This window comes from Periplaneta americana, chromosome 17 (assembly GCF_040183065.1).
Source record: "Periplaneta americana isolate PAMFEO1 chromosome 17, P.americana_PAMFEO1_priV1, whole genome shotgun sequence".
In the NCBI taxonomy this organism is placed as follows: Eukaryota; Metazoa; Arthropoda; class Insecta; order Blattodea; family Blattidae; genus Periplaneta; species Periplaneta americana.
In genome coordinates, this window is record NC_091133.1 from 15,581,111 (window position 1) to 15,725,289 (window position 144,179).

General features: G+C 35.5%; 1 long non-coding RNA gene and 1 other non-coding gene across 3 annotated transcripts; one reads left to right on the plus strand and one right to left on the minus strand.

Moving 5' to 3' along the window:
* Nucleotides 1-845: 845 nt before the first annotated feature.
* Nucleotides 846-100,888, plus strand: LOC138693325 (uncharacterized). 2 transcript variants are annotated; one of them, XR_011330287.1, is made up of 4 exons: nucleotides 846-1,106; nucleotides 41,140-41,313; nucleotides 92,491-92,815; nucleotides 100,563-100,888. It is a non-coding gene; the product is annotated as an uncharacterized lncRNA (long non-coding RNA). The 2 variants fall into 2 exon arrangements; XR_011330286.1 differs by lacking the exon at nucleotides 846-1,106 and having other exon boundaries at nucleotides 40,947-41,313; nucleotides 100,563-100,885.
* TRNAN-GUU (transfer RNA asparagine (anticodon GUU)) lies at nucleotides 60,060-60,131 on the minus strand. The gene has a single exon. It is a non-coding gene; the product is annotated as a tRNA-Asn (tRNA).
* Nucleotides 100,889-144,179: the final 43,291 nt, after the last annotated feature.

Sequence of the window (144,179 nt, forward strand, 5' to 3'; positions counted from 1 at the left end):
AAGTGTAGACAAAGTCTAAGAAATTATTTAAAGTAGTTTTATCGGTACCTATATAAACAAGCTCCAATTCCCCCCCCCCCCCACGATATTGAAAGGCTAGATCCACCTATGAAATTAGTAGGCCCCTAATGCGACAAATCATGCAATAATAGTTTATTTTAAGTATTTGAAAACTTTATATTATTACGAAGGACATCAATAGCTTATGATATATAACAAACTAAATTGATTTATTCATCATGACTAACTTTTGTGATGGTTTAGCTTGCATATACACATTCCACTTCTGGTGGAAATATTTTATTAAGAGAATAGCCCTTTTTAATACATTTTCTTACAGATTTAATAACAGTAACATTGTGAAATATCTGATCAAAACCGTGCTCTGAGTGCTGTGCTTTAGGGAACGGACTTAGTTGATATTTTTGCAACCAGATGGTGAAACACATTAGTAATGCCGCGCTATCTCGTGGACCGGTTGAATACTACGTAATGACGTTATTTTAACTAGTTTCTTTTGCAGAACATAAATCCAGACGAAAGTAACAGTGTAACAGCGAGTAACTAGTTATTTCGTGTCCAAGTTATTTTTGTAACCGTTACAGTTAAGTAACTGTTACAAAGTAACTGCTACGTTATTTTTCGCCCATCCCTAGCGTCCTTTGCTTTGTTTCGTAGCAACGGTTTGTTTACAATGGTTGTGACGTTATACACATGCTGTACGATACAGTTGAGTTGGATTATAGATGTGCATTTTGTGATATTTTCTTACAATATGGGTTATAGAAGTAGTTTGAAAGTATTTAAATTAATTGTGGAGCTTGGGCACGCCATTTCGTATTTAAGAAGAGAAGAAATGTTGGTAAACGTAAGAACGCTGTTAGTAATGTGAATTCTAACGTACAACCCTCTAGCATGTGGTCATAGTGAATCTGTAAAAGTGGCTGTGCATTAGAAAAGAAACGTGAAGATTCTAAAATGAAACTCTGAAACAAGAACACAGTGTTAGTGATACCAATGAGGTTATAGATGTTCGCATATTATCTAGTGTACTGCAAAATAATGTACTCTATAAAGGCTGTGGCAAAGGTGGGATATCTCTTAAGGTAAAAAAGCACATTTTATTTTGAAATAATTACTCTAACAGCTAGTAAAATAGTTGCAAAAAAATTTGGCTTGTTATGAGATTTAGCCGGACAGTTCAGGAGATTCAGAGTGCATTTAGATTCTTAGTGCAAGCCCTATTACTCGGGTTACTTAAGATGTTATTGTCACGTGTGGGACACTTGAAGTCCACCATCATATTGCTTTTGTAAGACTACTATCAAAATTCAGTTAAACTATCAATGTTAAAAATTTGACAAATTGTGTACCTTTCTATTGTGAAGTTTGCTTATCGACTAGACCATTCAGATTAACTTCTTGCTCTTCAACAGAGTAGAATTTACCTTTAACTATGTTGTCATGTATGGGACTTGTGCACTGAACTATGAAAGATGAAATGGTTTCTTGGCATTCTCAAAGCATTTAGTTAGACAGCAACAAATTTAACATAGGCTATAACAAACAACAGTACGACAACATTAGCATGAAATATTACAGATTCTCAAATTTGAAACTTCCTTCTTGTTCACCTGTTTGGGTCATCATTTTTTCATTGTCCCCCAGATCATAGATGATGCAGTCTGGATCCTTTGGACATTTGTACTCCCAATGCAAAACTCGTGCATAACTGACATTACCTGAATTATTCTTTTTGACCTGGTCTGGGTATACTTGCTCTTCATATGTAACAGTTACCCATTCTACTTCTTGCTCGAGTTTCTTCTGACAGGGCGTGTACTTTGCAACTTACATTTATGTCATGACATGAAAAGTAGAAATGCCTGGAACCATGACCACTGTGTTATATGGATTGCCTTTTCTATTTCAGTTCTGATATCGTCTTCATTAATGTGGAAAATACAAGTTTACGGTATAGCTGTGTTGCCAAATCAGGAAAATATTTTGAACACTGCACAAAGTTGGAATTTCTTTTATTTATAATTTTTTGCCTCACTAAGCGTTTCACATTACTGCCCACATCATCTATCACATCTTTCCTGTGAGACGTAACGAAGTATTTTCAACTGAATTGTTTCTTGTGTTATCAGAGAGGAACTGCGTCAACCTAACAATGTACTTATTCTTAAATTCAGAAGCTGGTTCATCACTCCAAATTGCTTCTTCATCAGGCTGTTGTGAATCCCTTTCCAACATAAATATTCTGTTACAAAGTTGATCATGACAAATATAATATCTTTATCCTTGTGTGCAGTATTAGAACAGATTTGAAACATCTTGCATTCATCCATGAAAAATGTAGCAGCTGTAAACAAAAGGATTCTTCTCCTAGACCATAAAGCCATAGGCGGAGAGAGAACCGTTTCCTTGGCTGGGACAAAGCAAAACCACAGAATTCCCATATAATGGGGTTATGGGGGACACCATTTACTTCCTCCCCCTGTTACAGCTTGACTGTGGTACAGTATCGGAATACATATATAAGTGTTCTGCTGATGGTCAGGTCTTTCACTGCAAACCCAGCATTCTCCAATCTTTCCTGTTTCCTGCCTTCCTCTTAACTTCCGCCTATGATCCACATATCTTAATATCGTCTATCATCTCATATCTTCTTCTGTCCCTAACTCTTCTCCCGTTCACCATTCCTTCCAGTGCATTCTTCAGTAGGCAATGGTTATTAATGGATATTATTGGTTATTAATGGTTATTCTGTAGGACAAAAAAAATCTTTACGTAGCTTCAGTAGGCAGTTTCTTCTCAACCAGTGACCCAACCAATTCCTTTTTCTCTTTCTGATCAGATATCGGTATATGATAAAATTTAATAAAAGTATTTTTGGGAGGACATGTTTCTTACAGTGTTACATCCATATCTGCAATAGTTCGGACCGAGTTGTATAGAGCTTGAACTGTAGGTCTACTACATATTATAGGTCTAACAGGGCATAACCTAAAACAATCTCCATCTTTTTCTCTATCATACAGAAACACAAGCATGTATCAATAAAACTACGTAACAGTGCTAACAGAAACTTCCTTATATGAAGCTTACCTTCCTGAAGATATCATATGAAATGTAAACTCTAATTATTTTGTTTAATCTCGTATTTAAGTTTAAACATTATACTGGGATCACTTTTCTTTTTTCTGCATTGTTGTGCAGTATGTTATTCATCATCTCCAAGTAGCGGTCTGAACACCTGCAGACTTCTAACACAGGCTGTTACAAAAGAAACATTCCTCAAATGAGGTAGGCCTATAGAAATTCTTATACATTCAGAAATTTAAAATAAAATTATAGTGCAGACACACGATCTGAAGACATTAATTCGTCAATTCAAGCACAGAAACTTAATCATAAACAAAAGCAAATAAAATCTAAATTTAGATATTTTGAATTCAATACTTTCTAACGTAAACCAGAAAAAAATGAGTTCAGACAAGTTTGGGGGGGGCAGTGCCCCGCCCCCCGTTTCCCCCTCTCCCATAACTCCGCCTATGCATAAAGCATTTTGTATTTCATCCTGGTATTCACAACTGAATGACACTGAGAAGTCCACGTGTAATATACAAATATTATAATCCAATTTGTCATTTTCAAATACCATGGTTTGAATTCTCTTCAGATTGACATGTCACATCATTTCTGGAAAATAGTTAATTGCAATATCTCGAAGTTCATCAACAAAGTCAGTCTGCCTCTGAATCTTTTTCCAGACCTTCCAGCAAGAGTTCTACCAACATGCAGAATTTAATGAAACATTACTTAGCGTAAATTTCCAGAATTCTTCAGAATAAATTATTTTTAGTGCTTTCATTTAAAAATGAAGTGTTCATGTAAATGACATGTGCATTGATCACATGGTATATCCTTCAATAAGAGGACATTTTTGAGTTTCAAACTGCAAAACTTTGAAAAGCCTGAACTGTTCCTCTCGAAAGATAACATAAGCCTCTTTCAAAAACATTGTAATGTACGGTAATGTTTTTGTAGTGTTACCTTTTTGGCATTTTCCCATGTAACAGTTGAATCTTTCCTGGGCATGTGTATACAATGTCAGGATGAGGTAGGCGAGACCTCATATATGAGTAGTTTAATATCAAAGACGGACATCTGTCGTCTCCATAGTTTTGATCTAGAGGCAATTTTTAAATTCACAGTGTTCTTTGTAATATTTAACACAACTTATTTTATAAATGTAGTGTTAGAGTTTCCATATGGCTTCACTATAACTGGAAAGAGCATGAAAAATTGTATAAGAAACCACAGCTATCTAAATTTCGATTGAGGTCAGATGTCCGTCTTTGATATTAAGCTACTCATATAATGAATATGTGATGTATTAACTGTTAGCAGTTTTCACAAACTGATGTTGAATATGGCCATAAAGTCATTTAAATATGCGCTCCTGCATGTATGACTTACATTGTCTAAAGTGCAGGTAGTAAGGCCGTAAAACATTACGAGAGGAGTTCGGCCGGCACTGTGGATCGTGTCCCGGCATAGCTCAGTTGGAAAGAGCACTCAGTGCGTAGAGCTGAGAGGTCCCGGGTTCGATTCCTGGTGCTGGAACAAATTTTTCTCAAATTAAATGGTGATAACACACATTGGCTACTTCATAGTAGTCGTGTAATTTTTATTTAGTAATTTAAGCTAGTCTTCAATGACGAAGTAAAATTTCCCAATATAGGAAAACTCGCAAAATTAGTACTGACACTACCTCATTCAAATGCAGAACTTGGAAGGATTTTTTCGATAGTCATGTCGAAAGGAAGAAGAGAATAGAATAGCACATGAAGATCTCAGCTAAGTTGCACGCTTTGCTTCCAAATAAAAGAATTGAACTAGAGCACCTTTGAAGTCACCAGCATCCATTTTAGTTTCTGCTATTGGGATACACTGTGCTAGATGTGGAGGAGATTTGGTGGTTGGTACATCCACCCTTCTCTTTTATTGTAGCTGAACGTTTAATTATGACCTAATTAATTATTTTATTGTAGCTCACACAGATAATGGAGAAAAAATGGGAGTATAAGGGTACAGTACATCAGTTATTCATAGATTTCAAAAAGGCATATGACTCGGTTAAGAGGGAAGTATTATATGATATTCTTATTGAATTTGGTATTCCCAAGAAACTAGTTCGATTAATTAAAATGTGTCTCAGTGAAACATACAGCAGAGTCCGTATAGGTCAGTTTCTATCTGATGCTTTTCCAATTCACTGCGGGCTAAAGCAGGGAGATGCACTATCACCTTTACTTTTTAACTTCACTTTAGAATATGCCATTAGGAAAGTTCAGGATAACAGGCAGGGTTTGGAATTGAACGGGTTACATCAGCTTCTTGTCTATGCAGACGACGTGAATATGTTAGGAGAAAATCCACAAACGATTAGGGAAAACACGGAAATTTTACTTGAAGCAAGTAAAGCGATCAGTTTGGAAGTAAATCCCGAAAAGACAAAGTATATGATCATGTCAAGTGACCAGAATATTGTACGAAATGGAAATATAAAAATTGGAGATTTATCCTTCGAAGGGGTGGAAAAATTCAAATATCTTGGAGCAACAGTAACAAATATAAATGACACTCGGGAGGAAATTAAACGCAGAATAAATATGGGAAATGCGTATTATTATTCGGTTGAGAAGCTTTTATCATCTAGTCTACTGTCAAAAAATCTGAAAGTTAGAATTTATAAAACAGTTATATTACCGGTTGTTCTGTATGGTTGTGAAACTTGGACTGTCACTCTGAGAGAGGAACATAGGTTAAGGGTGTTTGAGAATAAGGTTCTTAGGAAAATATTTGGGGCTAAGAGGGATGAAGTTACAGGAGAATGGAGAAAGTTACACAACGCAGAACTGCACGCATTGTATTCTTCACCTGACATAATTAGGAACATTAAATCCAGACGTTTGAGATGGGCAGGGCATGTAGCACGTATGGGCGAATCAAGAAATGCATATAGAGTGTTAGTTGGGAGACCGGAGGGAAAAAGACCTTTGGGGAGGCCGAGACGTAGATGGGAAGATAATATTAAAATGGGTTTGAGGGAGGTGGGATATGATGATAGAGACCGGATTAATCTTGCACAGGATAGGGACCGATGGCGGGCTTATGTGAGGGCGGCAATGAACCTTCGGGTTCCTTAAAAGCCATTTGTAAGTAAGTATAGTTTCTTATTAATAAACTAGCCGTACCCGTGCGCTCCGCTGCACCTGTTAGAAATGAATATAAAGTAATTAAATAATTAAAATAGGACGTTTGATCCAGGGAACAACTTTTACAACAGCGCAAGATAATCTGCTTCACTCATTACCCAATTTCTTTTGCATTGCATTTATAGCATATATATTTTATGTGTTTTAACACGATTCAATTGAGCATAGTTAAAGTTTGAATTATAAAATAATGATTGCTAAGCTAACGTACTATTACTGCATACTAAATCAATACAGTCTCGTTGTTCGTTAATTCTCTGAGATTAAAATGAGTGTACATAAATATTATTTTAAGAAATACAGAAAACGAATGTACAAAATAGCCTATCAAATTTTCTGTGCATAAGAAGCTATATTAATCTTACCTGACCTCGATCTACTCAGGCGTTACTGTAATAACATTATAGCATTATGTCCATCTAGAGAAACTACATTTTCCAATGGTGAAATAATAACTAATTATACAAATCGGTTAATTTAGCTTCTGATATTACTTCATACAAACACAGAAACATTCTCTGTAGGCTATGTTTAATAGCTTTCGATTGTTGATGTCCAAGGCCCCTGTTTCGATAGTTGTTGTCCAAGGCCCCTTATAGACGAAGTCATTTGTTCTTAATTAATTGCACCGTCTTAGATGGCATTATTTTAATTTTAAAACTCATTTATTTCATTAAATATGAGTCCTATCAAAATTTTGTAAAGAATAAAACTTATCACAAATAATTTTTAAAGAAACTTTTGTTATGTAACATTTTTGACAAAAATCAATAATAAGCGAGATATTTCGATTTATTTAATTCAAGCCCCCTTATAACCCCCCTTTTAAATAAAGTATTTTGAATGCCATATAGCCTAAAATCTAAGTTACAAGGAACTTAATTTATATTCCAATTTTCATATAAATCGGTTCAGCCATTATCGCGTGAAAAGGTAACAAACATACAGACGGACATACAAACAAAAATTTCAAAAATGCGATTTTTGGTTTCAGGGTGGTTAATTATATATGTTAGGACCAATTATTTTTGGAAAATCGAAAATTACCAGAAAAATTTTGGCTACAGATTTATTATTAGTATAGATAAACTTCATAGTAATTTTTGAGATAGATGTAACACACACAATTGTTACCATTAATGTAATTAAAACTCATTATCTACTTCACCTTCTTTTAGAATGAATTCCTAAAATGAGAAAGAAAACTACTGTTGTAGATAAGATGACACTAGATCAGCTGATTGATGAAAAATGGAACAATTCAAGGACTCTCAACATTGATCATTGAAAAAGGGAACAATTCAAGGACTCTCAACATTGATCATGTTTCACACTGAAGTTCAGCATGTACACATTTCACATTTGTTCATAAAATAAACACCTACACAGTGAAATATGTTGTTGAACTTATTTCTACTGTAAAATATAAATAATAATGATTCGTTATTATTAGTCTCCAGAAAGAAATACTAAACTTTAAAAAATAATATCCAGGCTCAGTTTAGCATGGAATGGCTGTCTAGTTTATGTGATTAGCTATTGGACAGGAAAACACTAAGGCGTTTGTTAAAGGAGTGGAGTTGTTTCAGTTATTCAAGATCTCGAATTCTTGGAAAGGGATGGTGACACTGTATCGTTATCATTCAATCAAAATTGTCCAATGTCAGGCCGAAGTAGGTGGAGTGTTTTAACATAGGCCTAGGTACCTTTTGGGCTCATGCTTATGTTAATATTTTTGTGCTTTCTTATATTTACTTTTATTATCTAGTTTTATTAGTAGTGTTGTAGACTTATCTTCAAATTTGGGTCATTTAGGAGTTCTATTTATAGTACAGTAGTACGCCAATTATTCGTCGCTCTATTAACAGATTGACGGATTATCCAATTGCCTTTCTTGTCGATTCTTTTTTTTTTTTTTTTTTTTTTGCTGCAGAAAAAAAAAATATTTTTTGTAGAGTGTGTCATGGACGAAAGAGTTTGGACTGAAATTGAACTCTGAGAAATCACAGGCAATCATAATGGGACATCAATGACTTTTAAGTAAACTAAACACAGGAGACTTATCTCCTGTTAAAATGAATGAAACTATTATCCCTTACAGTGACAGAGTAAAAAATCTAGGAATTTATATGGACAATAACTTAAGTTGGAATACTCAAATCACACACATATGTAAAATAATTTTTATGAAAATTCACGCACTAAAAAGAATTCGAAATTTCCTTCCATTGCTTCTCAAGAAGAATTTAGTGCAGTCGCTCTTGATGCCTCATTTTGATTACTGTGACACTCTCTACACTGACCTTAACATGAGACTGACAGACAGACTACAGCATGTTTATAATGCATGTGTTCGATTTATTTGCAACGTCCGTAGATCTGACCGTATCACACCTTCACTAAATATGCTGTCCTGGGTCCGTCTCAAAGAGCGAAGAAGTATTCACTCTCTCACTTTACTCTTCAATATTCTTCAAAACTCTAACCCTAGCTACTTAGCTTCTCGTTTTCAACATTTGTCCTCATATCACGAAATAGATACTCGCTCACAACACCATATCACACTCTCCATTCCTAAACACAGAACATCCTTCTACTCTTCATCTATCACCGTCTCTGCAGCTCATCTCTGGAACTCTCTACCACAACATGTCAGAGACTGTCGGACATTGTCTAGTTTCAAAAATAAATTAAAATTGCACTTTTTCAACTCAGATTCCTTTCAGTTATAAGCCCTTTTCTCTGCGATAGTTATGTAAAAATATAGGCTATATATTTCTTTCTTTCCTTTCCCCTTTTTGTTCCCTTTATCAGCTGACGAATTTATTATCATAGCCTTTTATTGTGAATTTTATTTAATTTTCTTTTTTTTTTTCTTATTTATTATTTTATTATATTCTATTTTGTTATATTCTTCCTTACGTTTTTTTATATATTAACCATTTGTGCTAAATGAGTTGCTTTTGCTATATTCCAATGCATTTTACTTTCTTTTTTTTTTCTATTATGGTATTATTCTCATGTTGTTTAGTGTCCATTTTATTATGCTATTATTATTTCTCTTTGTAACATGTTAGTATTCTGTTCTGTAACTTTTTTATTTAATTTTAACTGCTTGAATACTTTGTGACCTGGTAGAGTGTAAGAGAAGGCCCTATGGCCTTAACTCTGCCAGTATAAATAAAGAATTATTATTATTATTATTATTATTATTATTATTATTATTATTATTATTATTTCAAGCCTTTATCATTATACAGTACTGCTGCCACTGCTCCCAACAGGAATTCAGCTACTTGTGGGTGTTTTCCCAACTTGTAAAATAGCCACTGTACCTACTTTCAAAGAACTTCCGCACAATTTATAGCAAACCTGTTCACCATTCAGTCCTTGTTCTACTGGTCCAGTGGTCGTACTGTATAACTTCTATGCAAAATGTCTTCCACGAGTGTTAAAAGGAAACACGTTTGATAAGTACCAGTATTGAAAAAAAGGTGCAAATAATTGAGCAGTTTGAGAAAAGGGAAACAGTGACTCATCTCGCATCAGAATACAAAATTAGCATTACAACTGTGCACGATTTAATGAAAAAAGAAATAGAGTGTATAAGTATGTACATCCACAACACGAGACCTTACTATTCCTATCTTTCCTCAGTCAGCCATCACAAGGAATTTCCTTGACTCTTAAAAATCCACCGCTGACAACCAGATTTAAATTAGTTAACTTCTGATCTATCATCTAGCATGCTAAACATAACATCACGGAAAAAATTACAGAACCGAAAGTATTATGCATTGGATTTATGAAAATATTTTATAGCAGTGGCGGCTCGTGATAAAATGTTACGTGTGTTCACAATTTTGTGTTCCAAAACGGAAGAGAATTTGAAATCGTACGTTTAGCCTAATATGAAATGTCATGATTCCTATGTTTCACTATCGAAAAACTGTATATAAATTCAAAACATACAATGATGATGATGATGATAATAATAATAATAATAATAATAATAATAATAATGCACAAGAGGGGGTTGAGGACTGAAGACGCACAAGACAGAAGGCTTTGGAGGATTGGCACAGGAAGACGGCAGTAGCTGTAGAATCCTGAATATATATATATATATATATATATATATATATAAAATAATAATAATAATAATAATAAAGGTAAAAAAAGGTAAAGGTATCCCCATAACATGCCATGAAGGCACTTGGGGGGCATGGAGGCAGAGCCCCATGCTTTCCATGATCTCGGCACTAGAATGAGGTGGTGTGGCCGGCACCACGCTCTGACCGCCTTTCACCCCCGGGAAAGACCCAGTACTCAATTTTATAGGAGGCTGAGTGAACCTCGGGCTGTTCTGAAAATTTGGCAACAAGAAAAAATTCTGTCACCGCCTGGGTCGAACCCCGGACCTTCCAGTCCGTAGCCAGCTGCTCTACCAACTGAGCTTCCCGGTCACCCAATAATAATAATAATACTAATACTAATAATAAAACCCAGTCTTTTTATTTCCAATTTTTCCTGGTAAGTCAGTTTACCCAGTTCTTTACTGTTCAAAATTGCTTGAACAGAGTTTATTGTTTACATTTGTTAAAAATTAATACACACCACAGTGCCGTTATTTACAAAAGTGTATGTTCAGTAATACATTTTGGTTCACAACACACTGATACACTATAGCCTATAACAGTACTGTAATCCCATTCGCATAGATTGATTACTATAAATACATGCCAGTAAATAATTATTCTTAAATAAGATACACCACCATACAGATACTTAAATTCATACCACTATCACAGTCAGCCAGCACGTGTTTCAAAGCCAAACTATCCTATTATGCTAACACTAAAGTATAGTAATTCACAAACTACACTCTCGTAACAGCACTGTACACACATCCACACAAAGTAAACGTTTCGACAGTGAGAAATGCTGCCACCTACAGGCTAAAATGCAGACTATTAAATTTCCCCCACGAGATATAGCACGTGAACGATAGGCATCGATGCACCTGACATCTGTAGGATAGATTCACTGTTCACTTAATGCCTTGTGCTCATGATGAGTCATAAGTGACCAGCGAAAGACAATTTTTTCCTGTGCATGTATGAAATTCCTGTAACTTTCTTGAAAAGAGCATGGCTTGTACGTGAACGCATGTTGCCAAGTTTACATAAGTTTATGCAAGATGCGGGAAGTTTAAAATACTCGATTCTGAAATTATTCATCCCCACTGTGTCAATACGGTATTAAATAATTAAACTAGTCGTGCATTAATGGGAACAAGGTGTTCACTTGCTCTTATTGACGCACCGCCACTGTTTTATAGTATGGATTATCCAAGTCTTTTAATTAACCGTTCATTCCATTCCCTTCATTACATGGATAATAGAGATTCTACTGTCCTATATTTCGTAATAGAAGAGTATTCCAAAGCTAGATGTTCCATTCTGTGTCCTGTTAAGAAGCATGGTAAGGGAAAAGGATTCTGAAAGAGTAAAAAAAAAGAAAAGATTTTGAATGTTTAAAAAACATTGCTTAATAGTAACACCAACTTAATGGTTAGTGACATACTGTGTAAAGTGGTTTGTGTATACGGAATATCTAATGCTAATGCTTGCAATGTACTGACCAGAGAGCTTAAATCACTGTGTAAAATGAAACCAAGAGCGAATACAATTTTGACAGATACAGACGAATTCACAAAAACTGCCACCAGACAAAAGATACACAATTTCTATTTCGAGAATTCATTTTCAGCTATTGACAAAATCCTCACTGAAGTAGCCTAAATACTGACTCTCAGCTGCAGTTCAGTGGTCCAGATTAGCAAATTCTACTTAACTTACAAACTGTGTTCAATGTTTTTTGCACGTAATAAAAATCTTCATTTATGTCATTTAATATCAGAACTGTTGGGAAGGTCGTCGAGTTTGAGGTATTCTTTTGTCTGTTACTATGTTGAACGAAACATTTACTTACTCCCACAGGGGACTTACGTTCCGTCGTCAATAGCAACCAATAATATCATGGTAAAATCCATTTACTTCCCTAAAAGCTACAGAATAACATATTTACTTTTTTTCATTTATTGTATTTCGTAGATCTTACATTAGCATTAGTAAGTATGGAAATTAAGTAGGCTAAGTTGCTAGTTGACATTTTTTTTATTTCTTTTCTCTTTTTAATCTGCTACAAACGACTTCTTCAATTGTTCAAAATGAACGTATTTGCCATGAGAATTCATAAATATTCTGCAGGTAGAGAGTTCAGACTACTACCGTAGTTCGTATGTAGACACCACCTGAAAGTAGTTTGTCTCGTAATATTGAAAGAGTAGTTTCGACACTGGTTCCCCTTCCCCTATTTGTGAACAATCAATCATTGTTATAGAGTTACAGTAAAACTCCTTTTTAACAGTCTTATTTTTAAAGACTGATTTCAGTAAACCTAACAGAACTACTGTAAAAACAATGTTAAGCAATCCAGCTTTAACAAAAATCTTGTTTTTAAGGAATACATTTTAATGTATTTGCGAATTTGCATCCCATTCAGCAATATTTCGAACATATTTCAAATATTTGTGATTGATTTCCCTAAAAGGTATGGTCACACCAGTGTGGCACTAGCAGCAAAACTTTGCAATCAAAAATATGCATTGCTATCTTGATTGAAAGTTTATTTGTAGAAATGTTATTGTGTTTGCATATGAAAATTGTAAATTAATTATAGCACTCAGAATACATTATTGATGTTATTGTGATTTTGTGGAAGTATATTGTATGTTTACAAAAGTTTATTTTTAGTGTGCGCTAATAATAAATGTAATGGATATTAAGTATTTGTGAATGTAATTTAGTTAAATGGTGTGAGAGTCTTTCATTTATACTTTCAGCTTATCCTTTCTTATACCGGTATTAAGTGAAAACCTCTTTTAGGAAGAACCTGCATTTAAGGAAAATATAATAATTAGTCTCCTTGTCGAAAATGGGTTGTACTGTACTTGTATAACGAAAGCATAGACTTCATTTCCCTTTTACTTTTATATAATCATTTTCTTTCTTTACATTTTTATTATTTTAATTAATTTGATTCATTTTAAACCATTGGCAAGAACTTTGTTTCATCTTTTTACTTGTTTGCTTTTATTTGTTCAGCTCGCAAAAAAAAATCAATTATTTCGATTTTGAATTATATTTACATCATAATGTACAAAATATATTAACAGTTCATGATTTTTATGCATGTGATACTGTGTTATGTTTTTTTCTTAGAATTGTAATATATATATATTTTCTGTATGTGGCTGTTATATTTAACGAGTGGTCTAGTGGTCAGAGCTTCTGGCTATAGTTCATGAGGTCCTGGGTTCGATTCCCGGTTAGAGCACAGGAATTTTTCCTTAAAGGGGATTATTCCTGTGTTCGTCCATGGTCTGGAATTTAGGTTAAGTTTAGATTTAAGACCTCTCCTGGCACCACATTGTCATAATCATCCTATCACATCATTGGGGTAATGTAACTCCGCCTTCCAGGCGCCCCAACCTCAGAAGTGGGTTACAATTAAGCCACGGCCAGGAGAGAAGACCAGAAATGTCGAAAGACAACCTGGTGGCATTGGATTAAAAAAAAAAAACATTAGCACTGAAGTTTTAAGATGTGGAACAAGTCAAAATTTTACATTACAATTTTTTGGCGAGGTGAAGTGAGGTGAGGCCGAAGATTCACCATAGATTACCTGGCATTTGGTTTATGGTTGAGGAAAACCTCGGAAAAAATCCAACCAGGGATCTAACCCAACCCTGAGCGCAGCTCCAGATCAGCAGGCCAGCGAGTCTGCCGACTGAGCAACATTGGTGGCTCTATAAAAAATATACCGTACAGTACATAGCAATCAGACGATTAAATTTACGAACCTAAACAGTTATTCATCAGTTGAGCTATAAAATATATTACATAGCAAGTAAGTTAATTCAATTTAAAATCATAAACAATTCAATCACTTGAGGGAAGTTTTCTAGTACCTGGTACTCGTTACATAAGCTGATAAGTCAGCCATTGTTGTATATTCATAAGAGATGTGTATTTTCCCTGGACCAAAAATATATTACAAAGTGACTAAAATCACATCTAGTAACAAACTATTAAAATTCTTTTCAGAAAGGAACCACTGTGCAAACACAAAAACGACTTATGTGACGAGTACCGGGTACTAAAAAACTACCCACTTGACATATACAAAAATGATAATACATATCATGGATATTACTTCAAATTGCAAGCATAAACAAATCATCGGTAGAGCTATACAGATTCCTATTCAATTTAAAGCATATACAATTTATCAGCCAAGCTAAAATAAAATATACAATACATAGTAAAAAGATTAATTCAATTTACAAGCGTACTTAAGTTAAGCTATACAAAATTGTACAATCCATATAAAGTAGGTTAATTCAGTTTATAATAATAAACAATTCATCACTTGAGCTATACATACTACTATTCAATTTACAGCATAGGCTATACAATTCATCAATAATTAAGCAATGGCGGCTGATTGGCTGAGGCAAGTGAGGCCGGGCCTCAGTCATAGCTTAAATGAACCCAAATTTTGTGTTTTTATGTACGTAACATATTATGTACTAGCCATACCTGTGTGCTCCGCTGCACCCGTTAGAAATAAATATAAAGTAATTACATAATTAAAATAGGACGTTTGATCCAAGGAACATTCGTGTTTGATAGAATGATAAATCTTTAATATGTTACTTAATTTAAATTGCATCCAAATAATTAAAATGCGATCATTTTGGTCCAGAGACACTCATTTGGTGCCATGACAATTCCTTTAACCCGTTTCTTAATTTTTATTACATTAATGAAGATTGACATCATTTAGATTTAATGTGTATATTTTATTTTACTTGTTATGGGTTTCCATTGAATTATGGTAATAATTTTAACCCTTGTTTTCTACGTATTCAGTAAATGGTGCTTGGCCCACTATGGTTGTGAACCCTTCAAATAACTTAAATTACATTATATAATATTACATATTATATTATATTATATTATATTGTATTATATTATATCAGAAGTTACTGTAATAACATTATAGCATTATGTCCATCTAGAGAAACTACACTTTCCAATGGTGAAATAATAATTAATTATACAAATCGGTTAATTTAGCTTCCGATATTACTTCATACAAACACAGAAACATTCTATGTAGGCTATCTTTTATAACTTTCGATTGTTGCTGTCCAAGGCCCCTTATAGACGAAGTAATTTGTTTTTTAATTCATTACACGGCCTTAGATGGCAGTTATTTTAATTTTAAAACTCATTTATCTCATTAAATATCAGTCCTATCAAAATTTTTCAAGGAATAAAACTTATCGGAAATTATTTTTGAAGAAACTTTTGTTATGTAACATTTTTCACAAAAATCAATAATAAGCGAGATATTTCGATTTATTTAATTCAGGCCCCCTTATAAATAATGTATTTTGAATGCCATATAGCCTAAAATCTAAGTTACAGCGAACTTAATTTATATTCCAATTTTCATCGAAATCCATTCAGCCATTATTGTGTGAAAAGGTAACAAACATACAGACAGACAGACATACAAACAAAAATTTCAAAAAAGCGATTTTCGGTTTCAGGGTGGTTAATTATATATGTTAGGACCAATTATTTTTGGAAAATGGAAAATTACCAGAAAAATTTCGGCTACAGATTTATTATTAGTATAGATTTGAAGGAAGCATGTAGCGTTGTAGAAGTATTTGAAAACTTTGTGATGTATATATACCTGTCTTGCAGAAAAAATTGTTTCTGAGGCGAGAAATCTTCTGGTCTGGTCTGGTCTGGCTTCTACATTTCGTATGTTTTCACTGGTTTTGAGGTTTCACTTGAAATGCTGCAACTGAGGCCCAATTCTTCTGGGCCTGGCTGGTGTCCATCCACCCACCCACCGGTCTCTTGTCAATGGTCGTCTGAAGGGTGGGAAGGGATGCGGATGAGGAAGTTGGAGAAGCAGTGTTGGCTTGTCTTCCAAAATAGACACAGATTACATAAAAATTCTCTCTTTCTAGCAGGCGCGAGTCCACACTGTTCCCTTCTCTTGTGTCTCAGTTTATGACTTATGCAAGGGTACTATTGTACTTCACATGTTCACAACTAGTACAGTAGTGACTGCTGTCCAGTGTTATTATGTATATCAGGAAAATGGAAATTGAAACAGATGCGAGCAATAATGATGAGGATGATGATGATGATGATGATGATATAATATTCATTGTTAAGAATATCCTTTTTAGGGAAAAAATGATATTTAAAGAAGGAAAATTTTAAATAGAGACAGACCTAAGCCATCACTAACAATTATTTTTCAGAAATATAATTTTAAAACGCAGGTTTTCAATGCATCCTGGCACGGGCAACATAAATGATTATGTGGTATGTGAAGGAGCGCAGTTTCAACCTCTTGTATAAATAGCAACTTACTTGGCGAGTGACATTTTATTATTTTTAATAATAATAATAATAATAATAATAATAATAATAATAATAACAATACCATCTGTATAGGAGGTAGACCTACATAAACTAGTTACATAAGGCCTCACCAAGGATTTCTGTCACTGGTCGCTACTGCAATTAAACTATAGTGAACAGATGAATTCAATTTCCAAGCATATTTTAGTTGAGCTATATAAAATTGTACATTTCATATCAAGTAGAATAATTCAATTTACAAGCATAATAGTACATTATGCAACGAGCCTATAATGAAGGTAATTAAGAAGCGAGTATGGATATTTATGAAACGAGCGCAAGCGAGTTTCATAATTTTCATACGAGCTTCTTAATTACCATTATAGGCGAGTTTCATACGACTTTTTATGCTCGACCATATTTCTAACTTGATATTATTAATTTTGTTTGTATCTGACCTTGGCCAATGTCCCGTATGTTGTGAGATGTGCGCAGACGCGAAAGTATTGATTTTTTCCGAGGAACAGATGTTCACATTGACCTTGCTAGGCCATAAGAACCTACAGAGATAACATTAAAATTAAATTAGACATTGAAAAACGAGATGACAAATTGAATTTATTTGAATATTAATTACAATTAACGCTAATTATTATAGTAACAGAACATAACCTTCTGCGACAGTATTGGATTTCCAGCCTCCGTGACTTTTCACTAATTCTCTTTCGATTACATATCCGAGAATAATCAATACTTGCAGTTTTATAACGGTAGAAAGCTGACCTGTCATTGGCTGAACAGTTGTAACCTGAGTCGTCATTGGCTGAAAGACCTGACCTTTAATGAGTAGGTGTATTTTAATGACATACATTAAAGGTCTGCTACCAGGTGTATAATTACTACATTTCGGCATGGTCGAGCATAAACAATTCATCAGTTGTGTAGAAGGTATGAGTAGGCTATGTAGAAATTTCGTTAATTCTGTTCTAAACCATTTCAAAGCATTAAGATACGGTAATTACACAGTGCACTGAAACACTGTAATACATGAATAGTGAACTCCTTTTTATAACAGCTTAGACTAATAGAGGGTAGGTGAATATCTGATTTATGTCTTGTATTAAAATTATGAATGTCATGATTAGTACTAAATGTATCTCGGTTTTAATAAAAAAACATCTTTAGAGAAAGAATCTACTCACAAGATAAGGTCAAGATTTCTAAATTTTGGAAAATATTTGTACATGATGTCCTTTTATGCACACCAGCCATTATTCTTATAACTTTGTGTTGTAAAACAAAAATGTGTGGAGTGAAAAAAAATATATTACTTAGATGGAATTTGGGTAAATAGGCTACATCTGAGCTTGACTTTTATTACAGGTACCCAGATGAATTGGCCTGGCAGCTAGAGTTGACTTGGCAAGAAATTCAACAGTCAGAAGCTTATTTTAAGTTTCACAATTTCTTGCTTTCTGAGATGGAGTCTGGTTACATTAAAAGACAAAAAATAGTTCATATGATTACGCTTCTTTTATTGGAGGTTAAATTAAGACATAAAGTAAGATTAAGTATTTGTACACTTTTTCTGCTATCAAAAAATCTGAAAGTTAGAATTTATAAAATAGTTATATTACCGGTTATTCTGAATGGTTGTGAAACTTGGACTCTTACTTTGAGAGAGGAATAGAGATTAAGGGTGTTTGAGAATAAGGTTCTTAGGAAAATATTTGGAGCTAAGAGGGATGAAGTTACAGGAGAATGGAGAAATTTACATAACGCAGAACTGCACACATTGTATTCTTCACCTGACATAATTAGGAACATTAAATCCAGACGTTTGAGATGGGCAGGGCTGTAGCACGTAGGCTATGGATGAATTCAGAAATGGATATAGAGTGTTAGTTGGGAGACAGGAGGGAAAAAGACCTTTGGGGAGACCGAGACGTAGATGGGAGGATAATATTAAAATGGATTTGAGGTAGGTGGGATATGATGATAGAGACTGGATTAATCTTGCATAGGATAGGGACCGATGGCGGGCTTATGTGAGAGTGGCAATGAACCTGCAGGTTCCTTAAAAGCCATTTGTAAGTAAAAGTACATTTTTTTTATTTTTTATATGCATTTCTAAATTACTGTTCACAGATTATTAACCTGGAGACTTGAAACTTTCAATCTTTTAACCCCATATCAATTTGGCTGTAGACCATCATGTGGCAAACTGAAGCTCTATTATATTTTGCTCAAGAAAATCATGAAGATTTCACACATTAGCTATAATGATAGACTTTGAAGCCGCTTTTGATAATACTCCTCACAGAGGTCGACTTATGTATGTATGTATGTATGCATTTATAGCCTACTCTGAATACAAATCTACATGCTTTGATCGATATTTGTCAAAGTTTACATATTTTATCTTTATAAACAGGAGAGAATCATAGCCCCACATTAAAATTAGACAAAAGGACGTTAAATTAATTAAAATAATAAAACATACAAATAAATACAATCAAACATTTATGCAAAATATTTAAATCCAATCTTCTACAGTCAAATATTCTGTTTTATTTTCTGTTATATCCAACATCGATTTTCACAAGGCCGTGGAAAAAGCAATATAAAATTAAATAACTTGTTGATACATCATGAAAGGCAAAAATCTAGATAATTCATGCAATAAATATCTTTACGCATCCAGGATTGTATTATGAGTTTCTAGATACAGTTGTAGATAGTAGGCAGACTGTGTTTTATCCAACTGAATTCTTGAATTCTTTGAAGCTACAAGGATTGTCACCATATAATTTAATACTTCATATTGAATCACCAATAGCTCTATTGCGAAATACTGACCATCAAAATCATGTAATGGAACAAGAATTTGTGTGAAAAAAAAAAAATTGTACAAAACGTAATACACATGACAATGTTAACTGGAAAAACGAAAGGAGAAGATATTTTTATCACACATATTCTTGTGATCCCATTAACATGCCTTTCGATTTTAAGCAAGTACACATGTAAGCCCACTGAAAATAACACAGTGTTAATTCTAACATATACCGATACATCTATACTAATAATGAATCTGTAGCCGAAATTTTTCTGGTAATTTTCGATTTTCCAAAAATAATTGGTGTTAACATGTATAATTAACCATCCTGAAACCGAAAATCGCTTTTTTTGAAATTTTTGTTTGTATGTCTGTCTGTCCGTCTGGATGTTTGTTACCTTTTCGCGCGATAATGGCTGAACTGATTTATATGAAAATTGAAATATAAATTAAGTTTGTTGTAACTTAGATTTTAGGCTATATGGCATTCAAAATACTTTATTTAAAAGGGGGGTTATAAGGGGGCCTGAATTAAATAAATCGAAATCTCCCCCTCATTATTAATTTTCATGAAAAATGTTATATAACAAAAGTTTCTTTAAAAATGATTTCCAATAAGTTTTATTCTATACAAAATTTTGATAGGGCTGATATTTAATGAGATAAATGAGTTTTAAAATCACAATAACGCCATCTAAGGCGCTGTATTGAAATAAAAACAAATGACTTCGTCTATAAGGGGCTTTGGACAACAACAATCGAAAGCTATTAACTCTAGCTGGACCAAGTTTTTTTTAGTTACGCGGTGGACCAAGGAGGGTTAAAAAGTATCCACTAGGAATAATTGGCACAATTGTGAACATAATGCACATAGATCAATTTTATAATTCTATTTGACATCTCTTTAATACAAATTAATTAATGGTGTGTTTATTTATTGATGAATTGAAATAATTTTTACTGAAATGAAAAAAAAATTAAACAAAATATTCTAGCTATCACCTCTTAATTTCACTCAGTATTTTAATAGTAAATCCATGGCACTACAGCCCATGAAGGGCCAAGACCGACCAGCCAGCTGCTGGCCTCACGTCCACATGCCGAAGCAGAGGTGGACGATCATCCAACCAGAATGGAGGTATCGTGTGGTTAGCACGATGATTCCCCCACCCATTATAGCTGGTTTGCGAAACCTGATTTTCGCTGCCTATCGTAGCTCCCCAAGTGCATCACGATGCTGGGTGGGCACCGGTTCCATACACTATCCGAAATTTCATGAGAAAATTTCTTCCCTCACGAGGACTCGAACCAGCGCGCATTCCGTAACGCGAGTCCTAGTCAGGATCCCTTAGACCACGGCGCGTGATTTCTTTCTATGAAGTTTACCTTCTAATTTCACTCAGCATCACATTAGTTCTATTGAAATATAAGAAGAAAATAAAAGAAAATAAAACAAAAGATAAAGGGCCATATTCATAGACATTCTTAGCACGGGCTTCCGGTGGATGATCAGCGAACTAACGTTTTCGTATTCATAAACCAGTGTTAGCGATATGATATGATATGAATCCTGTACAAGTAATCAGTCGATAGCCGGGGCTAGTTTAGGACGCTCGTAGCGCGGGCTAGCGAAATGTCTATGAATAGCACCCAAAAAGACTAAACTTTGGTATGTTGTAGTCTGTGCCTTGTTCAATCATCACATACACAACTGTAACACACATTAGTCTTCTTGGTATATCTACCACACACAAACAGCTCACATACTGCACAAACAATGGTGGTTTTTGCCAATTTGTTCTTCTGTTCTTAGTGTGAGCCTCATCATAGCATACATGACATCTTCCTTTTCCAGTCGAATGTTTTGGAGTCTCACTTCTTTTCCTAAGTTTCCTCTCAAGGACAGCTTCCATGACTGCTTATATGTTGTTTTTGAGCCCAGTTACGACTTCAGGCCATTGTTCAACTTGAGGTTTGATGAGGTCTAATCTTAACTGCTGGAGATAAAGACGTCGTCGGTTTGTCTTAGTACGGTTCCATTCAGGAAAGTTCATGGTGTCCTATGCGTAGTATGCATTTATGCAGGCAATATCTATCAAAAGTGTAGAATACAGAGAGAGGCCAACGTTCGGGACTACTTTTTGTACTGTATTTTTCTCGCCATTTGGTCGATGGTGTGAACTGCTCCATTTGTTGAATTATAAAATAAATTAATGTCAGATTTCTCCTTAGTTCCTTCATCAGAAACAAGCATCACAATGTTGAGATGATAGCATAATTATGACCTTCTTTGGTTTTGGTATATATGATACCAAAGTCACAGGTGGTTTTCCAGAGCATGAATCAGTAAAGGCGAAGATGCTGGAATATAGTTCTCTTCCTTTTACAGACTTCAGCTCTTTTGGAATGTGCTTTTGGTTATTTTGCATAGTCTCAACTAAAGTCAGATTGTAGTCACTGTAGAGGTCCTCCGCTAGATCAACAGATGTATAGTAACAGTCTGTTACATTTCGGCCTGTATCTTTGATAGGAGCAACAAGCTCTATCACAGTCTCTTTAGGTCCTTTGTATTCAGAAGTTGTGCCTTCCTACTTACCGGCGTACACTTCCATGCTGTGAACGTATCTTTCTTTACAGTCCGCAAACATTCTTATCAGGATCCCATACTTTCCCGGCTTATCTTTCGTGAAAACTTGGAAGGATCAATTTCCTCTAAAAAGGGACAGCATTTCATCAATAGTGGTATTTTTGTAAGCACAATGGTATTTAAGAAAAATGTATATTTAGAAGATGGAATATTTCACGCAAAGGAGCAAATTTGTCACTTTGTCTTCTAATTTCCCGTGTACCTTTATCATAAAATCTGATTACCCTCAAAAGATCAAGGAATCTGTTTCGGATCATGCCTGCAGTTTATGCTGATCTGCCAAGTTCTCCAGACCAGAAATTATGATAGTCCAAGCATTGGCACCTATCAATATCAGAATACCCAGAAACGCAAGAAATTCAGTCATATTTGTTTCCTCAATATTATTCCTTCTTCCCTCTTCATTTGTGTGTTGTACAATTTTTGAGACTATATCATCATCCATGAATTTCATAAAGGATTCACATAAATTGTCTACTCTACCTGCTGGTCATAGTCTCGGTTAGCAATGGTTCTTCGAGCAGGGCGAAGTGGAGTGGGTATATACACTACCACTTTTTGCCACATATGTAACTACATTGGTATTTCTATTATGAATATAATCAATCGAATCGTCAGTTGTGTCACTTTCACTTTCGCTTACATTTATCTCTTCTAAATCATACACTGTGTCTTCATTTTCACTTACGTTGTCATCTCCACTTTGATTATAATTTTCCTCCTCTCCCTCTTCAGTAACAACACTTAGGTCTTTATCACTCATAGTTTCCGGATATTTATATCATCATACAATTAACACTGCTCACAGATCAAGAGCAACTGAATTACTGAAAACATTTCCTGCTACCAATAACGGTGAAACATGTTCTTATGTAGCATACAAGCAGCATTGTTGTCAATATTTAAATTTAAAACGTTATGACAGCACCATAATTAATCGTTGATTCAAAATTTAGTATATTAAAAAATAGTTACACGCTGGACCAAGGGGGGGGGGTTATTTTGTGTCCACAGAGACATTTCATAAAATAGATAAGGCAGATCATTTGAAAATATTTTTTTTCTTATAGATGTATAAAATTTGAAGTTTTTCTGACACAATAATGGAATATGAACTTCAAAATAACATTATTGCAATTTTAATAGCCAAATTAAAAATGTGTGGACACAAAATGACCCCCCTTGGTCCATGGAGGGTTAAACATAGCCTACAGAGAATGTTTCTGTGTTTGTATGAAGTAATATCGAAAGCTAATTAATTGTTTAATTATTATTTCACCCCTGGCTACGGACTGGAAGGTCCGGGGTTCGATCCCAGGTGGTGACAGGATTTTTTCTCGTTGCCAAACTTTCAGAACAGCCCCGAGGTTCACTCAGCCTCCTATAAAAATTGAGTACCGGGTCTTTCCCGGGGGTAAAAGGCGGTCAGAGCGTGGTGCCGACCACACCACCTCATTCTAGTGCCGAGGTCATGGAAAGCATGGGGCTCTACCTCCATGCCCCCCAAGTGCCTTCATGGCATGTTACGGGGATACCTTTACCTTTGGAAAGTGTAGTTTCTCTAGATGGACATAATTCTATAATGTTATTACAGTAACTTCTGAGTGAAATTTAAGGATATACAAAACTTTTAAAATAACAATATAATATATTTTCACCGCCACCTCAGATTATAGTGTTGTTGTTCCTGCAGTAACTCCTATGTGCAAAATATAACATTTTTGAGTAGGAAGAAAAAACACATTTATTCATTGCATGGCAATGGTACATAGAAGATCGTGAATTCTTACATTTTCGAAAGAAAGAAATATAATTACATATCACTGTTTATGCTGTATCACTATTTAAGTTATTTGAAGGGTTCAGAACCATGGTGGGCCAAGCGCCATTCACTGAAGACTTAGAAAACAAGGGTTAAAATTAAGTTATTACCATAATTCAGTGGAAACATATAGCAAGTAATATGAAGTATACACATTAAAACTAAATGATATGTCAATCTTCACTAAACTATGGTTGCATGTAATAACAATTAAGAAATATGTTAAAGGAATTGTCATTGCACCAAATGAGTGCTCTCTGGACCAAAATGACCACATTGTAATTATTTAAATACAATTTAAATTAGTCATCATCATCATCATCATCCTTCACGAATTAGGCCTCTGTAGACCTGTTTCGGCCCCATCTAGCAGTCTTCTTAAAGGCCTTCCTGGTCGACGATGTCCTCTAGGTTTATACTGCATCATAATTTTTGGGTTTCTTGAATTTTCCATTCTTCTTACATGATCTAGCCAATTGAATTTGTATCTGCTGATTTTTTCTTCTACTGACTCTACTTCTAATTGCTCTAAAATTTCTTCATTCCTTTTTCGGTTTAAAAGAGTATATCCTGCTGTCCTCCTGAAAAATTTCATTTCCGTTGCTTTGATTCTGTTCATGTCTTTTTTCTTTAATGTCCAAATCTCGCTTCCGTATAAAAGGGAGGGTAATGCTAGTGTATTATATATTTTTATTCTTGTAGATTTTTGTACTAATTTAGTTTTAATGTATTGTTTATTATTCCTAGAATTTGTGTAAATTTGGTAATTTTCTTGTTCACATCTTTTTCATTTTGATAAGATATTTCACAACTCAGATAATAGAAATTTTGCACTTGTTCGAGGCATTGGTTATTGTGTATTATCTTACTTCTGACTGGGTCTTGTCCTAAAAATGCCATTACTTTTGATTTTTGTGCTGAAATTTCCATCCCAAAATCTTTTAATATTTTATTTAATGTATACAATCCTCTTTGTAAATTATCCTCTGAATTGGAAATTATGACTTGATCATCGGCATAGAGTAAGGTATTTAATGTTAGAGTACTGGTTATTTTGATTCCTGATGTGTAGATTTGGTTCCATTTTAAAATAATTTCATTTATATAAATATTAAATAAAGTTGGTGATAGAGGACAACCTTGTCGAACTCCATGATTAACTAATTTTCTTTCGGATATACAGTTATTTATTTTGACACCTATTTTGCTGTCTGTGTAGATTTCTATTATATTTTGTAAAATTAGTAACACATTAAACGATTTATCCTTCTATCAAAAACGAATGTTCCCTGGATCAAAAGTCCTATTTCAATTATGTAATTACTTTATATTTATTTCTAACAGGTGCAGCGGAGCTCACGGGTATGGCTAGTCTCCAAAAAATATTATTGTTCACGTCAAAAATGTGTTATTGAAAATTCTACCCGCATAATCGTGTTGCCAATGTAGCATATTAACCCTTTGATGCACGCATTTAGGAGGGAAATAAAAAATTCTGTTTGCAATGAAATTAAACTTTTATTTGTTAACAGAAGTGGCTCAAATTTTAAAACTTTCAAAAACTTCCATTTTTGACACAGAAAATGGGTGGTTTCATGGTAAAACCACTATGCAATACTGCAGGACACAATGACTTCAGACTTATCGTGAGTGATACAAAAGGAAACAGTTTCCGTTCTCATTAAGTCAAAGTGCGACTTCACATGCAGGCCCATTTACTCCCGTGTGCTTGAACTTTAGTACTACAATAAGCACCGCGTCTTGAAGATCCACGCACAGACATATGTGCCACCTTGTTGAATCTTTTCTCATATGGGACAGTTGGCTTGAAGTGATGCACAGGTTTTTATACTGTCTTCCTCCCTCTAGGTTTTGGAATATTAGCTGCGACCAAACCATCAACAACAGCCAACCTGAAATTGTTCAGGGTCAGTTCTCCACCTTCACCTCTCAACGAATGTACCAAGAAGGCATTAATCACATTGACATCAACTAAATGCTAAAAAAATACGGTGCCACCATTTTATATCGGTCTCGTAGAAGGAGTTCAACATATCAGCTTTGTCAACATAACCCGTATGTTTGTTGTGGTCCTTCACGAGTTGTGGGCAAGCAATTTCAGTGGTTGCTCCATTCTTTTCTTTCCTTGAAACAGTGGCGGCAATAGCTGGATCGTGATAATTAGAAAGGAAAAGAATGGACCTTCTATCCTTCCACTTGAGCCAGGACATTCCAGCATATGACGTACGGCTATCACTCTCACCAAGTTTCATGTCGTGGTCTCTTCTTTCGTCGTGTGGTAAACCAATACGCCCATGTCTAACTTTACCAGGTGCAAAGATATTTTGGTGCCTTAGAGAGATCATACGATTCAAACTTGTGAAAAAGTTGTCATAAAACACTTTGTGATTGTCACGAACCATCTCTTCCTAGTAGCCATGATGAATAAACTGAAACAAAAATGGAACATTTGTTGGATATGTAAACATAATACCCTGTTTGCATGGTGGTTATGTTTTGAAATCACCACATTATTTCTATATTGATGCCACATGTGTCGAAGAAATTACAGTCTTGTTACTGAAATATGTTCTAAAAGTCCTAAGACAAATAATACTAAATAGAAACTTACCTAACTGTGATATTTTTATAACTGAAATAAAAACATGTAGAGAGTCTTCCATGGCAACTACGAGTATACAGAACATTGGCCATCTTAGTGAACAGGATGGGCAACACAGATATAAGAAAAATAAAATTCCTCTACAGTTACTATGGATCAGTGAACGCAGCTAAGTAGTTTTGAAATGAAACCACCATGTAAGTAAGCGGAAAACTCAAATTAAAAAGGTGGTTATGTATTGTAACCACAGTGCTGCAAAAGGTTCGCCGTGGAAAGAACAATCTCTTTCATTTCTAAAATATCTGTTTCTCAAAATATTATTCTTTATGTTAAACAGTGACTTCTCGCGAAATTATACTGTACCTTTCTCTATCCTGTATATAAAATAAAAAAAAAAGAATAATAGAAGTATTGGTATTCCCAAGAAACTAGTTCGATTAATTAAAATGTGTCTCAGTGAAACATACAGCAGAGTCCGTATAGGTCAGTTTCTATCTGATGTTTTTCCAATTCACTGTGGGCTAAAGCAGGGAGATGCACTATCACCTTTACTTTTTAACTTCGCTCTAGAATATGCCATTAGGAAAGTTCAGGATAACAGGCAGGGTTTGGAATTGTACGGGTTACATCAGCTTCTTGTCTATGCGGATGACGTGAATATGTTAGGAGAAAATACACACACGGTTAGGGAAAACACGGAAATTTTATTTGAAGCAAGTAAAGTGATTTGTTTGGAAGTAAATCCTGAAAAGACAACGTATATGATTATGTCTCGTGACCAGAATATTGTACGAAATGGAAATATAAAAATTGGAGATATATCCTTCGAATGGGTGGAAAAATTCAAATATCTTGGAGCAACAGTAACAAATGTAAATGACACTCGGGAGGAAATTAAACGCAGAATAAATATGGGAAATGCGTGTTATTATTCGGTTGAGAAGCTCTTATCATCCAGTCTGTTGTCCAAAAAATCTGAAAGTTGGAATTTATAAAACAGTTATATTACCGGTTGTTCTGTATGGTTGTGAAACTTGGACTGTCACTCTGAGAGAGGAACATAGGTTAAGGGTGTTTGAGAATAAGGTGCTTAGGAAAATATTTGGGGCTAAGCGGGATGAAGTTACAGGAGAATGGAGAAAGTTACACAACACAGAACTGCACGCATTGTATTCTTCACCTGACATAATTAGGAACATTAAATCCAGACGTTTGAGATGGGCAGGGCATGTAGCACGTATGGGCGAATCCAGAAATGCATATGGAGTGTTAGTTGGGAGACCGGAGGGAAAAAGACCTTTAGGGAGGCTGAGACGTAGATGGGAGGATAATATTAAAATGGATTTGAGGAAGGTGGGGTATGATGATAGAGACTGGATTAATCTTTCACAGGATAGGGACCAATGGCGGGCTTATGTGAGGGCGGCAATGAACCTTCGGGTTCCTTGAAAGCCATTTTTAAGTAAGTAAGTAATAGAAGTAATATGATCAGAATTTGTGAGATAATAATTACAATTATTGTATTTTCATAAGTCATCATCATCATCATCATCATCATCATCATCATCATCTTCCTAACAAGTATTAGCCCAAGTGGCCTGTTACGGTCTCAAACTAGAATTTTCAGTCTATCTCTTCTTTGGACGGCCTAGAGATCTTTTGCCATATGGATGGTAGTGAAGCAGTGCTTTTGGAATTCTGCATCGATTCATTCATTCGAGATGACCCTTCCACTGAAGTTGATATTTGCTGATGAACTGCGTAATGGGTTCTGTTTGAAGTTCTATGATCCCAGCGAGTATATCCAGCTGTTGCTCTCATAAACCTCATCTCACTTGCTGTTATTCTACTGACATCTTTATTCTTTACAGTCCACGCTTCGCTACCATAGCTTAATACTGGCTGTGCTAAGGTTTTATACAAGCCTATTCTTGTGTGTCTTTGTACTAGTGAAGGTTTCATGATTTTATTAATGATCCCCATTGTTTTATTATATTTACATATTTTTTCAGCAATATCTACTTCATCATAAGGTGATATGTATAGCCAAGATAAGTGAAGGTATTTACTCTTTCTATTATTTTATTATTCAAACAGATTTTGCTTGGTACAGGGAATTTCCCACAAAATGACATGATTTTCGATTTTTCAATATTAATTTCCATGTTATATTTTTCACTGACCTTATTTAAATTGTGTACTGAATATTGTAAATCATCTTCAGTTGATGCCATGAGAACTAAATCATCAGTGAAAAGTAAAGCATGAAGCTGCAAATTTCGATTAATTGGAATAAATCCATGTCCTGTCTGTCGCCAATCTTGAATGATTCTATTTATATATATAATAAACAGAAGTGGTGAAAGGCCACAGCCTTGTCGTACTCCACTATAAATGGGTCACCACTGTGAAAGTTTATTGTTGCTTCGAATTGCTATAATGGTTGTTTTATATATATTGTAAAAATTTTGTATAATCTGTTGAGGTACTTGATCATCTGCCAAAATCTGAAGTAATTTATTCCGATTGACTTTATCAAAAGCCTTTTTAAAGTCAATGAATGCCATACGCATTTCTAAATTAAATTCTCTATGTTTCTCAACCAGTAATTTCAATGCGAAATATCCATCACAACAGGATCTTCCTCGACGAAAACCATTTTGTTCCTCACTGATAATATTGTCGTAATGCTTATTGAGTTTGTTTTTCAAAATATTTGCATAAATTTTATATCCTGCGTTCAATAAACTTATTCCTCTATAATTATCCGTAATTTTCAAATCTCCTCTCTTATGTATAGGGATTACAATAGATTTAGTCCAGCTTTCTGGAAATCCTTGTCCCTCCCATATCAAATTTAAAAATCTAAAAAATCTTTGTAGAAATTTATGGCTAGCATATTTAAATAATTCACTATGTATTAAATCTTCTCCTGGAGATTTATAGTTTTTCAATTTAGCCAAGACTCTTTGTAGTTCATCCATAGAAATTAACTCCATTAAAGGATTAGTTGAAAATGGAAGCGTGAGAGATTGTGTTGATGTAGGCCATAGTTGTTGAAAATACTGTAACCAATTGTCCTGAGAAATAACATTTATTCTTAGATTATCTTTTACTTCACAATTTAATTTCTTAAGAATTTTATAAGTCTGTGGTTGAGGCCGAGTAATATCATTTTCTAAGTATGCCACAAAGTTTATCCAATTCTGTCTATGTTTTTTTCGAACTTCTCTCTTTGCGATTGCCCGTTTCTTACGATAATCAATTTGATCTTCTTCTCTCTTGGTTGAGATATACTTATTGAATGCTTGTCTTTTATCTGCAGTTATCTTGGTTATGTCATCATCCCACTGTCGCAAGCCTTTCTTTCTAAACCACGCCTTTTTTTGTCCCAAACTTTCTTTGGCGGCTTGTGTTAAAATTTGTTTCATATTCAACCATTCATCTTCAACATTAACAAGAAGGGGTAATTGATCTACAAGAATATCCATTCTATTTCGGTAGAGATTAGCAATACTAAAATCTCTAAGTAAACTGACTTTGAAGAGTAAATTATCATTTTTCATATGCGTTATCTTTCTCAACCATCTTGGTTTTAAACGTACTGAGCTAATTAGTAGATAATATTTTCATAAGTCATATTTAAAAAAAATTGAGTATGATATAAGCGGGTATAGAGCGGTCAACAGGTAAAAAATTTTCCAATATAAATTAAATTATGTATGTACTCGTATATAGTGAATCTTGGTATGACTGATAGAGAGATAAATTTTGGCTCACAATGAATTACACCCCAACGGGTTCAGACTAGAAACAAGGTAAATTCGCTATCACCCCACAGAAGAAACCTATACCTGACATTGTAGCCGGAGTGGAAACAGTGATTCAACATCTACCTAGAGAAAAGGCGGATAATATCAGATATGAAACAAGCAGAATCCTCAAGACAACAAACTGCCTCCATCCAACCTGGACAAGGACCAACACTCCGCCCTATGCAGCCTGAAGAAAGACAGTGATATTGTGATCCTACCAGCAGCCAAGGGCAACTCCATGGTCCTCATGGATGCTCCAGAATATAATAACAAAATAACCAATCTCCTCAATAGCAACTCCTACAAGAAACTGGCGACCAGTCCTCTCAACAAGATACGGAAAGAGACTACAAAACTCATCAAACAAGCCACCTCCATTAATGATAACACAAAGAAGAAATTACGAATAGGGTACACCACACCGATAATACATGGCCTTCTCAAAATCCACAAAGAAGGCGCCCCCCTCCAACTGATAGTGAGTGCCATCAATTCACCTACTCAGGCCCTAGCTCGTTTTCTGGCTACGAAGCTCCAACCCCTCACTAGAGAGATCAAATCCAACATCAAGGATTCAGGCCATTTCATCGAGATTATAGACAAAATTAAGCTACGGGACGGAGATCTACTAATCAGTTTTGATATAACTTCACTGTTCACCAATGTTCCAGTCAACGAAGCCACCTACATCATACACCAGAAACTCATAGCTCAAGATCTGCTGACAGAATGGGCAACACTAGCAGAGTTCTGTCTACAATCAACCTTTTTCCAGTTCCAAAACAACTTCTATGCTCAGAATGAAGGTCTGGCGATGGGTTCCCCATTATCACCCATAGCAGCCAACATTTTCATGGAAGCCTTCGAAATTGAAGCTTTAACCAATATACAACCATCACCCTCACATTGGTACAGATACGTTGATGACATATTTGCGATATGGCCACACAGTGAAGCAACCTTGCACATGTTCCTGATCAACCTCATCACACAGCATCCCAGCATACAATTCACCATGGAATTAGAACACGATCAACTCCCATTCCTGGACGTACTGGTTAAGAAGAGAAGTAATGGCTCTCAGCCACTCGGTTTCCAGGAAGTCTACCCACACCAATAGATACTTACACACCTCGTCACATCACCACCCAGGAGTCAAGAGATCAGTCATCAAAACTCTCACCGAGCGCGCTCATAGAATTTGTGACTCTGACAACCTATGAGCAGAACTTCAATTCTTACACAAAACCTTAAAAAACAACGGATACGACATCAACATTATAAGGAAGTCCACATACAAGAACTCACGACCAGAAGCACACGAACAAGATCCTGAACTTAGAAACATGAAACAGAAGGCCTTCCTTCCATACATAGAAGGAACCACAGACAGAATTGGGAAGTTACTGAGGAAATTCAATTATCAAGACGGTATACAACACCTCACACAAGATCTCCCACTCATTAGTCAAAGTCAAAAGATAAACTTCCATACCTCCAATCAGCCGGAATATACATGATTCCTTGCTCCTGCGGTCTAAAATACATAGGCCAAACTGGACGTACAGTGGAAGATAGAAGGAAGGAACACATCTGACTCTGCAAATACGGACCATACGAAAAATCAGCTATAGCCTTACACTCAGCAGATTCAGGCCACGCCATCGAATTCGACAATATCAAGATAATAGATAAAGAAGACAACTTATACAGAAGATTGGTCAAAGAAGCCTTCCACATCAAACTACATCCCAACAACATTAACAAGGACGATGGGTTACAACTCAGCAACTCATGGGGAAGTCTATTCCAAGATCATACTTAGGAACGAGAAACCAGGTCTCCACATGTATGCGGCGCCCCCTTCATCCGGACTTTGGGCACAGTATCATGGTCACTCTTTCGGACCTTATGAGGGCCAGTCTTTAATATGGATACCCCCCTCCATACAGACCTTAACCGGATTGGACAACGAAGAACCAATCAGATGCCAGAAGGAGAACCTACGACCTATCACAGAATGTACTCCCCAATCGAGACTACTATATATATATATATATATATATATACTGTATATACGAGCTCGCAGACTATTTCCTTAATCCTACTGCTCTGAAGATGACCACAACACAGCTGTCGAAACGTCAGCCACCAAGACAATGCGGTAGAAGCCCCGAAGTTTATTTGTGTCAGCTGTCTCTGAAGTTCAAGTGAAAGCACACATAGACATGAAATTATGTGAAATTTATGTCAGCACAGCTTCAGATCAATGTACAGATCATATAATTATTTTATCTTTGCCTCTGTACAACGTCACATTTATGGTGCAGAGGAAAGGAGACGGCAGAAAGATTGTAATGCTTTTTAACATGCTGACACCCACGAATAAGATAATCCACTTGAAATTTAACGGTCACTGACAGGCAGAGATAAAATGTAAGATCTGTAGAAACAATTGATTAAATGGCGATCTTACTCGTTAACACGAGTAAGAGCGCCATTTAATCAATTATTTATATTCAAGTGTTAAAAGTAGTGTACGAAAGATTCAACATGGATGATCTGTAGAACATTGAGTCAACGTCTAGTGAGAGTACGGGTACCTAGGGGTGTGTTTTTGTTTTGCTGAACTTCAAGAAAATGCTAACTCATTTAAAGTTGGGTGTGACTATAGACTGTATATATATTTTAGTTTCGTTTTACTTTGTTTATAATTTGATTTTTTCTATTATTTTGTTAGTGTTTCTGGTGGCGTGGAAGTGAAGGTCTCATGGCCTTACTACACCAAAATAAATAAATAAAAATTAAAAAATTGTTGGACGTAAGACACATGATTAAATATATTATTTTCGGTGCCTGATCTATAACTGTTTCAAATAGAGTAGACCCTGATAGGCATTTGGCTAAGAAGTTTATTAATTCATGACACTATGTAAAGATTCATCTTTAATGACTAGAAAAGCTTAGTAAAGGCAATTCGTTTTGTTTATATTTGAGTTTCCGAGATTTGATAGTGCTCTAATTTCCTTTGCTTTTAATTTCGATATTATTGATTTCTAAAAGTTTAAACAGTTTAATTAAAAATAGAAGCAAAAAAGGTGCTTTCAGCTAGTACAACATAAAAACATAAAGTTCACTACATTATTTTGTTTTGTTGTATAATAAAACGAACTACTGTACTAAAGCACAACGTTTTATATAGCTAAAAAAATAATGGTATTTCATGAACATTCTCTTATTTCCATTGAAGTTATTGAATTTTCCAAAAATGTAAGCTTCGAAAATTGGAATGCAATGTTAATTATCAACATTACTTTTAAAAGAAATTACTAAGGAAATATATATTTATTCCAGTTATCCAATGTTGAATTAATTTATTTCTTTTGCATTATTATTTGAAAATTGTTTACTCCTACAGAGGTTTTCAGTCAATATTTTCTATCAGTACGTTAATTACCACATGACTGAAATAATGTAATATGACTCCTTTTTCAGAAAAAATGAGGACATATGCGAAGAAAATGTAATTTTTTAAAACCCAAACACGTGGGAAGAACTGCACAGTTGCAACATTATTATGGAAACGCAGTCAATATACACGTAGTATAGAATGAAGTTTCAGATACAAAATTAATAAAAGAAGAGGAAGAAGAACTCTAAGCCAAAGAGTTTTGAAATTAATATTCTCGGAAAAAGTAAAGATTTGTGATTTTTATACATAAAAATCAAGTAATACGAATGCAATACATAACTGCATCACAAAATGTATATTATATCACTTTCTTCAGAAAACTTCAAAATAGGTACGTTTTAAATATAAAAATGACAATATTTAAATTCCCTTACTGCCGGTTGACTACATTTTAAAATCAGGTCGAAAGTTCTCAACCCAAGCATGTCAATTTTATTATCTACAACTTCTACTCACTGACGTTAGATCCATTTTTTCATTCTCTGTGGAATTCGCGTTCATCCCTCAACGCGTAACAATGATGTCATCAACAATGCAAATGACATATTGGACCGCCATTATGATTTCTGATTTCATTTACAGTAAGCAAAGATAGCACTTTATGTATAGTATGTGTATTGAGGAGCTCGGTTCGATTCCCATGGGACAACCAGGATGAATCTCTTCCCACCGAGGTAAGCTTTCTAATTTATATTAAGATTCCTGCTTGAAAATTGCAACAATAAGTAGGGGATAAAAACATTTACGTTTTGTGGCGTCAATGACGATTCTGGGAATAAATGTGTATATTGGGAGCTGATAATTAAGCCTCGACTGGACAGGCACATTTAAAATACTACCGAACGCACTATGCAGTTTAAAAATTACTGACGACAATGAGATTTTATGGTTTTAATACATTACGGTACTATGTTTTATGGCCATCCTTGTTTATCAATAAGTACAAACAAAATAAATCGTATAATGCAGTGCTTCTGAAAGTGTGGAATTCTGTGAATAGTAAATTGTATTTAAATAGTATTTTAAATTTGGATATACCGCAAAATATATACAAACTGACGAAAGTGCGAATCAATAAATACCGTACATGAAACATCTCCAACGATAATAATTATTATAATATAACTAAGGAAGGGATTAGTGAAGTGCTTTGTATGGAGTGTAGAATTGTATGGGGCAGAAACATGGACATTATGATGAATTGAAGAGAAGCGAATAGAAGCATTTGAAATGTGAATATGGAAAAGGATGGAGTAATAGACAGAGTAAGTAAAGAAGCTGTGATGGAAAGAGAGGATATAGGCTAAATGCAGAAATAGAATTGAGGCTACAGCTTTCCCCACTAAAACCAAATAATTATACAAAACATGTGTGACATTTAAAAACGAACATACTCATCCCACTCAACAGAACAATTAACTACCGGTACCACATTTTATATAATTACGTACATCAGTTAGGCCTACTCATAGATTTCAAAAAGGCATAAGTATGACTTGGTTATGGGAGAAGATTTATATAATATTCTTATTGAATTTGGTATTCACAAGTACCAGTAACTAGTTCGATTAATTAAAATGTGTCTCGGTAAAACTTACAGCAGAGTCCGTATAGGCCAGTTTCTATCTGATGCTTTTCCAGTTCACTGCGGACTAAAGCAAGGAGATGCACTATCACCTTTACTTTTTAACTTCGCTCTAGGATATGTCATTAGGAAAGTTCAGGATAACAGACAGGTTTTGGAATTGAACAGGTTACATTAGTTTCTTGCTCTATGCGGATAACTTGAATATGTTAGGAGAAAATCCAGAAATGATTAGGGAAAACACGGAAATTTTAATTGAAGCAAGTAAAGCGATAGGTTTGGAAGAAAATTCCGAAAAGACAAAGTATATTATTATGTCTCGTGACCAAAATATTGTACGAAATAAAAAATGTAAAAATTGGGAATTTATCCTTTGAAGAGGTGGAAAAATTCAAATATATTGGAGCAACAGTAACAAATATAAATGGCACTCGGGAGGAAATTAAACGCAAAATAAATACCGGTATGGGAAATGCGTGTTATTATTCGGTTGAGAAGCTTTTGTCATCTAGTCTGCTATCAAAAAATCTGAAAGTTAGAATTTATAAAACAGTTATATTACCGTTGTTCTGTATGGTTGTGAAACTTGGACTCTCTCTTTGAGAGAGGAACATAGATTAAGGGTGTTTGAGAATAAGGTTCTTTGGAAAATATATATATTTTTTTTAATCCAATGCCACCAGGTTGTCTTTTCGACATTTCTGGTCTTCTCTCCTGGCCATGGCTTAGTTGTAACCCACTTCTGAGGTTGGGGCATCTGGAAGGCGGAGTTACATTACCCCGATGATGTGATAGGAAGATTATGATAATGTGGTGCCAGGAGAGGTCTTAAATCTAAACTTAACCTAAATTCCAGACCATGGATGAACACAGGAAAAATTCCTGTGCTCTAACCGGGAATCGAACCCGGGACCTCATGAACTATAGCCAGAAGCTCTGACCACTAGACCATGAGGCTGGTACGACAATATATGTAAATACATAACCTATAATATTTCCCCCAACGAGTCATTACTATAATCAGATAAATGTTTTCTGCATGAAGGCAGTGCATAGATGATCATAGCGAGTTGTGATCTGTGATAGCGAGAACTTGCCAAGTGTGTGGAGGAAGGCTCTTCGCCTCTTTCTCGCAACACACCTCTCGCCAGCGAAAACTCTTCAAGTGTGTTACGGGCCCAACAGGGAAAGGTCTCAAGTAGAATTATTTAATGAAAATTATACCAAGTCAGATGAAATGAAGAGTACATTCCAATTCACCTAGGTTACACGCATTGCACCCCAAAGGTTTTAATGTAAAAGTGACTTTCGAGTTACCTACGTTTGTTCACAAAACTCTGTGCCTGCTTTGACTAGAGCCAAGAGCAATATACTATTTGAAAGAAGAAATATGCGTACACAATAAAAAAGAAGAATCACTGAAAAATCTTGAAAACCGACAAAATTATCAATGATTTTGCTCTCACCATTTAAACATTTAATATCACGTGAGTCACTCAACATACACTAACGAACTAATACTCTTTAGGAAACTTTTAATGATTCCTAACAATATGCAAAAATGAAATTTGTTAAATAAAAAATTTATTTTTAAGAAGATTTCATAACAGTGTCGACTAACTGCCACACAAAAGCAAGCAAACGACCGAAAACAGGAGAAAGCAAAGGAGGGTTCACAGAGGCCGATAAACACCTGCAAAGAAAGATCATCAACATTCAACTTCTCGGCATGATGTTTCACATAAAATATGAGTTCAGTCGGAGCTTGAACCCTATGATGCTGGGGGAGGGGGGGGGATACGATTTTGTGGGTTTTGCAGAATTGATTAAAAGAAGGTCGATAGGTTAATCAGATTTTAAAATTAATAAGTTAATTGATTCAATTAATTGCTTAAATCATCACCTCTAATAACAATATAAACAGATTAAAAATGGAAGATGGGGATTTGATTCTACTGACTTAGGCTCGGTTATACAGGGACATCATTTTATTTTTACTAACATTTCTAATATTAACCTGACTATACCTTTGCATTAACGGTTGAGAACCGGAAACATCATTTGCTAACCCCTTCCACGACTGCAGTTCAATGATACTGGCGTAAAATACAAACAAATCACTTTACTAGGTATAGGAGGGAAGAAAAGTAGTTCATCCATTTACGTAAACTAGGAAATATCGCGATTTTGAGTTCAATAATTTTCATTAGGTTTTGTTTAATCAAAATACAGTACTGTATTAACAATGAGTGTTTTTACTCACAAACTGAGCTGTCCATGTGGACGTATTCATTATGCAGTGTATATTATACTGTCTACAACACATTAGCGTACACTATAGAGAATGAAGTTAAATTGAAAAATAATCATAATATGGATATTTAAACACATATTTGAAAATGGTGGCCATTCATTTCGATACAGGCTTCAGTTCTAATATGCATATTATCGCACTATAGACTATTGTACCTAATTCCAATTACCAGTTTGGAAAATATTTGGGGCTAAGAGGAATGAAGTTATAGGAGAATGGAGAAAGTTACACAACACAGAACTGCACGCATTGTATTCTTCACCTGACATAATTAGGAACATTAAATCCAGACGTTTGAGATGGGCAGAGCATGTAGCACGTAGGCGATGGATTAATTCAGAAATGCATATAGAGTGTTAGTTGGAAGACCAGAGGGAAAAAGACCTTTGAGGAGGCCGAGACGTAGATGGGAGGAAAATATTAAAATGGATTTGAGGGAGGTGGAATATGGCGATAGAGACTGGATTAATCTAGCACAGAATAGGCTTTTAAGGAACTCACAGGTTCATTGCTGCCCTCACATAAGCCCGCCATCGGTCCCTATCCTGTGCAAGATTAATCCAGTCTCTTCATCATATCCCACCTCCCTTAAATCCATTTTAATATTATCCTCCCATCTACTTCTTGGTCTCCCCAAAGGTCTTTTTCCCTTTGGTCTCCCAACTAATACTCTATATGCATTTCTGAGTTCACCCATACGTGCTTCATGCCCTGCCCACCTCAAATGTCTGAATTTAATGATCCTACTTCAGGTGAAGAATACAATGTGTGCAGTTTTGCGTTGTGTAATAATAACAATAATAATAGTAATAATAACAATAATAATAACAATGATTATAATAGGAATAGTAATAGTAATAGTTGTGAATTTCCGAATTATTGTGAAGGCCGAGTATTTTCCCTGGATCAAATAATAAAATACAAATTAAGTAAAAACTAATACGTGCCACATGCCCTGCCAATCTCAAACGTCTGGATTTAATGTGCCAATTATGTTAGGTGTAGAATGCAATGCATTTATAACTTTATCCATTCTCCTGTAACGTAATCCCTCTCAGCCCCAAATATTTTCCTAAGCACCTTATTCTAGAACACACCTAACGTCTATTCCTTTCTCAAACTGAGAATCCAATTTTGACAACCATATTGAAGAACCAGTAATTTAGCTGTTTTATAAATTATAAATTTTAGTTTTTTTTTTTTTTTAAAGCAGATCTCGAGTGGCATTTATATTTGTTATTGCTGCTCGAAGATATTTGAATTGTTGTTGTTGTTGTTTTCTAATGCCAGGCATTTGACAATGAAGTCATTTGACCTCTTGCGCTCCAATATTTTTAGATATTGGAGTGAAAAATGGCAAGTTGTAGCCGATTTAAGTGAACACCATATTTTAACGTTTTGGTGGCTACTTCATTCACACACAACCCCCAGAATGTCTGGAGGACCACACCTGCTGTTGGTCGACGGGTCCATTGGACCTAGCTGGGAGATCTTGTTGATCACCAGCTTTCCCTCCTTAAGCCATTGGAGGACGATTTTAGTGCCATAGCAGGTCAGCACTAGGAACAGAAAAGTAGAAAGGGAAATGAACCCCTAGGCCTCGAATGCTCTAATGCATTGAATTTGTCCACCTTCTCAAAGCATAAATTTCCAATTTTTATATTTCCATTTACTTTATTTTCTCGGGATTTACTTCCAAATCTATCTCATTACTTGCTTCAAGTCAAATTTCCCTGTTCTCTCTAATAGTTCGTGGAATTTATCCTAACATATTCACGCCATGAGCATAAACAAGCAGCTGATGTAATCTGTTCAATTCCGAACAGACTGTATTTTTCTGGACTTTCCATGTTCGAATGTGAAAAGCTGCACTGCATTTTCGGCACTGCTTCCAACATCGTGGAGAGAAAAAAATTATGCACATAATAATCTACCAGCCAGAGTGTAATCAAACTCAGACCCCCAGCACACGAGTCCTTTTTCCTACTCCATCTACGCCGGTTATCACTAGTTGTGTTAAATTAAATTCCAATCGTTCGGAAAAATTTATGCAGCCTTTACAAGTCTTCCGAAACAATCCCAGGAATTTACATGTAATTCACTGATTCGATCATCGAAATTTCTCGCAATATTGTAGGTCTACAGAGACATCTACCTGCGACAGGGAAAATTTTCAGAGAAGGTGAACTCTAAATGTTTCGTAGAATCCACTCATTCAGGAATAAGAGTAATTTAATTGCGACAATCTACATCATGCAACACCCCACTTTACTTTTGTTCTATTGTTATATTAGATACCCTCCACAAAACTGGCTTCATTTATACACTGACGGATCCTTGATCTCCAGAGAACAAGGTGCCGGTGCAGGTGTTACGTGCTGTCTCTTCTCACTTTATAGATCTCTTGGGTATGAAACAACAAGTTTTGATGGAGAAATCATTGCAATAAGTGAAAGTCTCAGGAATCTTCTATACCACATCAGTAAATTTAAAAATGCAGTTATATTGTCAGACTCCAAAGCAGCTATTCTATCAATAGTCTCTAAACACACACCTTCATCTCAAACAGCAGAAATAACTAAAATGCTCTCTCAATTAATATCACTCAATAAAAGAATTGTATTCCAATGGATACCATCCCATTGTGGAATCCTGGGAAATGAGAATGTGGATGCTTTAGCAAAGAAGGGCAGCACTGCTACTTACAGACCTGTTACTAAATCTACGTATTACTCTGTAAAAAAATTTATTAAATCTACATACTTAGACTTCAACAAACAAAATTTGATAACACAATCCCAAGGGAAAAAATGGAACTTTCTGCATCAAAATCCACAGTTAATTCCGATTTACCACGAAAATCGTCTGTAGCTGCATTTAGATTGGCAACAGGCCATGATTGTTTGGCCAAACACCTGCATAGAATTGGAATATATCAGTCCCCTAACTGTCCATTGTGCAACTCAAACTAAGAAATGGATTCGGAACACCTCAAAATCTGTGCTTCAGTGGCTGGCCATGATAATATCTTTGAAAAGTATTGGAGTGCAAGAGGTCAAATGACTTTATTGTCGAACGCCTGGCATTAGAAAACAACAACAACAACTTTTGCTCTAAAGTGAGCGAAAGTACGGCATTTATAACTCTTAAAACTTCTCTATCATTAATTAAATTTTGTCCATTTATTATTCCACATTTCTGAAATACTTCAGGAACAACAGGAGTCCATGCAGTGGGAAAGCATCGACGCCAAGAATGACATACAGCCCACTAAGAGGAACCCTGCAACTAACTCAGTGGAACATCTGGCTACATCAGAATACCAGGCAATGGAATGGAATACCCAGCGGAAGTAATTGTGGTGGACTAAACGTTTCGCCATCAAGGTAAGACTTTGATGCTTTCACCTTCTTTATTAGGTCAAATAATTCAATTAGCATGAACTATTACTCCAACAGTATTCCTGGTCCTCATTGCAGTAGCAGCAAACTGAGGGTTTAAGATTATATACCTCTAGAAATGTAAGGCTTTGGCATTGAGAAATATTCGTGTTAAGGGGTTAGGTATAGCTTACAACAGTAAAATTTTTGGAAATATTCAACTTTTTTTTTTCCTCCATTACTGTATCTTGTACAATAATGAAAATTAGTATGTATAAAACATTGTCCTTCTGCTATGTGAAAAAAATATTTTACGATTTAAAATAGTTATTTATGATACTTGTGAGGTAAGTGCATCTTTATTGCACGAGTGGAAAGATTTAAGCGCGAGGCGTCAGCCGAGTGCTTAAATTACACGAGTGCAATAAAGATCACGCTCACAAGTACCGTACGTAATTTTATCCATGACCATAACGAAAAATTATGTTTTATAAAAGAAAATATGTTGAAAATAATTCCTCATGTAATCATGGATTTTAGAATCAATACGTTACTGGGTAGGTCATGATGTAGGGGGCCATGGTTAGTTAAGAATGGTATCGAAGGCGTTTGATAAATAAATTATAATTAATTATATATTTTTAATATATATTTTTTTTCACTTTAAACGTGTATTTTCGTCTTTTTGAAGTTTCAGGGATTATTTAGAAATGTTCACGGAACTAATGTGATTAAAATAATTTCACATTTTACTTCTGTAAACTTAAGAGGAATATTAAAACTTAATTAATCATCATGTCTGTTTAGCTCACTTGGCTAACGCATGTTGTTTTAAAATCCTATAAACCCAACTTCGTAGGTTCAAGTCTCCTCGCATCCCAAAAGGTAAATTATTACAAAATTTTAAAAAGATGCATATTAGATATGGATGTAATGTACAAATTACGACGTAGCAGATAGAGAAAAGAGAAGGAGATTGAGTGTATGTATATTTAAGAAATGGTAATAAAGAAGTACAGGTAGTGACATCTAGTAACTATGAATAATTTCGAGGGAAAAATTGTTCCGGAGCCGGGTATCGAACCCGGGACCTTTGGTTTAACGTACCAACGCTCTACCACTGAGCTACTCGGGAACTCTAACCGACACCGATCCAATTTTTCCCTCTATATCCACAGACCTCAAAGTGGGCTGACAGCCGTCAAGCAACCAACTTCGAGTGCACACTAACTCCGTGTGACTTAAATTGTGGTTTTCTGTTAACGAACAGTGACGTGTATTATGCAAATCAAGATTTTCAGGTATAACTCCCTGTAAAGTTGATTTGAATAATTTCGAGGGAAAAATTGTTCCGGAGCCGGGTATCGAACCCGGGACCTTTGGTTTAACGTACCAACGCTCTACCACTGAGCTACTCGGGAACTCTAACCGACACCGATCCAATTTTTCCCTCTATATCCACAGACCTCAAAGTGGGCTGACAGCCGTCAAGCAACCAACTTCGAGTGCACACTAACTCCGTGTGACTTAAATTGTGGTTTTCTGTTAACGAACAGTGACGTGTATTATGCAAATCAAGATTTTCAGGTATAACTCCCTGTAAAGTTGATTTGAAGTTGGTTGCTTGACGGCTGTCAGCCCACTTTGAGGTCTGTGGATATAGAGGGAAAAATTGGATCGGTGTCGGTTAGAGTTCCCGAGTAGCTCAGTGGTAGAGCGTTGGTACGTTAAACCAAAGGTCCCGGGTTCGATACCCGGCTCCGGAACAATTTTTCCCTCGAAATTATTCAAATCAACTTTACAGGGAGTTATACCTGAAAATCTTGATTTGCATAATACACGTCACTGTTCGTTAACAGAAAACCACAATTTAAGTCACACGGAGTTAGTGTGCACTCGAAGTTGGTTGCTTGACGGCTGTCAGCCCACTTTGAGGTCTGTGGATATAGAGGGAAAAATTGGATCGGTGTCGGTTAGAGTTCCCGAGTAGCTCAGTGGTAGAGCGTTGGTACGTTAAACCAAAGGTCCCGGGTTCGATACCCGGCTCCGGAACAATTTTTCCCTCGAAATTATTCAAATCAACTTTACAGGGAGTTATACCTGAAAATCTTGATTTGCATAATACACGTCACTGTTCGTTAACAGAAAACCACAATTTAAGTCACACGGAGTTAGTGTGCACTCGAAGTTGGTTGCTTGACGGCTGTCAGCCCACTTTGAGGTCTGTGGATATAGAGGGAAAAATTGGATCGGTGTCGGTTAGAGTTCCCGAGTAGCTCAGTGGTAGAGCGTTGGTACGTTAAACCAAAGGTCCCGGGTTCGATACCCGGCTCCGGAACAATTTTTCCCTCGAAATTATTCAAATCAACTTTACAGGGAGTTATACCTGAAAATCTTGATTTGCATCTAGTAACTAATATATTAACTTCTTGAGTAATAGTTCAATGGAAAAGTATACGTGTGTACCCGGGTACTAGGAAAATCCTGATGAACTGTGAGATAAAGTTCAAACTGTGAGGTAAAGTCTTTATCTCACTAATGAAATAAAGTAACGTTGAATAAAAGCCTACTTTACAAACGCAAAAGTATTTAGTAAAGGCATGTTGTTCGTTATGGTCATGGATAAAAAATTATATATATATATTTCCAAAATTCAAAATCGTGGCAGTTCATTTTGCAGTGATGAAGCGTTTCCACAGTCTACTATATACAGTCGCGAAGCTTGAGGTGATTTTTTTGCAAATCTCGCTATAGAGCGCTCCAAGCGGTTAGCAACTAGAAACAATAGACTGTCCACTGTCGACTCTGGATTTAGAGTCGACTGTGTCGTATTTCTATCGAGTGCTAGGTCGTTGCGTATTTCGCATTGATGCTCGTGAAGAAAAATCCTAACATCTATTTCTTATTTTACTTCTAGATGCAAAAAGTGGTTAATAAACAGCAGGAGGGAAGATCTAATGACAAAGGATGAAGCATATCTTTATAATATAAAATTTTGCTCTCTTCATTTCGAAAACACACAATTCATGAATGAAAACAAAAGTAAATTAATCTGGAATGCAGTTCGAACTTTATTTGATGTTTCAAATAAACCTGTTCTGTTATTACCTGCAGCTGAGAGACAAAAGCTTTGCATTAATTCTACGTCTGTATCAGCTGATTCCTTGAATAATTGTACATTTTCAGACAACTTAGGCCTACTTTTTTTTCATAGGATATGTTTTTAATTATAGCTGTTAATTTTGTTGCTATTTTTATTTGTTATTTTACTAGAGACGTAGAAATTCATTCATTCATTTATTTTATTCCATAGATCTTACATGAGCAATGAAGCTTTAAGATGTGGAACATGTCAACATTTTACAATATTACAATTACAATTTTTACAAATTTTTATAGTTTTACAATTTAGTAATTTTCTACAATTTTTACAATTTTGTACAATTTTTTTACATTTTTTTACATTTTTTTACATTTTGGCGAGATGTAGTGAGATGAGATGAGGTCCGAGGATTCGCCAAAATATTACCCGGCATTTGCCTTTTCGGTGGGGGAAACCTCGGAAAAACCCAACCAGGTAATCAAATCAAAGGGGGTAATCAAATCAAAGGGGTTGATGTCAAGGACTCGCCATAGACCATCCGGCTTCAGTCCCACGGCTGGGGAAAACCTCCGAAGAAACCAAAGTCCAAAGGGGGGTCCAACCCAAGCCTGAACGCAGCTCCGGATCAGCAGCCCAGCGAGTCTGTCGACTGACCAACATCGATGGCTCTACTAAAAGTATACAATACATAGCCAATCAGATTATTAAATTTACAAACGCAAACGATCATTCATAAGTTGAGCTATATTATAATACAAAACAATTTAATTAAATTTAAGGCATAAACAATTCAACCAGTTGTGATATACAGAAATTGATAATACATATCATGCAAACTACTTCAAATTACAAACAAACAATTTATCAGTAGAGCTATATAGATTACTATTCAATTTAAAGCATATACAATTCATCGGCCAAATCTATACAAATATATACAATACAAAGTAGCATACTTTCATTAAGCTATACAAATTTGTGCAATTAATATCAAGTAGATTAATTCAATTTATAATCATAAACAATTCATCAGTTGAGCTATACATATTACCATTCAATTTACAGTAGGTCTGTATACAATTCATCAGTAGAGCTACACTGACTAGTAATCATTTAAGAACATATACAATTCATCAGCCAAACTATACAAACATATACAATCAAATTAGTTCAATTTACAAACTTATTTTCGTTAAGCTATACAATTCATATGAAGTAGATTAATTCAATTTATAAGCTTAAACAATTCATCAGTTGACCTATACAGTATACTATTCAATTTACAGTACATACAATTCATCAGTTATGCTAAACAAAAAATACAATACATAGTAAACAGATTAAGTCAATATAAAAACATATTTTAGTTGAGCTATATAAAATTGTACATGTCATTTAAGTAGAATAATTCAATTCACAAGCATAAACAATTCATCAATTGTGTAGAAGGTATGAGTATGTAGAAATTTGGTTAATTCTTTTCTGAACCTTTTCTCGTTGTTCTTCAAATCTTTAAGATAATTAGGCAGTGCATTGAAGACTGTTATACATGAATAGCGAACTCCTTTTTTAAAACAGCTTAGACTAACAGAGGGTAGATGAAGATCTGATTTATGTCTTGTATTAAAATGATGAATGTCTTGATTAGTACTGAATTTATCTTGGTTCTTAATATACAGCATCATTACGGAAAGAATGTATTCACAAGGTAAAGTCAAGATTTCTAAGTTTCGGAAAATATTTTTACATGAGGTCCTTTTATGCACACTGGCCATTATTCTTATAGCTTTCTTTTGTAAAACAAAAACGTGTTTAGCTTCAGACGAGTTACCCCAGAATATTAAGCCATATTTCATTACAGAGTGAAAATATGCAAAGTATGACATTTTGAGTAAGTTTATATCACCAATAGTAGATAAGGATCTTAATGCATAACAGGCAGAGCTCAATTTACGAGTAATACATTCTATATGCGTTTTCCAGTTCAAGTGATTATCCAATTCTAAACCAAGAAACTTTGTGCTTATAGATTCTTTGAGATGAGTTCCATTTAATCGAATACTGTAGGAAACCTGAGCACTATTGTGTGTACTAAATTTGACTGCACTGGTTTTATCAACATTAAGTGCTAGTTTATTTGCATGGAACCATTCATTCATTAGATTCAGCACTGTATTAGAAGTGTTTATAAAATGATCGTATTGTTTGCTTGAAATAATTACACTTGTATCATCTGCAAATAAAATTACATGGGATGAATTGTTTATGGTCAAGGCTAAATCATTAATATAAACTAGAAACAACAATGGACCTAAAATTGACCCCTGCGGAACACCATGTTTAATATTTCTAAATTCTGAATAAGTAACTTTATGATTATTTGGTGCATTTATTTCTACTTTTTGTTTTCTATTTGATAAGTACGATGTAAACCAACCCAACATCTCATCTTTAATGCCATAAAACTTCAATTTTTTTACTAATATACTATGGTCTACACAATCAAATGCTTTAGCCAAGTCACAAAAAATCCCACCTACATGTAGTTTCGAATTTAATGAATTTAGTATTTCATCCACCAAACTAAAAGCAGCATTCTCTGTCGATTTTTGTTTTCTAAATCCAAACTGTTCTAAAACTAATATATTGTTGGACTCCAGGTAATGATATAATCTATTATACATAACTTTCTCAAACACTTTTGAAAATGTTGTTAATAATGATATGGGTCTGTAATTAGCAATAGTACATTTATCTCCCTTTTTGTATATTGGTTTTACTATTGAATATTTGAGTCTTTCTGGAAAAATACCACATTGCATTGACAAATTGCATAGATAGCTTAACGGAGGGGATAATATTTCAGAACAAGCTTTCAGAACTTTACTTGGAATTTCATCATATCCAGAGGAATATTTTGTTTTTAGTTGTTTTATCACATGCATGATTTCTGCTGCGGTAGTGGGAATAAATTTGAGACCTAAAAACTCAGTGTTAAATGCATCAGTTAGGTAACCAAGTGCAGCATCTTCTGCACAATCTTGAATGTTTAAGTTCTGAATAATATTTATATAGAAGTCGTTAAAATGATTTGCAATTGATTTTGGGTTATCTATTTTACTATCATTGATTTTAATGCAAGTAATATTTTCACTCTTTGAATATCGATTAGTTTCATTTTTAATAATATCCCAAATAGTTTTAATCTTATTATCTGAATTTTGTATTTTTTCATTCAGATACATTTTCTTTGCATCTTTTATAACTTTTGTCAAAGTTTTACAGTAATTCTTGTAGTAATTAAGAACATGAGGATCATCACTATTCCTACTCATTAAATATAGATTCCTTTTTCTAGCACATGATATTTTAATTCCCTGAGTTATCCACGTGTTTTTACTTTTACATTTTTTCACCACCTTGACTGGAAAACATTCATTGAAATAATTCGTAAATGTAGTGAAAAATGCATTAAATTTAGTATTAATATCAATGGTATCGGTACTATATACATTTTCCCAAGATTCATTTTGTAGACATGTATTTAAATGATGAAGAGATTCAGCATTTATAATCCTTTTTTTTATTTTTAGATTAACACTTTGGAATTTTTCACTCATATTGAAAACACTTAGAATTTGTGCATCGTGATCAGACAGGCCATTGACTAATGGTACTGTTGAATAGGAATTCAATCTACTTTTATCTATAAATATATTATCAATGGCAGTACTACTTCCAGCTTGTGTTCTGGTTGGAAAACTTACTGTGTGACTAAGATTATAAGTTTCAAGAAGTGAGTTTAATTTTCTTTTACGTGAGCTTTCTGATAGATAATCTATGTTTATGTCACCACAGATTACAAATTCGGTATGTGGTTTATAAAGTCTTTTCAATAATGAATCTAAGTTAGTTATAAATTTCTTATAATCTCCCATTGGCGCCCTATAAACACATAAGATAATTAAATTTGATATCTCATAACCAATTTGTATTCCACAGATTTCAATATCTTGTTCAAGGCAAAAATCAGATATATCAATTTTACTAAATAATAGATCCTCTCTGATAAAAATACAGGCACCCCCTTTTTGGAAGACATGTCTACAGAAATGGGAACCTAATACATATCCATGTAAAGACAGTTGTAGTATTTCCTGTTGCTTCATGTGATGTTCAGTTATACATAATATCTGAGGTTTATGCTTTTGAGTTGCTAAAGAAGTGATCAATTCATCAGTTTTTTGTTTTAATCCCCTAATATTTTGATGGAAAATAGTGAAGTTACTGTGTTCATTACTAGAAACATCAGAGCATTTACAATTTAGTTGAACTTGTTTCAAACACCTTACCGGTGGGAGGTTTAACCTAAAAAAGGAGAAGCCCTAGCATTAACTAACACAGGAATATTACAACTCTGCTTTTTAACATGGCTGCCTCTGATGCTATTAGCAATAAGAACCGAAAGGTGCTCCTTGCCTCTACCATTCAGATGCAGGCCATGTGACGTATATTCATACCTTAAACGTATATTCATAAGTAAGTCTGTTACAATAAAATTTATTGATCACGTTTTATTTCCAATTCTGGTGTGATTATTATTGCTTAACCTCATCCCACTTTGTTAACTACGTAAGCCTACACTACAAGTACCGGTACACGTAAGTTACTTCCATTAATTCATATTTCCATTATTATTGTTATTATATTATTGTTGTAAAGGGAAATGCAAATTAATATTTATTGGTTTCATAGTTCATTATCGCTATAATCTTGAATGAGTGAAGCGATTATGTAAATTTCAGTTCGTTTTGCACAAACAAAAATAATATTAACCTATTTCTTGCAGGTATCTTCGAGTTTATGGCGGAATTGAATATACTTCATTAAAATAATAAATGAACTTTATCCATTTAATATTTCAGTAATGGAAGGAAGGTGTTAATTTTTCCAAAAGAACCCAACAACGAAAGTGTAACATATTTTGTCGTCTGCTAGGAGAGATCTGTGATGAGGCAATAGTAGCGATCCTAGTGGTGGGCAACTACCCATGTTTGCATTTTACTACATATTGAGCTTTGCGACTGTATATAGTAGACTATGGCGTTTCCCTCATGACTGATAAACTTGTTAACTTTTTCATGTTCTCTCTCTTTTATTTTATTGCTGAAACTCATGTTTACAATATCATGCTCGTTCAACTACATTCCTTAATAAATATTTGTTTTACTTTGTGTTAGAAGAAAATACTGATATTTGACCATTTTTTAAATGAATTTATTTTTTATCAGACAGTCTGTCAAAGGCATAGAAGTAATTTTCCATCATGTTGGAGATATGATATGCATAAATACACACAAAAATTTCATCGCAGAATGTTGGATACTTTTTGAGTTATAAGGGAAACGCTTCATCACTGCACAGTAAATTTTGAATTTTGAAAAAAATATTTTTCTTTTAAATCGTAAAAATATTTTTATCGTATAGCAGAAGGACAGTGTTTTACACATACTAATTTTCTTTATTGTACAAGATACAGTAATGGAGGAAAAAAATGTTGAATATTTCCAACATTTTACTCCTTTAAGCTGTACCTAACCCCTTAAAGTCTTGCGTTTTCATAACGTCTTGAAATAAAGTTTGTACAGATTGTTTGATAGCTTGCATGTTCGAGTGTGTAGAAATATGTAGATTTTCATAAAACAGTATGTTCTTCCTTATAGGGTTTTATGTATTTTGGAATTTAGTCAAACCGCGTACAGACAGACAGATAGACACTCCCTCTCTGCTTCTTCTTTGTGGTCTGCAACAAGACAAAGCCGAGCTGCGTGTTCAAAGATATTTTGGCTACATACTGTAGGTGAGAGCAATCACACACTGAGCTCCTCTTCTCTTATATTCATCATTCCAATCATTGGACTCCTGCACTAAGCCTCTTTTCATACATAGATCAAACTCGAGGTGGGCCAAATGAATTTGAGTGGCAGACATTCAGGATCAGCAAGTAGCTCCTGATTGGCTACCGCTTCCGCCAACCAGAATGCGCCTGGCGGTCAGGACTAGGAACTAGCTTCTGATTGGCCTACAGCGGGAAGCCCTACTATTGCATATATATCGGCTAGACATGGCCCCACATCACTTCATTCCCTGAAGAAGATGGCAGAGCTAGCCATCGAAAGCTTTTAAGCACATCTCCAACTCACCTGGCTGAGAACCCAAGAAGAGTTATTTAGAGAGAAATATGTTGCTACACAGTGAAGCCATCTCTGTATAGATAATTAGAACACGAATTTTGAATAATTTCGAAGGAAAAATTGTTCCGGGGCCGGGCATCGAACCCGGGATCTTCAGTTAAATATATCAACGCTCTACCAACTGAGCTACCCTGAAACTCTACCGGACACCGATCCAATCAAATTCAAATCAACTTTACAGGGAGTAGTTATATTTGAGAGCTTGATTTGCGTAAAACACGAATTTTATTACGCAATAAGGAAGGCAGTTTGATCAAAGACCTTGTATATAATACTACACAAAGTCTTTGGGTTTGATATGCGCTGATAGAAATAAAGTTACATAAATTTGAACAGCTGACTTTCTATTAATAGGTCAATTTCATTCACGTAATATAAATTTTATACGCTATAATTAGGTTAGATTACCTGTGGGAGTGGGAAATATAGGTGGTGGGGTAGCCATGTCTTCAAAAAATCGCTAGCCGACCAATGTCAGATATTATTTTGAGCATTACTCCGTGCTAAAGGAAAGCATTTTCCATACCTTGACGAACGCATTTCATATTTCTCGCTGTAGTGTGTTACGGGCCTTATTCTTTCTCGGAATGATGTTCCACAACGATTATGTTGACTATTACACTTTTATACTACTTTTGTCCAATAAAACGCTACGAAAGGATGTGTGCCTCAACCAATCATGGCTGCTTATTGCTACAATTTTATCATTTCCATAGCACTTGTTTATTTTTATCACTTCCCTAGTATTTGTTTCTTTGTTTGCCAACATTTCAAACCGCAAATTCTTTACGATGCTATAAAACATGCTTTGCGATCGTCATTTGTTTCCCGCATAGATAGTCGACTGAAATGGTGACTCCTTTCAAACGTTTTAGTGAAGCAAACATAAGTGAAATAGAATTTTAGTAAGTCAATTAATATCTACTGTATTTTATTGTATTAGGGTACTTTATTTCTCATAATCTTTATATACTTTCTTCCGTTTTTATCACTCCCTACCATTTGTTTCTTTGTTTGCCAAAAGTTACCTGTAGACGGCATCTGTATAAGGCTTTTCTTTCAGAATCTGTGAATTGATTATGTAATTTGCGTTTTGTACAGTACTTCTGGTTTTTGGTTGTTTTAAATGCAAACAAATTAGTGAAAATATAGCTGACGCCCACCAATTTACTATTTGTCACTACTACCACCACCATCACACTAATACAACAGCTACTTGCCACTACTACTAATATCATCACCACCACCACCAGGCCTAGTAGTACTGCTGCATTAAAAAGCCTGAACTAACCTCTAACCTAATGATCATCAACTGTACAATGAATATGTTTTTTATGATTAAATTTATTTTCAGTGTTTCCCGAATTTTGATACTCATAATTCACCAGTAAACATTTCCTAAACATCATATACCTTCCTCTTCCCTTGCATGAAAGGACTGAAATATATATTATTTTAAATATTCGTACCACAGTACCCGTACATATGAATATTTATTGTCAACAGCTGTTTCAGATATCTACATGTAGTGGTGGCCCGCACATTTCTATATATGGTGTCATCATCACAATTGTTTGCATTTACATTACTATCATTTTAACATTTCATTTGTATTTTTATTACATTTATACCCTCTTTCCTTCTAGTTTCTCAACTTTAACCCCATCTCTGAGTCTATGCTCATACCCCTTAACATTTATTCCTTATTTACACTTTATTTTCTACTTCAGTACTTGTTCTAATATTATTCTATATTTCTTCTACTTCAGTACTTGTTCTAATATTATTCTATATTTCTACTTTACTACAATTTGCATACTACTTTCTATCATTCCTATTCAGTATCTATTTATTTAACTAGCTAGCTAGCTAGCTAGTGAGTACAAATTAAAATTATAAAGCAAAAATGTTTCTAGCCACTACTATAAGAGCTAGGCTCGTGTACGGTGTGTTCTTAGCCAATAATGTAACATAAAATTTACAAAGGCAGTTTACTAAATACAGTAAGTAACTTAATTCAAACCAATAAATAACACACAAGGGCAAAAAAAAAAAAAAAAAGAGAGAGAGAAAAAACGAGAAAAAACACATTTAATTGACAATTAGACAGAAGCTAGTGATATTTAACCCTTGAGAGCTCGCGCACGGTCTTTTTAACCTGGTGTGATAAACGTTTAGCTTCTGCTTCAAGGTCACTTGAGTTCTGCCACTCACCCCTTCAGTACCTTTCATTCGACTCTTCCAGAATAAGATGTGATTGTTTTCATGCACTTTGCTATTGGTCAATTTGATTTGAAACTGTTGTTATACAGACCTGGTCGTTTCAACCGTGTGCGAGTCATTACGCAACTTCGTATTGTTTCACTTGGTGTATAAGTATAATGTAGTTTTTTCTTGTAGTTATACTTTTCACATATACGTACGTTTTTGTCAGTGTAATACTTTATTTTCACTACTGATCCCCGTACACTGCCGTGTAGAAATATGGATGAAGAGGGAGAAAGGATAAGGAACCTTATTGATAGTGTAGAAAAGGAAATGGCCCGGGAAGAAGAAACAAGAAGGAAAGCTGGTGCAGTCAGAAGACAATTGTTCCGTGAAGAAGAAATTATCAGACCAATTGATAGCATTGAATCGGACGTTGAAGAAGAAGATATGGTTGAAAAAAATCGATCATAACACAGACTCTGCTCAATCAGCAGATGAGGAAGTAAACCTTGTTCCAGGTCCAATTTATACAGGAAAAGATGGAGTAACAACATGGGAAATGCACTGTCCACCACGTAACAGACGTGTTGGCGAACGTAATATAATAAGGTTTATACCTGGTGTAAAACAGATACCAAGGAGCGCATCGACTCCATTCCAGTGTTGGAAGTTATTTTTTACTGACACTATCATTGATGAAATTGTTAGACATACAAATGAAAAAATTGAAAAAGTGCGTCCAAATTACAGCCGCCCAAGAGATGCACACAATACAACGAGAACTGAAATGGAAGCTTTTATAGGACTTCTTTATATGGCTGGAGTTTTGAGAGCATCTCATCTGAATCTGTTCGACCTTTGGTCTGCTGATGAGACAGGTGTTCCTTATTTCAGAACTTGTATGAACCAGATACGATTCAAGTTCCTGGTGACAGTTTTAAGATTTGATGATTCAAATACTCGACAAGAGCACAGAAATGTTGATAAGCTTGCTCCTATTCGATCTCTCTTTGAACAAATTGTTCAAAAATGCTCTGAGAATTTTACTGTTAGTGAATACGTCAGTATCGACGAGATGTTGGAATCTTTTAGGGGAAGGTGCAGTTTCAAACAATTCATAAAAACAAAACCGGCAAGATATGGAATAAAGGTATTCTCTCAGGCATGTGCAAAAACCTTTTATACACTGAATATGGAAGTCTACGCTGGTAAGCAGCCTGAAGGGCCCTACCAAGTTGATAACTCTGCTAAATGTGTTGTGAACAGGATGGTGCAGCCAATCAGTGGATCCAGGAGAAACGTCACCACTGACAACTCGTTCACTTCAGTGCCGCTTGCTGATGAACTTCTAACAACTCACAAGTTAGCATTAGTTGGAACGCTGAGAAAAAATAAGAGGGAGGTGCCCCCTTTATTTTTGCAAAGTCGTTCAAGTGGACATGGTGGACGAGTACAAGGCTAGGTATTCAGTTGCAAGAACCAGTAACCGCTGGCCTCTAACTCTGTTCTTTACACTACTGAACATAGCAGGCATCAATAGTTTCATTATACTGAAACACAATATTCGCCAATTTGACATGTTTCGAAGAAAATTCCTACAAACACTCAGCAAGGAGTTGTCTAGAAATGATCTACTTGAAAGACTGCAACTAGAAAATCTGCCGCGTCAACTGAAGAGAAACATCAGAGAAATTACTGGAACTGCCGAAGAAAGAAATCCACCTCCATCTGGAGAAGATGAGGGTCCAGGAAGGTGCCATCTCTGTGATTGGAAGAAAAATCGTAAGCCTAAGACGAGGTGTAATGTATGCCGCCACTTCATCTGCAAAGAACATACACAGTCAACTTGCACTTTTTGTGGTAATCCTGAAGAAAGTGCCGATGGTGATAGTGATGAACATATATAATTCATGTGAGGTCATGTGACTAAGTGAGTTCATCTTCTAATATTATTTTCTTCCGTGTTTGTTGAATTTAGGCCTCTTTCACACCGTTAATGACTATAATGAATAGGACAAGTGGAAATACCGTCATATTTTTGTGTTACTCCTATACCAGGCCATGACGTTGATGAAAATATTTAACATATAATGTGATTTATATATTTTTCACAGTATAAAGAACACTCAAGGTTACTTGGATATTGGCATGTTCATCTTCTTTTTAATACATAATAACAGTGATGTTAATGAATAAAATACAGTTAAATAATTTTTTTGTAATAATAATATTGATGTTAATGAATAAACTGCAGTTAAATAATGTTTTTGTAACTTTTGTGCTAACAGATATTAGCAAAAAATATAGATTCCGCTTCATTTCCACAGACGGTCGAATCGACCTTGCGCGAGCCATGACGTATAGTTTACAGGCGCGAGCTCTCAAGGGTTAATAAAAAGATGAATATAGTCGACAGAAGTAAAGGGTAAAAAAATACATACATTTGTTAATATTATATATCATGAATAATTTTATAAATTTCTTTTTTAAAAGCTTCGATTTTAAAATATTTCAAATTTGGAAAATGGTTTGTAATTTTATTATAAAGTCTTGGGCCGAAACTAGCACCCTGTTTAAGAGCTGCACTTGTATGACATTTAGGCTCAATTAATGGGAAAATAGACTTTTGTCTTCGAGTACTGTCCGTGAAACTTATCTGGGCAGCTAAAAGAGAGAGGCGTGGGGTGTAGAGGGGTCGCTTCTAGAGGTAGCGGGGCAGGAGAGGGAAGGATGGTCTACGAGGTTGGTAAAATACATTTGCTTGCTTAGTGTGATCTGTACTTACAGTAATTTTGCGTTCTGTGAAGACATATTTATGCAATGGCTGGTAGTAATACGAGATGCAACAAGGTTATATGTGCCTTCTATATTCGAGTTGCCGGTTCGATCCCGGCCTAGGTCGATGGCATTTAAGTGTGTGTAAATGCGATAAGCTCATGTCAGTAGATTTACTGGCATGGAAAAGAATTCCTGCGGGACAAAATTCCAGCACACCAGCGACGCTGCAGTTCCGAGCGAGGTTAAATAAACCATAATTTAATTTTAATTTAGGGTACACAGTAAGGAGAGGGAGATAATAAGGTCACTGGTTGTTTGTTGCGATCAAGAGGCAATAGAGAAATGCCTTAATTACTTACTTACGACTTTTAAGAAACCCGGAGGTTCATTGCCGCCCTCACATAAGCCCGCTATCAGTCCCTATCCTGAGCAAGATTAATCCAGTCTCTACCATCATATTCCACTGCCCTTAAATCCATTTTTATATTGTCCTTCTATATACATCTCGGCTTCCCCAAAGGTCTATTTCCCTCCAGCATCCCAACTAACAGTCTATATACATTTCTGGATTCGCCCATATGTAATAGATGCCCTGCCCATCTCAAACGTCTGGATTTAATGTTTCTAATTATATCAGGTGAAGAATAAAATGCGTCCAGTTCTGCGTTGTGTAAATTTCTCTACTCTCCTGTAACTTCACCCCTGTTGGCCCCAAATATTTTCCTAAGCACCTTATTCTCAAACACCCTTAACCCATTAACGCCCAAATTATTTTTATTTAAAAAAAAACGAAAATAACATAACTATTTAATAAATTTAATCCATAAGATGCCAAGAATATGTTTTGTTTATTTTTCCGTGCACCAAGCAGCTGAAAATCACCCGGTCTATAAATAGACCGCTGGGCACTTATGATATCTGCGTATTCATTTGCAATAAAGTAAATATATTTTTTGTGTATTTAATGTAGTATAACCAGAAACATTTACACCAATATAAATAAATTTATTTATGACAGTTTTAGTATTTAATGCAACAATACAATGCTGCAGCTATAATGAAACACATTTATTTAGTAATATCTGACTTTACCGAATGTGGTAAGGCTCAAAGCATCTTTGACAGAGAGTTTCATCACACTTCTTGCGGAATGTTACTGGTCTGCATTTACACCATTCCATCCGGCAGTGTTTCTGAGACGGTCGTTTTGCCATGAAATGACCTCTACTATCTAGCCTCATACCAAATTTCACTCCTCGAGGTGATGAAATAGGGCGCTCCATTCTCTTGCAGTTCGAAAATACTGTATCTAGAGATATTGAACACCCAAGCATCGTCGGAAGTCAAGTAGGTCCAGGGAGTCTCCATGTATTTCTCTGTAGACAATCCAACCATTTACTATAGCCATATCCAGCATTCTGACAAAGAGATCTCAGTACCACTTTTTTCCATGGATTGAAGTGGCATATTTCCCTGCTAACCAATCATGATGGTCCACTCCACCCCTGTACTTACCGTATTTCTTTATGACCTGTGAAGTAACGGTTAGCGCATATGGCCACGAAACCAGGTGGCCCGGGTTCGATTCCGGTCGGGGCAAGTTACCTGGTTGAGATTTTTCCGGAGTTTTCTCTCAACCCAATATAAGCAAATGCTGGGTAACTTCCGGTGCTGGACCCCGGACTCATTTCACTGGTATTATTATCTTCATCTCATACAGACGCTAATTAACCTAAGATGTTGATAAAGCGTCATAAAATAACCTACTAAAAAATATGACCTGTGGTTGCTGCACACTTATATTCTGTCTTACATTTCTGTCCTACCTGCTTGCAGAAGCCCCTACATCACAGTTTGATCCTACAGGTACACATCTGTTGTCATCCCACTTCACAAACAGAATTTCACTATTAGTGTCAAATGTATAATTGTAGGACTCTCGTACTGCATTCTGTAGTAATTTCGTATCCTGAAGAGTAAAGACATTCATTCTGTTTTTTCTCACAGTTTCTGTAACCCGGAAACCAAGATCCTGAAGGTGGAGCAAAAGGTCTCTACTTCTAAAAAAATTATCAAATTATGTGTCGCGAGCATGAGGATGTACAATGCAATCGAGCACATTCAGCACAACTCTGCTGCCTAAGACTAAGTCGTGCCTATTACTGACGTCATTTCAGCTGTGTCCTTATCAGAGATTTTTTACACAGGGAATAGAAAACCTCAATGTGATGTTGGCCACAGAAGAAATTAGTCAAAAGTGACATAATATTACGAAAGAAAATGAAGCAATATATCGTAAAAAAGTAAATCCTTGGCGCTACAGCCCATGAAGGGCCAAGACCGACCAGCCGGCTGCTGACCTCACGTCCACATGCCGAAGCAGAGGTGGACGATCATCCAATCAGAATGGAAGTATCGTGTGGTTAGTACGATGATCCTCCCAGCCATTATAGCTGGTTTACGAAACCAGATTTTTGCTACCTATCGTAGCTCCCTAAGTGCATCACGATGATGGGTGGGCACCGGTCCCATACACTGGCCGAAATTTCATGACAAAATTTCTTCCCCCATGAGGACTCGAACCAGCGTGCATTCCGTAACGCGAGTCATAGACAGGATGCCTTAGACCACACCACGGGACAGCAATATATCGTACCATTACAATATTGAATTTTTTCCTGTTTACTGTTATAATATGTTGATGAAAATAGGTTGCATGGTTTTCTTTATTGGTCGAGAAGTATTATTGCATATTTTATAGACCACTGTACTTAGAAGTAAAAAGGAATATATCTATTATGTATACACTGCAGACGTACACCGTATCACATTTATTTCCAATTTAGGGCATACAATAACACATTCTGGGGATCGAATAGGTGCTAATCATCTTTCAGATGCTAATCTACTTGCAATAGCACAGTACTACTGCCGACAGTCACTTGCTAATATCAACTGTTACGGTACAGAGTGCAATGACATACCTTTCTCCACTGTTATTTTCCGTGATATCATAAGTGCCCAGCGGTCTATTTATAGACCGCAGCCGTTTCAGTTCATATTGCTCCAATCAGTTTACATAAATCTGTGTTTTTCTTGTGCAATGCAATAGTAGTAACCTTGACACTACTAAATCACAAATCAATAACAATATCGAGACATTATAATACGGAAAATTAATTATATTCTTTACACAGTGTGACATCATTTTATACCTAACTAATTCGAACTAAGATACCTTAATGAATTCTTATTTTTGAAGGAGGATAAAATTTTGGCAAGTTTAGTTAACATCTTACATGATATATTTATGATGATCATTAATATTGAATCAATGGGGCGCCAATAAAAAAATCTAATGTAAACGAGTGTGCAAGGGTCTATAAATAGACCACTGGGCGTTAATGGGTTAACCTCTGTTTCTCTCTCAAAGTGAGAGTCCAAGTTTCACAATCATACGGAACAATCAATACTAACTGTTTTATAAATTCTGACTTTCAACTTTTTTGAGCTGACTGGATGACAAAAGCTTCTCAACCTAATAATAGCAGGCATTTCACCTATTTATTCTGTGTTTAATTTCCTCCGAGTGTCATTTACATTTGTTACTGTTGCTGTATTTGAATTTTTCCACCTTTTCAATGGATAAATTTCCTATTTTTATATTTCCATTTCGGACTATGTTCTAGTCACGAGACATAATCATATACTTTGTCTTTTTGGGATTTATTTCGAAACGTATCTCTTTACTTGCTTCAAGTGTTTTCCATAATAATTTATGGATTTTATAATATGTCTAAATGAACCAGCAGTGATGACTATGATGATGATGATGATGATGATGATGATGATGATAATGAAGAAGGGAAGAGGAGGAGGAGAAAGAAGAAGAAGAATATTGATAATGACTGTATGTGAAAGTGAAGTATTTTGGAAATCCAACAACTACAGACCTGTGTTTCTAGTTGAAAGACTTCATGCATCGCTTACCATCAGTAGCTCACGGTCAGATACGAATATTGTAATAATTGGAGTTGTGATCGTACTGTATAGCACACACAAGAAGAAAAATGTAATTTATTTATGTTTGTTATTTTGTGAAACCATATACTTTCACCTACCATATCCAATGGAATGCACTGAAATTAAATACCGAGTAACTGTACATACAACTGCTGCAGCGATGCTCAGGTAGCCAGCAGATAGCTATGGGGCAGCGAGAGAGCACTAAGGAACCCAGGTACCTAGATAAGTTGCGCGGACAATACGATACTCATGTCGATTAACTTTATGTTTTATTTGATTTCTGTGGTATTTATAAATTTCTTCAATAGTTAATACTTTAAAATCTATATAAATTAAATTTGTTGGGTAATCCATATTTTTTAATAATTTCGAGGGAAAAATTGTTCCAGAGCCGGGTATCGAACCCGGGACCTTTGGTTTAACGTACCAACGCTCTACCACTGAGCTACTCGGGAACTCTAACCGATACCGATCGATACCCGGCTCCGGAACAATTTTTCCCTCGAAATTATTCAAATCAACTTTACAGGGAGTTATACCTGAAAATCTTGATTTGCATAATACACGTCACTGTTCGTTAACAGAAAACCACAATTTAAGTCACACGGAGTTAGTGTGCACTCGAAGTTGGTTGCTTGACGGTTGTCAGCCCACTTTGAGGTCTGTGGATATAGAGGGAAAAATTGGATCGGTGTCAGTTAGAGTTCCCGAGTAGCTCAGTGGTAGAGCATTGGTACGTTAAACCAAAGGTCCCGGGTTCGATACCCGGCTCCGGAACAATTTTTCCCTCGAAATTATTCAAATCAACTTTACAGGGAGTTATACCTGAAAATCTTGATTTGCAATCCATATTTTTGGTCAGACAAATTTTTATTAATCTTCTGTGTAATAAAATTAGTGGATTAAGTACAGATGATGCTACTCCACCCCAATTTATTATACCATATTGCAATAGTGATTGTACTAAAGCTAAAAATATTATTCTCAGTGCCTCCTTAGTGATAAAATTTCGAAGTATTTTGAATTTATAAATTGTCTTTCTTATACTTGTACACATAAAATCAATTAGTTTATCCCAACGTAAATGCTGATCTATAATAATTCCTAAATATTTGGCTTGTGTGAAAGGTGTTAGATGTGAACAATTACAATAATTATTTGTTAATTCATTACATGAAATATTATTTATTACTAAGTGATAATTATTATTCATAGATGGAGGTAAACCTTTCGTTGTTAAAGAAAATGGAATGTAGGTAGTTTTATTAGTGTTTAAGGACAGGAGATTAGAGTCAAGCCAATTTTTCACTACGCTAATTCCATTGCTAGCATTTAAATAAGTGTTATCCCAATTTTCCCCTTTGAATGTTAGTTCAGTATCATCTTCAAAAGAAAATATATTACCATCATATTACTTTAGATCAATTTTCAACAAATTATTAATATAATTTTTTATTCTTACTTTGCCACCACACATCCGTCAACAATGTGACTTTTATTCTTAATAATTCACCCTACAACAATGGATATTCCACTCAACACAGCAACACAATAGTCGTTATTGCACTCCACACGACGACAATGACAATACACGTGTATTATTGAGAAGCACAACAATGTATTCCTAATTTAAATTAAATTTCACGAAGCACTAAATGCAGAACAAAATTGTCAGTTCTCAGTTCACAGTTCACTTGCCTTGGCTAGTTCTTCTGACTCACTCAAGTTCACTGCACATAGAACTCAGATCCTCCGGGTACGTCGCCATCGCCTGGCCACTGCCACAGTTACGGACTCACTCAAGTTCACTGCACGTCGAACTCAGGTTCACTTTGCTCGCTGCTGTCCAAGACTTGAAGGCTGACTGACTCGCGACTGATTTCCGAAGACTCGCACTTTTATTTATTACACCATAACTTCGGGAATCTTCGATTTGCGTGGCTTTCGGAATCTTCTAGAGAGATCTGCTTCCAGATGTTTACCCCGCTCTCTTCACTCGGCACCTTGACCGCAGTTCTTTCCCCTCGCTCCATGCTGCGCTACAGCACCTACCGAAGCTCGAGTTTCCGTTTCCCCACGCTTTCCTTCCCACTAGATGCGCGCGTAACCAGACGCGACCAGAACGTTCCAGATGGGTGCCACAATATATTATAAATAAGACTGGTCCTAATACTGTAGCCTACCTTGTGGAATTCCAATATCGATCAATTTATAATTGGTATTATAATTGTCAATTTTTACTTTTTGATATCTTATTTTATAAATATGAACGAAAGAGTTTGAGTACAACTCCTCTAATACCGGTACCAATGTTTTCTAATTTTGAAAGAAGGATATCATGATTAAATATCTTCAAATGTATGGAACAATCACACATATCACAATGGAATCTACAAAAGATCCTACCTGGCTGAAAAACATGATAAGGCATACCAAGTGCCAGATCTCACAATCAGTAGGCCTATACTAGTAGAATATGCAAAAAATAGATGCTGGTTATAGAGAATATTGGAAAAGTCGCTTGGTATTTAGAGGATATTGGAAAAGTAGAGAATGGATTTAGAGGATATTGGAAAAGTTACTATTTTCAGATGAACTTTTTCACTATAGCTATGTAGAGCTCTTTTGAACATTATTGATATATAGGTTAATAGAGTGCATTAATCCTTACTATGAAGAGATAAAAAATAATTTTGGTGAAAAAATGGATTTAGAGGGTTTTGGAACTGTGCGCCTCAATTGTAGTCTCCTATTTATTGAGATATTTAATTGTAATTTCCCCCGTGTAGCGTGGCTATACTTACATAAGTAATACCGCATACAATTATTAATTTTTGCAAAATATAAGAGTCTGGGAATATTATTATTATTATTATTATTATTATTATTATTATTATTATTATTGTTGTTGTTGTTGTTGTTTTGTTGTTGTTGTAGTAAAGATGGTATGGTGAACACATGAAACTGACTATAAACTTTGTTTACTTATAATTGATGTGCTTCTGATTTTCAAGAAAGAAAATCTACTATTCATTTTGTATACAGGTCAGGTCGTGCCTAATAATAGCCCACAAATGATGGGCTGTAGTATGTATGCAAGATTTGCATAACCAAATTTATTAACAAATTCCACTAATACCTTTCAATATCCAGTAATTTCATCACTATACAATTTTGTTATTCTAGATTAAATTTGTAATTCAGTAAATATAAAATATTCTTTGTTTCTCTATGATAAATTATCTAGCTTTAATTATTCAGGTAATTTTTTCGTACTTTGATTTTATTGTAATTGTAATTGTAAATTTAATACTAATTGTAATGTTATTTGTAATTGTAATTATAAATTTAATACTAATTGTAATTTTATTGTTCATGTTGTAGTTGGAATCTCCTGGTAGAGGGGCAGAGAAGGCCTGACGGCCTTATCTCTACCAGGTTAAATAAATAAATACTACTAAATACTAAAATACCTTTCATTAAAAAATATAAAATAATAGAATAATAAAGATTAATCCTGCCGAGAAGCGAACTTACAACTTCTGATTTCCAAATCAGAAACCTTACCCTATGCTATATCACCTCGTTGCACTAGCTGCATTGTAGACGGACCACTATCAAAGAATCAACCAGAACAAACATCACAGCATTGCCTTCGAACGCAGTGAGTTTACTTAAAAACTTTACATTTAAACTAATAAGAGTCGGCCTATTCTTTTTTAACCCAATTGTACTTGTGATGCATGATATTAATTGAAAATTCTTCTTCTTCTTCTTCTTCACTTCATGGTATGGGCAATTGCCAGTTCCGGCTTCAAGGTCGCTCCATTTTTTCATTGGTTGTCTCTGATCTCTTTGTCCTTTTGGTTTATAATTCATTGCTTTCTTAGGAAGTCTGTAGTTGTCCATTCTCTCTACATGTAATTTCCAATCTTGTCTGTAATTGTCTATTTTATCATTTAGTGGGCATGCTCCTAGTTCCTGCTTGATATCTTCATTTCTAATTCTATCCAATCTCGTGCATCCTTTTACTTTCCGCAAGAATTTCATCTCTGCCGCTTGTATTTTACTAGCTTCAGGTTTTGTTGTAACCCAGCTTTCACTTCCATATTAAAGAGTAGGGACAGCCATTACATTGTAGAATTTCATTTTTGTTTCCTTTCTGCTTTTATTCTTCAAAGTTCTATTAATTGTGCCACATATTGTTTGGAATGATTATAATTTTATTTTTTATATCATTATCCTTTTTGTAACTTACATCACATCCCAAGTACTTAAAATTAGTGACTTGTTCTACTTAATTGAAAATATAAGCATTAACACAATCTTATTCACAAAATAAAATCTGCATGAAATCAGAAAACAATTAGTACTTTGTCAGTTGTCTCAAACAGTAAATCCTTTGTGTAATATGTGATAACCTGATAACCATAAGCAGGAACTTCGTACCAAAACAGTAGATTTCAGTTGAATACAGCGAGGAGTATAAATGTCACTTGTGTCTTGCCCTGCTTCTGATATGCAGTTCACATAAATAAGATATAATATCACCCTGTGGAGCTGTGTACAGTAGGGTGTATCGAAGAATTTTTTTTTTTTTTTCAAAAAATGAAGGTGGATAGTGCGAAAAAGTTGCGCCTTGCGGTAGAAAGATCTCAGAAAAAAAGAAAATAGTAATTTGATAATATCCTGTGTCTCCACATCAGGTCTAAAGTTCCGCGAGCCTAATGCTCTATTATTTATTTATTTACTTAACCTGGTAGAGATAAGGCCATCAGGCCTTCTCTTCCCCTCTACCAGGGGATTACAACTACAATATAAAGAATACAATTATAATTATAATTAGAATTAATATTGAATTTACAAATACAATAAAAATCAAAGTACTAAAAGAATTAACAGACTAATAAAAGCTAGACAGTTCATTGTAAAAATTAAGAAGAGAGAAATTTTTTTTTTCTTTTTTTATTATTAACTAAGTAAAAATTAAACCTAATCTACGCAGTAAGAAAATGCTTAATAAGTTTGCTTTTGAACGCTACTAAATTCCGACAGTCTCTGATGTCACTGGGTAGGGTATTCCACAAGCTCGAAAGCGAGATAGTGTATGATGATGAATACAATGAAGTCTTATGTGTTGGTATGGCTAGTATGAGGCTATTTTGCGTGCGTGTGAAGAGATTATGATATGATGACAGGTAATTGAAACGGGAGGCAAGGTAGGTAGGTGTAGAGGTGTGAAGGACTTGGAAAAGGAGAACAAGAGAATGAAAATTTCTACGTTCGTTAAGCCGTAGCCGGTTTAGAGTTTGGAAGGATGGGGTAATGTGGTCAGCGCGACGGACATCGCAGACAAAGCGAATACAAGAATTATGAACACGTAATCTTTGCGACTGGTTGACATTGAGGTCGGTCAGTAGAGAATCACAATAATCGAAGTGAGGCATTACTAGTGTTTCCACTAGTATTTTCCTGAGTGATAGCGGGAGGAATTTTCGAATGCTGTTTAAGGAATGTAGTATGGAAAGCACTTTTTTGATAATATGGGTTACTTGATAATTCCAGTTTAAATGCGTGTCAAAGTAAACTTCAAGGTTTTTAACACAGGAAGCAAAAGGGATTATTGTGTCGTTTAACGTGACTGGAAGAGCAGGAGTGATGTTGCATAATAGACGTTGTGTTTTAATAATTTTTTTGTAGTGCAGCTCTTATATATTTAAATTTACACTCAGAAATAACTCAGAGCTTATCAAGAGGAGGTGACTGCACTTCCAGCCCCATCCCTTCACCACTCGTAGCAGTATTATACTCCGGTGTTAAATGTTAGTTTTACACTGCATAGTCAGACTCCATTTCGAAGCATGGCATTTCTTTTCTGGATTGCAGTCTTGCTCGAATGTAGTGATCTCTAGCTTCTTGTCCACACATCGATTTACCTGCATGTTATCACTTTTACACATCTCTCAACGGCCTGAATTTGACATGGCAAATCTGTAAATTCTGTCCCAGGCATTGCTGTTGTCGCAATTTGAGCCATGTTTCTCCTCGACGCGCCTGTCCTGAAGGCTGTTGACGGTAATTTTGGTAGAGACAAGCAAGCCTGAGCAGCAGAAAGCTTCTATTCGAAGTCAGAATCCGCACTGCTTCACTGCTGTTCCGAGTGGTGAGAAGGCGAAGACTCAGAGCTTGTAACTGATGTCTGTTTATCTCTTCCTCGGAATCGAAGTCGTCATAATGTCGATATTACCAATCATCATAATTTGTTCATTTCTCCGGTCTATTAAAAAGGAAATTCTACTGGCAGAACTTTCCAAATTAACATTCACAGAGGCGTGCTGCATCCGGGCACTTATTAGTGCATGTATCAAACAGATTTCGAGATTTATTAATAAAAGCCTGCTCATGTTTCTTTGAGGTTAGCCCACTTCGTTTGTGCGATCTCAGAATATTTTAATATTTACTATGATGCAATTTTATCATTTCTACTATTGTACGCTTGCTGATGGTAAGGAGACATGCTGTTTTCCAAACATCAGTAAGTTTGACGGCAGTTTCCACCTAATTCGTTTGTCTTTAACTCTCTGATCCAAAGAAAATTTGTTATCACATCGTTATAAGTTGGAAGTTGCGGCTTTCTTATCAGTTCTGGTGCACTGAACAAAGACTGTCATCAACACATCGAGTACTGAATTCTTTTTTTTCCTGACTGCCAGCATCCCTCTCTTCCGTCACTCCACTCTAATGGCACCAAGAACGTACTGGGTCAGATGGTTCCTTTCTTGTACTCTATTTGCTTACTTTTAAAAGATATGGCTGACTGGGGTAGCTGTATAGATGTGCAGACTGCCGTTATAAAAAGTTTTACAAGTATGCGTTATAAATTCGAATTTTCAGTATTGATGCGGAGTCACAAGATATTGACTAAATTTATTTTTCTTTCTCCTGCAGTCTTTCTGCCACAAGTCGCAACTTTTCCACACCAGCCACCTTCAGTTTTCAAAAATAATTTTTTTTTTTCAGTACACCCTAGTGTACAGTCGTGAATACTTTGAAGAATACTGTTAATTTATATTAATATTTTAGGTTCTGAACAAAGTGAGATATTCTGTTACGATTGTATTATTTACGTAATATTAATATTATTTACGCCTATTTATTTATTTATTTATGTCTATAATAGGGCAAAGCCCCAATTACAATATTTGCTTAGAACATAAAATTGGAGATAACATGAAAAAAAGAGATAAAAACAGATACAAATGCAAGATACAAATAAAAAAAAAACAAATACATACTACGTAAATAAAAGACACAGATACAGATATAAATGAAAAATACAAAATAAACAAGAATGAAGAGTAGATAAATATAGATATCATAACGGAAAGGTGTAAAATTTGGTTATAAATGGCAAATTACAGAGTAACAAATAGATATCAATACTATTTAAAATCAGCTACCTTCAGTATATTAATAAGAAAATGTTTATATTTTATGTAAGAAATGCTGAAATCTAGATCCCATGTTTTACATATTTCATTGAATTTTGAACACATTTCTAACACTAGTGAATTTTTATGTGCTGAAGTGTTTGGTTTTTTATTATATAACAGTTGACGATTTTTTAAATGTGATGTTCTAGCGTTAATCCGGATTTGTGATATTATTTCGTTATTATTCAGTAGAGTGTTGAATATTTTATACAATAAAAGTTGCTCAGCAAGTAATCTACGACCTACGACTGGCAAAAGACATTAAATTAAATTCAGCAAGTAGATTGTTGTACGAAATTTTGTTATGGAAGGCCAAATAATGATATTTTTTTAAATAAAGATATCTTGAGAATTGCTTTTAAATTTTTCAATTTGATTGCTATGTGATTTACAAGTGGGTGACAAATTACTGAGGCATATTCCAGTTTAGCATGAACATGACAATTAAAAAGGAGTGTTAAAGTGGAAGTGTTATGCATGATTCCAAAAATGTAGACCCTAAACTCATCTCTTATTAAATAATTATGCAAACAGGAGTGTGCAACATGTTTATTTTTTTTCCGGAATGTTCTTCGTTAAATGTTGACGTCTCGTGATGCTATGGATTACAGTCTAAGTTCAACATCGGGATTACGATACGAACTTTCTAGCTGTCATTACAATAGAAATAAAAGTTTCTTGAAAACAATTGAATCGATTTTTGCAAAAAGGACACATGTTGCAAATTTAATGTTTTGAGATATTCAAGAAAAACAAAATAGCAGATGGGAAACTCAAAATTGGAACTTCATATTCTTGTTACATGAAGTTAGCTACAAATGTGGCTGATATATGTTGTAATTTACTCATAGTATTATTCCACTGGCCAGTCATTAAGTTACAGTTTCCATGAAAAAACCGATTTTGACAAAGATGTAACATATGTCCTTTTTGCAAAAGTCGATTTAATTATGGGTTTAATATTACATGCCATATACGAGATACACTATTAGATTCACAAAGTAGTAGTTCACCTGATGATAGTGAGACAATATACTGTATCATATTTCAGATTTACTCCAGTAACGTCTTGTGACGTAGAACGAATATTTTCTGACTGCAAAATATTGTTTTTATTCTTTCCTGTTCTCTATTTTTTTTTTAAACTGCCTCCCATTGGAGGTAGCCCAGAAGGACTCAGTATACTCTCCTACATGAATTTTGCAATATTAAATGTTTACATAATTCTAGTTTGAGACCGTAACAGGCCACTTGGCCTAATACTTGTTAGGAAGATGATGATGATGATGATGAAATGTTTACATAAATTTTGTAGAAAGAAAATTAAAATAAACATATATGAATAGAAAGTGAATAAAAAAAAAATTAAACAGAGTGAATATGATGACTCAGAATTTGGCAAGAGCGTTTCAAAACTGAAGTTATGATGTCAGCAGTAAGTGTCTGTGGTAGTTCAAAAGTCTTCCTGAAGCGTTAAAAGAACTTGGGAATCACACCACGAGCTCCAATAAGAAGACCAATCACCTCAATGTCTTCAAGCTGGTATTTTGCTTTGAAGTAATCAACTGTTGGCAGATAAATGTTGATCTTTTCTTGATTGACATCCTCCGGCTGGCTACTCCCCATTTCAATCCTTATGGTATGATCAATTATACCGTCGCGAGGGGTGACTTTGTGCCATGAGGGTGACTTTGTGCCATTCGCGAAAAACGTGTGGAAGTATTCTTTAAGACCGTGACAAGGTTTTAAAGTCTACTTCCTTACGTTTAGTAGTCTTTAAAACCTTGTGACGGTTTTAATGACTACTTCCTTACGTTTTTTTATGAAATGCGCGAATGGCACAAAGTCACCCTCATGGCACAAAGTCGACTGTATATCCTTTCTTGGTAGTCTGGTAATACGCTATGATGTCAATACGTCTAGAGGAGCCATTAGTAGCAAGGCAAGAAACTTCCTCTTCTACTGTCCAAGACTTTTTTCTTAAAGCAGTTGCAATTAAGGATCGAACATGATGGTGTCTGGCATTTCGGAGGAGTAAACCTCTGTTACACTGACCTTGGACGTGGGCAAGAGTTTCAGTCTCCGGGCAGCCATGTCTGCACCGGGATCCATCCAAAGAGCGACCAGGTACTCCTCTAACTGCTGCTAAATTGGCATTCATTTTGAGGCAGATTACCCATTCAGATGTAGATAGTCCAGACTTATTAAAAATCCAGGCGTTGGCTTTAGGTACTTGGCTGTACAATTCTACACCTCTGCCTCTTACAGGCATTACTTTCCATGATTCGAATTCTGCATTTCTTAATTCCTCTCTTAATTTCCTAGGCACAGATTTACGAAGTTCAACTGGACAAGGGAGACTTAGATGTTGACAGGAAGAATTAAGTTCAGACATCAAAGGTCGCATACTATTTACATAAGGATTTTCATTTAATATTAAAGTGATGCAGATGTTGCAGTGTTGCAAGAACGCATCCCATGATGCTCTGACTAGTCCCAAACCTCTGTAGTTTTTGCTTGCATATAACATACTAGTAGGTGTATCAGATGGCAACATAAGCATTTGTTTAACAGAACTACGGATTAACTTATCAATATCTTCTAAGAATGTTCGTGGTAACTGATGGATAGGAGCCATTTGTAATGGGTAGATCAATTTAGGCCATATATACTGGTTAACAATGTTGAGCTTTTGATCTGGACGGAGCATGGAGGTGGATACTAAATTTTCCAAATCATTTTTCAGACTTAACATAAATGCCTCCCGATCAAATGTTATTTCCTCATTGAATGATACACCCAAATATCTTATAGTTTCATCTTGTTTGATCCCTCTTATGGAGCAATCTTCTTTTGATAAAACGAAAATGTTCATAGTTAACTGTTATAATGAAGCTAGAATAATAATTGTGTACTTTGTATGTTCCTTTCATATTATGGGTAAATTATTTTAGATTGGGAGTTACGAAGTTTATAATTACAAATGATTGTTTTTTTATATTATTTATTTATTATCTTCTTGTTCTAAGACCGTGGACGATTGGAGCACATGTTTGGTTACCATCCAGCTGTACATGTTTGTCGTTCTGGTTCACTGACATTGAGAGCAGCGCTACTAACTTTTCATTCAGTAGATCTATAGTCCAAGCTCACACAACTTAACAGTTTTGGTACCAACTTCCTAGTTCTGATGATAACTTGATAGATTATCTTGTATATTTGTTACTAAATCCATGACTGCAACCTGATTCAGGCGAAAAATTTCCTGGAATTCTTCTTCGCCATATTATGTAAAGAAATCAACCCTGTTTCTGTTAACTCTTGGTCTATTAATATTGTATACAATAACGAATCTTTTTCATCTTAATACGATAAACGTATTATGAAAACTTCTAATATTGCTATAAGAATAATCACCATAGTCGCCAGTAACGTAAATATTTCCAATATATTTGATAGGCTTTTTTATTTCAATGAAAACTGAAGCCCAATTGCATTCTTTCCATAGTTGACCGCACGTAAGAAGAGTCACGGATTCCATCCAACGTCGAGGAGTTAAGTTATTGTGTGATTTAAACAATCATTCGGTCTCCTGAACATTCGAGAAACTAATTTATAACACTTAATGAATATTTAGGCCTAAATATTGATCAGGAAACCGGCCTTTTCTTTCATTCTTACTAATTGCTTATTTGTTAGGTAATTTCCTAAAAATTAACACAGTAAAGAAGTTGAAAACAGTGATATAAAAAGTGTTAAATGTATATATAGAAGAATGGATAAAATTTTCTGTCTTGCTTAAGGTCAATGACAGTGTTTATAACAACATTTAAGGGCAAGATGTGAGTCATTGGACGTAATTACGAAGTGATGATAAAGCAGTTATTTGTCTTCTTAACACTTATGGCTTATTCCCACACAGTTATTAACAACCACGTGAAAATTTAACAGCAGTTAGGCAATATTTTCATTCCGGTTGTGTATACTTGATACATCACCAGTCAGTTGTTCATTTTTTTTTCTCAAATTACGTAGTCTGTGATGATACATACTATATTATATTCCGCAACTACAAAGTTCTCCCTCCATATATTATAACATCGCAAGCTCAGCAGTATTTTTATGATGCATTAAAGAAACATATTATGGCTTAAAAGCAGCACATCGATTTGGATATCTACACTAAGGATACCGTTATTTTTAACTAATGGTCAGTACTTGGCCGTCCGTCATTCACTCATATGAAGCCGGTTATGTAGGTCAAATTTCCGACAGAGTCATGGGCCAGGGTGCGCCACACGAGGCTGCTCTATGCTACACCCGCTATGAGATGAGGTGATGATGGAGATTTGTTGGTACACCACAGGGGAACCGGAGCTTCTGGAGAAAACCTCTGTTACTTGGATCACGGGCTTGCCCAACACAACTTATAAATCTGGTACTGCGCCAGAGATCGAACCTGCGTCTACAAAATTGCAAGTCCGTAGCTCGCGAAGATTAGGTATTCTGCTAATAATGAATGGACGTTTATATTCTAAGTTGGAAGAAGACAGTTTGTCTTCAGGAAGGGAAAAGGTACAAGAGATGCAATTGGACTGCTACGAACAATCGTCGAAAGATACTTAGAGAAAAATAAAGAAGTGTATGTAATATTTGTGGACCTTGAAAAGACTTTTGGCACAGTGGATTGCAATTAACTAATGGGGATTCTAAAGACAATTCGGGTGGATTGGAAAGAGAGGAGGCTGTTCAGTAATCTTTATATCAAACAACGAGTCAAAGTCAGGATAGGATAAGAAATGTCAGAAGGAAGCGAAATAGGGAGAGGAGTACGACAAGGATGCTCTTTATCACCTACTCTGTTCAACATATACTTGGAAGATTTAGTGAAGAGCTATTTTCAGAACATGGGAGGAGTGATAGTAGGAGGAAAATAATAAAATACATAAGATTTGCTGATGATATGGCGTTGTTAGAAGAAGAGGAGATGATACTAAGGGATATGTTACTGGAGCTAAATGGCAGCTGAAGAGAATATGGGATGAAGATATTTGCAAATAAGACGAAGACCATGGTCATAGGAAGAAAAGTAAAGAGGGGATGCGAATTCTAAACGAGGCACTAGAGCAAGTGGACAGCTTCAAATACTTGAGATGTACAATGAGCTGTAACATGAGCTGCTGTCAGGAAGTCAAAAGGAGAATAGCAATGGCAAATGAAGCTTTTAATAGAAAAAGAAGCATCTTCTGTGGACCTCTGGAGAAAGAACTAAGGAAGAGACTAGTGAAGTGCTTTGTGTGGAGTGGAGCACTGTATGGGGCAGAAACATGGATGTTACGGCAAAGCGAAGGGAAGCGACTAGGAGCATTGAAATGTAGATATGGAGAAGGATGGAGTGTGTGAAATGGGCAGAAAGAATAAAAAACGAAGCTATATTGGAAAGAGTGGGTGAAGAAAGAATAATGCTGAAACTGATCAGGAAGAGGAAAAGAAATTAGTTGGGTCACTGGTTGAAAAGAAACTGCCTACTGAAGGATGCACTGGATGGAATGGTGAACGGGAGAAGAGTTTGGGGTAGAACAAGATATCAGATGATAGACAACTTCATATGGATCATATGTGGAGACTAAGAGGAAGGCAGAAAATAGGAAAGACTGGAGAATGCCAAGTTTGCAGTGAAAGACCTGCCCTTGGGCAGAACACAGTGAATGAATGAATCTCTAGCTACCAGACCACCGTGTTGGATTGTTCCACAAAAGTATGGTATATCCAACAGCATTATCCCTGTAACTTCCCCCATTAATACAGTTTATTATTAGAAGGATATTAATGTTTAAATAAACCTCAGACCATAATACTAATAATAAATCTGTAACCCAAATTTTTTGGTAATTTTCGATTTTCCAAAAAATAATTGGTGTTAAGATGTATAATTAACCATCCTGAGACCGAAAATCGTTTTTTTTTTTTTTTTTTTAATTTTTGTTCGTATTTATGTCTGTCTATCTGTCTGGATGTTTGTTATCTTTTCACGCAATAATGCCTGAACCGATTTATGTGAAAATTGGCATGTAAATTAAGTTCGTTTTAACTTAGATTTAAGGCTGTATGTAATTCAAAATACTTTTTTTAAAAGGGGGGGTTATAAGTGGGCCTTAATTAAATAAATCGAAATATCTCGCTTATTATTGATTTTTATGAAAAATATTACTTAACAAATGTTGATTTAAATACGATTTCCGATAAGTTTTATTCTATGCAGAATGTTGATAGGACATACTAGTATGATGTACCGAAGTACATAATATTTCCATGTAGAAATTCTGCATTGCCAATCTGTTTTAAAATAACAATGCTTTTTTATATCATGGCCACCTCAGATTAAGGTAAGCAAGCCTTCGTTTATGGTTCAAAATACGGATTTTTCTATTTCTGGTGTTTATTAGTGTTTCAAGTGTACTGAATGCGAATATGCGGTTTATAATCGATTCGGACCAAAATTGGATGTTTAATGAGCATATAATTGATTGCATGTCTTTTCTGACCACGCCCACTTTTGCAGACATTAATGTTTTTCTATATATTTCCTAAACCGTTGAAGATATTTTTATAAACTAACTCTTGTTTTTTGCGAGAAATTTCATATTTTCTGTTGATGCCTCTGTCAACTTTCTCTTTGATCATGGTCATCTGTGGTTTGGTTTCCAAGGAAACGGGAAGCGATGTAAATGTAAATATTTGTTATTTTGTATTTGTGAAGGTAAAAAATGGGAAGAAATGAGAAGTTTGGAAAGAGAAAGTTTACTGGGAACACTTATACAAGAAAGAAGGAAGTTACTAGTGATTTAATTAGTAATGGAAAAGTTAGTAATGTTTTTAGTGCAGAAGAGGTTTGACCGAACACCATGTGAAGCAAATGTAACAACTACCAATGCCGGTAAGTGTGTTACACCTCCTAGTTCATGGAAGAAGAAACTTCCATCTTCCATAGAACTATTTGATGAGATGTGTGAAATGCAACAGTCTAATATTTGTGAAAATAACATGTTAAAATCTGGTTATGTACTAGTGGATTTGGAACTGATGTCAAAAGCATTATCTCAACAAACAAAATGTAAATACTGTGAATGTGACTCTCTGTCAATTCAAGAAGACATGAAGAAACAAAAAGGACTTGCCAGATTATTAGTAATAGTGTGTGCAGTGTGCAGAAAGGAAGGCACTTTTCAAACATCAAAAGTTACCCCTAGTGGATATGAACTGAATACAAGATTCATATATGGGCTCCGCTGTATTGGGAAAGGTTATGCTGGTAGATTGTGTGTCATGATGAATGTCTAAGCCTCATTCAAAATTTCATAAGGTGATTGGACATATTCAATAATCAGCTGATAGTGTCTCAAAGACAGTATGTTAGAAGCATGTAAGGAAGCAGTGCAATGCAATGACAGTGATGATAAGATTCCAGTTGCAATAGATGGGACATGGCATAAGAGACGCCACACGTCAAACAGACACACAGAGACAAAGATAGAGAGACAGACACAAAGAGAGAGTGATAAACAGAGCCAGACAGACGGCAGGGGAACAAACAGACACACACAGACAGAGAGAGAGAGAGGCAGACAGAGGAGACAGACAGACAGACAGTCAGGCAGGAGTCATACAGACACACAGAAACTGTGACAGCAGACAAACAGACAGAGGGAGACAAATAAACACACACAGACGGACAGACAGGCGGGAGACACATATAGACAGAGATAGTGTATTTTACAGAATGTTTACTTTAACCCTCATCGCCCATTTTAAATTGTTATTTAAATTGTTGAAGATTAATAAATTCTAACGTACCCTGCCTCATGTAATAATGCAACTTTCAACTCCTGAACCTTTTTACTGCGATCTTCACCAACAAAAACCATCGTATCTCTATGTGTGGACTAGTAATGACGCATTATATTATGTTTTCTTCTTTCTTTCTAACTTTTGTGGCAGATAAGGCACTGAGTATTGACTCCAGCTGCTGTAAAAAAATTTTTTTTGACTTACACCACTTCTGCTCTGAACGGCTCATTTATTTCTACAGCTCTTATTTAGCGATGGATTGCCACCACATAATTGGATGCACTTATGCAATATGGAACCAACCACCATTTTATGAATATCTGGATTTCTATTGCAAAATGTGTCTTAATGTCTATAGTTTCTTATACAAAATAGAACCAACTCCTATCTGTAACGTGCTGCCCTATAGAGAGATCTGAACCAACCACCAAAAACAGAATCCATAGTGCAGTGTTTTGCAATTTAGAACCAACTCCAAGCTGTCAGGTCCCACGTTTGTTTTGTGTAAATATGGGAGTTTGAATACAATTTTTTGCTAATAGGAGTGATATATTATATTATATTATATTATATTATGTTATATTATATTATATTATATTATATTATATTATATTATTTGTAGAACCGAAGATGTTTAGATGTCGAATATGTCACTGCAGAAGAAAATCCAATGAATTTTTATTTTAGTAGGTTATTTTACGACGCTTTATTAACAGCTTAGGTTATTTAGCATCTGAATGAGATGAAGGTGATTATGCCGGTGAAATGAGCCCAGGATGCAACACCGAAAGTTATCCAACATTTGCTCATATTGAATTGAGGGAAAACCCCGGAAAAACCTCAACCAGGTAACTTGCCCAGAGTCCACACCTGTGGAGTAATGGTTAGCGCGTCTAGCCGCGAAACCAGGTGGCCCGGGTTCGATTCCCGGTCGGGGCAAGTTACTTGGTTGAGGTTTTTTCCGGGGTTTTCCCTCAACCCAATATGAGCAAATGCTGGGTACTTTCGATGTTGGACCCCGGACTCATTTCACCGGCATTATCACCTTCGTCTCATTCAGACGCTAAATAACCTCAGCTGTTGATAAAGCATCGTAAAATAACCTAATAAAATAAAATAAAATAAAATAAAATAAAATAAAACTTGCCCCAATCGGGAATCGAACCTGGGCCACCTGGTTTCGTGGCCAGACATGCTAGCCGTTACTCCACAGGTGTGGACAAGGTGATGTTGATGGAATCAATGGTCCCCTTAACTTCACCTTGAAATGATAAGTCAAGGTATGAACAAATGCTAATGAATATATATTTTTTAAATTTTATTTGTAATCCCACAATTAGTGTCTCGGATGTTTAGTTTTCCAATAATAAAGTGTTAAACATGGATTTGAACTAGAATGTTGCCTCATCTCTCTCTCATTTGAATCACACAAGTAGGAACCAAGTGCCAATATCCATTTTTGCAATAAGCAATATGGAACCAACTTCAATGTTGACCTTCTACTCTGTGTGAGTCAAATACTGATGCGAGCTACACCATTGATCTGAAAGAGCATTTCAGAATGTTAATAATGCAATCATTACTTTCGTAATAGTATTGATGTAGAATTTTATTTGTAACGATTTGCTAAAACAGCTGTAGCTCAAAAGCTGTATTTTGGACTTGGTTCCATATTGCATAAGTGCATCCAATTCTGCATTAAAGTGTCTTACATTTTTCCTCTTTCTATTTCATAGATAATTCGTACAACATACTTCTCATCATTATTTTACCGCTAATTTCCAGTTATAAAGAAATATAAAAAAAGGTAAAGGTATCCCCGTAACATGCCATGAAGGCACTTGGGAGGGCATGGAGGTAGAGCCCCATGCTTTCCATGACTTCGGCACTAGAATGAGTTGGTGTGGTCGTCACCACGCTCTGACCGCCTTTTACCCCCAGGAAGGACCAGGTACTCAATTTTATAGGAGGCTGAGTGAACCTTGGGGCCGATCTGAAAGTTTGGCAACGAGAAAAAATTCTGTCACCACCTGGGATCGGACTCCGGACCTTCCAGTCCATAGCCAGCTGCTCTACCAACTGAGCTACCCGGCCGCCTATAAAAAATATTACGGTACTAATTTATTGCTCACAATCAAAATGACATTCAGCATTCAGACTAATCACCGTAAGTCTTACATCATCAAATCAGACAGTCTTCGCCATAAGGCGTGCATCCTATTGACTTATAAGACAGTGTACAAGGTTCGAAGTCGGGAAATAATGCCCTCTTTGAGTTCATACTATCGATATTCTCATTATGTATGCTAATTTCGACATTATTCCTGCATTTCCTCTGCAGACCTACTGTTATTTACTGTATGGAGGGCTGTTATAGTCGTACGGGGCTCGAACTCAGCATATAATGCACTCTCTGGGTTGAAAGTATAGACATGGATTATCCATGGTATGGAATTATATTTCGTGTCATTGGCTCATTGTATATTCTATTTTGACGTTTTCCTTGCAATTTTTCATACTGATATTTGCTCTAAAGTATTACATTTTTATGGGCCTCGAATTCTGTTTGCTGTACTGGTATCCAGAACATCGTTTCAACGTGACTCTGGTGTTAAATCTATAAACTACGTCCACGATTTCATATATGAAACCATTACAACTTATTTCCTTTTCTAATACAAGACAACAGCCTTTGTCTCATCGCTACATGCATATATGCTTAATTTGTTTCACGTAGTACCTTGCGCACGTTCACCATAATAATATCCCGGTTGTTGCGATTATACCTATTCTTGTATAACTGTATATAGTATAGGCCTATAAGTTACAGTCGTGAATAGAATAGGTGATAATCGTCCTAAGCGAAAGAGACCTACTAAACGTATGGTAAAACTTAGAAATTCTAAGAAAGAAAAACGTGAATGTCCACTAGAAAGTTTGGATCTATATCCATACAACCCCTGACTCACTCAGTGACGCAATATACAATCTTAACGAGGCATGGGCCAGAAAGTTTTGTTTGACTCAATGCAAGGAAATCACAAGCAATCCTAGGGGCACATCAACATCTATTATGCAACATTACTCCTGCTCTTCCAGTCAAGTTAAACGACAATAATCCCTTTTGCTTCCTGTGTTAAAAACCTTGGAGTTTACTTTGATATGCATTTTAACTGGAATAACCAAGTAACCCATATTATCAAAAAAGTGCTTTCCATACTACATTCCTTAAAGCATTCGAAAATTTCTCCCGCTATCACTCAAAAAAATACTCGTGGAAACACTAGTAATGCCCCACTTCGATTATTGTGATTTTCTACTGACTGACCTCAATGTCAACCAGTCTCAAAGATTACGTGTTCATAATTCTTGTGTTCGCTTCATCTGCTATGTCCGTCGCACTGACCACATTACCCCATCCTTCCAAACTCTAAACTGGCTGCGGCTTAACGAACATAGAAATTTTCATTCCCTTGTTCTCCTTTTCCAAGTCCTTCACACCTGTACACCTACCTACCTTGCCTCCCGTTTCAGTTACCTGTCATCATATCATAATCTCTTCACACTCACGCAAAATAGCTGCATGCTAGCCATACCAACACATAAGACATCATCGTATTCATCATCATACACAATCTCGCTCTTGTGCTTGTGGAATACCCTACCCAGTGACATCGGAGACTGTCGGAATTTAGTAGTGTTCAAAAGCAAACTTATTAAGCATTATTATTTTCTCTCTTCTTAACTTTTACAATAAACTGTCTAGGCTTTATTAATCAATTAATCTTTTAGTACTTTGATTTTTATTGTATTTGTAAATTTAATATTAATTGTAATTATAATTGTAATTGTATTCTTAATGTTGTAGTTGTAATCCCTGGTAGAGGGGAAGAGAAGGCCTGATGGTCTTATCTCTACCAGGGTAAATAAATAAATATAAATACCAGATGAAACTATGAAGTAATTACATAACTGAAATACGACTATTTGGTCTAGGGAGCACCTGTTTTCGTTGCAAGAATAATTCGTTTAACATGTTTGTAAATTAGCCTTGAATACGTTGCACTGCTGGAAAAGTTTTTCTTCCTGAGATTTAAGAGCCTTCACAACCAATTAAAAACTTAGGTAGGTGCTTATAGTAGTACATCTGTTATCAACACACGTTTTAAATAATATAGGGCAGTACAACACCTTATTTCAAATGATATCATTTGGTGACAAAACCTTCTTCCAGCTGAGAGTAACAACCTTCAGTTCTTACAAATATATTCTATTTTAGATGCTGTTAGGTCTAACATAATACTAAGCTTAAAAGCAGAATTGAAGGGTTCAGAGCCATAGTGGGCCAAGCGGCATAAATAAAAAGCAAAGAAAACAAGGGTTAAAATTAAGTTATTAGCAAGTAATTATAAAGTTTGCATATTAAAACTATATGGCACATCAATCTTCATTAAACTATGGTATTCACTTAACTTTAAACCTTGCTTTCTCCATTTTTAATAAATGGCGCTTCGGCCACTATGGCTCTGAGTCCTTCAACTAATCGAACAACTCCAGAACCTATTGCATGGTAATAACAGTTACATTTATAGTTCTAAATACAACTTTGAAAGTAATGCAGGAGTAAACAATTTATAATTGATAATAAATTAATTACACTGGTTAACAAAATTTAAACTTTTGTCTGTTAAATGGGAAACAATGGGTGATTCTAAATGATTTTTTTGTGCTGATTTCAAATCTTTTTACAGAACTTTTCCATCACTCAGGGTTTTAGAGTAATCACATGAAAAACATTTTTCGTATTTATACATTTTAGTATTACGATATCTTAGCTGAAATTACATTTATTGACCAAAAATGTATGTGAAGCATATTTTCGGCTGTACTTTGCTTGAGGAACATCTCTTTTCAGTATCCAACAATAGTCTGCCAACATATTTGGAAACCATTTACCATGGTAGCGCCTTTCCATTTACATGAAACACTCCCGTGTTCGTCGCTCACAGCCCTAGGTTTTCAGGAAAGAAATCTAGATGGGATGCAGAAAGTGCATTTTTAAGACATATTACGTCCCATGATCTTGTAGTTCTCAATCATCTCACTGAAAGTTCTCTATAGTTCCCAGAACTGAAGTTTCCTAAAAAGTTCGTGACAACATTTTTGAAATATACCCATGCAGCTGCTTCTTGCATATTTAACTGGTTTTCAAATTGCGTATCTTTCATCACTTCCTTTATTTGAGATCAACAAATATTCCTTCTTTTAATTTAGCTTCACTGATTCTTGGGAACTTATTTTTCAGGAAGAGAAATGCACTGCCATCACGATCCATTGCTTTCTCAAAATTCTTAATCAAGTCTAGTTTGATATGCAGTGGAGGCAGTAAGATTTTTTCAGAGCTTACAAATGGTTGGTGAAGACCATTATCTTGTCCTGGATTAAAATGATTCTCTCTTTGGCCAGTTCTTTTTTATATAATGATTACTTTTGACTCTGCTATCCAACTTGCAGAAGTATAGCCAAGCTGTAACCCAAGTAAGATAGCTATTACTTTCAAATCCCCACATATCTGCCAAGAAAAATTGTCACACTTGATAGTGGTTAGTAAGAGCTTCATATTCTCATTATTTTCCTTCATACCAACTGCATGGGCTAAAGGAATGGAAGGATATTTGTTTCCATTATGTAGTGACGCTCCTTTCAAATTGTTTTCGAGGAGTCTATGAACAAACACCAATCCTCAGGTTTATGCTCAACACCCAGTGACTCGAACAAATTCTCAACATCACTACAGCAAACTAAGTTCTCCTCTTTAGAAAACAAATGCTCAAATTCCTTTTGGCGTTTGCAAAAGAAACTTACTTTGGTGTTACCTGCAGCAGCTTCTAGCCTTTCAATCTTGATGCGAGTAATTCTGCCTTACTTTTACTTAAACCAAGATCCCGAACCAAATCATTTAAATCCTCCTGTGTTAGAAAGTGAAGTTCATTTATAGTATCATCTTCCACAAAATCTGGATCATTTTATAATTCATTCTGAACATCAGACACTTTAAATTACTTCAATCAATGTTATGTCATCTGGTGGAGTTGGTATGGGAAATCCTGGCCTATGAAGCATAGGCCGAATTGTAGAAACTAAATATTGATATTTAACAGTGTCTGGACTTCGAATTTACTCCAGATATATTTGTCAAGCAGAAATAACAGTCTGTCAAATGATCCTTAGTTCGCGCCATATCATAGGGACTGCAAAAGGCATATGACGGGATCCTTTTAACCAGCCAGTTAATAGTGTTACACATTTGGCATAACAGATTTCAAGGGCCCATGTCTTGTTCTGGTCTATTTTGTTGTTAAAATAACAGCCATAAGCTCTTCTAACTAGAGGAATAATATTTGGCCTCTGTCATTTTAAAGTGAGCTCACCACACACTTAACAGAAGTTGTTTCTATCTATAAGACATCTTCAAGACATGTTTCTTTTACATTATACATTTATACACTACTCCTTACAATGCATTATGAGGTTCGGTATTATATACTTCTGTCATAATTCAATTGACAACGGAAGAGAGCACATGATTAGCTTCTTTCTTTAAAGAAAGCTTCTATTTATCTGGGAAATTTACCTTAAAATCACAGTTTTGTGAGGGAAATGTCATTGTTATTATTCGTGAATTCACAGGTAACAGTACCAAACGTTACAAGTCAAATTGTAATGAAATATAAATGTAAAATACGCCTTCTAATCAGCATGTTATACACCACAAATGCTAATAAACAGGAACAAATTTATTTTCAAAATTAAAAAAAAATGGTGGGTGATGGAAAATTTCTGACTTCAGTTTTGGAATCAGCAGATGTCAATACATAAGAAACACCCGACATTATTTATTTAACAAAATCATTGTTGACCAGTGTTATTAACTAACAATAACGAAGCTGTATTTGGAAATATAACAGATTTAAGTCAATGATATTTATTTATAACAAGTGCACGGGTACGGCTGGTAATAATATAAATTAATGCTTAACGAAGAAACCATTACAATGTTGTTCACCTCGTGACCTCGAATTCTGATCGTCAGGAAGCTGTTATTTTCTTTTATGAAACTAGTTAGCATAACGTCATTGATTTTATGAAACCTTCTATGTGACAGTACACAACATAATTTTTCAGGAGGAAGACAAAATGAACTAAGAAGCAATGGGCCTACATAAGATTATGAAGTAATCGGTAGAAAAAGGTTGGTGAATATGACGAACATGATCGAAGATCAGTATAGGCCTATTGATTTTAATTCATTTTTTTCCTCGTCCTGAAAAATTATTTTCTATACTGTCATATAGGAGGTTTCATAAAATCAATGATGGTATATAAATTGACGCGTAGTAGATTATCAGATTTTTCGGCTGAATCCGTCATCAACCATCATTTTAAAGTCGGACATGAGGAAAATAAGTTAATTGCCATACAGCAAAGAATGCAAACAGGAAACTAGCATATTATGAACAGCGGCAAATAGATGATCACGACTGATATTGTACCCATATAGAAATGCGTAATTCTAGAGATTTTATATTTTTCCACCTACATCATAGACATCACATCAGTAATAATTAACATGGCCTGTGAACTAAATATTCCGTCCTAAATAATGTACGGTGTTTATGGCCACGGTGTCTGCATTTCAGACTTTGCACTGCTGTGTTCTAATTACTTTCAAGCATATTAATTTTTCCGATTATATTTGAGAAGTAGCCTATGAAGTCATTACTTAACCAGCAGTTGATAATTCCCCCTTACATAGTTGAGCTGGCACATTATCCACGGTGTTCACTTAAACAATTTAGGGACATTCCATGTTGTCACGTGTGGGACATTTGTACTAATTTCTTAGTTACATATCTTCATATAATTAGTTAAGTAGGCCTAAACTTTTTTAATTAAAAGTCTCGTATGCCAAAAAGAAAGTGCAAACAATGACTGATTTTTTGAGCTATGAAGAATTATCATATATTTTTTTGTGTACTTAGAAAATACTAGAAACATGATGGTCACGTGCAGGACACATGCATATCCTTAACATAACAAATTACTGAGTTATGATAGGAAATTCAGTCCATCTGCTAATGCTGTCATTATGCTGTATTTCTTTTTCTGAATTACTTGCAAAAAATTCTATAATCTCACGCAATCACATTGAAAAAAACATTAACTGGTGAGCCTGTAGAATTTGTTGTTGTTGTTGTTGTTGTTTTCTAATGCCAGGCTTTCGACAATAAAGTCCTCTTGCACTTGCACTCCAATATTTTTCAAAGATATTATCATGACCAGCCAATGAAGCACAGATTTTGAGGTGTTCCGAATCCATTTCTTGGTTTGAGTTGCACAATGGGCAGTTAGGGGACTGATATATTGCAATTCTATGCAGGTGTTTAGCTAAACAATCATGGCCTGTTGCCAATCTAAATGCAGCTACAGACGATTTTCGTGGTAAATCGGGAATTAACTGTGGATTTTGATGCAGAGAGTTCCATTTTTTCCCTTGAGATTGTTGTATCAAATTTTGTTTGTTGAAGTCTAAGTATGTAGATTTAATAAATCTCTTCACAGAGTAATACGTAGATTTAGTAACAGGTCTGTAAGTAGCAGTGCTGCCCTTCTTTGCTAAAGCATCCGCATTCTCGTTTCCCAGGATTCCACAATGGGATGGTATCTATTGCAATAGAATTCTTTTATTGAGTGATATTAATTGAGAGAGCATTTTAGTTATTTCTGCTGTTTGAGATGAAGGTGTGTGTTTAGAGACTATTGATAGAATAGCTGCTTTGGAGTCTGACAATATAAATATAATTTTTTTTTGTTGGTCACGTGTGGGACACAGAGAGTCACGTGTGGGACTTTTACCTTTATGGGAGGAATTAAACAGATGACTGTAAATTGTTAACAATAACAAAAAAATCACAAAACTAGGAAAACATCATGTAATTTGAAAAAGGAATGTTCTTCATAAATAACACAAGACAACAGTTTGCTTTGCTTTAAAAATACTCTCAAAATTTAAAAACTCCACGATTATTCACAATATCTAGAGGTAACAGTTTCTTGACAAGCTCTTGTTGGCTGTAGGAGATAAGTAAGGTCGTTCAGGCCACTGGAAGTGGTTTGAAACTCCAGCCTATACCAACGCTGAAACTTCAATTTTGTCACAAGCATGCACCTGCAATTACTTCAGGATATTTAGTTCCTTCACAGGTTACAACAACCCACTGCCCACAAGTAAGGTCTTCTTTCTGTAATTCTTCAGAAGCTGGTCTGTATGAATTGACATTTATTCTTGGAGGCCTAAATGCATTTGTTTTACATGTGATGCCTCTATTTTCACATAAAATTACATGAAAACTTTTTATGCTGGGAATTGCAACTACATTCTCCCATGGCTTTTCTGAAGAAATATAGTGAGTATAATATGATCCTCTGCCACGTGATAGATATGGGTACTGGTAACAACCTGTGAGGCTAGTTCAAAATATTTTGGTTTTGATTTTTTATGAAAGTAATGTTTTAGAACTTTTTGATTATTATTCCTAATATGAAAATACTTCCAAGCAAAAGCTATCTTGTACTTCTCAGAAAGTATTTGCAGTATCTTTACCATGGACTTATTTTTAAATTCTGACAATGGCCCATCACTCCATATTATTTCTAACTTCGGCTGATCACCACCTGATTGAATGATTTCATCATATAGAAAGTCAATCAACACAAATACAGCTTCTTTGTCTTTAGATTGGCAGTCAGAATAGATAAGGTACATTTTACATTGCCCTTTATAGAAAACAGCTGCAGTAAATTCAGGGTTTTATGTACCATTTTACAAAACTTTTACCTGAAAAAAAATAATTATGCCAAATTCATAATAATGTCCTTTTTTCATGGAATATCCCTTTAACACTTGCTTTTCAATGCTGATTTTGAACTAGGCACACAAGTGCTTATTGCTGTGTGTCTGAGAAAGCACTGGCAATTCATCGTCTTTATCTCTCGAATGTTCCAGTAGCATCACATTGAACTTATCTTTCAAAGCGGAAAATTTCAAGTGAAAATTCATTCGTTCCATGACAAAGTCTAAAACTCGTGCATAAAAACTACACCAATCCTGTAGTGACACTGTATACTTTTAAGAAACTGTTATATATGAAATGTTTACTTCCTTTAACGTACTTTTCAATACAATGTGTTTCTTTGTAATCGGATTTATAGTTTTTTTTTTTTTTTTATCCAATGCCACCAGGTTATCTTTTCGACATTTCTGGTCTTCTCTCCTGGCCATGGCTTAGTTGTAACCCACTTCTGAGGTTGGGGTGCCTGGAAGGCGGAGTTACATTACCCCGATGATGTGATAGGATGATTATGATAATGTGGTGCCAAGAGAGGTCTTAAATCTAAACTTAACCTAAATTCCAGACCATGGACGAACACAGGAATAATCCCCTTTAAGGAAAAATTCCTGTGCTCTAACCGGGAATCGAACCCGGAACCTCATGAACTATAGCCAGAAGCTCTGACCACTAGACCATGAGGCTGGTCATATAATATAATATAAACATAATAATAAATCTGTAGCCAAAATTTTTCTGTTAATTTTCGCTTTTCCAAAAATAATTGGTAATAACAACCAAGAAACATGTCAAAGGAACCGCCACTGCACCAAACGAGTGGTCTCGCGATCAAAATTATCGCACTTCAACACTCCAAACACAATTCAAATCAAGCAACATACCAAACGATCAATCCCTCCACCAAACACGAATGCTCCCCGGATCAAACGTCCTACCTCAGTTATGCAACCACTATAAGTTTGTGTTAATCAAATGGTATGGTACTTGAAAGAGTATATTTCAATTAAATAAATACAATAAATAAAGTAAAATTTTTTATTTTACTTCCGCACTTTATTCATGTTCAAAGAAAAAAAAATTTCTTAAATGGCCAATAACTGTATGGTATACCTTTATTCTCAACTACTATTTCAATTCTGATGGATTATTTCCACTTTAGTTTTCTGGTTTATTTTTTTATTTATTTTTTTGTAATTGTAATTCTTAACAGTAATTTCCAATGAATGGACTGCTCTTTGTAGGACAAGGTGCTGTTAATATCACATTAGTTGAACTGTAACTACTTTGTTCACCTTGTTTGTTACAGAATTTATTGGGCTGTCTCTTATTTTGACGAGAAATCGTCAGCCCACATTTTCTAAAACTTCTATATAGTATTGTGCTGACATAAATGTATTATAATTGAACATTCATCTCTGTATTTAAATTGTTAATTACTCGCTTTTGTAAAAGTGATATTCATTGAAATTTATATTTTGTAGTGCAGGGATCCATGGTGTCCACATGTTTGGGTATACTTAGCTATGCATGGCAGTAAGAAAATGTGATATCGACATATGTTTAGGGTGTAACAGTCCTATATTACTTGCAAAAGAGACATTTTTCAAGTTACAAACCATTACAGAAATATCTACAAGGGAAAGAAATGTGATGGGTTTCGTGAGAATGACCAATGTACAGTACAGCGTGTGAACTAATATGTGAGATAGCTTTGTGGAATGAATAGAGGACTTAACAACAAGCGAACAAATTGCATGTATATTATATAGTAAAGTAAATGCATGGTGCTACAGCCCTGAAGGGCCAAGACCGACCAGCCGGCTGCTGGCCTCACGTCCACATGCCGAAGCAGAGGTGGACGATCATCCAACCAGTATGGAGTTATTGTGTGGTTAGCGTGATGATTCCCCCAGCCGTTATAGCTGGTTTGCGAAACCAGATTTTCGCTACCTATCCTAGCTCCCAAGTGCATCACGATGCTGGGTGGGCGCCGGTCCCATGCACTGGCCGAAACTTCGTGAGAAAATTTCTAACCTCATGAGGACTCGAACCAGTACACATTCTGTAACGCATGTTCTAGATAGGATGTCTTAGACCCCGACGCCATGACACATGACATATATATTATAAATCTAGATATATATTTTCAAAGTCAATTTCGCTTTGTTTTTTAATTACAATACCTTTTACTTCATACATACTTGCTTATTGCAACTATATTTTTACAGCTTCATTTACGAACATCAACCATAATTCTACAGATAGTGTTCTAATTCCCTTTGCTTTTAATTTCAATACTATTTACCTCATATACATTTGCTTACTAAGTCCGCCGAGTTAGCTCTGTGGTAGCATGTCTGCCTCCAGACTAGCTGGCCCGAGTTCGATTCCCGGTGGGGTCAGACATTTTCTTGTAAAATTTGGTAAAATGGTGGTGTACAACTTCTAATCACCAAACTGTTCACCAATATGCCTGGGTTAAATCCCAAATCTCTCCGTAGTGCATATGAAGGGAAGGCATATGCCACTGTTAATAGTGATTTGTCTGTTGGATGGGGATGTTAATCCTGGCAGCCCCCTTGGTGCTATTTGACAGGAGTAGGCTACGTGCCGGCAGTGGGTTTCCCCTTCTCCCTTCCTCACCTTCATAATCATCCTCACCCATTCTCTACACTACACTTACACAAACACTTAACATACACTCACCCTAATACACGACATAATTCTACACAGATACACATCATGCATTACGTGGCCCGCTGAAGTGGTGTCACAGTTCTGCCTTCTATCCGCAGTATGCGGAATCCGAATCACGCAAGTGAAATGGGTAGGCATTAGTCACACACACACACACACACACATTTGCTTATTAAAACTTCATTTTTAAATTTCCATTTATTTATATAAATAAATATATATATTTTGTGGTCAAATTGGCGTGTTCTAATATGCATACTTTTCTGCCTTATTTACTTACATATTTACAAATGGCTTTTAAGGAACCCGAAGGTTCATTGCCATCCTCACATAAGCCCACCATCGATCCCTATCCTCTGCAAGATTAATCTAGTCTCTATTGCCATATCCCACCTCCCTCAAATCCATTTTAATATTATCCTCCCATCTATGTCTCGGCCTCCCCAAAGCTCTTTTCCCCTCCGGCCTCCCAACTAACACTCTATATGCAATTCTGGATTCGTCCATATGTGCTATATGCCCTGCCCATCTCAAACGTCTGGATTTCATCACCATCATCATCATCTGTGGTCATACAGCCCTTTTAGTTTAGCCTTGATCTCCTTAAAAATTGCCGCCCAATCTTCCCTTTCTAGGGCTCTCCGTCTCCATCTCTTAATTTCTGCTTTAACTAGATCATCCTGAACATCATCCAACCATCGTAGTTTAGGTCTTCCTGCTCTTCTTTTACCACTTAGCGTGGCATCTAGTAATCTTTTAGGAATATTATTATTGTCCATTCTGATAATGTGGCCCAGCCACTCCAGCCGTCTAATTTTTATATCAGTGACAATACTTGGATCTTTATATAGTTTTTGTAGTTCAGAATTGGTCCTAATTCTCCACTCTCCCTTAACGTCTGGATTTAATGTTTCTAATTATATCAGGTGAAAATACAATGCGTGCAGTTTGCATATTTTTCTGCCACTGCAAAATAACTGCCCCTGTATCTGATAAAAATACTGATGAATTCTTTTCATCACATACTAACCACTCACATCACAAAGATATAAAAAGTCAACTGTTTCTGGGGATATTACACTGTCCTTGGCGGAATAAGAAACTTAATTTCTAATATTTCTTCACTTATCACCCAGTCAGGCGAAGCACAAATGAATGGATGTGAATTGCTGATGAGAGATGTTACACTTCCAAATATGTCTTGAGATTCTTTGACAGCCACAGATTGATATTTTTTGCCTGCTCTGTGGGCTTTGAAAATATTTCTGACCAATTTTCATAGTTTGCAAAAGATTTCACAAATTTGTTCTCTCAGTTAAGTGACAAATTCTCTTAAATGTTGAACTTGGTATTCTCACTGACCGATGTTTAATCCATAGATGATTAGATACCTGAACTCTTGTTGCTTCTTCTATTTTCCTTGTTTAATCTGCACTCAAATCAATCAGTTTATGTGAAATAAAAAATAATTTTTCAGGTGACTGACATTATAAAATGCTCTTACATTTGATGGGGAATAAAGCTGCAATATAGGAGGAGGAAATTTAGTTGGAAAATTAGGAGAAACGTTAATGGACAGGTTTCTAAAGTAACTGAGGTAGGATGCAGAGGAACGTAGGTTAAGTGATCTGGGGTCAAATTGAGAAAATGATTTTGAGGTTCTTGTCTCACTTATATTCAAACATGATGTTTTTACTGGAGAGCCCTTGAACTTCTTCACTTTGTGGAATGCTGAATCTTACTGGTACATAATACTGCATACATGCTTGCAATGCGCACTTGGTCCCATTCCTGCTGCACATTCGAATTCGTCAATTAAAGAGTCTTTCACTTTCACATCAACATTGTAAACTCTATTACTTTTATATGAGGATGCAACTCTGCTTTTTATAAAAGAAAACGTACACTGATGCCATATGAACAAACAATAAATATTTTTCTTTATACATTTTCATCTCCATATCACAGTCTCGTTTTTCACACAGTTGCAAATAAATCTTTATGCAGTCGTCTGATATGGTAGGAAGTACATTAACACTATTAAATCTCGATACAAAGAAGGATGTGGTAAATCCATTTCGAATGTAAGCCTATCATCTTCATTGGGAATGATGTCACTTGGTTGAAAGTTACATCGTAATCTTTCAGCCTGAATCAAGAATATTTTTTACCAAATGTTAGGCCTACATCGCTCATTTGCAATAAGAGTGACACAACTCAAAAAGTGTTAATTTTACAGGAGAAGCATTTTAAAACGTTCATATTCTTAAAAACCAAATTGTAGGCCCATGCTTTTTCCAAACGGAATGCAATTTTGCACATGTATTATATTTCTACAATTATTGCAATTGTACAATAACTGCACAATTATTGTGTTTGTAGAAAAGTAATTTTTCGATAAAGTAATGCAATGGATTAATTTATTGGCATGTCATTACACAATAATATTAAAGGATGCTCTGTGACATTCATTAATAAATTTAAATTTTAGCAAAGATATAATAACTTTTTATGAAAATAATACTTTATAATTAACCGTATAATTTAAAGACTATTTTTAAATACACGACTATGAATTATATTAGAAAAAATAATATAATAGCAACAATCTAGATTGAGAAAGCATTATACAAAATCTAAAATTCTTTACACACAATTATTTTAGAAATAAATTGCCCAGTAAATATGAACTACAGCACAACACTTTGAATACAGTTCACAACACCTGTCTACACTTTCAGAGATTCAAAGAATTCTTTATAGAAGCTTGGAATGTGATTCGGTTTAATCAGATCTAATAAATCTGCCTTTTTCCTCTCACTTATACCTATTTTTTCATTATAAACTTGTGGCAATTCTGGAATCTCGGTTTTGGTTTTAATTCTTGAAGGACATTTTTTTAGCTGTACTTCTTGAAATTCTTCGTCGAAATAGAATGTTTTGTAGAAAAATGACAATGGATGACTTTGATGCACTGTCAAAACCTTTACTTCGTTGATTTTCCTTGTGTTCCTGAAGTAATTTGCGTTCTTGTAAACTTGTTCCTAGATTCTTGATATTGAAAAAGTCTTTATGGGATATTTCTTTAGTTTTGTAGGTCCGTCCTGTTTTCTTTGCAGCTTTAACAATAGAGACAAACTGATGTGGAGTGTAAATCGGACTACTTTTTAACACGCGTTTTACTTCGTCCTCGATATTGAAATGGCACTATCATCTTCGTCCTGAGTGTTTCCAATTATCAACAATTTATGGATAATGGATTTCAGATTTGGAATTTGGATACAGTGAACATGTACAGATGGATCATGAACCTTAGAACAGAAGTCCTCAATAATGATCAGTATAGAAAATTATGTTTATGTCTTTAGCCGACATTTTTTATTTTTCTTCAAGAAGTTAAGTACACAGATACCTATTTCATTGACACCTCTTTCTGCTTCTCTCACATCCCAACTGAAACAGGTGACATCAGTTGTTTTCAAGTCAAAAATGTTAAATTAAAAACATTATATTTACAATCTGCATCAGCATCATTTACACTAGCCTGCTTACTTTCTGTAAATAACAGGCAGATCATTATTCATGTTACATATTTTAAACTTATTTCATTTACAGGGACACTGTTATTTCTTTTAAATTTTTAATCAGGGCATTAACACTGTTCATCTTGATCAAATCTGCAGTATATTATTGAACAAACCTTCGAGTTGTGTTTGAGTAACCGGCTGCCAGACATCATTTTCTAAAAATGTTTGTTTTGACAGCTTTAGAATTAGATAGGAACGTAATTGACTCATTTCCGTGTAAAAAAAATTACGAAACCTATTAAAAAATAAAGGTGAAACGTTATTATACTTTTCAAATAGATAGACATAACATTAAATAATTATTAAATTAAAATAGTTTTAATCATAATTACCGTCACAATATTAAATGTAAGCTTATTGATGATAAGGGAAGTTAAATAAGTGTTTGTTACTTATCTAAAATAATGACACAACGCAGAATAATTCCTTGCCACTGAAAAAAAATTATTCAGTGAAAAGACGCAACATAAATTCTGTCACTCTTCATGAAAAGATTTAAGCGTTTCAGTTTCAATGCTTCGTAGCAACTAAAATTAAGTCTTTGTTGTTGTAATGATTTTGTTAGATTAAAACAATTTAATGAAGACACATCTGCCATCTGGGGGAAAAATAATGTAATCATGTATTTGTCGTTATTCACGATAAAAATATATTACTTTCGGAGTTCTTTTTGTAAGAATCTCAAAAATGAAAAATTTTGAGTTGTGCCTCTCTTATCGCAATTGAGCGACATATCAGACTTTAAATAGGAAATACTTTCACTGAATTTAAATTCAATCCGATCCTCAGTTTAGTAATAATGTAAATGTAATAATATAAAACTTTACATACCTCTGTACAAGATCTACTTTCTTGCCATGAATTTTCGCTTTCCTTCTGCGTAATTCATTTTTCAATTGAGATAAACTCCATTCATTGTAATTCTCCATTTTTCACAATTTCACATAAAATAATAGAGAGCGCAAAGTTGTATTCGGAAATAAACTTCCAGCAATGTCAACAACGGAGCAGAAGCACATTAGCGCGCCATGTAGGACCTGCTGTGCTCTGGTTGTGAATTCTGCCACTACACATGAAAGGTTCCCATATACCCATAACTGCAGGATCTGGGACTCTGAACCTCCACATCTCCAACTGCAACATGTTCGTGACAGCCCAAAAGTGAATGTGTTTTGTGCCTTAAGTAAAACTATAGTGTACAGCCCTTTCTTCTTCCAGGAAAAAGCTATCAATGATTTTGTCCATCTGGATATGCTACAACATTTTCTCATCCCACAGGTAGATGAAGATGATCAAGAAGGGGAAATCCAATTTCAGCAGGATGATGCACCTCCATACTGCCTCCAAAACATCCGTGATTTTCTCGACTTGAGGTTTCCTGGTCGGTGGATTAGTCGTGGAGGACCGACATCATGGCCACATCAGTCGTGTACATTCCACCCTTACCTGCCAATCTCGCTGAGCTCAGAAACCGAATCACCGCCGCAGTTGAGTTAGTGATGCCGGATATGCTGCAGTGAGTTTGGCAAGAAATTGAGTTCAGGTGGGATGTCTGCCGCATGACTAATGGACGTCACATTGAACCACATTGAGTGAAAACTTGGTGAGTTTTGCTATTACATGGCATTAAAACTAAATCTGTATGGCCCGGTTGCAGAAACACCGATCAAAATATGATTGGCAATCAAGGAGTTCTATTTCTGTTGTAGAAAGAACAATCAGTGTTTGATCGGAGATCAGTCTTCCATCAGATTTGACCAACAGATTTTTGCTGGTTAAGTCACTGATAATCGATCAAGGAGGCTATTTATGTTGTTCTGTTTATAATGCATGCAGTTACTGTAATTATATAGTAAATAGTTATAGCGTAACAATATTGTTTTCAACATAATGGATTCTTCTGATGAAGAAATTTTAGAATGAAAAAAAATATTATTAAGAAGAAGGCGTTTCCATGATAGACATGAATTGTTCTTATGTATAATGATAGAGAATTTGGGCAAAGATTTAGGTTAAGTAAGGATTCGTGTGTTTTGTTACTTTAAAAAATTGAAACAAATATATGCAGACAGACAAATTGAAATCTTCCACTTTCTCCTATGAACCAAGTTTTATAATGCTGAGATTTTATGCTGTTGGAATTTTTCAGGCGGTCTTGGGTTATCTTGTTAGGGTCCACAAATCAACTATTTGCCCAGTAGTTAGGAATGTTACGTACAAAATTGCTTTGTTATGGCAGGGTCTCATAAATCCCCAAACTTCAAACAGGAAATGATTTGAAATCCAGAGAGAATTTTCAGTCATGTCAGGATTTCCAAGAGTAGCCTAATATTGGTTGTATAGACTGCTCACATCCCCATCCAATCACATGGTTGAAATGATGCCGAACTTTATCGAAATAGAAAAGGTTTCTTTTCTGTGAATATACAGGCAATATGTAGTCTACACCATCATTGAAATTCTGGTATGTTGTAGCCCTTTGGCAGGGTTCTACACATGACAACACAATATTTTTAATGAGTGGGTTACGAGCTCCATTTGTAAATAGAGAGATGGGAAATGGAATTATTTTGGGTTATGGAGGCTATGCATATTCCAATTTCTTGTCGACTCCCCTAGCAAATCCCACAACAGAAGCCCCCTCACGTTTATTTTTGTTTCACTATATTGTAGTCTATATACAAATAGAATCCGCCTGTTTCCTTTCTACAAAAAGCAACAAAACAGCAAAACATTCACTTGAACATTCACTTGTTTTCCTAGTCACCGCCCACTTGATGCATTCGTTTCACGACTTTTAAAGGGCATCAAATTGGTTATGGTTGCTAAATAGCGCTGTTGTCAAATGTATTTCTTTCTCAAATCAGCAATTAGTAAATTGAGACAAGTTGATTGGAGATTCACGTTTGTGCAACACAATGAACAATCAAATAAATCAGACATCAACTGATTGGCGATCAGGGACTGATTTGATTTGCATTTCTGCAACCGGGCCTATGTTTTCTAAATAAATTTCTATAAGCTTACAAAGTTGTATATAGTCCTTTTGGAATCACCATGTACAGGTCTCCCCACACTTACGCAAATTATTCGCAGTGGTGGCGGTGACGAATATTTCTCGTATGCAGCAGCAACGAAATTCGCATGTTTCCCCACACCAACGTGAAATACTCGCAGTGGTGGCGGAGACGAAAATTTCGGTATGCAGCGGGGTATCATATCGTAGCTCCTATAATAGTCAATCAATCGTACTGTTGTTTGTATGATTGATGGGTCAATGTCTGAGGAAAGCATAGAAAAAAGTTCGAAATCAAAATCCTTTTTTAAAGCTTGAAAAAAAAAAAACTTATTTCGTAGTGATCTGTTCAAAATGGACATTTACACCTTCAGAAGTTAGTTAGCGGCAAACTTTTATTTTCCATGTTAGATGGGGGTCAAAGCGAGTGAAATGTTGAGAAAGAATGCAAATTACTTTTGAAAGTTGCCACTATTCAAAATCTTTACTTGCTTTCAAGTTATGGCGAGTTAAATAACATATTTTCACTTGGCAAAGAACACAAAACCTTTTGTCTGTTAATACTGACATTTTCGCTCTGACTTAAAATCTGATTACAACATATTTGTATCGTTTAAATTGTTTTAGTTAATCGTGTATTTTTAAATGTAATAATAAATATTAAAATAAATGTAATTATAATATTGAAATAAATATAATTAAAATATTAAAATAAATTCATAAAATTTACTTTGTCATACGTTAAAAGTGTTAAAATTGTTAAAAAAGTGTTTACCTTCGACAGACGGCCCGTTTCGACGCTATGTGTTGTCGTCTTCAGTGTCTCTTGAACCACTGATCTTGACTCTGCGATGTGCAGTTGTCGATGATGGGGGTGGGGGTGTGTTGCTCCTATGGTGGGGGTTGGCTGTTTGTATGTTATGATGTATTATGACGTCAAATAATGTGTGCGTATCGAACTGTAGTTGTGTGTTAAGTATATATTGTGGGTGTGCTATTGTATTCTTATATATTTCGTACTGTTCTAGGATGTTTAATTGTGAACTTTTTGGTGTGATATGTAAAATTTCCATATCTGTTTCTATATTATTGTAGTCATGATTATTGTTGATAATGTGATCTGCATAATTTGATGTGATGTAAGGTTTGGTTATAGCTTTAATATGTTCATTATATCTTGTATGAAAGGATCTTCCTGCCTGTCCTATGTAAAAATGTGGGCAACTATTGCATTTTAATTTGTAAACTCCAGTTGAATTATATTTATTTGAATGTTTATTGTGGTTATTTAAGTATTTCTGTGTTGTATTATTTGTTTTGTATGCAATTTTGTACTTTAGTTTTCTGAATGAAGTTGCAATTTTGTGAGTATTGGTATTGCGATATGTTAATGTTACGTATTTATTCTCGCGTGCTGTTTGTGTTGGTTTGTTCTGTTTTTGTTTTGCCTTTTTTATTAGTGTGTCTGTTATGTTAGGGTTGTATCCATTGTCTTGTGCTATATATTTTATTGTGTTTAATTCTTCAGTGTAGTTGTCATTGTTCATTGGTATATTAATTAATCTGTGTGTCATTGTACGGAAAGCTGCATGTTTATGTTGTATGGGATGATTTGATGAATTGTGTATATGTGTTGTGGTTGTAGTGGGTTTCCTGTATATTTTGAATTCGTGTCTGTTATTTGTTTTGGTTATGGTGATGTCTAAGAAGTTTATAGCTTGCTTATGTTCCATTTCTACTGTATACTTTAATTTGGGGTGTATTTTGTTGAGTTCTTGATGTAGGTTTTCTATTTGTCTTTTGTCTTTTGTTTTGTTTGTTTTGTTTAACTGAAATATTAAAATAAATTTAATCGAAATATTAAAATAAAATATTAAAATGGCGGATGATGATATCTAGTTTTTAGAGAGCCATAGATATTGTGCTTGCGGTTGTAAATATTGTCAAAGAACTTATATCTCTGGAGGAGAGAACACATAGAAAAAAATAAATAAGTATGGGTGAGAAAGTAGAGTCTATGTTTCTATTATAATGTAATGCGTCTAACCCTCCCCCCCTCTCAATGACATTATTTTTCGATTTTGTTATAATGCGTCCTTCAAGAGAAGGAAGACAGGAAATCATACCGAGTCTAAAGACAGGGAGGGGTTTGTTCCGCAAGTAATTATATTCGCGTGTAATTAATAAAATTATCCTGTTACGGTTTTACTAATAAACGATGTATAAATATTATAACAGGTATATACGGAGCTGCAACATGAAATGTTACTAATAAACCGCGTACAAGCCCACTCGCCAATACACCTGTTATAACTCCCTATGCTAAAAGTTATACAATGCTGAGGCCTTATACAGCCATTATATACATGCCGTCACCCATCAGCTGTTCTGGCAACTGTCAACTTTTACATTTTTTTTGCGAGTATATTGTTCTCACCGATCAGCTGTGCTGACAATTGTCATCTTGTACATGTCTATACGCGCAGTTTGTCGTTCTTTGTGAATGGTGTGTTTATTTACAAAATGGACTTCAATTTAATGCACGATTTGTTGAATATGGATGTAATTGAAGCCCTAAATCCTGAATGTAAAAACAGGAAAAGAAAGTTATATAAATTACGTCAAGATCACTTCTTGTTATTTATTTTATTTTATTGGGTTATTTTACGACGCTGTATCAACATCTAGGTTATTAGCGTCTGAATGAAGTGAAGGTGATAATGCCGATGAAATGAGTCCGGGGTCCAGCACCGAAAGTTACCCAGCATTTGCTCATATTGGGTTGAGGGAAGACCCCGGAAAAAACCTCAACCAGGTAACTTGCCCCAACCGGGATTCGAATCCGGGCCACCTGGTTTTGCGGCCAGACGCGCTGACCGTTAGACTACTCCACAGGTGTGGACCCCTTCTTGTTAAGTGATAACGAGTTTAGAGGAAAATATAGATTCAGCAAAGAATACGTAGATATTGTAAGAGATGACATCATAAAAGATCCAAGAGATGGAGCAGTATCATGCAAGTTCTTGCAGCACTTCGTACATGGGCCCAAAATGAGATATGTATTGCTTAGGCATACGATAATTTTATTATGTAAAGCTGAATGAAAATTTATTTAATTTTAAAGTACGAATATCTTTTATTGAAACCAAACTTGTACGCACAAAATAAATAACTGACAGTGAAAAGTGCCTTTTCGTAAGCATGATGATGTGTACTCGACAGAAACTGGGATAAATTTCAGAACACAGATACCTTCTTTTCCCTCTTACTCCAAAATTCAGAGCCTTCTTCAGTTACAAGCCAGAGCCATACGTCGGCAACACTATAATTAACTGTCAACCAGAGGCCTACCACATAGAACACGTGTTTGTGCTAATGCCGATTTTCAATGTAAATTAATGTTACAATATAAGTGTGTTTGCAGTCGTACCAAATGTTAATTGTTGATGTACTATAAACTAAGTGCGTGTTGGCGATAAAAACAAGACAACAAATGAAAATATGGCTGCAGTCTTTGGCAATTTTTACGGTAATTAATAATGACAAAATGATTGACAATTCTTCTAAATATTAAATATTGTATAAACTACATTTTTATAGTCTTATTTGTGGTTTATGGTGTACCAGAAATCTAGCCAAATTGTTGGGTCTCGCCTGCTATATCAATAAAGTTACGCCGTTGATTTTCAAGTTCATTGTAAAGAGCTATAATATGTCAGAACTACCTATAATTTGTAGATGCATACACGCAATTTGTTCTTTTCAAGGTTTGTTGAGTAATATTATTTCTTTTGTAATAAATTAGTTATAAACATGTTTCTTTTCACTTCGTATTTACAGGATTTAAAGTTCACTGAGTTTATGCTAAATGGCACATACTTAATAGATAATGATGTGTTTTATTACATATTATGTTGAAGGTATGTTTCTTCATTTTTTCATAGATCTTTATATTTGTAACTTTATTTACATCCTCATATTTTATTATAATATTTCAATAGTTTCCTCTATTTACCTTTTTATTTTATTTGCATAATTTACATTCTTATCTTGTTTTCTGTAGTTATATTTATTTAAAATTATATCTTGAAAAGTTTGTAACAAATAATTTAGGATAACAGTATTCTTATAGTCACTGGCCAGGTTCAAACTAAAACTGGCTTCCTGGGCATCTGAAATACGGTATTTATAGAAAAGCACGATAGATAATCGCTTAAGATAATATTAAAATGTATCCTAGACCTTTCACGTTACAGGTGAAACACCATAAAGTCGCAAAACACTGTCAATTTGCTAGCCACAAATTTGTTAATTGAATGGAACTTATGAATACTGCGTAGAAACTTACGTCTTTATTGCATTATTGATTTTATTATTTTCGGTGCAAGGAATATATTATTTATTTATTTACATTTGTACTATCAATAAAAACATATTTTTTTGTAATTATTTTAAGTGGAAGTCTTTGTATGTAAGTAGCCTACTTACGCCGTACTCTGAAGTATAGCTAATTGATCGCAATAAAACACAATTTTCGAATCCATAGTAATTTATATCACTACTCTGAATCTTGATCTTACCTTTGTGCATAAAGTAATATTGAAAAAACAAACACACGTTACATACAACGAAAGCAATGAGCAAGCACAATTACATCAACATCACTGTATATCTCCTGCCTCCACTCAGAGTTGCCAAACCTGCTCATGCTCCGGTTTGTAACTGAAGAAGGCTCTGCCAAAATTCCAACCTTGTGTACACAAAATAAATAATTGACAGTGAAAAGTGCCTTTTCGTAAGCATGATGATGACAGACACAGACAAATCTGCCCTTTTTAGTATTTGAAGATAATTGTCAGTGAGGTATCCGTATACTGAAATTTCCCCCAATCCATTGCACTTACCTGCCGTCTTTTTGGAAGCTGCTGATCACATCGCTGAAGAAAAACTAATTTCTTTGCAATATTTCATCGATCGTTTAAAACTAATACATCCTCATATTTCTTATTATCTCCTTAAAAATTGTTTTCTAATCCCTAAGGTGACTTACTTTATGCATACTACTCCTTTATGGCTTCTTCCAACTTTCCTACATAAAGCTGATGCTCTTTTTCGATCCAGTTTGGAAATGATCCTCAATATAAGTTTTACCAATACTAGTTGGACTCAAGCCTCTCTCCCAATTAAATTTGGTGGTGTGGGCATTCGGAAACTTTCTGACGTTTGTATACCTGCTTTTCTTTCTTCTGCCTTTGGAGTTTTCCGTTGCATCAAATCACTCTTTCCTTTATACAGTGATGCAGCTGAAATCTGCCATGTGCGTGATGCTCTGACAAGTTGGTATACTTCCTCACAAACCACTCATCCTCCTGCCCATCCTGAATTTCAAAAACAGTGGGACGTTATCTTTTCCCAAAAAATTTTAGATACACTCCTTTCTTCTTTCACATCCGAACAAGACATTGCACGTCTCCTAGCCCTGCAAGAGAGTGAGTCTGGAGCTTGGTTACACGCATTACCTTCTTCTCACATCGGCACCCTAATAGATAGTACATCCTTTAAAATCGCAATAGCTTTACGCCTTGGTTGTAAACTCTGCCAGCCACACCAATGTATTTGCGGGGGAATTGCTGATATTTACGGTTATCATGCACTCAGCTGTGCGAGGAGCAAGGGTCAGATTCCCAGACATACATCACTCAATGATATCATTAAAAGATCTCTGACTTCTTGTGGCATCCCGTCTCATTTGGAACCACCAGGTATTAGTTGCGCAGATGGTAAACGACCCAATGGTCTGACCTTAATTCCATGGTCTAGAGGAAAATCTTTAATTTGGGACTCCACTTGCGTTGACACACTAGCTCCATCTCACTTGCCGAATACCTCCAGACGCGCAGCATCTGCTGCTGAATTAGCCGTGAAGAAGAAAGTCAATAAATATGCTCATCTTTTAGACAATTATATCTTTGTCCCATTTGCTGTGGAGACCTTCGGTCCTTGGAGTCATGATGCTAAAGTTTTGGCATCTCAAATCGGCCAAATTTTGATCTCCATTACTGGTGATCGCCGTTGCACTACTTATTTGCGTCAATGCTTAAGTATTGCTATTCAACGTGGAAATGCAATGAGCGTTTTGGGTACTCTTCCAGAGTCCAGCCCTTTGGACGAACTTTTTCTCCTGTAAAATTTTTTATCTCTATGTAAATGTTTATATTTAGTGTTTATATATGTGTAATTAGAATATTATTAATTAATAACTTTGGTAATTTTGAATAAGTATGTTCTGCTGGAGGTAAGGTAGGTCTGTATTAACTTCCTTTCCTTTTAACAGATACAAGACAATGTCAGTGGTCATCAACTCGATGCCCTGTGATGTCATCTCAGCCAGCTCTGAAGCCCGCTGCGCTCGTGTTTTGCTGCCATGGGCACAGCGGAGGCTTGCGATGGTGGCTGCTTTTTCGTGATAATAAATGTTTCTCATTCTGATCAAATTAAACTTAAAGTAATGTGAATAATGCCTAATACTGGTATTTACATGTATGAAAGCAATTGGTTGATGAGTTAGGGATGAAATGAAAGCTGAATAAAACTAAATACTATACTGCATTTTAAATTTCTACTTTTTCTTTTCATTTTGTTAATGCATGACCATTAGTAAAAATATTTCCTGATCTTCTGTAATGCTAATTTTATGAGATTTTTAGCCTCTTTATTACGTACTGATTGCTCAGTATTATGCACTATAATATGGTTGTGCATGAACTGAGAAAATTTGTAGATTGTAGTCAGATGAATTAGCTAGTTCTGTGGTGGGATTTACTTATTTTCATTAAAGAAAACAATGTTCGTATATGTATGTGGATCCGAACATAACATGCACAGTCTGTCGAAAGCTGCTGATGAAGCCTGAGAAATCTGACTAATGGAAAATGTGAATAAAAATCACACAGACTTTTTCCTGCTTTTATACAGTACATATATCATCTTCAGTTCATTATCACACTATCAGTCTGTCATTTCTAGCTGAAACTAAGCAGGAGCACAATCTACATCCACAGTAGATAGGTCTATGATAGAGATAGGGAAAAATAACATAACAGTGCTTTCGAAACAGTTCCGAGAAAATAACAGTTCCAGAAAAAGAACTATAGGTCGGAACACCCTATTCCAAAATAACAGTAGGAGTTTCTGACAGGATCTTTCTTATAGGAAATGGAGAATCTTACTTATAGGAAATGGAGTACTGTGTAACGTACCATCCAACTATCTTGTCTGGAACACTCCAGATACTCTCTCAGAGACCATAACAGTTCCAGCCTAAATGTTTTCCTTGGGTGTACAGTAGTTCCTTCAGAATTGAGTATGTTGGAAGGGGAGCGAAATTTTTTACTACAATGAATTTGCAGGGCGCATTTCAATATTAAATAATCAATCTGATTGGTGAATCAGCTTCAGTTACATTGTTTGCTATTAATATAGCAAGAAGAATGAAAAGAAAATCAAATTGTGAGATTGTGCCTATTATTATTATTATTATTATTATTATTATTATTATTATTATTATTATTATTATTATTATTATTATTATTATTATTTCAAAGTCACTGTTTTACTATATAAAATGGAAGAAATTACACAAATTTATATACTGCACTGTATTGTGTTATAAAATTTGTATATTGTAACATATGTCTTCTGAAGGATTCACTGGAAGGAATGGTGAATGGGAGAAGAGTTTGGGGCAGAAGAAGATATCAGATGATAGACGACATTAAGATATTATATGGATCATATGCAGAGACTAAGAGGAAAGCAGAAAATAGAAAGACTGGAGAATGATGGATTTGCAGTGAAATACCTGCCCTTGGGCAGAACACTATGAATGAATGACTACGGTAACAACAGTGCAAATGAGCGCAACTAATCTCAATGTTTATTACAAATAAATTAAGAAGCTTTAATAGAGACTAATATCACGTATGGTAGTAGTAATTTCCCTTATTTAACAGGAGGAATGATCATATTATTGCGATGTTTTATGGTTTGTATAAATTACTGTTACACCTGACTGTAACAGCTGTCGTGGTTCGAATTGCATTATGGTCTAAGGCTGGTATTCATAGTCGACACTTTATATCACCACTTTGCAAAGTGACACTTTCATATTAGTGGTATTCATAGACGATTGAAGAAGTGCACTTCAAAAAGTGTCACTTTATGCCAGCAAAGTGTAGAGTTACAATTTGGTTGGTAATAGAAGTCCCACAATGCCTTTCAAAACAAGTGAACAAACAATAACAAATTAATGACGTATAACCTACAAATTACAATGCTTGTGATTTGAATTGGGAGCCTATTGATTGCATGAGGAAGAAAATATATATTTAAAGTTGTTTTATTTCAGTTTCTAGTTTTTGTTGCCGATAGTTTAGATTATTTCAGTCAGTTCAGATATATAACATTTTATTAAATAGTTAGTGATACTGCTGGTGAAATTAGGTTAGGTTTTGTACAGTACATAACTGATCCATTAATTTATATTGTTAGATTAGGTTCTGTACATATCTTTTTCATTGATTTATGTCGCTAAGTTTGTATGCATCCGTTCCACTGATTTATACAGTTCGGTTAGATTTTTGTAGCCTACATATCTTCTATTAGTTTATATAGTTAGGTTAAGTTGGACTGAGTAGGTTAAGTTTTGTGTATATATAATCATTAAATTTATATCGTTAGGTTAGGTTTTGTACGTATCTGCTTCATTGATATATCGTTATTTTCATTTTTGTCTTTTTCGTGAATAGTGAATAGAAGTAAAAAAAGAATGAGATAAACACATTACTACTGCTATTATTATTATTATTATTATTATTATTATTATTACTATTACTACTACTACTACTACTACTACTACTACTACTACTACTACTACTACTACTACTACTACTACTACTACTACTACTACTACTACTACTACTTTCTCTCTCTCGTTTCCATTATTGCCTGCTGTTCAGGAATATTTTGAATGCCAAATGTTTCTACAATGCAAAACAAAATAGGCCTAATAGTATGAGATCTCATTTCATGGTGAGGTTATGACTGCACATGAACTAGAGACAGTAGATGTATTGCTTACTGGCGTGAAAATATATATTACCGGTATCAAAACAGTAATGATTATATCAACATCATGATAAATCTTATCTCAAAATACAGGTAGTCAACAAAAATCAAAATCATTTTAAACCCAATATAATTATGGAATCTGCTTAGAAGGCAGGCACGTGAGGTCTCTCAATGCTAATTTAGATTGAAGTTAGTTTAATATTATTTAAGTTAAAAAATTCGTTTCAGTAATAAAAAATAGGTTATATAGGTTTATCTACCTACATATCACTTCATCGAATTGAGGTTATAAATATGCGAATGTTACTACAGAAATACCTGAACTATAATATTATATATATTAATGTATGGTACATATCTGTAGCATAGAATTTTAATGCGGTCAATAACTTTATTATTGGAGGCACTGGCAAACGTCTATTATTTGTTTTTGTCAACCAGTCATCGAAAATATAAGCAATCTCAATAAGTTTCTTTATTAAATCGGAACCGTTTTTTTTTTAATTCTATATCATTATAAAATTCCACGGGATTGTCTTTAGGCCTATCTCTAATTTGTACATTGTCCACTAATTGTGCCATCTCTTCCGCACGTTCTAATAATCGACAACTTCCAAGACGTCCGCCATTTTTATACAAAGTGCCACTTTCGGCTCAAAGTGTGGTCGGAACTACACTTTCATCCAAAGTGTTCCTTTGCACCAAAGTGTCGACTGTGCAACGGAAAAGTGATACTTTGCGTCTTCCAAAGGACACTTTAATCGAAAGTGTCGACTATGAAAGATTTTTGAAAATGGAACTAGTTCCGAAACAATATAACATTTTGGTGATTATTACATTATGTCAGACGCTTGCTGTTATTTCTGAACTGTTCTTTGAAACTAAGTACTTTCTTGGAAACGAAACTCTTGGAAAAGTTCCAGAAAAAGAACGATTCTTCCTAATGCTAGGCTATGAAAATCTTGAAATCTGACATCATACTTTAAACTCTTGAAACTGTGAATGAAATTCCTGATGACTGTTGAGACATAGCCTACTACTTCTATTCAACATTGCAGCTAGCTTCTGTCAAGAGCCGCTACTGAACGGCAGATAGGGTTGTATAATGCCGAGCACGAGGTAATGCACGCTTTCCCTGCACAGAAGCAGTGCTGAGCGCCCTTGCCCATTTTCAGTTGAGTTGACGATCACTGGCTTAAGCCAACAGTCGGTATCAAATATCTGCTACAGAGTAGGCACTGCTTTGGCAAGAAGATCGAAAGATTTTATCAGAATGCCTACAAGCAACGCAGAACAGCAGACTGTCATGGCACAACTCCGTGAAATATGTGGCATGAGAAATGTGATTGGAGCTACTGACTGCTCTCACATTAAAATAAAGAAAGTACCAGGAGAGATGTCCCAATACTACATAAACAGGAAGGGCTACTTCTCTCTCAATGTGCAAGTGATATGCGCTGCATCATTAGTAGGCCCCGGGAAAAGTATTGCTATCAGCTTAGTATGCAACACAGCATACCTGCTTTGAGAGGGATGGGGCAAATAATGATAGACAGCGTGACGCTGGCAATAGTGCAGTTTGGTTCATAAGAAATGAAGTAATACATGAAAGTCTCATTATTTGTGCGTCCTTTTGACTAGTTTCCAGTGATTAGCTATGAAGCATACAAAGTGCAATTCTAATTTATTCTCATTAAGAGATCTAAATATTTCATTGTACTTGACATAGGCCTACTGGTAATAACATTATTTACGTATTGATGCGTTGCAATGAACTATGACATGCATGTGCAAGACATGTAACGTGTATCATAACGTGTTTCAAGAAACTTAGGAGATTTCTTCATATAGCTTGCAGCATCTGTAACATATAGTAACACATTTTCAAATAGCACACATGATGGCCATAGCAACTCCATAGCAGTATCAAAAAGTTCACATATGGTGGAATTATTAACCCTCTCTAACACTTCACTCAGGGTCTACAGCAACATTCCGCACTAAGGGCAGCCACAACCACATTTTCAACGTGGCGTCCAATGGAGTCCATGCTTTCATCTATAGAAACCCATATCTTCTCATTTTGTAATTTACACTTCACTTCACGCAGACATTTCTAATATGCATATTGCACATACTTCTTCCGCAGTGTTCCTTCTTTAGGAATTTGTCTTTGAGTGTACTTTTCTGAAAAGTCACGGAGTTTCGCGTTTTCTAATTTGTTTAACTGAATATTTGAAGCAATAAACGAGTCACACATATCTTCGAAATGTTTGTTCAAGTAGTTGTGAAGGAGATTCCTGCTGTGATTCTATCTTGCGTACTTTTGGTCCCGGCATTCTGAAGACACGTGTTGATAGCTTTTGACTGCGTTGTACTAAGCTGCGCCGGCACTACTCCTGCCTGCACAGTGATGCGTGCGACAGTCCTCGGTTCATAAACATTAGCTATACTACATCGTGCGTTTCCCTGTAAGTAATACTTCCTCTAGGTTCTAATCATTACATCGTTGTATGTTGGAGAGATAGTACACGTGATAGCAGAATCTTCTGAGAGAGCCGAATTAAACAGAGGTTCGAAGGAGGCGAATTTGAAGGACGTCTGCTTGGAGATTCAGGCTATCCTTGTACGCCTTACTTGTTCACTCCTCTCTTAACTCCGACACAAGAGAAGAAAGGTACAACTGTTCACACATACTGACAAGAAATGTAGTTGAAAGGTGCTTTGGTGTGTGGAAACAAAGGTTTAGGTGTTTATTGAGAGGATTCTGCACTAGCCTTGAGAACACAAAGACTTACATTGTTGCCTTAGCAGTGCTACACAACTCAGCATGAGAAATGGGAGAACAAAATAATGTTCAATGTCCACCTTCACCTCCTGATGAAGATCCTGCTACAGCCCAAGACCTACAGATACCACAGAATACATTGCATGGGCAAGCTGCAAGAACTGCTTTTATATACACTTATTTCTAAGTGGAAAACGTTTCCAGATTTGTGGAACACATTTAATTGTAATAGTCTGAAATATTAGCAACTGAAATTATTGGGGATCATCAATGTGGTTTTAGGCGTAATAGATCAACTATTGACCAGATATTTTGTATTCGACAGATAATGGAGAAAAAATGGGAGTATAAGGGTACAGTGCATCAGTTATTCATAGATTTCAAAAAGGCATATGACTCGGTTAAGAGAGAAGTTTTATACGATATTCTTATTGAATTTGGTATTCCCAAGAAACTAGTTCGATTAATTAAAATGTGTCTCAGTGAAACGTACAGCAGAGTTCGTATAGGTCAATTTCTGTCAGATGCATTTCCAATTCACTGTGGGCTAAAGCAAGGAGATGCACTATCACCTTTACTTTTTAACTTTGCTCTAGAGCAGCGGTTCCCAAACTTTTTCAGCCACGGAGCCCTTTTTGATGCAAACGTTTCTTGTGGAGCCCCAAGAAATGTTTACTTTTTAGTTTTATCTGTCTACGTTCTATGAAGCATATTTCACACGATACGTAAACGAAACTATGTATATGTACAGATGCCTCAAACTAGGAAGCTGCCTGGAGAGGGGTAGTAGTAGAGCTAACGGAGGGAGCCCACCTAGGCTCCGATACCCAGGTATAGTCATATTATCTGAAAAGTTGACCGCTTGACAATGTATTCAAGATGTACCCTCCTTATGCAGCCTTCTCAACTGTTATTAGAACTGAGCTGTACCGTTCTAGTCCACAGTGCACAGCAGTAGGCGGACAGTAGTAGGGGAGAAGTGCTCTATGCACCTGCGCGAACGAGATAGCTTGCTAGTTTGAGACATCTGTATGTATATATAATAATAATAATAATAATAATAATAATAATAATAATAATAATATAATAATAATAAAGGAAACAATAGTAAAAAAGTACTGGATATAATTTATTTAAATCTACAAAATTACGAATAATTCTGCTGCCGTATAAATATTGGGAAACTAAATTCTTGTTTCCAGCATTGAAGATGTATAGTTCTCTTCAAAAGTCGAGGAAGATTTTAAAGTTCTTTTACTTTGTTAAAAAGCAAGTTTATAGAACAATAATAATACAGTTTTAATCTACAAAATGATATTAACAAGTAGTTAAGATATTTAAAAAAATGTTACAATGTTACATGTACATCCGAAGTTAATGTGAAGAATGTGCGACAGAGTTTGTCAATGTCCGGTGTCATAGAAGTCAGTTGAAGATGTATATCGTCTTCTTTGTCCAAACAAGTTCGATATTTTGTTTTTGTAGCCGTGTACCTCGAAAAGGTCGTTTCACTGAGGTACACAGTATCAAAAGGTAGTGAGAGAAATTTAGCTTTTGAATTTAATATCAAAAGATCCTCCCATAACTTAGTCCAAAATTCGGGAAATAGTTTGCTTTTAAATTATGCCTGACAGTGGCTGTTCGAAACCATGTCTATAAGGACCTCATATCTGAAGCAGTGAGGGCTGCTGGTTTTGACATCTCTGGAAATGGATCTAAAATCCACTCATATTTCTTTAGAATCGATTCCTGAGGTCCCTTGGAAAGTATGAATTCATATTTTGAAGCAAATTGTCAAGGTGTTCTTTTATTATTGCTATGAATGAGACATTCATTGTTATGTTATTTTCTTCTATAAAGTTTGAAGTCAATGAGAAACGTAAGATCCTTATTGTCGACTCTTTCTATGTAGAATGCTATCTTTTTCTTCAGTGCAACAATTTCGTCATCAGTATCGAATATAGTCTTCCATTTACCTTGTATGTATGTGCTGAATTCATTTTTGAAAAATGTCTGCCAAGTAACATAATTTGTACAACCATTCCTGATCATTCAAATAATCTGCTAGCAAACTGTTCTGGTAATTCAAAAGTGAATAAACTTCCGTTCGAAGTTCATGTAATCGGGACAACGCTTTACCGCGTGACAACCATCGCACTTCTGTGTGGAATATTACTAACAATGACTTGTGTATGCTACCCATATCTTCACACAGGATTTTTAGTAGCCTACACTGCGAAGGTCGTGCCTTAACAAAGTTGATCATTTTGGCGGCGTTGTCTAGTACCTGCTTTAATAACGCTGGCATTTTTTCGTTGCGAGGGCGTGTTGGTGTAGTACACAGTGACTACTTGTTCTGTTTTTAAAACTTCCTCGATCCTTGTAACAGCGCCAGCAAAAGGACCTACCATGGCCTTTGCGCCATCTGTGCACACGTCAATGCAATTGTCCCACGGCATCAAGTTTTCAATGAAGAAAAAAACAATTCAGTACCGCTTGTAGAGGATGGCAATGGCTGCAGAACAAAATATTTCATAAAAGAACCTGAAAATTCATACCGCACTAACATCATTAACATAGCTAATCCGGCAAAGACCGTGGATTTGTCAAGTTGTAACGAAAATTTCGTTTTAACTCATACGGGAAATCATGACTTTTTTACGTCTTCTCATAGATTCTGGATTCGATTATGCAGTGTTATTTGATAAGGACACACTGGAAATCAAGTTTGTAGTTTACTCGTCCACCATGCATTTCACTACCTTCACTAATAGTGGTTTCATAAGAGTGTCAGCAAGGGTGAGGTTTACCACCAAGAGTCTGGTCATGACTAACCAAGTACGATGTTTTCAGTGCTTTCTCGTTGTTTGTTTTTACACGAGGTAAAATTTTGTCTGAACTGCATGGAGTTCGTCACTTTTTCTTTCGAAGTAGTCCGCAGTTTTATTTGTGAATTGTTGAATTGAGAAATGCCGTCTAAGCTTGGCAGGGAACATAGAACTATTGGGAAAAACTTGGTTACATATCACACATTGTGGACGTTCATCAGCAAACTCAGTGAATCCCATGTTCAAATATAAATCACCTTTAAGTATTTCATAAAATCAGTGAACACTGTATTATTGACATAACATGTGTGTTTTATCATTAAATATAAATCACAACATTTTCGTTTGTTACTTTCAATACCTCTACACTAGGTACCGTAGACTCTGAGACAGGATCATGTTCAACATATTCCGAACTCAATTCCCAGGAATTCGCACTATCTTCTTTGAAGTAAGGTTATAGCTGTTGTTATCTCCCTTTGACTGAGCACTGGTTGATGACTAATGACTCTTAGGTCTTAGGGAGCCCGTCTTAAGCCACAGTTCCTGTTTAACGAAAGTTTAGCTAACACATCTGCTATCAAATTAACATGCAGGTATACAGTATATATATTTTTAGAGATAACGTAACAGTCAATAGATTGTAGATTCCACGTACCACGAATAACAAACGCTGCCTGCCCAGTATATAAAAAATAAAATAAATTTCGAGAATCATTGAATACTTGGCAAGCAAGAAAGATCGAGATAGTTCCAGTGACGAGTAGGTCTAATATTAATGCTTCCATGTAGCAAGAAGAACGCAAACTACTTTCTCAGAAAGTATTTTTCGCTTGATGGAAGTAGTTTCCGTTTTCCCCGCTAGAGACTAGATGGAATTAGCAATTTTTTTCATCTTCATAACTGCCGTGGACGGAGCCCCTGAGAATCATTCGCGGAGCCCCAAGGGCTTTGGGAATCGCTGCTCTAGAGTATGACATTAGGAAAGTCCTGGATAACAGAGAGGGTTTGGAATTGAACGGGTTACATCAGCTGCTTGTCTATGCGGATGACGTGAATATGTTAGGAGAAAATCCACAAATGATTAGGGAAAACACGAGGATTTTACTGGAAGTAAGTAAAGAAATAGGTTTGGAAGTAAATCCTGAAAAGACAAAGTATATGATTATGTCTCGTGACGGAAATATTGTGCGAAATGGCAATATAAAAATTGGAAATTTATCTTTCGAAGAGGTGGAGAAGTTCAAATATCTTGGAACAACAGTAACAAATATAAATGATACTCGGGAGGAAATCAAACACAGAATAAATATGGGAAATGCTTGTTATTATTCGGTTGAGAAGCTTTTATCATCCAGTCTGCTGTCAAAACATCTGAAAGTTAGAATTTATAAAACAATTGAAGACATTATTTCAAAAACAGCCCTTGTCAAAAATGTCGATTTTTCAGAACAAAAAAACAACCCCCAGCCCATGTAAATTATAACATCGAAATAAAAAAAGGTAGACTCTTTCTTCAGGATATAAGAATCAGATATATGATAAACACATATAAGTTTTTGCATATTAGAGACCTATAATTAATTATTGAATGTAGGAGCGTGTGACATGGGCTATTTTTGTATTAAAATAATACAAATGAAGTTCGTAATAATATTAATTTAATATTTAATATTGTATTCTAATATCAGTAAATTGTCAGGAAATCACAACACTTATTAATAACTTTTTCCTCCACTGCTGTTATTGGACCCTTAAATATCTACAACATGTGTATTGGTAGTTTCCGTTTCTGAAACAGGTTGGAGACTTTCAAAGAACCAGAGACTTTCTGGATACAATAGTCCATAGAGTTTTTTCAGGTCCTCTAATTTTTATTACTTGATATTCAAGGGTTCATTGTAAAGAGTGGCAAACGTTAGGTTCTTGAAGTATTGAGACCCTTTTATGGATATCCACAGATCTCCATGGCCCCGAATAACTGTCCCTTACCCCTACATGTGGGGAGTCTCTGTCAATCCTATACATTCTCAGTTGCTTTAGCTTCAGTCGACATCTAGAAGACTGAGCAAAATAGGGCTCCACTGTAGCCTTGATGATGTTGAGAAAATCTGGTGTATGAACCCTCTTCACTTCAAAATGTTTTGGATGAACTCTGCAGCTAGTTATTATATCATCCCACTGATTTAGATTTTGAACAAAACCAGTTCGTTTTTTCTTTGCAATTAACAAAAAGTCCTGATTGTTTGACAAAAATAGTGGCCCCTTATGGGGAACAAGTGCATAACTCGTTTGAACATTCGAAACCAGTGTACTGGCATGTACAGGAAATACACCATACCAAAATTTTTATTTTGGCCTGGACAGCCGTCTGATACTAGGTGACCAAAGAGCAAAGACATAACTTCATTTTCTCCCTTCTTACCAACTGTTTCATGATAGGTAAACAGTGATGCCTCATCATTTGACAAATCATGTACTCCAAAACAATAATGCCAAAGCTGGCGAGAGTAGTAGATTACATTGGATCTTAGATATGGGACAGGCAAATTCTGCATGTAATCGAAAGTCGATACTGTAGCTATGCCTCTACGAACTCTTTGTCTGTAGGATCGTTTCATGTCATAGGAAGCCTCTGTTTGAAAGCTGTATTTGTTTCTGGCCATGAGTTTGACATTTTTCATCATTGCTTTCACAAGCTTCTATCTGTTGGGTCAAGGTATCACATAAGGTTCAGGTATCAGATCTAGGTAGTCCGAAGGAAATATTAAATTTTTCTGCAAAACTATACCAGTAGATAGGTAAGGATACTTGAATGTGATGTACCTCCATAAACATATTATGCATTTCTTTAACTGAAAGTGTTTCTAGCAGGTACAATTATGAGGATTTCTCCGTATAGAGTAATGATGCTGCCGGGGTTTGAATGATAATCAATGCATAATCAGCATTTCAATTTTCTTTGGAACCGCCTTGGGGCGATTAGTGTGTTTATCTCTGGAGTCAGTAAGAGATTTCTGATAGTTCAACAATTATGCCTGTACAGTAGGAAGACGCCCTCTTGTTATCTCATGCAAACTCATAAACACATTGCGACAAACAGGCACATCTTTGGATATACCATCTGAACTTATTCTCACCTTATATTGCAAGTTGCTACATATTTCCCTACGTGATTAGTATTTTATTTTCCCTCTACATTAATTTTCTTAATAAAATCTTCCTTTCTGCCATTTCGTTTTCTTTTCTGAAAATTTAATCCACTTCCATCATTACTAGCCATGATGTACAGTAGTGGCAAAAAAAAAAAAAAAACCCGGACCGACCCTTGTATCTCATTTCAGACCCTTGTTCACTCCAGAGCACGATAGACTGGTAACTAAGACTTTCGTGGTTCGAATCCTGCCTGGGAAGGAAACTTTTTTTGTTCCTTATTTCGATTGCAGCGATATTTTACTACTTAATTAACTTATTATTCTCAAAACATGAATTTTACTAGCAATCGAAAAGTATTGAAAATAAATTTGAATAAGGAACAAAAAAAAGTTTCCTTCCCAGGCAGAATTCGAATCACGAAAGCCTTAGTTACCAATCTACCATTTTCTGGAGTGAACAAGGCTATGAAATCAGCTACAAGGGTCGGTCCGGTTTCTTTTTTGTCGATACTGTACAAGAGACTAAAATGGAATGCTCGATGACTTCATTGTTGCAATATGAAACATTTCAATATTTATTCAGTTTAACACAATGCTGCCAATAATTATTATATAATGCATAATGTACCTAATCAATTCAGTGCTGAACACATTTAACAAAAGAACAACCCATGTCAGCTGACAAGGGCAATTTTTGTACGAAAGCAGAATGACATGGGCTGTTTTGCACCTGACACAGATCGTTTTTGGCTTTTAAACACATTTCAGATTGTGGCAAAAATGCGCCTTCACGTGATGGTGCTCTTAACTCATTTTCGTTAAAAATTGACAAGGGCTGTTTTTGTAATAATGTCTTCAATTATATTACCGGTTGTTCTTTATGGTTGTGAAACTTGGACTCTCACGTTGAGAGAGGAACATAGGTTAAGGGTGTTTGAGAATAAGGTTCTCAGGAAAATATTTGGGGCTAAGAGGGATGAAGTTACAGGAGAATGGAGGAAGTTACACAACACAGAACTGCATGCATTGTATTCTTCACCTGACATAATTAGGAACAATAATCCAGACGTTTGAGATGGGCAGGGAATGTAGCACATATGGGCGAATCCAGAAATGCATATAGAGTGTTAGTTGGGAGGCCGGAGGGAAAAAGACCTCTAGGGAGGCCGAGACGTAGATGGGAAGATAATATAAAAATGGATTTGAAGGAAGTGGGATATGATGATAAAGAATGGATTAATCTTGCTCAGGATAGGGACCAATGGCGGGCTTATGTGAGGGCGGCAATGAACCTCTGGGTTCCTTAAAAGCCAGTAAGTAAGTAAGTATTAGCAACTGTAAGAAACTTTGAAAGAACTGTATTGTTTAGATTAGACTATTGCAAAAGCCTCTCTTGGTTGGTGTCATAATGTTAATCTAAACAAAATAATAACCAACTCCTCCTGTTAAGTGGGTTTGCAATGTAACTAAAGTAACATTTTTGTTTTATAATTTGTAACAGTGCTGTATTTCTGACTAATTGTGCTCGAGCCTTGAAACATGATAATATACAAGAGGTTTTAAATATTTTTAAGGAGACCCGGTAAGCCAAAAAATCTTGAATTATTCATTTTTTCGTGTTTTATTGATCTATGAAGCTTTATCTTTCAGATGAGCCATTATTTAAGTTTGCATCTGATTCCTAAGTGTGTTTTTTTTTTTTCGGTTTAAATGGACAGCGACATTTAGTTGTTGTTGTTGTTTGGTTTAGAGACGTTCTATCCAACGATGTCGGTATTTTGACGTCTATGTTATGCACAGTAAGTATAGAATCTTTGTAGGAGATAACCAGAGAGTATACACAAAGTCCGTTTTATAATTTCATTTTACAGTTTACTATGTGTTTCTTAAGTTCCTTGCAAATAATGTGTTCTTGATCATAAACAATAGCAGCTACATTCCATGGCCCATGGCCTTTTAATTCGATTATTTTCTTGTTGAATTTAGAATTGTTCTTTTGTAGGTACAATATGGTTGATGTCACCGGTTTCCCCACATTCACACAGCGGAGATTCGTGTAGACCTATTTTGTGTCTAAATTTCGGTGTTAGTGCTACATTTGGCTTAAGTTGGTGAGTAGGGAAATTTCTTGACAGGTAGCCGGGTGTTTTAAAAACCATGGAGGTTTGTGATTTGGATCATTTTGTAAAATTCGTCTTACACTTGATGATATAGCATCTTCAATAGTAATAGTTTGCCTTTTATTATGGGGGTTTATCGTTGCATTCTTTGCCAATACATCGACACTTTCATTGTCCTGAATCCCTCTGTGACTTGGAATCCATATGAATTTAATATTATTTGAATGGCTCTTTAGTTGATGTATAGCGTGTTTACATTGGACAATTGTACCGGAGATTTTTGTTTGTATCTTTGTTGACACTAGCGCTTGCAGTACACTAAGTGAGTCAGTAAAGACATATATTGTGGAATTATTGATTTTATTTAAAGATTTCAGAGCTTATAGTATAGTGATTGATTCAGCAGAAAATATGGAAGAATCCGTGTGTAAAGTAAATTGGCAGAAATCACCAGTGGTAACATTTTTGTAAGCTGCTCCAGTACCCTTTTCAGTTTTTGATCCATCTGTGAAGAGTATGTACAAATTCTTATATTCAATGATTGCATTTTGTATATATTCTTGATATCTTAAGTTAGGTTGGGTCTCAGCGGTGAAAGAAATTCAATCAAACTGGGGAGGATTTATCAAAGTCTGATAATCAGTACAATAAAATGGATATCTGGGGTATTGTTGGAGCATAGGATTTCGAAAGTATTGCGAAAACATAGAAAGAAATACTGAAATGTGGAATTGAGATCTAGAAACATTTTGGGTGGAAAGGTCAAGGAATAGTTTTAATTTAGAAAAGAGATATTGAGTAGTATAGAGGAAAAGATTTTTCATAAATTTGTATCCTGCAATAGACTGCTTCGTGTTAAAGTTTAATAGTTTCATTTCCTTAAAGACACGGAGTTTCTTTGGATTGGCGCTGACTTCCAGTATTTTTTTACAAATCTGATATAGTTGTGATGACAGTTTTTGTTGGCAACTCTTTGAAGGTTTTGGTAGAGTAATAATCCCATATTCCAAAATACTTTGGATCAAATTGTTGTTGTTGTTATCTAATGCTGGGTTTTGGCAACGAAGCCATTAGCATTCTTGCTCTCCAATATTTTTCTGTGGTTGATCCATCAGGTAGAACTTCACAGGTTATGAGATGATCTTCAGTCATTTCTTCTTCTTTGTTGCATAGAGGGCAATTTGGATTTGTGTAAATTCCTATTTTATTCAAGTGTTTGGCCAAATAATCGTGTTCTGTAAGCAGTCTGAATTTTGCTACTGCAGATTTACGTGGGATTTCTGGAATAATTTCTGTTTTTTTTTATTAAAATGCTCCATTTTTTTATCTTTGGCTTTGGTACATAGTGCTTGGTTTTGCTTGATTTTATATTTATTTTTAATTAGTCTTTTGATGGATGTAAAAGGTAGGCTTGTATTTGTATTCTGAATTAAATTGGATCCTTTTTGGGCAAGAAAGTCAGCAGTTTCATTTCCAGCAATTCCGCAATGTGCAGGTATCCATTGCAATTGAATTCTTTTCTGTAGTTTTTGAAGTTGTTTGATCATTTTGTGACATTCTTTAATTTGGATTGACATCATTTTATATGAATTTATTGCATATAATGCTGCTTTAGAATCAGAGAGAATGACAGCATTTTGAAATTTATCTATTCTGTATAGTAGGTATAGAGTAAATATAAAGCTTTGGGATGATTTCCCCATGAAGCACCAGCGATATATTTGAATATAGCTGCTTAATTTTTTGACTCACATAATTGAAATGAGCTGTACCTGATAATTTATAGTCTAAAACGATGCCAAGAAATTTAATTTGGATCTGTGTTTGTATTACGTGATTCTCCATATGGATACAATTTCGTTCATGAAACTTAGGTTTGCTCTGATTAAAGATAATGTGATGGCTTTTTGTTAAATTAATTTCCAAACCCACGTTCTTAAAACCTAGATAAATTGACTGTAAGTCTTGAAGATTTTATTTAATATATTTCCATGTGTCATGGGGTACTTTGCTGATACTTTAGTGTACAGTGCGATATCCTCAGCAAAGGTTAAAACTTTTGTTGTTTGAAGGGGTAGCTGGGACAATGAGTTGATATACAAGTTAAACAGAATAGGGCTGAGTGATGACCCTTGCGGGAGGCCCCATGAGGTCCATCTAGCGGTTGAATTATTGTAACGCGGATGTAATTGTATATGTCTGTCAATCATCAAGTTGTAGATAACCATTAGTAACCGATGAGATATGTTGAAGGACTGTAGCTTCTGGATAAGAATAGGAATGTTAACATTATCATAGGCTCAAGTTAGGTCCAATAATAAAGTAGAAAGTTTAGCATCCTGTAGATGGGCAATATGAGCTTCTGTTATCAAAGTAAGGATGTTTGAAATAGTGCTAAATCCTTTCCTAAATCCATTTTATTGTTTTGGCCACATCCCATATCTTTCGAAATAGAAGGCAAGCAAGACGTGTGGTTATTATTTTTTTTTTTAATTTTCCTCGTAACATTACTAAGGGCTATAGGTTGGTAGTGCTGAGGTTGAAGACCAGTGGTGTTACTTTTTTGAATTGGCAGGATATAGAAGTCTTTCCAATCAGATGATATCATTGCAGTCTGAAAAATCGTGGAAAAGCCCTTTGCTAAAGCATTTTAGGATGATCTTGGTAATTTAATTATCATAGGATATGAAATTTCATCAGGTCCAGGCGCCGATTTTGATTTGCAACTATGTAGTACATTTTCAATTTCTGCTATTTGAATGGGCGATAGAAGTTCATGATTTTCGTCTGAGTCTTCAAAGTGCAGGAGGCTATTTAGTGCATCGTCAGGTGCCATCTGTTTCAAATATTCATACTGTAGCTGAATGTTGTTATGGAGAGGAGTAGACTGTGTTCGTTGATGTCCAGAGAACCATTTTATTGATTGCCATAATCGTGTGGAGTATGTTAAAAAGGAGGTTATGGTGGACATGAATTCTCTCCAGGAGTGTCTTTTCTTCTGTCTAATGAGGCGTTGTACTATCAGTGGCGAAGCTACGTGGAGGCAATTGAGGCAATGCCTACCCAGAAAAAACCTCAAGATAAAGAATTATAAATGAGCCTACTAACATAAATTTCTCGACCGTAATAATTGTTGTGATTGAGAAAATCAGCAGTTTATACAGGATTCTTCGCTCATCAGCACATGTCAACGACAAAATCTGTTGTGCTCGGCCAGGGTGATGGGCATCTGCGAGTGAGACAATTTCTCGCTTGCCTCTTCTGCCACTTCAACAGGCTTTGGCTTTACGGCAGGGATTGGAGGTGACGGAAAAAAGCGTGAGGTTGTTTGAATTTCTAGCAACCCCCTCCATGTCGCAAGGAGGCATGTCTCACAACCAACCACAGTGACCAACAAAGAATATTCGGACTTTCTCTCGCTTGCAGTTATAGTTTTGCCAATTTATGGTAGCTAGATCTAGCTATTTTTAACAAATTTTCAGCGGCAATATGGATGAAAGTTTTGTATTGTATTATTTTTTTTTTTGTTAATTAAGCGAGTTTTTAAAGCCCTCTTAGCGACAGGAATACAAATTTTCTCTATTGATGGCATATTTATAGTGAATTTTTACTGCTGTTTAAGGACTTTATCACAAACACTGTTGGCAATGCTGCTTTAGTGGGAAATGCTCCTTTTGATTTAGGCGGCGCAAAAGTTACTCAAGACCATTTTTGTTGTTAGAATTAAGTGTGAATTTACTAGAATGTGCCCGAAATAATGAGTGAGTGAAGATCATTTTTGTATTATTTTGTGAGAATTAGGTGTATTTGTCCCCTCAAAGACTTTTAGATTATATTGTCCTAAATGGCCTGGAAAGTGTATATGTGGAAGTGTTCAAATTAGTTCGTTGGTTTTTAACGTTTCCTGTGACCACAGTCTTCTGAAAGGAGTATGAGTACTTTGAAAAGAATAAAAACATACTTGCGTAATTTTGATCAATGAAAGACTCAGCTGTCTTAGTACCATTGCCATTGAGAAGAAGCTAGTGAAAGAACTGATGAGTGACCAAATGTTCAAGGATCATGTCATTGACAATTTTGCCACCAAGGAAACTCGCCGTTTGGAACTATTGTACAAAAAATTTAAGGTAAGACTTTCTGCCTACCTACTCTTTAAAAACTGACTTCGCCACTGTGTACTATAGCATATTGTTGTTTTAATTGAACATAATTTTCTAATGTATGGTGTTTTAGGAACCTTTTTAGTGCCAATTTATGTTTAGTTATAGCTTTGTTGATTTCCGCATCCCATCAGAGTGGTTTGTAGTTGGTTTTAATTTTGTTGATGGCAAATTTCGGGTGATATTCATTTAAATATGATTGTATATGGTTCTGGATATCCTCAACAGTTTTGATATTGTCAGTATGGTTATGCATATAAGTTTGATATTTGTCCCAATCCATATCAACTTTACAGATGAATTTTTGCGGGATCATTACATATTGATTTGGTTCTATGGATATAATGATAGGAAAATGATCACTGCCATATGTGTCATTTATTGTAGACCAATGTAGCATAGGTATGAGCGTATTCGATGCAAATGAAAGAGCATGAGCTGAATTAAGTTGACCCGAATATCCTAAACGCGTGGGATTTGAATCGTTTATGAGTGATATATCTTGAGTATATATAAACTGTATGAATGGAAAATGATGTAAATTATTTTTTATGAATTCCGGTGCATAATCCAGATTGAAATCGCCAACAATTATGTATTTCTTACGTGGATTGAAAGTAAAGTGATGTTTCCAAAATTCTTGAGAAATGTAATTCCTACTGGTATTATAAACAAGAATAATATGAAGACCCTCTAGTTGAATTTCAATCGCTTGGAAGGTTGTATTAAAATTCTTTATCATTCTATATGTTACAATTTTTTATAAGGGGGAGATCATAATCATCACTCCTTCTCCAACATCTTGCCTATCTAGACGAATAATTTGGTATGGATGAAGTTTAAACTTATGTGATGGTTTTAACCATGTTTCGCATAGTAGTATTATATCAAACTTATGAAGTGTGATAAGTTGTTTAAGCTGATCTTGTTTGGTATTTACACTTCTTGTGTTCCATTGTAGAATCTTAAATGGTTTCATTATCAGATGACCTTGGAAATATAAAAATAATGTAATACATCCTCTAATAATGGTGGTCAGCAGTTTTTGGAGTTAAGTTTTATAGGAACAGTGATTGTAAATGTTGGATTACTTTCAGTATTTTCCTTTTGTCCGCTTGTGAACATGAAGTCAGATCATGTAATGTTGCCAATGCCGATTGAAGAATAGAGTCTTTCATCATCTTAAAGGTAGGTATCTTCTCCGTCGGTTTTGGTGTTACTACTTTGTTTATAGCTGGATTCAACTTCGATGTAGGTTCAGATGCCTGTAATGTATTAGTAATTGGAGTTATCTTTCTCTGGTTGGGAATTAGTATTTCAAGATGAGATTTACGCAAAGTAGGGGAAAAGTTTGCTGGATCAGTTTTTGGTTTTGACTTCAGGATTATAGACTGTGGTTTGGAAATACGTCTTTTTAACGTGCCTGCAATAGTTCCTGTGTGTATCATCTGGGATGGTGTACTCACTGAACTTCCTTATGGACTTCCTTATTTCTATCCTTGTCTAACCAGGAAGGTAAATGTGAGTACTGGTCTTAAGGATTGTTCCATGTTTTCAAGTGTTGCGAAGTGACCTCTGCAAATGTACGTCTACCTTGGTAGATGGCTATGGCATCATACCTTGAAACCTTTAGATCCGCCATCTTTTGAAGAATTGATAACTCTGTCTTATATTTAGGACACTCTGGGTTATTTGACATGTGCTGGAGAGTACAGTTGAGGACATCACCCGAATAAGGGCGTATACAGCAAAATGTAGTTCTGATATAAACTAATTTCAATGTTTGTAAGCTGTCAGGTTCATCATAGTTGAGTCGAAAAAGTTTTTCATTACTGTTAAATAGTTTCGAGGATATTTAAAATAAAATAATTGAAACATAACAGCAAATAGTATGTTCTGCTATTAGTAAATAAATATAATATGAAACTTTCTATACGCCCTTTTTCCGGCGACAATATGTTTTAGTACTCTTTTTAATTATTCTGATGTTCTAGGTGTCTAACTTTGCATGAAAATTAATTATATATGGGAACATCTCGTGCTTTATTAATAATTTTGTCTTAAAAAGTAAAATAAAATAAATTGAACAAAATAAAATATACATTTACTATAACATATTAAATAAAAATATTGAATAATTACACAAGTAGGCCTACAAAATAACATTACATTTTTAGTTTATGTTTTTCTTGTTTTTATGTCTTTTTCTTCTTTATACATCATCACTATTGTTGCTAGAGTCACCTTCACCATTGTGTGATGATGTCCCGGCTTTATTCAGCATTGAGTTCAGCCAACTTTGACCATCTTCATTTAAAAACTGTAAGAGATCTCTTCAGTCCTCCACCTTGGAGGGTTTCAAAGACACTGGGTTCATTTGTGTTGGACTCAAAAAAGTTTCAGCTGCGACACTTCCATTCCTGTCTTCCAAGTTGAGGTTCAAGCTGAAAATACCCCTGATGTAGTGTATTGCAGTTGTTTATACTTTTGTGTCATGATTGTATGAGGACGATTTAAGTGTGTACCCGTTTTATCATTGAGGATGTCACCGGAAACCAATTTATTCTGAACTGTTGTTAATCGTTTCTCTAAAATTTGCAGTAGACTCAATAGAAAGTTTTAACAACATCAATTTTTTTACCTCCATTACAGAAAACACTATCTTTCTGCACATTATCCCTAATCTTGAAAGACTGAAGCTTCTTAGTTTTTAGATTCACTTTTTCAAGGCAAGAAGTAATAAAATTATATTGTTCTAATTTCGAATCCATATCCCAAAAGCATTTAAAAATAGAGAGTTGATTGTCCTTTGAAATTTCATGTGTACACATTTTCATACATCAACTTTTTACATGTGTAAATGACTTCTCTTCCATTTCCTTGCCTGTACAAGTTGTGTATGACTTGCCATTGTTTGTATTAATTTTCTTTTCTTCGGTTTTCCATTTAGTTTTCTTTACAAGCTTCTTTTTTCCCATATTTTCGGTCATGATTCACTGCTGCAACTAATAACCTGAAGCAGGCCTAAACATCAAATACTAGTCTACTACAGTACGGCTTGCAACAGCATGTGACTCCCGCTATAGTAGGTGCGTTCATTTGTTCAACGTAAACACGTAACATTGTGTCCTGTGTTACGTATTGAAGCTAGACTTACGAAAATTTACTACAGTGTACTATACGCATTCAACTATCTAATCCCTTGATCGTCGGAAAACGGGCGTATAAGGGTATATGCCGTTATTCGGGTGAATTCCTCAATTACTGCATTTCATGACTTGAAGTACATTCCCTTACACTGTGTTCGCTGGCACATTTCATACAAGTAGCTGTATTATGACAGAATTTTGGGGAATGCCCAAATTTGTTGCAGTTTCGACATTGTAAAACCTTGTTATTGTACTTCTGCACCGTATGGATTGTATAAAAGAGTTTAACGTCCTTAGGCAACAGCTGGGACCAGAAGGTAACCAAAACTGTGGTCGATGGCATCCATACTCTTTCTCCCTGGTCAATTTCTTTTTGATTGAATCTATAAGCGTGAGTAATTGTGGTATTATCATTGTATGTTCCAAATTTGACAATATCGTCCATATCGATATCTTTTGCTATGTTCTTTAGAATTCCTTTACAATGTATGTGATAATAAGGAATAATTAATGTACTACAGTTATATTTAGAGTCAAAATCCGAAATTAGAAACTGAAAGTAGTTCGTAAAATGGATTTCAAATTTATTTCTGCCTGCTGGCTTGAGAACTTGAATATTTGGTATATTACTATCAAATAGCATTTTGCCCAATTTCATTGGATGAATATTCTGTAAGTTTCCTTCGTTTGCTTTGAGGAGTACAAAGAAAGGTCCCATGTCTTTATAATTATAAAAGATCTTTCTTTTTGGTTATGGTAGCATTTAGTTCCACATTCGGTAACCTATTTCGCTCGAACTTCCGATTCAGAGGTTCTTGAACTTGAAATTTATTCATTGCATGTGGCAAATTTATTGGACTTGGGTCGTCCTTCGTATCTACCAAGCTAGTCGTGTTAGTTAAAGTATCTTGCATTTCGTTTAAGTCCATAGTAAGATCACCTTGTTGTAAGTCACTGGGAGTAGTAGTTACTCAGTGTTCCTCAGGGCAGTCCACTTTCTCCTACTCTATTCAACTTAGCAATCAACGGTATCATTAAGGACCTTACTGATAATGAAGTATCGCACGCCCATGGTTTTTCATTAGATCCTACTCTAGACAATCTCTCTGCCATTGCCTTTGCTGATGACATTGCTTTGATTTCAAGTAGTGAAAATGGCATTACATCTCTGATTAGTCTAGCAGAAAGTAATCTTTCTACCCTTGGTTTGGCTATTAACCCTAACAAGTGCAATTTAATAGCGATTAAAAGTGGTATCCTATCCCAGTTTAATGTCACGTCCGCTAATGGTTCGCTCATTCAATCCATTTCTAACCCTAACGACCACATTAAATACCTTGGTATTAATTTTAATGATAAATGTGCAGTTTTTACCACATTCTTACTTACTTACTTACTTACTGGCTTTTAAGGAACCCGGAGGTTCATTGCCGCCCTCACATAAGCCCGCCATTGGTCCCTATCCTGAGCAAGATTAATCCATTCTCTATCGTCATATCCACCTCCCTCAAATCCATTTTAATATTATCTTCCCATCTACGTCTCGGCCTTCCCAAAGGCCTTTTCCCCTCCGGCCTCCCAACTAACACTCTATATGCATTTCTGGATTCGCCCATATGTGCTACATGCCCTGCCCATCTCAAACGTCTGGATTTAATGTTCCTAATTATATCAGGTGAAGAATACAATGCGTGTAGTTCTGTGTTGTGTAACTTTCGCCATTCTCAGTAAAAATATTTCTAAACTCTGTCTCTCCCCTTTATTAGAACCTGATCAGAAGGTAATGATTATGAATCAAATCTCTGGCCCACTCTCACTTATCCCTTACAGTGTGCTCCACTCTACCAAATCAAAACCAAATTTCTTAATGATTTAGATAAAGTTACCAGAGGAGTATGCAAAGAGCTTATTGGTCTTCCTCATGACTGCCCTGATGGAATGCTCTACTCCCCTAAAAAATATCGTGGTCTTTCGTTAATGAAAGCATCTTGGGAAGCTTATGTGCAACACACAAATATCTGTAATACTCTTCTTCGTGTTGATGACTGCAATCTCCACAATGTTAGGGACCTCTTAAGCGAAAAGTTTCTGCTCTGTCAAAATTGAATATCACAACTATTGATGCTATCAACTGGTCAGGTAGTAGAATTCGTAAACACTTACGAAATGACGCATTCCAAACTTGGACAAACCATACCTTGCGTGGTAAAGGGGTTATTGTTTATAGTGATCTCCCCAAGGCTAACTCATGGGTAAGCAATCTAAAAGGCCTATCTTCCTCAGAATGGACCAATGCTTTAAAAATGTCAAGCAATATTTCGGCGGTTTGCGCAATACCAGGCAGAACTCTAAGCACAACCCGCTGCTGTCATCCAGACTGTAGTGAGCTTGAAACACTTGGACATGTCCTTGGACAATGCCCTAAAGGCGAGCTGCTGATCAATGCTAGACATCATTGTGTACGACATGCTTTGGCGATATCGTTAAAAACTTTAAATTGGGAGATTCAGGAGGAAGTACATTGTATATCATCAGATGGTTCTTTTAGATGGGCAGACATTGTTGCTATTAACGGATGCTTAAAACGGGCTCTTGTTCTTGACCCTACTATCCGTTTCGAAAGAAACCTAAATCAAGCCACCGAAGTTGATATTGAGAAAAAGTCTATATATGAACCTTGTCTGCCGTATCTTTCTCAAAAGTATAACGTCCCTCTTAAACAATGGTCTGTCATTGGTTTGCTGTTTGGCAGTAGAGGTTCGATTACAAAATTCACATGGAATTATCTTAAGGAACTTCACATTCCTTTTGATTATGTATTGTCTATTCTTATAAATATTATCAAGGATTCTCTTCAAATATTACATCATCATCTCTATTTCAATTAATCCACTTATATTATTTGCCTTCAACAATTCACTTTCTTTTTTCTTTAATATATCACATCACATTATATTGTACATGTTTATTGTATTCAGGACCCTTGTGGTCACTCAAATTTTTTGAGCTGATGTCTATAATTTAGAAATATATATAACTAACTACTTGTCTTTTGGGATTGTGAAGTACAACATCCCTATTTTTTACAGTCCTATGTTTCTTGGACATCTGATCCATATCGGTTTTTTCTTGAGTCGATTCATTATGTATTAGTTTCTGTGAAGCTGTATTTTTTTTTTTAAATTTTGGAGTATTGAGAGAGGGACTCTGTATTTCTGTAAATTCCATATTGATTTCGCTTGGATTGATTACGTGAGTTATATTAGGAGTGGATGATACCTCCATGTAATGAGCATAATCTTCTACATAAAGATCGTTTTCATTGATTTCTCCATCATTATTCATTAAAGTATTTGTACAATTTAAAAGTAGATCCCCCAACGGTTAATTACTGCGGGATATAGTAAGTTTATCACAAAACCTTTTTGAGTTATTATTTAATAATCACTAATGAAGAAATAATAAAGAAACCACACACCACTGAAACACTGAGATTCGTCACTCAATCATTAATCACACAACTTCACTTCACTTCACTTCACATGCGGTTTACCGACACTGTTGCCAACCTTGTTGAGCTGCTGTGTCAAGAAGTCTTTAGCATAAATTTCTTTGAGTCACGTAGTATATGCAATACTGAGAAATTGATTAGTTACCATTTCATCGTAGTTCTAGTGATAAATCTAAATAAACATAGGTAGTATGTCATGTATTTCTGATAATAATTTTTTACTACTGGCTTGGAGAAATGTGCATCCGAAAAAAATATGGTTCAAGGTCCCAATCTCTCCACATTCACATAAATTGTTAGCACGTCTTTTAATGTTGAAAAGATATTGCAGAGTTGCAAAAGTTCCCATAACCAGGCGGTAGTGCATGACAATTGCTTTTCGAGGCAATTTTGCATAGGTTGTTGTGAAGTTTTTAATTATTCGAATTTTATCCTCCTCCTTTTTATAATGGATCTCTTCTTGACATCCTTCCATAGGATTAGATAAAAAATGGTGTCCCAAATCTTGTGGAGTAATCAGAAAATTGGTTGCGGCATTTGGGAATGATGTGGCTAGTTGTGCTAGTTGGTCGGCTTTCTCATTGCCTCTGATGCATTTGTGACCAGGTATACAAAGGAACTGCAAACTCATTAATAAGTGATTTTAATAGGATGATTGTTTGGTATCTGAGTAAGGTTTAAGTAAAGCTTGTAAAGTGCATTTGCTATCTGTGCATATGATTGATTGCGAATATTTATATTTTTGAATGTCCTTCAGAGCAGTATAGATAGCCAGGATCTCCGTATTGAAGATTGATATGTTATTGTGCAGTCGGATGCCCTTGAGGTAATAGTTACTGGAATTATAATAGGCTGCTCCAACAAGCTCCTGTTTCTTAGATCCATCGGTAAAGTATATGTGTTTGATTTCGGGACCTGGACAAAAAGTTTTGAGATATTCCTCCCATTCTTGGGGGATACAATGGGTTGTTTGTGGTGTAAAAGATGTATCAACTATTGATTCGTCTATTTCTTGCTGGTCTATAAGGTAACAGGGAAAGATAGGGGTTTTGTAGATGTTAGGTTGTAGTAAGAAAGATGAAAAAATTTTTAAAAGCAGTAAATTTTGAGTAAAACCGCTTGCCGGTTGAGCCTAAGCTATTTCGGATAGAAGCTTGAGTTTTTTGTGGAAAAGCGGGGTAGATGTGTGTGAAAACAGTCTGGTAATGAATTTAGTTGCCAAACGGAATTCTCGGTATTTTTTGTCAAAGAACGGAAAAGTTTGTTCCATCTGTACATATGACGGGTAGCCATTGATGTTGAAAATATTTTTTAAGAGATGGTAAAAAAGTTGTTTCCTCCAGGTAGTAAAATATGTATAACCGTCATTTTGCAGTAAAGATCCATATTCCAATCTAGCCATTATTAAGGGGTATATTAACTTCAATAAGATGTTATGTTCAATGCCCCACGATTTATTAGAAATACATTTGAATAATCTTTGAATATTTTTTATTTTATGTATGACATGTTCCAGGTGTTTTTGGCCTGAGAGACAATAGTCCAGAATTACCCCGAGAAACCTGGCTGTCTTTTGAGATGTAATATAAGCATTCTGTATGTGAATGTTACGTTTGAAGTGTGTGCAACCTTTCTTGAATATTAGGAATTGCGTTTTTGCAGTATTAATCTTGAGTTCTTTCATAAGGAGATAGTTAATAATCTGATTGCACTGGTCTTTGAATAGTCGCATTCCTTCTGTTATGTGTTTATAACGGTATGACATATATAAAACGATATCATCCGCATATTGAAGGACCCGTATTGAAGTGTCGTTTGGTAAATTCAATGCTCCAACATATAAAGTAAGGGACTAATTGAAGACCCTTGTGGAATTCCCAGTGATGAATAACGTTGATGGTGGTTATTATATTTAGATCCCAAAGAGACCAATCTGTTACTCATAAGATTATAAATACATTTGATAAGAGGTGGTGGAATATCATATGCAGGTAGTTGATCCAAAAGTAGGTCCAATTGAACAGAGTCATATGCCTTTGATATGTCCAGGAATAGAGTGAACATCACCTTATTAGATAAAAGTGCTAGGTATGCATCGACTATTAGTAAATATATATTATATGACGTGCTATATCCCTTTCGGAAGCCATATTGATTGCAGGGCCATAAATGAAATCTTTCTAAATGGAAAGTAATTCTATCGGTGAGGATTTTTTCAAATAGTTTGCAAATTGTATTGGATAAAACTATAGGTCTGTAATCAGAAACTGCTGTTCCTTTCTTGAGGGGTTTAATTATAGGTTGGATATAGAATGATTTCCATTTAACTGGGACTTCTCCAGTTGTAAGAATCTGATTGAATCTAGTTGCGAGGAGTGATAAATACTTATATGGTAGCTTCTTGAGTAATAAATATGGGATATTGTCCGGACCAGGTGCAGTGTTTCTTCGAGAAGCCAAGAAGTGCGAGATCTCTTGTGGGGTAATAGGTTTTAAAAGCTGATGATCGTTAATAGTACTAGGAATTTCAAAAATACGTGGAGGAGCTGTAACCATATCCGGAGAAAGATCTTGTAAGAAGGTGTCTTGAAGTTCATGATCAATTAAAATCGGGGTGAAATTTGTGTGCTTGCCTGTCTTATACCAGTTCAGTTTCTTCCATATGGTCGTAGTTGGAGTTTGTGATGTAATGGTTGAAATGTACCTTTTCCAGCCGAGATGTTTGTAATAACAGAGCACCTTCTTGATGAAGGCTTCTTGGTTCCTAGCTGCTAAGTAATTAGAAAAATTGGGGTTTAACCTGTATTTCCTGTAGGCCAATCTTCGTTTGGCGATTGCTCTGTTACAGGCTTCGTTCCACCAAAGGGGTTTAGAAGTCGTTTTGTTTTTAGTGGATTGGTGAGAGATAGGGCATTTCTGACATTCTTCTATTAAAAAGATGTGTATGTCTTCAGAATCCTTTATTGTATCATGAAGGCTCTGTAGTTTAGATAATATCTCATCCGCCCTGTTGCTATTGGTGTGTTTGGGTTGTGCTAGATTAGGTTGATTGAGGAAATTGGCTTGGTTTAAGTGTAGATCTATGTCGAGAGGATAGTGGTCGCTATTCATGGTATCCAAATTTTTATTAATGTTAATATGCTGTAATAAGTCTTCGGATGAGCAAATTAAATCCGGTTGAGAATCATCCTGTCCCCATCTGCCTTTTCTAGTTAAAATATGTTCAGATCAGTGGCGTCTTCTGGGAGTGTGTGGGTCGTGCGCCAACGCCCAAATAAAATTAGGAAATTATGGTATTATTCTTTTAATCCGTATAAAGTACATTACATGAGTGTTTTTCTTTAATAATGATTATTATCGCTTCAATTGAACTGCTACTGCTATCTATCGTCTAGCAGCCTAGCCTAGCAGTATGAAACGCGCTAAACTTTGCCATGGCGTTGCAACGAGTCACTGGCTGTCTTGAGACTCATTGTGCTTGCGCCCTCTCACTCTCTCCCTCGTCTTTTAGCTCCTCAGGACGTTGAAACTACTTCCAACACCACATGCCGACACCAGTACCGGCATGAGCAGTTATAGCTGATGTTGCATATCTTTTTAAGATGGCTAGTGAAAGCGTTGTACAAAAACTATTACATAGTCCTTTTTCATCGCTTCCTTACGCACAGAAAAAAAACAAGTTATTGACAGCGGCAGACCATGCCCTAATTTAATAATATCAACGTCTGTAAAGGGCAAATGTGGTGCTACTGAAACTGGAAGGGGGTTTGAGAGACATTTTCGGAAAGAGCTATATGAGATTTCAAGCTGGCTCTGCGGCTGTGATGTAGTGAACAGATTTTATTGTTGGACATGTTTGTTATTCTCAACAAAGAAAACTGTTTGGAATCAGCAAGGGTATGGTGATTTAAATCACCTTAATACTGCTGTGAAGAAATATAGTGAGTCAGAAATTCATCTCTCTACTTTTTTAACGTTCAACAGATTTACTGCATTCCCTACTAGAATTGACGTTCTTCTGGATTCTCAATGAAAGGTTGAAATAGAACTGCATAACGAAAAAGTAAAAAAGAACAGGGAAATATTAAAGAGATTGATTAATGCTGTTTGCTATTTAGCGAATCAGGAACAGCCATTTCGAGGCCACGAGGAAAGTTCAGAATCTATAAACAAAGGAAATTACGTGGAATTTCTTCTTGCAAGTGCCGAGTTCGATTCACCATTGAAAGAACATTTACTAACGTCTACAGTTTTCTGTGGTACTTCGGCAAACATTCAAAATGATTTAATCAATTCAGTAACCGATGTTCTGAGAGATGAAATCTACAACGAAATCCAGAATACAGATTTTATGGCTATTATACTTGATGAAACATCAGACGTAAGCAATAAGTCACAGTTATCAACTGTATTTCGTTATTTTTCAGTTTCACAGAAGAAAATAGTAGAACGGTTTCTTGGGTTTCGTGACATGAGCGCTGACAGAACTGCAGCAGCTCTTTTTGATCATGTCAATGAAGTAATGGAACAATATAACTGTGGGGATAAACTAGTCGCTCAAACATATGATGGTGCTGCTGTGATGAGTAGTCACCTCAATGGACTTCAAAGCAAAGTTTTGGAAAAATATCCTAAAGCTCTCTTTAGGCACTGCTATGCTCATGTTATGAACCTATTACTTCAACAGTCATTAGAATGTAACAAGGACCTAAAGGTATTTTTTTCCGGTCTTAAATCACTGCCTACATTTTTTTCTCATTTTTCTAAGAGGTTACATGAGCTTTCAGCATTCATGCCCCGAAAGTTACCATCATTGTCTAATACCCGATGGAATTTTACCTCTAGACTTATCCTAACTTAGTCTAAAAAAGAATCTTATTCAGACGCTTGTAATGCCCCATTTTGATTATTGCGATTCCTTACTAACTAATGTAAGTTCACTCTTAGCTGAGAGACTACAACGTGTTCATAATGTGTGCATACGATTCATCTGCAATACTCGTAAATTTGACCATATAACACCTTCCCTCCAGTTACTTTCATGGGTGCGTCTGAAGGAACGAAGAACAATACATTCACTGTCTCTTCTATTTAGAATCATGCATACTTCTACTCCGAATTATCTCTTATCGCGCTTTCAATTTCTTACAACTCTTTGAAACCGACATCAAGCACTTCTTTCTATCCCTCATCATAGAACGTCTCTATACTCATCCTCGTACACTGTAGAAATACCTCGTCTCTGGAATTCGCTACCTAATGATGTCAGGGACTGCCGGACTTTATCACAATTCAAAATTAAATTGGAAAATTTTGTCTTGTTTAATGCTTTTTAGATATTGCTAGAAGTGTCGATTTGTGTTTTTTTTTACTCCAGATTAAAATCGCAAGTTTCTTGTTTATGTTAGTTAATTAGGATACAATTAATTATACTTAATCACTCATTTAAAGTTTGTGTGACTGCAACCTGTGTATATTTTTGTGTGACTTTACTTCGTTTATAGTGTTTTTTTTTCCTTTTTATTTCTGTTATTGTATTTGTATTCCTGGTGTTGTGGAAGAGAAGGCCTGATGGCCTTAACTACACCAGAATAAATAAATAAATAAATAATAAATAAATACAGTCAGTGAGAATAGAGAAGCGTTGGTAATGTTCTTTGAACATGTTAAGGAAAGTGGAAACTTTGATCATATAACTGCAATGACCGCAAATGGATTTTCTAGCTTCCTCAAGGATTTCCAGAACATATTTTTAATAAAGATTCTATCTAACCTACTTGCTTTTTCGGATGTTTTGTTCACTATACTCCAGTCTAAAAATGTTGATATTTTGTATGCCAGTAGTAAAATTACAGAATTTCAACAGCAGCTGCAAAAGGAAAGAGAGAATTTCGAAGCAGTGTGGTCTTCTATTCATGATATGTACTATGGAAGATGAAGAGGTGATTGAAGTAAAAACGAGGAGATTGAACACTGAGTCACAGCGAGATTATTTCAAGCGACTTTATTTCGAAATCATTGATAATGTTAGCAACCAGTTAACAATTAGATTTACATCATTTGAAAAGCTACAGTATTTTAATTTGATAAATCCAACAAAAATGGCCCACTTCAATAAAAGAGAAAACTTCCCTAATGATTTATTAAATAGAGTGCAAAATATTTAAGGCAGTGGTTTTAAAGTAAGCAAACTCCAGAATGAACTTCACGTATGGTATGCTTCTAATGAAGGGATGGACAAAACGCCAATTCAAATTGTAAATTATCTATTGGACATGAATGTAATGAGTGGATTTACAGAAATATACAAATTACCATTGCTGGTCTCAACAATTCCTTGCATTACGTCATCTGCCGAGAGGTCATTCTCATCATTGAAGAGGATCCATACCTACTGCCGCTCCACTCAAACACAGAACCGGAAGTCTAACTTAAGCCTTATCTCAATCGAGAAGGAATTACTTGCCAACTTACGAGAGGACAAATCCAGGTTCTACGAAGCAGTAATCAAGAAATTCTTGCAGAAGGAAAGGAGAGTGGATTTCGAATTCAAATAACTGTGAGTAATGAGACAGCTTTAGTGTTTTTGGTTTTTAATTAATTATACTTATATGTTGTTTAGATTTATCTTAATCGATGTTTACTCTCTCAGCTTGATTCAGTTTTACTGATGTTTCAAAATTAGACGAAAATTTACGCTAATTACCTTTATGAATGACTTTCCTATTATTTGTTCACAAAAAATGTGAGGGAATGTGTAAAGGTTAATAAAGTATGTTTTATTTAATTTTTTTCTTTGCCAACGCCTTAAGATCAAAGTCAGGAGTCCACACCTGTGGAGTAACAGTTAGCACGTCTAGCCGCGAAACAAGGTGGCCCGGGTTCGATTCCCAGTCGGGGCAAGTTACTTGGTTGAGGTTTTTTCCGGGGTTTTCCCTCAACCCAATATGAGCAAATGCTGGGTAACTTTCGGTGTTGGGCTCCGGAATCATTTCACCGGCATTATCACCTTCATCTCATTTCAGACGCTAAATAACCTTAGCTGTTGATAAAGCGTCACAAAATAACCTACTAAAAAAAGCAAATCAAAGTCAGGAGATGCCACTGGTTCAGATGCTAATTGCCAATCATGTAATAGAGCACATTCTATTATAGGATGATGGATGTGCTGCCATCTTTGGTATATGTGAAAGTTGGGTATATTAAAATCCCCACATATTAGTATGGAAAGCGTTGAAACATTTGCTAAAATGTGATTCCATTGCTGTAATTGTCTCCCTGGGTTTGCAATATATCCCCATGATACTTATATTGTTGATGGTGATAGAGATGATTTGTATTTTATTATTAATATTAAACATTTCATATTTCTGAGTAAGGTAAACAGATTTGTGTATAGGCACCGTGCAAGCTCCTCTGGTGGCGACTGTTGTTACTAACCGCGGGACAGTAGCGATAGAGTTGTGCTTGAAGCGTATGAATATACTTAACATCTCAGGTTAAATGATTAGAAATGTGGATGATCCTAAAAAGCGGAAAGGTAATGCAAATTGCTGTGTTCTTGAGTGTAGTAATGCTTATAGGAACACACCAACCGATATTGTTTTTATTCATTCCCAAAAGAGAAAACTGAAGCGCAACGACGCTAATTGTGGATCCATGCAGTAGCCTACGCAGACGAAAGTAAATAAGGCTACACTGCTTGTAATCATAGTATTATTATATACTAGGCCTGGTATAAAAAATAGAATGTATATAGTATTATGTTTATAAATAACCATTAAGTTAACAACGATAGGAATTTATCATTTAAATTTTAAAAAGTACATAATTACTGAGTTCTTTACATATATATTATGTATAATATTAGCAACAATAAATAATAATATACTTATTTTTAAATGTATTCATATCGATATTTAATTCTTGATTTCAAGTGCTGATGGGACAGAACTACCAGACTTAATGGGAGTGACATTTGTGGTTTCGAATATATTGTTAAAATTGCTGCCAATTGAAACAATCATAATAAGAAATATTTATAATTCTATCATTTAAACCAAAAATAGCTACCATAGATAGTCGAAACGCCCCAAGATGTAGACCATACATATTATTTTTGCCATTTTTGTTAGTGAATTTCATATCAAAAGCTTTCGAAAAATTCTGTCCAAGAGTATGATTAGTAAAGAAAATCGTTACTCATATTTTCCAATTAAAATGAAAACTGGATTGTCGTATTCTGCTATGAGGGTTCGGAGTTCGGAGTTAATCGTACAATTATAATTATAATGTATTTTTACCGCCACTTTAATGTTGTTGACATCCACAATGGTTACTGTAATTTTGGGTTTTGGCCTAGCAGAGAAGGTATTCAGGAAACAATGCCTGCAATATTGAAAAATGTAGAGTGACAATTAATTGTTAAGAAATGGAACAGCCACCCAATGTGGATCAGATGGTGGCCTTCAAATCTAAATGCTACCGAGGCAGATCGAGTGACACATTGATAACAACTGATTGCAGATTATTGACTTTATTAGAAGGTGGTGATGTACTCAGGTTTTCCCGGAATAATAACAAACCTCTCCGATAAAGGGATCCACCGTATCTGCACGATGGTAAATTAACAGCTGAAGAAGTCGAAACTACTTACGGCGTTGCCAGTGTTCGAATTCATGTTGAAAGGTGCATTCAGCGAATTAAAATATACAGTATAACATTTTACACAAACTATCAATTGAACTGCTTCCGCATGTTGATCATCTTATTGTTTATTCAACTGTCCAAAGAGAAGTCTGAACCTCACAAGAGATACCAACAAGGCACCACTTATGAGGCAACTAGGCCAGAATATCATGGGGTAGGGTGGCAGTTGCTTTTCCCTTCCATTGCATATATCGCCGACTAGCTACATATTACACTAGTCAGACTTGAGATGCATACAAACAATATTGTTCTTCCTCTGACACATATCGTCAAGTGAGATGTACAGCCTGATAACAGATGTAGATATCAGCCAGAACCTCAATCAGAGGTAGTATGTTGATGGTATTGTTCATTATGTGTTGTGTTTAGAGAATTTGCAGTCGCCCATTATTCAGGAAGTGTAATTAAGACTACTTTTAGAATTAAATCACATTAAAATACGTAATTTATGGAGACATTATACACACAAATATTACACACGTCATGACATCAAAATATATAAGTATATCAATGTTTTCGTAATATGACTGTTCACCCTCATTCAATGGTCTGAAATCTGATTTAAATGCCAAACAACTTCACTGATATTTCAGGAACTCTGTAGTTAACATTTTACACTCCTCTAGCAGTACTGAACCTTCCACTGAGTCTATAAAATAATTAAAGACTGGAGATTGCTGGGTTTGCAGTGAAAGACCTGCCCTTGGGCAGAACACTATGAATCAATGAACCCATTCTTACTAATATTACAAGTTTTTATCGGCAGAAAGCCGCATTTAATTTATATATCGCACATGACTAGTGAATGACTGCGAGCCTGTAGTTAATTAGGAATTGAGACATTGCGCCGCGCCACCAGTACGATTTTGAGACCCATGCACGGTGCCTATATACATTGCTACTCCACCTCCCGTATCTTCCCGGTTGGCGGAGATTAAATGGTAGGATTTGATGTTCTTTTGAAACCAAGTCTCTGTAATAATGATTATATGATAACATTTTTTGGATACCAAGTATGATATTTCATGAATCTTGTTGTTTAGACTTCTGGCGTTCCAATATAGGATTAGGAGTCAATCCATGCAAAAGTAGTTTTCAACTCTTCCAACAGGGGTCTGATATAATCAGGTGCTTCCTGTATAATGTTATTAATAAAGGCAATGAAGGGAGTTTTATTTAGCTTAGTAGGTATTCGTTTTTGAGATTGACCCTCATTTGGAGTATTTGGCAATTCCTGTGAATTGTGTTCTATCTCATCACTGTGGTATGAAGTTGTCTAGAAGTACTTTGAGAAGGCTTAGATGATGTGGGATTAGTCACATATGTCAGATTTTTAGATCTTGGATGATCAAAGTTGTCTTTGAGTGCCCGTTTGTATTCAGCAACATTGTAGCCTGTAGTATTGTGAGGCAGTTTCGTTTCCCTCTCTTGTCTGATGTATGGGGGTTCGGGGTTCTGTTAGCATTACACGGGTTGTGAGATGATGGTTTACTATTTGGTGAGATTGGTGCTGGTGTCTGAAGGGGCGGAAAGTTATCTGCTGGGCTACCCTGGGTGTTACTGTTCGTTCTAAGGATAGTGGCATAAGTAGTTTGCCCTTTAAGAATTTGTTTCGCCTGATATTTGGATACTGGGAGGCTTTGTATGGTATCGGCAATATTTTTTTCTAGATTATACTTCGGGCATTTATCCAACTCCGTACTATAATGGGCCTGTTTGCAATTTACACAACAAGGTTTGTCTGCTTGACATTCAGCTGTGGTATGAGGGCCTCCACATTTCATGCAACGAATAGCGTTGCGACAAAACTTGGACTTATGATTTAATAGTCCACAATTATTACATTGTATAATTTGCTCCTTATATACATGCACTTCACGTCTCTGATAATATAAGACCACGTATTGAGGGAGTTACTATGATCGAAATGTAAGTTTAACTTTAGAGGAAGGTTTATAACACGTTTCTCCATTCTCGTCCGTGGATTTATAATTCAGTCGGTAGGCATTTGTGACCGTAAATCCTTCAGACACCGAAATAACATTTATAATGTCCGTAAGTGAAATGTCTGGGCCAACTCCACCAATGACCCCATGCACCATGATATTGTAATTGGGTATGAATTACTTCGTCTGAAACAGCTCGTCGAAATCAGAATCAAGGAATTTGTTAGCCTGGTCGGCTGAAGTGAAGTGTATTTCAAGTTGATTAAATCCTGACTTGAAAATTTGCAACACGTCATAATTATTAGTGTATAGCCATTTACCGAACTTCATCGGATGCATCTTATTGATGTTCGCGGTCTTTCTTCTAATAGTGACGAAAAAGGGTCCAGTATCTGAAAATATATATTGATAAGATATCTGAGGTTTCATTATATCAGACCTATCCTGGTTTTTGTTAGTTCTAAGTGCTGAATGGGGGTTGGTACTGGTCAATAATTGTTGCTCAATTGGAAATGATGTAATGGGTGGAGCTTCCTCCATGATTTCCATGTATGAGTATTAAGAGACCCCCGAAGGGGCTCTTGATTATCGAACAAAAAATAGATAATATGAAAAAGTAAATACAAGGCTTAATAATAACACTGAAACACTGTCACTGAATCTAGACACTTCTCTACTACAAACTAATTCACAAAAATAGAGAACCACTTGCACACGTCTAACTAGTAGCGTATCTTAAGTAGAACTCTAATCACACAACAACTCTGACAACCGTTCGTGCTGACGAGACTCTACAGACAGCACCGGCTCCCCTCTTGGCGCATGCGCTCTGCTTTGTTGATGGGTGGGAGGGAAGACTCAAATGTGTTTTCGCGCTGATTTTAAGTGGTATTTTTGTGCTTGTTTGGCTGTGTTTCTGTTATAATAGAAAGTTTTGGTATTTTTATGTTTGTTTGTTTTATTATGTATGCTTGCGTTTGTGGTGAAAACTTTGGGTACCTACAGTAATTTAAATAATAGAAAGTTTTAGTACATGTTTTTTGTTTTACTACGTTTGCTTACTATGCTTGCGTTTGTGGTGAAAACTTTGCGTAATTGAGATTTGTTTTATTTCACGTATTGTTATGGTTCCACGCAGTTTTTGTTTATATAATAAAGTATAAATTATTGACATTACATATTTTATGTTTCGTTTCGCAGTACATCGTGATTTGATTTTGGTGTTTGTGCAGTTAACTTTATGAGTTTATATTTTGTGAACGTACTACCAAAATGCCACCTCAGTTAACCTGCCATTTGTGTGATAAAACATTTCAAAAACGTTACAACCTAAGGCGACACTTTTCTAATATTCATTCCGGCTGCGACTTAAAAGAGCCTCCAAAATTAGTGAGCAAATCATTTAAATGTCCTCTCTGCCATCATAATTCTTGTGACCACGAAAGTTTTAAACATCACGTACATGAAGACCATGGTATCACATTGAAAGCAGAAGCACAAGAGTTTCCGATGCATTTAGACTTCTACAGCTGGAAGAGAACGGTTGAAGATCACGACATTGCTTTGTTTGTCAAGACGAGAGCAGAAAAGGTCTTAGCTTGTAAATCAAAGTCGGCTACTTTCTATTGTCATCGGTCTGGGTACTACACTCGCAAAGTTTCGCCTGATAGCAGAAAACGAGAGCTGAAAATACAGGGTTCATCAAAAATCGATGGCTACTGTCCTGCAAGGATGAAAACAATTTTCCATGATGATGGGTAGGTACATGTGGAATATTGTGCAACGCATGTGGGTCATAAAAATGAGTTAGCCCAGTTACATTTACATTCCGATGAACGCAAAGAAATTGCCACTAAAATTGCAATGAAAGTGCTATATGACGAAATCTTAACAAATGTACGGTCTTCTGTGACCAAAGAAGAACTGAAGTGAAAACATCTAATAACAAAACATGATCTGTATAACATCGAGAGAGAATTTTCTTTGAACAATGAAGCAGTTAGACACTCCAATGATGCAGTCAGCGTGGAGGCTTGGGTAGAGGCAGAAAAACAGTCGGATAACAGTTGCATTTTAATGTATAAGCCACAAGGAGTCATTCTACCCAAATATCCACAACTTCTGAAAAATGATTTTATTCTTAGTCACAAGAAGAAATACTTAAAAAATTCGGGTCAGACATCATAATATATGCACCGACAGTACTCATGGCATGAATGCTTATGGCTTCGAAATGACAACTTTGCTTGTTCTTGACAATCTAAGGCAAGGATTCCCTTGTGCCTTTTTTATATCCAATCAAATGGTTCAACAAGTCTGAAGATATTTTTCGAAGCTGTGAAAAGAAAAGTTGGCATTATTAGCTGTAATGTATTCATGTCAGACATGTCAGACACTTTTTATAACGCTTGGCAAGACATAATGGGCAATGAAAATAAACGTTTATATTGTACTTAGAGCCTGGCAGAAGAATCTTTCCAAAATTAAAGATTCAGAAAAGCAGAAACAAACATACGATTTGTTAAGGACCCTTTTACAAGAGACCGATGAAACTGCATTTCATCGTATGTTAGATGTGAGTATGCAACAACTGTATGAGGACGAACTAACAAAAGATTTTTCGTTTTATTTTCAGCAAAATTATGTGAAGTGTTGTAATTTTTGGGCTTACTGTTACCGGCTAAACGCTGGTATCAACACAAATATACATTTGGAACCTATGCACAAAACCCTGAAGCATTTCTTCTTGAAAGGCAAAACAGTCAAAAGAATGGACAAAGCAATACATGCTATCATGCAATTAATTAAAACAAAATTATTTGACCGCCTAATCATTTGTGAAAAAGGGAAAGTAACTTCCAAATTGAAAAATCTTCGAGCCCGCCATAATAAATCCATGGAGATGAGTTCTGACCTGGTACTCGTAAATGGTGACAATAGTTGGACTGTTGCCTCGTCATCATCTCAAGTTCCTCAGTTGTACACTGTGAATCTTGTGGAACCCAATTGTCAATGTTCTCTTATATGTGAACACTGCTGTGCTTGCATTCATAAGTTTAGTGGCACATGTATTGACGCAAGCATTAAGTGGAACATGTGTAAGCACATACACTTAGTTTGTCAGTCACTGGGTACTACTTGTGGGCCATCAGATGCAATCAAAGATTCAGATGTGCTGATATAATTGAAGATCCAAATTTTACCGAAAAAAAAATGCTATATTAAATGAAGTGGGAAGCAGTTCATTTACAACAAGTGATGTAGAAAAACTGAAGGCTGAAGTTTCAGGAGAATTTAATTCTATTTTGGTGAAATTGAATTCAATAGAGGAAATAAATATACTCAGGAAAGCTATAAAAGGTGTAGCCCCGATCATTAATGCAGCTAAGCAGAATTCTGTGAAATCAGCCTTGCCACAACCATCTAAATGCAACCCAAACAGAAATATTGATCAGCAAATCCGTTTCATTTCAAAGAAAAAGCATAAGACCGCAAAAAAGCCTTTCAAGACACCTTCAGAACAGGAAGTACTGAAACTTGCCGTTAAAACAACAATGTCGTCAGTGAACGTAGAATAAAGTGTTTTGTACGTGTGCGAAAAGGAGTGAACTTCTACTGTACATATTACTGTCGATGACACAGCTCATCTGCCCTGAACCTTGGGGAAGTTACGGGTGTTGTTTAGAGGGTGTGAGGCTAACTTTGGAGCAAGCGGCTGGGTAACGGTACTTTTGGTGTGAATACCCTCTGCTTAATCCCCTTTCTATTTTCTTCAAAAAAACATTTCTCTCTCTTCATTTGTACTTGGAAGACGAAGGTGAACGTTTGCTTAATAGAATTGCTGGTATAAATATATATTCAAAGTTAAGACGCAGCAATATAACTTTCATGTGTAGTGTACTCCATAGTAACGTGGCACGGAATTGCTAAATCAATGTTTTTATAATGCATGCTACATTGTATTTCGAACTTTCTCTCCATCCACTCCATCCACTATTAGTGCGAAAGTACTACTCCAACCCCGCATTCCTTCCAGGGCAGATGAACTGTGTCACTGACAGTATGTATTAGGGCCTATAGGTAATAGGCTCTAGACTAGTGAATTTTTATTATTCGATGCATTGAACATAATTACAGTTTAAAAAATGTTATAGATATGCGTGTGGAAAGAAGTGAGCTTCTGTATGGAGGCACGTGTTGTATAGGCTTAATAGGGCTAGTGTATTTTATCACGCACCGTACCATATCGCCACAAAACTAAAGACTAAGAAATCGTGTTGTGAATGATTAGTTCTTTTACATGAATATTTTAAATCCAGCTTTGAAAACTACGCCGTCATTCCAAGGTACGTGCTGTATTTTGTTATTTTAGAAAATAAGCATATTCTAATATGCCTTTAATGACCATGATTCCTATTTTAACATTTACAGTATGTATGACGTAAGTTCGATTACAGTAAACATAAACACTTAGATACTGTTAGTACCAAGAATTATTTTATTTTCCATTGCAAAATAGATTTAAAAATTTATTTCGCTATATGCAAACCTAATACCAAACACCTACTTCCCACAGCATTACACTTCTGAAACATCTTTCTTCACTCTCTTCCACCAACAAATTGCAAGATTTAAATGCCCGGTAATAAAGCAAACTTTAGTGTGCATGCGCCAGCCGAGAGCCGGTGCTGTCCGTAGAGTCTCGTTTCGTGCTACACTTTAAATTTGAACTCCAGCGACATTTAAAGTGGGCGTGTCTCCTGTTCATCTGGCATACTACCACAGTCTAATATATATTAGACTTTTTTTTTAACGTTTAATATTGGTCGACCAGCAAACTTGCTATACAGACCACTGTTAAATTATGGAATATCACATGCAGAATATCATGCTGAGGTTGGCTCTAAAGGCTCCTCTGATTAATTTAAATTAATTAATTGAACATTGTTGTGAATTATGTGAACAAAAATATGATGATTTTCTGTGTTAAATTATGAAGAGTCGTCAGTATCACTAAGAAGGATGTCTTGAGGGAGTTTCCTTTTAAGTCGAGATGGCTGACAAGATCTTGCTCCAATGTTATATGTCACAGCTCCAGGAACACCAGGAAGTTTGTTGAAAGATTTTGACATTGAATGGATGTACTGTTCTAGTGGAAGAATTCCCAATTCTTGATGCAATTGTTGATTTCTTACAAACCAGGGGGCATTTGTTGCAGTACGCAGGAACTTGTTCTGGAGAACTTGTAGACGATGCATGTGTGTCTTATTTACAGTCCCCCACACTGGCGCTGCATAAGTTAAAAGAGGTCGTACAAGCGAGGTGTAGAGTAGCATTGAACAGTCCAATCCAATTTGTGAACGTCTATTAACCAAAGGGTATAATTTTCGAATTCTAGAAGAGGTTAGTGTAACAATGCGAGTTATATGGGCATTCCATGTAAGTTTCGTGTCTAATAATATTCCCAAATATTTGACAGCTTCTTGACTAGGGAGCCATGTAACTTGTTCATTTAGAAGAACCAAAGGAGGTGGATTATGAATAGGCCTTAAAGAGAAGATTTTAGCTTCTGTCTTGGTAATGTTGAGAAGTAATCGCCAGTCAGAGAACCATTTAGACAGCTCCTGTAAGGATGTCTGAAGAGTGCTGATTGCAATATTTAGGTTACTACGAGAATAAAAGAGAACTGTATCGTCAGCATACATAGCTATGTGTGATGGTTGTAAACATGGAATGTCATATGTGAAGATATTGAAGAGAAGTGGTGACAGTATAGATCCTTGTGGTACTCCGGCTAAAACTGGACGAAGCGTTGAATTAATGCCATCTATACGTACTGAGAACTGACGATCAGATAAAAAACTTTTCACGATGCGTGTGAGATAGTCAGGAAAACCAATTCTATATAATTTTAGCATTAAACCATCATGCCAAACAGTATCAAATGCTTGGGCAATATTCAGAAACACAGTGGCAGTATACTGTTTTTCTTCAAAGCCTTTTATAATGGATTCAGTGACTCTTTGCAGTTGGTGTGCTGTAGAATGTTTTGGACGAAAGCCAAACTGAAAATCTGGTATTATCTTGTTTTGGAACGTAAATTTACAAATGCGATGATGAATAACCTTCTCAAACAATTTCGATAGCGTGGGCAGTAAGCTAATAGGCCGATAACTTGATGGCAAGTGCTTAGGTTTGTTAGGCTTATGAAAAACAATGATTTCAGCAAGCTTCCAGGCTCGAGGAAAGTACCCAATTAAAAGGGCAGCATTGAAAATTATCGTCAAGTAAGTAAGAGCTTTGTTGGTGAGCTTCTTTAGTACAATGTTGGGTATAAAATCATGGCCTGGAGATTTTTTATTTGGAAGCCTTTGAATGAAGTGAGACAATTCTTGCGGAGTAGATATATTAGACTGATACTACTATGTTAGTTTCAAATTTTCCGCCTTATATGCGAAATTTTTTCATTGTAGGGAATTTATATGTATTGGCACACCTGGTTTAGCGTCCTGTGCTTTGTTTCGTAGCAACGGCTTTGATTACACTTGACAGTCGTGATGTACACGTGCTGTACAGAGATATATTGTTAATTGTGTTACGATACAATTGAGTTGCATTATAGATGTGAATTTTGTGATATTTTCTTACAGTATGGGTTACAGAAGTAGTTTGAAAGTATTTAAGAAGAGAAGAAATGTTGGTAAATCTAAGAACACTGTTAGTAATGTGAATTCTAATCTACAACCCTCTAGCACGTGTGGTCATAGTGAATCTGTAAATAGTGGCTGTGCATCAGGAAAGAAACTTGAAGATTCTAAAATCAGATATGAAACCCTGAAACAAGAACACAGTGTTAGTGATACCAGTGAGATTATAGATGTTGGCATATTATCTAGTGTACTGCAAAATAATGTACTCTGTAAAGTGGGATCTCTCTTGAGATAAAAGAGCACATTAATTTAAAAATGTAAATACTGTGAGTATGGTGTAAATTTTTACAACCCTTTTGGAGTATATGATGTTGTTGCCACATTCAACGAGGGGAACTTAGCTAGATGTGATGCATTAGTAAAACTTGGGATGAAGCCTGGACTTCACATGATAAATTCTGCTCATGTGCATAACAAGAAACGTTTAAGGAATGCAGAAAAAACTCAGAATGAACTTGAGAAGAGTGCCAGGAAGCAGAGAAGAGCAACAAAAAGAAGATTAGAAGATGAGATGGAGGGTGACCAAGATGAGCCAGCCTATGGAGCAGGAATGTACTGACAGGTGACACCAACAACTTCAGCGCTCCGTTTTTGTAAGTTTGTTTTTTTTTTCCTTACAAAATGAAGCTTTTCTCAGCTTCTAGTACACATAGAGCAAGTTGCCACAAGTCTTGTCCTTAATTTATCATGAGCTTTTCAAGAAATCTAAATTATGAAAATAATTATGTACTGATATATATTGAAAAATGTAGTTAAATTTTGGACCGGAACAAAAAAAAAATGTATTGTACTATGCACTTTTCCTTCAAAAGGCCGTGCTAAATTCAAGTCAGTATATGTAACAATAATGTCTAAAAAAATCAAGTTCCTACTCCTAGCACTTTCTGAGAAAAGCTTCATGAAAAATCATGATTTTAACGTAGCCAAGATAAGATGTACCAGGTCCCCTTAAGGTTCCAAGTAAACTATATTGACACTCAATATTTTTTAATCATATATTGGGTACTGTATGGTGTTTTTTTTATTACATGTGCTCATCAAAGCATATTAATATAAAACCTCATTTCATTTTCAGCTGAGAATATAGGTACTGTAAACAATAGCTTGTTAAACTATTAAGTTTTATATTAATATGCTCCAATTGAACACATAGGCTATATTAGAATGTAAAACTTGAAAATCTTAAATGCTTTTAAGATAAAAGGTAATGTAAGTTATGGTACATTTGATAACTATATAGTATCATTTGCCATTGTCGGTGACTAATGACCTACTGGTGTTCGTCTCTATTTTGCTTTGCCATGTTCTGTTTTCTGTCGAATGGGGGATGTTTAGGTGCTAGTAAAGATTTTTGTGTGTTGTGTAGTATTATGTGGAATAGTGTATGTGTATTGAATTGTAATTGGATATTGAGTATTATGTTGTGAATATGTTATTGTGTACCGGTATTTATTTATTTCATACTATTGTAATATGTGCAGTTGTTGACTTTTCAGTGTGATGTGTAGTATGTTCCAGTGTTTTTATATTGTTGTAATTGTGATTGTTATCGATGACGTGTTCTGCATAATTTGATGACTTGTGTGGTTCGGTTACCATTAATACTTTCATATATCCGTTGTGTTTGACTAGTGTAATATGTAGTCCATAATTGTACCTATTTTTAAAAAGGGGGACAAAACCAACTGTGGTAACTTTCGAGGAATATCACTTTTGTTGACGTCGTACAAAATTTTGTCCAATATT